Source organism: Daucus carota, chromosome 7, assembly GCF_001625215.2.
Source record: "Daucus carota subsp. sativus chromosome 7, DH1 v3.0, whole genome shotgun sequence".
NCBI classification, from domain to species: domain Eukaryota; kingdom Viridiplantae; phylum Streptophyta; class Magnoliopsida; order Apiales; family Apiaceae; genus Daucus; species Daucus carota.
The window spans coordinates 14,406,034-14,539,402 of NC_030387.2; the positions used below are offsets into that span (position 1 = coordinate 14,406,034).

At 34.8% G+C, this 133,369-nt stretch overlaps 12 protein-coding genes, 1 long non-coding RNA gene and 1 other non-coding gene across 16 annotated transcripts; 6 read left to right on the top strand and 8 right to left on the bottom strand.

The window, feature by feature from the left end:
• Positions 1-24,160: 24,160 nt before the first annotated feature.
• On the top strand, positions 24,161-36,254 carry LOC108196846 (pre-mRNA-processing factor 19). The gene is made up of 18 exons (XM_017364307.2): positions 24,161-24,375; positions 24,584-24,669; positions 25,824-25,895; positions 26,015-26,077; positions 27,781-27,867; positions 27,958-28,105; positions 28,265-28,386; positions 28,562-28,678; positions 29,564-29,659; positions 29,744-29,803; positions 29,894-29,968; positions 34,138-34,242; positions 34,378-34,494; positions 34,579-34,656; positions 34,746-34,842; positions 35,428-35,479; positions 35,700-35,770; positions 35,883-36,254. Exons 1-18 carry the CDS (start codon positions 24,363-24,365, stop codon positions 35,996-35,998), a joined length of 1,575 nt encoding a protein of 524 aa, XP_017219796.1. The 5' UTR covers positions 24,161-24,362; the 3' UTR covers positions 35,999-36,254.
• Positions 36,255-37,205: 951 nt separating this feature from the next.
• LOC108192298 (uncharacterized) lies at positions 37,206-42,040 on the bottom strand. Its single transcript, XM_064081886.1, has 8 exons — positions 41,764-42,040; positions 39,933-40,429; positions 39,744-39,816; positions 39,560-39,640; positions 39,366-39,429; positions 38,481-38,568; positions 38,309-38,393; positions 37,206-37,581 (listed from the first exon to the last, which is right to left on the bottom strand). Exons 1-8 carry the CDS (start codon positions 41,848-41,850, stop codon positions 37,543-37,545), a joined length of 1,014 nt encoding a protein of 337 aa, XP_063937956.1. The 5' UTR covers positions 41,851-42,040; the 3' UTR covers positions 37,206-37,542.
• Positions 42,041-45,276: 3,236 nt separating this feature from the next.
• Positions 45,277-46,836, top strand: LOC108196784 (plasmodesmata-located protein 2). The gene is made up of 3 exons (XM_017364220.2): positions 45,277-46,332; positions 46,428-46,541; positions 46,626-46,836. Exons 1-3 carry the CDS (start codon positions 45,537-45,539, stop codon positions 46,631-46,633), a joined length of 918 nt encoding a protein of 305 aa, XP_017219709.1. The 5' UTR covers positions 45,277-45,536; the 3' UTR covers positions 46,634-46,836.
• Positions 46,837-48,561: 1,725 nt separating this feature from the next.
• On the bottom strand, positions 48,562-50,685 carry LOC108196783 (pentatricopeptide repeat-containing protein At4g02750). Its single transcript, XM_017364219.2, has one exon. The coding sequence runs from the start codon at positions 50,613-50,615 to the stop codon at positions 48,624-48,626; it is 1,992 nt and encodes a 663-aa protein (XP_017219708.1). The 5' UTR covers positions 50,616-50,685; the 3' UTR covers positions 48,562-48,623.
• Positions 50,686-56,405: 5,720 nt separating this feature from the next.
• LOC108194641 (protein FAR1-RELATED SEQUENCE 5-like) lies at positions 56,406-57,989 on the bottom strand. The gene is made up of 2 exons (XM_017361594.1): positions 56,957-57,989; positions 56,406-56,641 (listed from the first exon to the last, which is right to left on the bottom strand). Exons 1-2 carry the CDS (start codon positions 57,987-57,989, stop codon positions 56,406-56,408), a joined length of 1,269 nt encoding a protein of 422 aa, XP_017217083.1.
• A 10-nt stretch (positions 57,990-57,999) lies between these two features.
• LOC108194642 (protein FAR1-RELATED SEQUENCE 5-like) lies at positions 58,000-58,998 on the bottom strand. The gene has a single exon (XM_017361595.2). The coding sequence runs from the start codon at positions 58,996-58,998 to the stop codon at positions 58,000-58,002; it is 999 nt and encodes a 332-aa protein (XP_017217084.2).
• A 7,761-nt stretch (positions 58,999-66,759) lies between these two features.
• On the top strand, positions 66,760-66,840 carry TRNAS-AGA (transfer RNA serine (anticodon AGA)). The gene has a single exon. It is a non-coding gene; the product is annotated as a tRNA-Ser (tRNA).
• A 4,643-nt stretch (positions 66,841-71,483) lies between these two features.
• LOC108195656 (uncharacterized) lies at positions 71,484-73,652 on the top strand. The gene is made up of 2 exons (XM_017362636.2): positions 71,484-72,038; positions 72,414-73,652. Exons 1-2 carry the CDS (start codon positions 71,661-71,663, stop codon positions 73,413-73,415), a joined length of 1,380 nt encoding a protein of 459 aa, XP_017218125.1. The 5' UTR covers positions 71,484-71,660; the 3' UTR covers positions 73,416-73,652.
• A 113-nt stretch (positions 73,653-73,765) lies between these two features.
• On the bottom strand, positions 73,766-80,578 carry LOC108196771 (3-isopropylmalate dehydratase large subunit, chloroplastic). Its single transcript, XM_017364205.2, has 15 exons — positions 80,370-80,578; positions 80,158-80,271; positions 79,874-80,044; positions 78,948-79,100; positions 78,756-78,824; positions 78,545-78,661; positions 78,061-78,135; positions 77,830-77,907; positions 77,321-77,416; positions 77,103-77,152; positions 75,949-76,003; positions 75,549-75,680; positions 74,867-74,914; positions 74,618-74,776; positions 73,766-74,130 (listed from the first exon to the last, which is right to left on the bottom strand). The coding sequence occupies exons 1-15, from the start codon at positions 80,406-80,408 to the stop codon at positions 73,990-73,992; spliced, it is 1,497 nt and encodes a 498-aa protein (XP_017219694.1). The 5' UTR covers positions 80,409-80,578; the 3' UTR covers positions 73,766-73,989.
• A 936-nt stretch (positions 80,579-81,514) lies between these two features.
• LOC108193755 (probable folate-biopterin transporter 9, chloroplastic) lies at positions 81,515-84,655 on the bottom strand. 2 transcript variants are annotated; one of them, XM_017360567.2, is made up of 2 exons: positions 83,794-84,655; positions 81,515-82,897 (listed from the first exon to the last, which is right to left on the bottom strand). In XM_017360567.2, the coding sequence occupies exons 1-2, from the start codon at positions 84,278-84,280 to the stop codon at positions 81,735-81,737; spliced, it is 1,650 nt and encodes a 549-aa protein (XP_017216056.1). In that variant the 5' UTR covers positions 84,281-84,655; the 3' UTR covers positions 81,515-81,734. The 2 variants fall into 2 exon arrangements, with proteins under 2 accessions (XP_017216056.1, XP_063937891.1); XM_064081821.1 differs by having other exon boundaries at positions 81,515-82,886; positions 83,794-84,010.
• Positions 84,656-88,793: 4,138 nt separating this feature from the next.
• LOC135147784 (uncharacterized) lies at positions 88,794-89,199 on the top strand. The gene is made up of 2 exons (XR_010285607.1): positions 88,794-88,876; positions 88,962-89,199. It is a non-coding gene; the product is annotated as an uncharacterized LOC135147784 (long non-coding RNA).
• A 1,694-nt stretch (positions 89,200-90,893) lies between these two features.
• On the top strand, positions 90,894-102,276 carry LOC108196608 (DEAD-box ATP-dependent RNA helicase 13). The gene is made up of 15 exons (XM_017363961.2): positions 90,894-91,155; positions 91,261-91,557; positions 91,814-91,980; positions 92,067-92,261; positions 92,375-92,551; positions 94,027-94,409; positions 95,028-95,208; positions 96,937-97,059; positions 97,149-97,265; positions 98,181-98,285; positions 98,602-98,742; positions 98,836-98,901; positions 99,724-99,879; positions 101,857-101,938; positions 102,030-102,276. The coding sequence occupies exons 1-15, from the start codon at positions 90,978-90,980 to the stop codon at positions 102,080-102,082; spliced, it is 2,421 nt and encodes an 806-aa protein (XP_017219450.1). The 5' UTR covers positions 90,894-90,977; the 3' UTR covers positions 102,083-102,276.
• A 1,017-nt stretch (positions 102,277-103,293) lies between these two features.
• LOC108194643 (F-box/kelch-repeat protein At3g06240) lies at positions 103,294-107,563 on the bottom strand. 2 transcript variants are annotated; one of them, XM_064080837.1, is made up of 3 exons: positions 105,938-107,563; positions 105,327-105,809; positions 103,294-104,526 (listed from the first exon to the last, which is right to left on the bottom strand). In XM_064080837.1, the coding sequence occupies exon 3, from the start codon at positions 104,513-104,515 to the stop codon at positions 103,607-103,609; it is 909 nt and encodes a 302-aa protein (XP_063936907.1). In that variant the 5' UTR covers positions 104,516-104,526; positions 105,327-105,809; positions 105,938-107,563; the 3' UTR covers positions 103,294-103,606. The 2 variants fall into 2 exon arrangements, with proteins under 2 accessions (XP_063936907.1, XP_017217086.2); XM_017361597.2 differs by lacking the exon at positions 105,327-105,809.
• Positions 107,564-113,977: 6,414 nt separating this feature from the next.
• LOC108196235 (uncharacterized) lies at positions 113,978-121,617 on the bottom strand. The gene is made up of 14 exons (XM_017363428.2): positions 121,232-121,617; positions 119,962-120,114; positions 119,699-119,815; positions 119,531-119,615; positions 118,484-118,592; positions 118,268-118,335; positions 118,064-118,189; positions 117,062-117,984; positions 116,630-116,836; positions 116,479-116,539; positions 115,862-115,975; positions 115,379-115,492; positions 115,189-115,275; positions 113,978-114,572 (listed from the first exon to the last, which is right to left on the bottom strand). The coding sequence occupies exons 1-14, from the start codon at positions 121,309-121,311 to the stop codon at positions 114,552-114,554; spliced, it is 2,265 nt and encodes a 754-aa protein (XP_017218917.1). The 5' UTR covers positions 121,312-121,617; the 3' UTR covers positions 113,978-114,551.
• Positions 121,618-133,369: the final 11,752 nt, after the last annotated feature.

Here is a 133,369-nt window from a genome sequence, read left to right on the forward strand (position 1 = left end):
TTGTGCCTCAATTAAGAGCTTAATTGTCTCAATTATGAGTTATCATGATTGTGAGAATATTTTGATATAATTAGTTATATAAATCGACTTATATTTTTCTTGTTTCCTTTGTTTTATTTTCAGGATTATCGGAAGAAGACTGGTTTTCTTTTCGGACATTAAAGTTTTATTGTCTAAATTTCCCCGGTCATCTTGCATGTCCGACGGTTAGATAATAAGTTTTCTTGAATGAAAGAATTATCACGGTGAATTGCCGATTCTTATTCGTTGAGATTTTATTCTCATTATCAAAAAAAAATAAAATAAAGAACACTTTGACAACTATTAAGTAAAATAAGGTTCATATATGACTGGGACCGCAATGAGTTTTTGAGCAATGGTTTTTTTAATATTTTTTGAAAAATGCATATACATTACAGTATACATATTTTACATTGTCACAAAATTTTATTTATCTAAAAATAATTAGATTTTTCACAAATTTAATCTAATATTAAAAAAAATTAATATCCTAGAAAATAAGATCTAAAATAAAACATTAAACTAATAGAAAACATCCACACCAATGTGGTTAATATTGTCATGAATGCAAACAATGTATTATCAGAGAGCGATAAATAACAATTAAAATCAAATGTCTCATGTAAGAACGTAGACAATATACGTTACAGTATACATATTTTACATTGTCACAAAATTTTATTTATCTAAAAATAATTATATATTTCACAAATTTAATTTAATATTAAAAAAATAATATCCTAGAAAATAAGATCTAAAATAAAACATTAAACTAATAGAAAACATCCACACCAATGTGGTTGATATTGTCATGAATTGCAAACAATATATTATCAGAGAGCGATAAATAACAATGAAAATCAAATGTCTCATGCAAGGACATAGATAATATTGATTATCTGTAGTTTTTTATATATAAAAGAAATTATATATATATAATAAATGATATACATATATACTTTTATATTAAATAAAAAATTCGGTAGGAAAAAATGTTTATATTATATTCAAATTTCAATTAATTTTATTATTTTAAGTTGAAATTAAAATCTCATAAATATTTTTATTTTAAGTTGAAATTAAAATCTCAATGATTGGCAATGTTAAATATTTAATTTGTTTGTACTTTAATGATTATTAATAAAAGTATTTATAATTACTTGAAAAGTGACATTGTCATCTACGTACTTTACGTGATCTCGATAATTAATTAATTATAGAATAAGTTGCGTGAATCAGACAAGATTTTTAGTTCTTACAAATTAAAATAGATATTCCCCTAGCCTCATAAAATACCTTGTCTGGTTTGATTTATATTTTTAAAATACACCAATGTTTCATAAACATGACATTTATAATTTTCACAAATATTAACATATTCAATAATAATACAAATTGTTTATGAAATAATATTAAATATTAAGTAAAATAAGGTTCATATATGACTGGGAACGCAATGAGTTTTTGAGCAATGGTTTTTTTAATATTTATTGAAAAATGCATATACGTTACAGTATACATATTTTACATTGTCACAAAATTTTATTTATCTAAGAATAATTAGATTGTTCACAAATTTAATTTAATATTAAAAAAAATTAATATCCTAGAAAATAAGATCTAAAATAAAACATTAAACTAATAGAAAACATCCACACCAATGTGGTTGATATTGTCATGAATTGCAAACAATGTATTATCGGAAAGCGATAAATAACAATCAAAATCAAATGTCTCATGCAAGGACATATATAATAGGTCTTATTAGAATAAAAAGCAGTACAATTGATTAAAAATCTTGTTCTTAACAGCGAGGCAAGGCGTGCAAATGACCAGCAAGGGAACGTCAATCAATCATGTTCTGCCACATAAAAAATTAGAGTCAATGTACTGGTTTGAAGTAGGAATTTGTGAGACTACAATAAAATGAAAAACATTTTATTTTTCTCTTACCTCGCTAGATGGACTGCTATAAGAAGAGGATCCAGTATTTGTGGTAAAACTTGATGATGAAGACTCGAAATAATCATAAGCATCTGTTGCGGTGAAAATTTTGCTCTTGATCAATATGTTGCCATCATTTATCTCTATTTTGAGAGTAACCTCTTTATCGATAATTTGTCTCAAGCACTCTGGATAGAGAATAGAATACTGACACTGCACGTAGTAAATGATACATTCCAAAATTAAGAACCGAGAAATTTAGAATTTAGAATACTAATGTTGCAGTATTTAATTATATGAAGTTAAGTTCAACGGAGACCACATTTTTTTCGGAGACCTGGAGACCACATATGTTCTGCAAGTAAAATATTTCATAAAAATATTGCAAAACGTATAGTTTTGCAAATCATGTTCTACGAAATCATTATTTCATTTAAAATCTTGAATATCATATAAGTTTTACATGTGGAACATTACAAAATGTTTTGTTCTATGAAATATATTCAGTTTGCAGAACATTTGTTAAACTTGCAGAACATACATTATCTATTTATTAAACATAGATGATTTTCAACAATTTTAATGAATACATGATATTCGTAGAACATATTTTACAAAATAAGTTATTTTATAGTGTTTTGATTGCAAAACATGCGTGGTCTCCGAGGTCTCCGATGAATTAGCGGTCTCCATAGAACTTTCCTCTTAATTATATATATATATATATAAGAAAGTTATTTGGAGTACCATAATTATTGGAGTCCTTGGAGTCCTAATCCTAGCCCTTGATTTAGAATTAGATCCAATGGCTGATAATTTTTTGGATTAATATATAAACAGTTTTTTTCATTTGTTTCAGACAGGCGCGTGTTTTGCTTGCCGTTACAACTGATCGAGAGTTGTGTACTCGTGTGTTCAATTTTTTTTTTATCCTTTTCACTTTTTATACTTTTTACTTAGTATACTGGTCTTCGTATACTAATGTTACTGGCAATTGGTTTCGCCCGAAGCATCATACTCATGATTTAGATTAAAAATTATTACTCTTATTTAACCTACGTTCATCCCTCACTGTTTATAATGATCATTATTATTATCTTTTTGCCAGAATTGATAATTATTTAACACCCTTAAATTTTAAATAATAACAAATATCGACTATTTCTAATTATTTCAAATTTATTATGTCAATTATATTTATATTTTATGTACAATAAACTACACTGTGTACTTATAATGCAGTATCAATATTCAACGAAATATGCTACCAAAAAAAGATAAAATCCCCTAGTCAACATATGCAGGACAAATGCAGGCCATATGTTAATCAGAGTGCAAGTCTCGAATTCTACTTCCTTAAAATTGTAAAAATATTAGGAACATCAGATGATTAATTGCATCTTTCTTCTAGTATCTACCGCATCTATGTTTTGCAAATCTTGTGTTGGTAATAGAGCATATCATACAAATGAAGATGAACTATTGTGGTTCGCAAGTCATTCTTATATATTCTAGGTCTTATTATCATTTCTTAAGATTAATTTGTACGTTTGGTTCATGTTAGACAACTTGAAATAGTTCACACTTTAGTCGACAAAGAAAATCCATAGGCCTTGCATTCATATCCTTTCTCGTCCCAAATGCTCTTTTGTCCTTCAAAGCAATGTGAAATGTATATGCTCAAGTAAGGGAATGTACACATAGAAACCAAAAATTGGATGCTTTATTTACACTCACAGGAAATCCTTTGGCACTTACTAAAAATTTGCCTTCCAAACGTAGTATATTCCTTGTGATTTGAGAAACGACGGAAATAATATTATAGTTCATTTTATGTCAAATCTTCTGCAAGTCACAAACTTGCAAGTCACGGACTTGGAAGCAGAATCATTGTCAAGCCCGCACCATTTCACCTACCTGTTATTATACCTTCCTACCGGTGGAATACAACTGAACTAAATACCACATGATCACCAAAGACAAAGTTTTAAAAACAAATATCCTTCAAGCCAAGTACATCATTAATTCAAACAACTGTTTCATATTAGTCCACAAACTAATGTAGCAACTAAAGATAAAATCTTATTATAGTAGAACACATTACGAATATATTTCAAGGATCAAAAACATTTAACTCTTAACAACTTGCTTTTGCTGAAATTGATCATTCGATGCAACACCAGATGCCTCTTCTTGTTTTTGGACTATAACAGAAGTGGTGAGCATAGACCGCTCTTAGCTTTTGCACCACACTTTTCTGATTGTCATGCACAACATTATAATATAATCATCCATGTGGATAGCCTAAGCCATAAGGAAAAAAAAGAAATGTATGTTACTCCATAGCAGAGCGCAATCCACTACTCCACGCTGATGTGTTTCCCATATACGACTCTAAGTGTCTCATAACATATACTCCGCAATCTACTGCATTATCTAAGGTTTGCAAACTCATTGTAATAATATACAGCTTCAGGTTTACTATTTCTCTATACTTAGTTAATGAGTAGCATTGTAAAAAATGGCCAGAATAGAAATTTACCATTTTAAAATCAAGAATGTCGTATGCCCCGCTATATTTTAGTATAATAAACACGTGCATAATATATTTTAGTATCTATAAGCGCAGGATTATTTGTGTTCTGCATCAAAGATAAAGTAAGTAAGCTTTGCAGGACAAACATTAATATGTAAAAAATTCTAAGAATCTTTGGCTTGCACTTTGAAAAAACTACACATTCCAGACATAACAGGTGTCGTCTATAGATATTAATCTCACAAATAAGGAAACGCACATAATGTGACACAATATCTTACAAAAGTAAGGCCCCTCGTAGTACATGATAGTGCAAGATAACTACTTCAAAGCCGATTACAATTACTTCCATATGTCTAAGGTGCAGTACAATTAAGCTACTGATATACATTTAAAGCACTTAAGGAGCATAAAAACATGATATAAAATCCATCAACATTAATCTTCAATGCAATGTGGGAAACTTAAACTGGTAAATGATTTCAAGACGAAACCGCATTATACTTTAATCTCGGGAAAAAAATACGCACTTTTGAATGCAAAATTCATTCTGAACATCATGCTTCGTGTTAAAAATGCAGGACCTACTTCGTGTCCTGTTAAAAAAAACATCAAAGAAGTTCCACCCACGCATTCAACTTGGTAAGAAAGACAAGATTAGTTAACCCAGTGCCAGACAGAAATACACTACTATCTCGCACATCTTGATCTTTCATACATCAGGTTAACATTGATTAAAAACCCAAAATGGAAAATGTTTTGCTTAAGCCATGTACAGAACTCGTACAAAATTGAATTACATCTGAAGAGCGACATTAATTTTTTCATGTAACACCCAAACCACAACCCACATTACTAAATCTATATATTTACAAACTACTCGCGCATCTAATGCAGAACACAACCATTCAATGCAAACAGAACATGTATACTCAAAGAAAACACCAAATACTCAATTTACAACACCACGTCCTGCATAACACCCAAACCAAAACCCACATTACTAAATCTACATGTTTACAAACTACCCGCGAATCAAATGCAGAACACAACCACTCAATGAAAATAGAACATTTATACTCACAAAAAAAAACCAAATACCCAATTTACAACACCACGTCCTCCATAACACCCAAACCAAAACCCATATTAGTAAATCTACATATTTACAAACTACCCGCGAATCACATGCAGTACACAGCCACTCAATGCAAACAGAACATGTTTACTCAAAGAAAACACTACCCAATTTACAACACCATGTCCTGCATATTCTCCCCAATACCACTGCTCATTCTTAAATGCTTGTGATGTCCCATAACTTAATATCAAGTGCACAACAATTATAGAGATGAGTGATTTTAAAAGACTAGATTCGGCGAGATGATGACCTATAACACGAAAAAACAATTGCAGGACAACCCATCAAACACAACAATTGAGGGACAAAAATTCCGGTCACCGATGACTCACTTATGCGATATGCAATTCAAAAGCAGAACCTAATCGAAAAAGTGTGGCCATACCTGAACTCATCTTGAAATATACTTCCATCATCTTGCACAGCCCCTTATCCCTTATGGTCAATTGATGTTGCGTACCTGAACTCATAATGTTGTCACCTAGAATCGTCCTGCAGCAAAGAACTGAGTTGTTGAATTAAGTCCGTCGAGTCCCGCACCTTGGTTTGATCTCAGCGAATTCAAGCCCTCATGATAATGGGAGCAGTTTTGAGCAGATCATGTGGGATACGGTTTTAAATTAGCATTTAAAATTAATTAAAACTGATGATGCAGCATTTTAAATCATTAAATCTCAGCCACAGGATCTTTTAAAATCTAATGGTAGATCTTAGGGACTCCAATTTCTCACTAAATCTAGTACCCCATAGATCTCCACTATATATATATATATATATATATATATATATATATATATATATATATATATATATATATATATATATATATATATATATATATATATATATATATATATATATATATATATATATATATATCGATCGAGTATGCATACCACTTTGTTTTCAGACAGTAATTCTGAAGCTGTCTTCCGAACCAAACATTGGACCGCACTGTCCATGAGAATAAAATTATATTCAGCTATTGCATCCTCTGCTACTACAATAATCCTGTACCTACACAGATATGAGCATTCACAATTAGTTATGTCATTCATTATTCATTATTATTGTAACAACCAAACTTTTGACAACTAAAATACAGTTATTAAAGAGTATAGGATACTCCCAAGCAACAACTTTAATTAAGCTAGGATATGTAACATACTTTATCTTGCCATCAAGCTGCAAAGATTCATTATCGTAGTCAGAATAAGTCCACCAATTGGCAATCTCTTCAACATCTGTGATCTTGACAACACACAGGAATTTTTTTGCATAATTGGAAATTCTGATTAAGATTAATATTTTTATACATTTCATATATTTTACAGTTAGATAATGTTTGTTAGAGTTTAGACAAACATATAGTCTAACCTCAAGCATGTCAGTGCTAGTCTTTTCACCAAGCTCTTTCAGCGATATAGTTTCAACAACCAGAGCAGCTGGACTTAGACACTCAGATTGTGACGACAAAACTTTTTCAGCAACTATATAGCCATCAGCATGGAGCCTAATCATTTGCAAACTATTAGATTATTTAAGAAGCATGGATGATATAAGATTGGCAGTACAAAGATAATATGCAAACCTCTCTCGCATAGAAGTGAGGATATCAGTATCCAAGTTGAAGTAAACCTTTGAAGATGGTATAGTAATTATCTGGACAGACTCTAGTGTGAAAAACACACACAAAAAAAATGTTATAAATCATTTCAGATTCACGAAACATAAGCAGGCCCATATAAAAATCTATCTAATTTAGACCTACTCTTAAATATCTTCAACTTTGTACTGGCCAATATAGCAATAAGAGGCTTTTCAGATCTCTCACTGAACATTGCATCAGTCGAGATGGCAAGCTTTCCCCACACAGTTACCTTGTGAGAGTGCCTGTACAATGAAAGAAACATGATATTAAAAATTAATAAATTTGATTACACAGGACACATCACATAATTGACCAAATAAGTTATGTTACACTGCTTATACCTTTCCTCGGTTATTCGGAACCTTACTATATTCCTGTCGCCGTACATGGTTTTAATAACAATCACACGCTCAAAATCTTCAACAGCTCCAATAACATCTAAATGTAAGACAAATTAATTTAGATAAAAAAACCATGTATAATGTCATTTGAAATCATATACTCCCTCCTTCCCATTTTAATTGTCCACTTTGCTCAAATCACACATATTAAGAAAAATTAAATATGATATGTTGTTATCATTGTTATGCATTAATTATACAAAAACACTACTAAATTTTCATTCATTTTGTTAAAAGTCAACATAGTTTGCATTGTAAATCATGAAAATTGTACATGCTAATAAATGTTAACATTGAAACTTGTATAAAATTGTATTGGACAAAGAAGTAGGACAAATAATATGGGAAATTTTTTCTTTGCAAAGTGGACTATTAAAATGGGAAGGAGGGAGTACAAAACTTGTTTGGTGAAAAATATATTAAAGACTAATTACCTGCTGAATATTCAGGATTCTCAGAGTCTGCATAAGAGTTTGCGATAGTGAAAGCTCGCTCAAGTCAACAAACTCAAATTTGTGAAAGGGAATCATGAAGTCATCTTCTTTGATTTTCTCTGTTAGGTCCTATAAACTCACTATATAATATGATATAGTGATCACAATCTGTAACACAGTAAGACAATATGAGTAATTGGAATCAATAAACTCTTATATTCACAAAGCTTTTATGGTTACAAAAACTCTCTCAGTGATTTATATTGTATCACTAAGAGCTGCTAGGGTTCTTAACAATATACTCGATAACTCAACTCATATAGAGTAACCCTAATCTGTGTTTATATAGACACAGTTACAAAATCAATCTCTGATTTGATATCCTATAAATCAGCTAATAAATCTATCAATCAAAGATTGCTCCAGTTTTCTGTTTAGTTTCCATAGTCAGCAAATCACTCCTCAGCTTCTATCCTTCCTTGAAGTATATCCGCTTCTGAGCTCTTTCCACGTGTAAACTCTGTCAAGTCTTGACTATGTAAACTCTGATCAGACTTTATTAAACTCTGTCAGACTTTGCTAAACTCTGTCAGACTTTGCTAAACTCTGATCAGCTTCCAGTTTAAACTCTGATGATTCCTGTTCTAAAACAAACCTTAAGAACATCAGTAATCATCAATTATATCTAACAATCTCCCCCAACTTGTGCATGAATAAATTATGTGCAAGTTAACAGATAATTGATGATGTCAAAACATTTAAGTCAAATGCAACAGAGTTTAACTATATAACAGAAAACTTTTAAAACTTACAGATACTTTATTCCTTAGCTGCATAGATACCATTTGCTGTCTTTAGATACTCTCTGAGGAGTTCTTTTTCAGCATCTTCAAGTACTGTAATCATTTGTCTTTTGATCTCTCTCAACTCTGGATCTGAAACTCCAGTTTGATAAATTGCAGCTCTGAGATCATAGATCTTGTTCTTCTTCAAGTCTCTGTCCAGCCTTATATTGTAAGCTTTATCAGACTCTTCATTGAATGCAAGAGTTCTGATTCCACCTATTGTTTCAATCTTTGCTGAATTTTTCTTCATCTCCACCAGCTGTCCTTTATGATTGAGATATTTGGGAATGAAAGGTCCAGCATTTTTATTTCCTGTAATCCCCATCTTTCTTCTGATTTGATCTTTCAGCAGGTTGGAGATGTGTTGTCCTGACTTGTTCTTTACTTGAAATATGTATGATACATATCTCAATTCTTCCCAGTGTTTAGCATATAGATCTGCTTCAAGCACTCTAAACACTGTTCCATCAGACATGAAGTAGATAAGGATATTATCTCCTCTGTCATTCTTTACCAACTGGACTGAATCAAGTTTGTCCATTTTGTCTTGCAATACCCCAGTCTTGGGAGCACAGAGAGATGAGGGGTCATCTGGTCTTGATCCTATACTCTGATCAAATTTTTCATATTTGGATCCCAGCCCTCCTTTATCTCTTCCTGCCTTTTGATGAGAAAATGGTTTAATTGAGCCTTTTTCAAAACTTATTTCAGTCATCAAAGTAGGTTTTGCAAATCCAGCCAGTGGTGTAGTTGTTGGTTTGAACACAGCTTGAGCTTTGTCAGAGACTGTGTCTTTCTTTGCTTCTTTATTGACTTGAGCTGTGTCAGAGGTCAATCTTTCTTTTTGAGGTTCTGCAACATGAGCTCTGTCAGAGATTGCAGCTTCTGTTTTCTTTTCCTTCACAACTTGATCCTTGTCAGAGGTTGTAGATTTCTTCTTTTCCCAGCCTTTCTCCAGACGTTCATCTACTTTGCTTTTACCCTTGGAGGTGTATTCATCTTCAGAGTATACCTTCTTGATTGGTAAACTCTGATCAGCAACAGTAGTTTCTTTGATCAGTATCCCTTTTTCCTTTGGTCTGGCAGTTGATTTTGCAGGCTGTTGGATTTTTCCTGACTTTATTGCTTCAGCATGTTCTTTCTTTAGTTCTTCTTCTTCTGCAGCAATCAGCTCCAAATCCAAATTTGCTTCTGGATTTTCTTGTTCAAAAATCAATCTAGCAAGCTCTTCATCAGTCATGGGTTTGTCTGATCCAGTCACTGGTCTTTGATTAGATCCAGATGTGATGTTGTGAGTTGGACCAGACTTTGTGCTTTGCTTAGATTGTTTCTGACTGTCAGAGTTTGAAACTCTTCCACCAGTCCCTGCTTGAAATCTTTTGTGCTTTGTAAAATCATCAGCATCATCATCATCATCCTTTTTCTTCCTTTTCAGAGATTGAGTAGTAGACTTGCATTTGACTTGAGCTACTCTCTCCCCCTTTTTGACATCATCCTCATCAGGAATCAAAATGGATGTGATCAGAGAAAGTGAAGTTTGGATAGCTTCAAGCTGTTTGGACATCTTTTCTTGATTGGATTCAATCAAGGTCATCCTTTGGTTAAGAGATTCATTTGTAGTGACCAGCTTCTGTACACTTTCTTTCATAGGATTGATGGTCCTTTTCTTTTCTAGGTCATTTGTCTCCTTGACCTTTGCCACCTCTGTTCTTAGACTATCAATGGATTTAGATGTCTGGGCATGAGCAGGATGAAATGTCTTCAGATATAGAATTGTGCCCTTGAGGCTTGACATAACATCAGAGTTTGTAATTTTCTTCTCTGCCATAGCTAAGAACTCTTCAGCTTTAGGTGTTTCCAAGGAGTGCTGGTGACTCAACCAGAGTTTATCCCAGACTTCATTTGGTGGATCAACCTGAAGATCCCTTGGGAGTGGCTCAGAGGCTGTATTCAGAGTTTGTAGCCTTGCATTGAACTGGCTAGTAGACTCCCATTTCTGTTGTGTCAAAGGGATTTCAGCATTGTCATCCTTGTCAGTATCTGAACTGGTATCATCCTCAGTATCAGAGTTTGCTTTTTCATCTGCAGGAACAGGATCTGCAACTTTCTCCACATTATCCTGAGCAGATTTTCCTTTATCTTCAGACTGTGACTTGATGAGCTCTTCACCAGTCTGAGCAAGAGTTTGTAAAGCTTCCACAGCTACTTTGTCAGTTTCATCAACTACATCAGACCTGTAGTTCTCTGGAGCTGTATCATGAACAATGGCATCCTCAGGAATTTTCATTGGAGATTGAGGAATTGGACCATGATCAGATAATGGAGTTTGAGAATCAGACAAATTTGCTCCAGCTTCAGTTGTAGCTTGTGCATCACACTCTATTTCTTCATCTACTGCAGATGCTGTAGGAGTTGCTTTAGGAGATGTTGTAGGAGATAATGGTGTGGCATCAGTGATAGGAACAGCTTGAAGAGGTTCCACCATCAGAGCTTGAGAAGGATCAACAGGAATTGGGCTTGATGGTGTTTGCTCTTCTTGGATAGTGAAATCAGTAATTTCAGATTCTGGAATCTTGGCTTTCTTTGGCTTGTGTGCCCTTCTTTTGAATCTAGCTGGTTTTTGTTGAGGACTAGACTCAGCAGGTTTATTAGTTGTTGTAGGTGTAGGTTCAGAGTTTACATCTTGTGCAGGTTCAAGATCATCAAAGTCATATGCTGCAACAAGCCTTCTTCTTTTCTTCTGCTTTGGAGGAGAAGCAGCTTCAGAGATTACGGGAACATCAGAGTTTGGAGCTTCAGAGTTTGTTGGTTTATCAGACTTTGTCTGTAGAACTTGTGTATCAACAGAGGTTCTGGTTTTTGTTGTAGAGGGTTGGTCATCAGACTTTGTTGATTTGGATGGTTTTGTAGTTGATGATCTGGGTTTTCTGGTGACTGTGGGAGAGGTAGGATGTTGTGGTTGAGGTTGTTGAGGCTGTGGTTGTGGTTCCTGAGGAAGATTCAGCCTTGCCCTGAATGGAGCTGGGATTTGCAGAGGCCTGAGAACTGGTCTCTTCTCATCTTTAGATATGAGATCCTTAAAAGCCCTTTTATGAAGTTTAAAAGGCTTGATCTCATCTGCAGCATCAAAATCCACTTCTCCAACAGTGGCATTAAACAACAATTGACAAAATCTTGAGAAATAAATGACTTTTCTGTTCTCAAGCATTCTTTCACCAATATTTCTAAGAACTAATCTACCAAAATCAAAAGCAGTAGAATAGATCAGAGAATACCCGATTTGGAGCATGTCCATTGGAATAGCATCCCAGTTGGTAGATTTCTTCTGGAAAGCTCTAGTAATGCAATCAAAGAAAAAGCTCCACTCCTTATTGAGCCATGGACGCTTCAACTGACCCAGTTTATCCAGAGATTCGTAGTACCCCAAATCAAGCATCATTGTTCTGAGATTTGCATCTCCATTTGTAATGTATGCAGGATGTTCTGGCAAGTTGAGTGCCTGACGAACTGTTGCTGGAGTAACTGCATACTCCTCCCCGTCATAGGAAAACACAATTGATGGTGATCCATCTGCACCACCATTGTCATATACACCCGTACTCCAAAAACTGATGATTTGGCTCCCTGAAAGTCTGGCAGGAGCGGTGAGAGCGGTACCGATGGCACTCTGTGCCAAGAATCGCTGAAAGGGATGATAATCCCTTGGGGCTTCAGCAGTATCAAGGATGGCTGCATAGTTGTTAGGAACGAATTCAACACCTGCCAAGATAAAAGCTGTAGTGGCCATTATATCAGAGATTGTGTTTGAGAAAATGTGCGTGAGAAGATTTGAATATTAGAGAGAAGAGAGCAAGAGTGTGTTGAGAGAGTATGTGTAAGTGAAGAAGTGAATAAGTGTATAAGTGAATGATAAGAAATAAAATCTGAAGTGAAAGACTCTTCAGATTTTGTTTTACTGAACACGCATGAGCTGTTTGTTCACTTGGACACCTGTCACAATACAACTGGTTGATGAAAGTTAGTGGATTGGAGAAAAGAGAGTAATCATTATTAGCGCAGTAAAACGTTGCAGTTACAAATGCTGATTACACGTTCTCCTATTAAAATGTTTTTCATGTAAAACCCACTAAGAATACATCCGTTTGAAACACTCTCTTCACATTCTCTGAATATTTGAATTCCTGAGCAAATACAAGATTTTTGTAAAAAATCAAGATCAAATCTCTCGAATTTTAAACTCTGAGATTTAAGTTAAAAAAAATAAATTTCTAATAACCTCAGAATAAAAACATAATTGTCAGAATATTCATCAATAAATCAGAGTTTGTTCTAAAATCCATAGCTCAATAGTGTGCTTGTGAAATCAGTGTGTGGACATGTGAAATCAGAGAATATAAAATTTCACAATTTCTTAATTATAAGGTAGACAAAAAAATTTATGCAAACTCTCAAAATGTAGACTGGGACATACTCTGATGAAAACAATAAAAGAATGTAACCCCCTTTTTTTTTTTTTTTTTTTTTTTTTTTTTTTTCAGGACGCTTCTCAGTGTAAGTGAGGCACGACCTTTAAATATAATATGGCATTGGTATTTCTCCAGTAATCAGAGAATGTGACTGGTCACCATAGATTATAAAATCTTAGCAATTACTTAATACCAGCAAATGTTTGGTTCTTCCCAGTCACTGTCATCTAAGATCTCAAAGGAGTACCATGCTTATTCTTCAGGGGGTTTTGTCTCAGGGTAACAAAACATCAGAGTTTATAATCACTGTCTAATATATGAGAGAAAATTCAAATTAATCAGTCTCACTTATAATTAAGATATGTGAAGTAGTAGAGTCTCAATGATATCAGCATGCATAGTGTGAACTAATGCAGCACAAAATTGAGATCAGGATTAAGGAACTTAGCTGAGAGTCATGATTACTCATTCTGAACATGCTTCATGGTATCTTCATAGGTGTTTTGTCTCAGAGAAGATAAAAATGAGATCATTTATCAAGATTCAGAGTTTGATAAGCATCAGAGAATATTATCAGAGAATGTTATCAGAGTAAAGCAAACAGAGTATATCATCAGAGAATGTCATCAGATTTTATCAATCAGAGTATATCATGGCAGATGTGTGAGTAATACATATGGTAAATTTGACAATTTAAATTTTTAAAGATCTAACCAATATGTTTACTCAGTTCCTGATATCATTCCTAGCTCATTCACCAGCCTAGTAAAAGTTGCTTCACTTAATGGCTTGGTGAATATGTCTGCTAGCTGCTGTTCAGTAGGAACAAAGTGAAGTTCAATGGTTCCTTCCTCCACATGCTCCCTTATAAAATGATATCTTATACTGATGTGCTTTGTCAGAGAATGTTGAACTGGATTTCCTGTCATAGCAATAGCACTTTGGTTATCACAATAAATAGGAATTTTAGAGAAGGATAACCCATAGTCCAACAGCTGATTCTTCATCCAAAGAATTTGAGCACAACAGCTGCCTGCAGCAATATACTCTGATTCTGCTGTTGATGTTGAGATGGACTTCTGCTTCTTACTGTACCAAGAAACTAGTCTTCCACCCAGAAATTGACAACTCCCACTTGTGCTTTTCCTGTCAATTTTGCAACCTGCAAAATCTGCATCAGAGTATCCAATTAGACTAAAATCTGATTCTCTAGGATACCATAATCCCAATGATGTTGTTCCCTTGAGATATCTGAATATCCTTTTTACTGCAGTCAGATGAGGCTCCCTTGGATCTGCCTGAAATCTTGCACATAGACATGTGGCATACATAATGTCTGGTCTACTTGCAGTCAAATAAAGCAATGATCCAATCATTCCTCTATAGTTTGTGATATCTACTGATGCACCAGTATCTTTGTCTAGTTTTGTTGCTGTTGCCATAGGAGTAGTTGCAGCAGAACTGTCTTGCATACCAAATTTCTTTAAAAGATTTCTGGTATACTTGGCTTGATTTATAAAAATCCCATCTTCAGTCTGTTCAACTTGTAAGCCCAGAAAATAACTGAGTTCCCCCATCATGCTCATTTGGTACCTAGACTGCATGAGCTTGGCAAATCTTTGACAGAGTTTAGCATTAGTGGAGCCAAAGATAATATCATCAACATAGATTTGAACTAAAAGCAGATCATTACCATGATTCAAATAAAACAGAGTTTTATCTATGGTACCTCTAGTAAATCCACTTTCAAGAAGAAATTGAGCTAGAGTTTCATACCATGCCCTTGGAGCCTGCTTTAGTCCATAAAGTGCTTTGTCCAACCTGTAGACATAGTCTGGATGTTTTGGATCCACAAATCCTGGAGGTTGTTCAACATATACCTCTTCATCCAGTTTCCCATTTAGAAAAGCACTTTTGACATCCATCTGAAATACTTTGAATTTCTTGTGTGCAGCATAGGCCAGAAAGATTCTAATTGCCTCCAATCTTGCAACTGGAGCAAATGTCTCATCATAATCAATACCTTCCTGTTGTGAATACCCTTTTGCCACAAGCCTTGCTTTATTCCTTGTAATGACACCCTCACTGTCAGTTTTGTTTCTGAACACCCATTTTGCACCAACTATTGATCTGTCTTTAGGTCTTGGTACTAGGGTCCAGACTTTATTTCTCTCAAATTCATTTAACTCTTCTTGCATTGCTTGTATCCAATCAGGATCTTGAAGAGCTTCCTCCACCTTTTTGGGTTCTGTTTGTGACAGAAAGCAATGATGTAAACACTCATTGGCTGTAGCTGTCCTTGTTTGTACACCTGCTTCTGGATTTCCAATAATCAAATCAGGTGTATGAGATTTTGTCCACTTCCTTGCATGTGGAAGTTGACCATTTTCATCATTGGATCCTCCCCCTTGATCCATGCTCTCCTGATTCTGCTGATTATTCTCTGTAGCTCCCCCTACAATTGTGCTATCAGAGTTTGAATCAGTATTCTCTGATGAGGTTGAGTTGGCATTCTCTGATGAGTCTTGAGTAGAGTCTGAAGCATTCTGATGCTCCCCCTCAGCAAGGGCTTCATCATCATGAACTTGTGAATTTTCACCAGAGTTTGCTGTGTTTTGTTCACAGTCAGAGTTTGACTGTTCATCAGAGTTTGTTGAATCAGAGAATATTTCTTCATTTTCAAAATGCAGTTCTTCATGATCATCCATATCTGTTAGACCCATTATTCTTTTGTCATCAAATGACACATGTATGGATTCCATGATCACCTTGGTTCTCAGATTATAGACTCTGAAGGCCTTTGTTATGATAGGATAACCTACAAAAATGCCTTCATCAGCTTTTAAATCAAACTTGGTAAGCTGTTCTGGATGAGTCTTCAATACAAAGCATTTGCACCCAAATATGTGAAAGTACTTCAGATTTGGCTTCTTTTTCTTCACCATCTCATATGGGGTTTTGCCATGCTTATTAATCAAGGTTGCATTTTGAGTGAAACAAGCTGTTTGAACAGCTTCTGCCCAGAAATAAGTAGGCAATTTAGCCTCATCAAGCATAGTTCTGGCAGCTTCTATAAGAGTCCTGTTCTTTCTCTCAACTACACCATTTTGCTGTGGTGTACCAGGTGCAGAGAATTGTTGAACTACACCTCTTTCTTTGCAGAACTCTTCCATTGTTGAATTTCTAAACTCAGTTCCATTATCACTTCTAATGATCTTCACTTTGTCTTCAGATCCATGATCCAGTTGTGTCACATGATCCATCAGATGCAAGGCTGTTTCATCTTTAGAGTGAAGAAAATATACCCATGTGTATCTAGTATACTCATCAACAATGACAAGAGCATATTTCTTCCTTGCAATGGATGGTACATTGACTGGTCCAAATAGATCAACATGTAGAAGATGATATGGTTTATTTATTGAGAATTCAGTCTTACTCTTGAAAGATGTCTTTCTCTGCTTGGCTTTTTGACATGAATCACACAATCCATCAGATGTCAGTAGTGATTCAGGGAGTCCTCTCACAAGCTTTTTCTTTATAAGCTCATTTATGGAATTGAAATTTAGATGTGAAAGCTTCTTGTGCCACTTCCAACTTTCTTCTGCAGATATTCTTGTAGATAAGCAAATTGCTTTTCCTTCAGAGTTTGTAGGCAGGTGAATTTCATAAATGTTTCCATGTCTGTGTGCAATCACTGCCACCTTGCCTGTAGACTTACTTACTATCTCACTGTGTTCTTCATAGAAATCAACATGATACCCTTTGTCACAGATCTGACTGACAGAGAGTAAATTGTGCTTTAGCCCTTGAACAAGAGCTACATTTGATATGATGACATTTCCAAGATTGATATTGCCATATCCCAGAGTCCTTCCTATGTTGCCATCTCCATAAGAAACACTTGGGCCAGCTTTCTCCACAAACTCTGATAGCAGGGCTTTATTTCCAGTCATGTGTCCTGAACATCCACTATCCAAGACTAGGATATTCTTCCTGTTGCCCTGCAATCACAAAGACCACTAATTGTTAGTTTTAAGGACCCAGACTTGCTTGGATCCCTTGGCCTTATTAAGTTTGTTAGCTTTTGCAGCGGTATGATTATCAGAGTTTGAGCTAACAGACTTTGCAACAGAGTTTGTACTGGAAACAGAGTTTGTACTTGCAGAGTTTTTATTAACCTTTAAAGAAGGTTTCAGTTGATAATAATCATAATACAAACTATGATATTCTTTGCAAGTATAAATAGAATGCCATAAACTACCACAATGAAAACATGGATCTTGTGGTTTATATCTAATACTACTTTTTCTAACTCCAGACTTTGTAGATAAAGAGTTAATGTCCTTGTTCTTCCTGCAAAAATTAGCAAGATGATTAGTATTACCACAGTTATGGCATGTCTTCCTAGGTGCATTTGGAACAGGCATGTAGTTATTACTCTTGTCTATACCAATCTTACCATTTCTGTTTTTCCTAGGCTCCTTGTTTTTGTCATCAGACTTTACCTCTTTGAGCTTATGTTTAAGCTGTTTCTGAGTCATCAGTCCTATGTTAACCTGTTTGGACTTTTCAGATTTTAAATTGTTGTTAATCTCTGATTTTGGTCTACTCTGTTTAGAGGATTCAGCAACAAATTTAACAGGTTTAACTTTGGGCTTTTGAGTTTTAACAAACTCTGTTTTTGATGACTCAGCTTCTGTGTTATCAGTGTAACCTAGTCCCTTCTTCCAATTTCCACTACCTAAGATATCCTGAGTAGTTTTTCCTGAACTAGTCCATGTCTTAATAACCTCCCTTTCCTTAGCAAGTTCTGATTGAAGAGATGCATACCTCTTTAATAATTCATCTTTGACAATGACAGCATCATCTCTTTCTTTCTGAACTTCTAGCATTTGAACTAATTCTTTTTCTAGAAAATCATTCCTTTTCTTTACACTCAGAGTTTCAGATTTTAATCTTTCATTCTCTAAAGTCTGATCTCTAAAGCTAGTATGTAAAGTTTTAAGAAACAATCTTAACTCAGTAATATCTTCAGTATCAAAGGCAAGAGTAGAGTGAGGTACCTTTGTAGTAGATTCAGAGTTGTTGTCAGTGTTTGCCATTAGAGCATAATTGACTTCTTCTTCTGAATCAGATGTATCTGTCCAGTTTCCTTTCTTGGTGATAAAGGCTTTTTCTTTTTCCTTTTTGGCCTTCTTGCATTCAGATGCAAAGTGACCCTTTTCACCACAGTTGAAACAGGTATACTTGTCAGCTTTTCCAGCTTTCCCTTCCTTGCCCTCATTCTTCCTGAAGTTCTTCTTGTCATAAACTTTGTCAGAGTTTCTGTCTTTTCTTGAAAAACTTTTGCCTTTGTTGAACTTTTTGTAGGCCAACTTCTTGAAGCTTTTCACCATCAATGCTGCTAACTGCATCATCTCACCATCACTGTCATCAGAGTCTGAGACATCAGAGTTTGAGTCATCAGAGTTTGATGACTCATTGTCAGACTTTGTGACATGAGCTTTTCCTTTGCTCTTAGCAGTTTCCTCTTGAACTTTCAGAGCAACAGACTTTGATTTGCCTCCATGGCGTTTGCTTCTCTGCTCCATTTCAAGTTCATGAGTCTTCAGTCTCCCAAAAACATCATCAAGAGACATCTCTCCAAGATCAAGATTGTCTCTTATTGTGGTGACTTTCAAATCCCACTTTTCAGGAAGAGCTAAAAGGAATTTGAGATTTGAGTCTTCAAGATCATATTCCTTGTCCACCAGAGATAAGTCATTCAGCAGTTTGACAAATCTGTCATACAGATCTGTCAAGGACTCACCAGATTTTGAGTCAAAGTGCTCATACTCCTGTGTAAGGATGGTTTTCCTGTTCTTCTTGATGGCCTTGGTTCCTTGACATCTGGTTTCCAGAGCATCCCAGATTTGTTTTGCAGTTTTGCACCCAATCACCCTATTAGACATTGCATTATCAAGGGCACTGTGTAGAAGGTGTTTCACCTTAGAATCTTTACCAATTGACAAGATGTCCTCAGGGGTATAATCTTTCTTTTCTTTTGGGACCATTTTCTGGGGTTCATCTGCAAGCCCAACAGAGAGCTTGGTAGGCATATGTGGTCCATCATAGATCCTGTCAAGGTATTCTGGATCAACAGAGTCTAAGAATATGATCATTCTCTCTTTCCAGACTGGATATTCAGATGCCTTAAGGATTGGAACTCTAAAGGACGAAGCTTGTGATTTTTCAGACATGATTGTGTTTAAGATCTCACTGTAGTAATCTTAACAGAGCTGGCTCTGATACCACTTGTTAGGTCCTATAAACTCACTATATAATATGATATAGTGATCACAATCTGTAACACAGTAAGACAATATGAGTAATTGGAATCAATAAACTCTTATATTCACAAAGCTTTTATGGTTACAAAAACTCTCTCAGTGATTTATATTGTATCACTAAGAGCTGCTAGGGTTCTTAACAATATACTCGATAACTCAACTCATATAGAGTAACCCTAATCTGTGTTTATATAGACACAGTTACAAAATCAATCTCTGATTTGATATCCTATAAATCAGCTAATAAATCTATCAATCAAAGATTGCTCCAGTTTTCTGTTTAGTTTCCATAGTCAGCAAATCACTCCTCAGCTTCTATCCTTCCTTGAAGTATATCCGCTTCTGAGCTCTTTCCACGTGTAAACTCTGTCAAGTCTTGACTATGTAAACTCTGATCAGACTTTATTAAACTCTGTCAGACTTTGCTAAACTCTGTCAGACTTTGCTAAACTCTGATCAGCTTCCAGTTTAAACTCTGATGATTCCTGTTCTAAAACAAACCTTAAGAACATCAGTAATCATCAATTATATCTAACATTCTCCACCAAAGTTGAAGGAGAAAAGTTGATAATGATTTTGGAGGATACCGGCCTCAACGTTCCCAACGCCTCTTTGGTAAAAAAGTTTGAAATAATGTACAGGCCTCCTTCCTCAATAGTGGTGGTCATATTCTTCCAGTTATCAGCGTATACATAAGCGTGGACGTGGCAGTTCTGATTTAAACATGAAATTTTTTTGTAAGTACAAAGGATTTAAATGCACTACATCCTGCCAACAACTAATGGTGAACAACATGTTTATAACATTCTTAAAAGAAGACAATACACTTGTGTTGGTCAGAAAACAAACTTACGTCATCATCCAGTAGAATTAGATTATATCCACTGACAACTTCATTCCCGTTTGATCCAGAAGGCCACATCCTTGTTACTCGGACCTTCACTCTCCAAGAGCTTCTTGAAGTATTCAGCGATGACAACTGATCAAACATTTTTTTTTCGGTAACTGTATAAAAAGATGGTACACGATTAGTTTCCGAAAGCTAAAAGTACAACTTTAGTTATAATAGCTATAATGTTTTCACAGGAAGAAGAGCAAAGCTGGTTATCTTGCCTCTGTATTTGGAGATGAATAGCAAATGGATAGCTGTTATTCTATCATACTCTGAGTTCCTATATATATATATATATATATACACACACGCGTGGTGTAACAGTGGAACGCGATCAGATACCACAAATAAAGGGGATGATTACTACACAAACAAACTATGTTAATCATCCGTATGATAAGTTTAAGGTGATTAATATGAATATGACATACAACAAATCTGTTATACTGCTTGATCCTCAGAGAAAATACGTATATTAATATGATAATGCTGTGATATATGACAATGACTTGGTTACCTTTCAAAAATATTTATGATTAAGTTTAAAATAATAAATGTAAAATTTTATATATTTTATCTGTAGTTTTTTATATGTTAAATATAGTATATCTCAAATATGTCATTGTCACAATTAGTATGATAAATATGCTTTTTTTTATAATATGGATTCTTTTTTAATGAAATTTGAATATACATAATTAAAATTATTTAAATTTTAAATTGATGATTTATGAAACAAAATAAGAATTGAAAATTGGTATTCATTAAATAAATATATAATAAATTAAGTGAACCGAATCATATAAAATTTAGTTCGTATTTTACATTGATATAACTTTAGCCTCACGAAATGACATGTCGGGCTTGATATATAATTTTTTTTAATGTTAATTAAAAATTTGATAAATATGACATTTAAAAAGTTCCTTATTAGTATGAAATTAGAATGAGAAGTACGGTATTTCTTTGAAATAAGATATTCGATATTCATTATAAAATAATGTCATTTATATTATAAAATATATAATTTATGAAATAAAATAACTATTGAAAAGAGGTATTCCAAATAACAGTATTTTTAAAAATATAATCCAATGAAAGTTAAGGAAATATGAAAATAACAAACATTAACTTAGATGTGCAAAAAGTTCTCACATAAGTTGAGTTGGTGAGGCAATGTTAGACAATATAAAAATACAAACTACTTGTAATCAAAAAACTTTTAAACTTTTTAAGGATAATCCACATGAATGTTGATATAATGAATAGTCTAATACCAGTAACTACAGCATACTTGAGGCCAAGGTTCACCAGCAAGTTCACCAAAAAGCCAGAGGACAAAGCCAATAAAGATTGTCGAGACAACAGACTGGAATGACATGTTGAGAACTAAAGCAATTATGGCTATTGTCAAGCGCCTGTACCAGGGAGATTGCCATACTATTTATTTTGCTCTGATATAGATTTGTAATCTATATATCATCAGTGTCCGGAAGATTGTAAAATACTTCCTTGTACACCACATTAGTAGTTACATTTGTTGATCCTCCCCTTTCATCGTCAATTAATATGTGAAGACCAGAAGGATGTGTGACTCTAGACACAACAACGTACAGTTGGCCATGAGAAAAAACAGTCCGAGGAAGGTACAAACCAACTTTGTCTAAAGATTGTCCTTGGCTTTTATTGACCGTCATAGCATAGCACAACTGGATTGGAAATTGGGTCCTTCTAAACTCAACAGGGAACTTGCTATCGGATGGTTCCATCTCGATTCGAGGAATGATGTGAGTGGTACCAGCTTGGGACCACTCTGAATCTAGTTAATTTATCTTGATTTGTTCTTATTTTCTCAATAATACTCCCCAACGGATCTGTACTTTAATATTATATCTACTCGATTTTCAAGATTTTGATTTGGAGATGAATCAATTGGGACGGGTCAATGACGAGTTAGCGACTGCGATTCAGTTTTAGCCATTTCCGGAATCTACATATAGTTATATTCGGTACGGTAAGGATCGTGTAAATTGACCCCACGACAATGGCGTGAGTTCAAAATCTTCGTTCTTATTGTTTTTAAATGTATTTGTCTTATGTCCTTTGTTAATGGTTATATTTTCATAATTGAATTTTGTGTCTCGTTTATTACTAGATTTATAATGCTTTATATCGTAAATTGTGTTTTGGACATGTTCTTTAGTTTGAATTTTTATGTTCTTTTTGAGGGAGTGCCATGGTTGATGGCTTCTTGATCGTATATTGCGATTTTAGTTGTCGTTATTTTAACGATTGTGTCATTTTAGATGACTTTGTTTTGGTGCCAAGCATAATCTTTCATGCTTGTTTCTTTCTTTCTTCCTCCTTCTTTCCTCTCCACCTTATTTTCTTCCTTTCCGCGGATTTTGTCCTTTATCTGGGTTTTCTTCTCAGTCATTAAAGTTTTATTGGCTAAATTTCCGGGGCCATCTTTGCATGACCTTCGGTTAGTCGATAGACTTTTTTGAATGAAAGTTCTCATTTCTTCTTAGTTCCGCGGATTTTTTTTCTTTCGAGTGTTTTTTTCACGCATCATAATTTTTTATCTAATTTCTTGTGGGGCTTTTTGACATGCCCTTTGGTTAGATGAAAGTTTTTATGTATGAAAAAAACTCTTCCGATTCGGTATTGTATTTCGGTACAATTCACTGACGTGAAAGGCTTATGACAAAAAAAATTGGGAATTTTAACATCTTGAGATATTCAATTACGAATTTAAATTATACTACAAAATCTGGTGGTATTCAATTAGGATTTCAAATTATAATTAAAAATTTGATGATATGTGAAATTATTTAAAATCTTTTAAAATATGATGGTATTCAAATTGTGATTATTTTTTTGGATTTCATGAAATGATGAATTTTGTGGGTTTGTCCAATATATATTACGTTTTTTAAAATCTAAGCATAATCTATGCGATTTTAAAACATTATGGCTAAATCTTTAAATCACTGTGTGCATCAAATTTTATGATATTTTATCTAAAATTTGCATAAAATCAAAATCACATATTATCTATTAAAATTTATAAATTATATAACTTTTTTTTGAAACAAAGATTATATATAAAATATTAAAATTTCAGTTAAGTATGCCCTTAAATATTACTCCCTCCGTCCCAAAAAGAGTGGGCTAGTTTGACTTTCACGGAGATTAAGAAAAATGTAGTAAGTTTAGTTGAAAAGTAGGTAAAGTGGTGGGACCTACCAATATTTAATAATAGATTTGAGATAGTGGAGGAAGATAGTGGGTGTAATAGTGTTTATATTATTATAGAATGGAGATAGTGAAAGAAAGTAGTGGGTGTAATAGGGAAAAGTAGTGTTCAAAAATAGTAAGTATGGTAGGTTCATTCTTTTTGGGACGTCCCAAAAAGGAATAAGGGTCACATAAAATGGGACGGAGGGAGTAGTAATTAGTAATATAAAACTAAGGGTGACCCGAACAATGAAATCGGGTGATCCGACCCCTGTCGAACATGAACCGGTTAGTTAACATTTAACGAATTAAAAAGTCTCCCAAGTCTCTCTGTTTGGGTTTTGGCTCCCCCTTCACTCTCAAAGCTGTGTATCTATACATCTATCTATCTCTGCTCCGCTGCTGCTACATCCAAATTCCTTCTTTTAAGCCCTAGCTAGAGCCTCTCTCCCAATCGCCATGAATTGCTCTAGTAAGTCTCTCTCTCTCTCTGTCTCTCTCTCTCTCGCTCTCCCTCTCCCTCTCTCTCTGTCTCTCTCTCCCTCTCCCTCTCCCTCTCCCTCTCTCTCTGTCTCTCTCTCTCTCACACACACACAAACACACGCTCACTTACAAATGGTCGCATCTCTGTATGTAAGTTTAGCTGATCTCTGTTTCTATTGCTCTTTACAATCTCTCAGTCTCCGGTGAAGTCCCGGTTGAACCAGTAGTTTCAAAGAAGTCCGGACTTCTCTATGAGAGGAAATTAATCGAGCGCCACGTTTTAGTGAGTTCTCTTCCCATTTTTATTTGATTTTAGGGTTTATATATGACCTACATTTTCTTTATCATGTATTATAATCTTATCTATACTAAGGGGGCATTTGCTTCATGGTTAATGAGCCCGAGATGGGAACCTCAAACCCATGTATTGATGACTGGATTAGCAATTTTGTTGTATCGAACAGGAACCTCAGTTCCACTTCATGGGTATATCATTCATCCACACCTCTTATGATATCCGTTCTCATACCGCTTGTTCTCAAGTTTCATTCCTTCTTACCATCCAAACGCCCCATAAATTATAATAAGCGAATGTATGTATAATTTGTAGTTTGGTATATTACCCTCATTTTTGGCTACCCCTTCTAATCATATTCGTTAAAATTTTTAACTCAGATTGACGTGAATCGTAGATATAATATTAAAAGAAATTTATGCAAATGTCTTTGTTTCCATCATCAACATATGAAATTTTAACTTTTTACAATATCAATTCTAAATATATAAATATATGTAAAATCATGACAATTACATTATATTTTATTAAAAAATAATTTAAGTTTACCGGAAATATAAGCCATTTAAAAATAACCGGGGCTTTCCACAGGCTGTAAGCTAGTATATTTTAATTGTGTTAACTTGTTTATTGTTAACTTCTCTGTTTCCTTGATTGTTGTAATATCGTGACGCTTATTACTCTAATTGTTTATAATTTAATTTATATTCCTCAAAATAAATTCCTCAAAATAAGTTAGAAACTGATTTATATTAGCAATGAGGTTACTGTAATTGATTCTTTATAATAAACTGTGTACAACGTTATGAATTGTTTACGGATTACGGTTAAACACACACACACACACACAGGGGTACGTGGCCCCTGTGTGTGTGTAACTTGCATTTGAGTGGGATTTCAGAGAATAGTTAACAATTTGAAGGGAATTCCGGACAGTTGAAGGGATCACGGAGATTGTCCCTTTTTGTGTGAAATGTAACTGTTTATCCTAGCTTGTATGTTTGCTTATACGGAAAATTGAATTTGTTATTCTGTTTACTTGTAGCCTTTTTATCTACTAAAGAGGGAGTTCAATGATAGTGTTACAAATTGAATGTCTGTTTAATAGGATTGTGAACTCTTACATTTTCTGATATTGATAGGATTATGGAAAATGTCCTGTTACCGGGGAGCCTCTAGTAATGGAAGACCTTGTACCCATCAAAGTTTCCAAGGTTTGTATATATTTATATGCACGTGCGCGCGCGCTCCTGTGGATGCTTTCAAGTCATTGATCGTATGCATCTATGATGTTTGCCTTCAGTTTTGAGTTTAATTACATGCAATAACGCAGATTGTAAAGCCAAGACCAGTACAGGCTGCAAGCATTCCTGGGATGCTGGGGATGTTCCAGATTGTAAGTGCCTCTGATTCTTGCTTCTCAGTGTGCAACTTCTTTTTTGTTAAAGATAGTTTCATAAACGGTAGAATACCTTTGCTGCGCAAATCAAGTGTTTAATTTCTTTATTATGGAAAACAGTTGAGAACCTAATACAATAGAAACATTAATCATGAGTAATGTTTGTGTGTTTCTTCAGTGTGATAAGGTGCAGCCAGGTTTAATTTGTATAAAACTTTTAGTTAAATTGGCTTGAAATCAACTTTTAGCTAAACTTGCTTGAAATTCATATGGCAAGTTGACTGTATTTCCCAACATGCATATTTTTTCTGGTCTTGAATCTGTTTTTCAAGTCGATATTACTTCACTTTTAACTTCTATTTTCATGTGTAGGTTATTAGGCTATTGATTTCATCCAGAATGCTTTTGTTATCACTGTGTTCCACCTAAATGTTTACTTAGCTAAATTTGTTCTTCCCATATATTGCTGTAATAGTAATCATTCAAGATCTTCTTGATAAAAATGTTTATTTGTAAAGACAGATAATTAGGTAGGTTTTTATTAAAGTGCAATGTTGAATGTTTACTTTATTCCAATATCAGGGAGAGGTAGTTTTCTCATGTTTTGTTCAATTAAATTGTCAACTGATCAGTTTTGCGTAGCTAATTCATCCTTGTTAAGTTCAATGTGTTACAGTATCATACTTTGGCTGACATATTTAGTTCCATTTGTTGCCATATTACACATTTATATTCATGTAATATCATGCGTTCTTATTTTGATGAGGACTGTGTTGCAAGAAGCACTAAATTTAGTTATTTGGTTGATACTAAGGTGTTGTAAGAAAAAAGAAAAAAAAGCATCCTAAAGGAAACATAATAGCAATCCACGAGTCCGATGGCTCTGAACAACTAGTCAGTATCCACGAAAACATGAATAATACAATACTTTATGTAGTAAAATATCAGTGATGACCAACTTTAAGTACTAGTATATAGAAGTGGACCTATTAAAAACCTGAGAATAACATATTTTTATATGCAACTCTATATTAATAATTATCATCTATAATTTTTTGGTAATTTCGACAAATTATATATATAACAATTGCAATTCGGCTAACCCTTAATAACATTCTGGGTGAACTGGCAATCCTGTTATGTCTGTTATTCCTCTATGAGCCAATGTTGTTGACAGTTGAAACTATATATTACTTTTGTCTTCTTTGTAATGTTCTAAGAGCAAGTCCAATGCAATTTAATATGAGGTGCTATTTCTATAATAAAGCATCACTTATAGAATTTAGCACTCCAATGCAATGTTATGTGAGATGCTAAAATAGAAAAATGCTATACTTGGTTCTAAATATAGAACCAAGTATAGATGTAGCTATAATTGCCACATGAGCAATGCAAGTGGGAATTTGGAGGGAAATGAATATAAAAACAATTTTGATTTAACTTTTTGTACTTGTGTTCATATTTTACATCTCTTTGGTTCTATTTTAAAATCATGCATTGGAGCATGAAAGTTATATTAGCATCAAAATTTACTTTTTGATTTCATATTATAGCAATAGCTACAGCTATAATAGCATTGGACTTGCTCTAATGGACTCTTATGTTATCAAATTTACTTAAAAATTCTGTGCCTTTAGGAACATATATTTATATATTTGTGTTTTTGAAGTTTTTTTTTTTTTTTTTAAATTCAATCCTAGGAATGGGATGGCCTGATGTTATCAAACTTCGCATTGGAGAAGCAACTGCATACAGCAAGGGAGGAGCTTAGCCATGCTCTTTACCAGGTATTTTAATATGTTTACTTGCTGATTGTTTTAATAAATTTCCATAAGTTATTGACAATAAAATTGAATGGGGTTTCTCGATGTTGGCAGCATGATGCCGCCTGTCGTGTAATTGCTAGACTGAAGAAAGAAAGAGATGAAGCAAGGTCATTATTAGCACAGGCAGAAAGACAGATACCCATGTCCATGTCTACTGCAATCCCTGAAAATGGTTCTGCTTTAAGCAATGGAAAAAGAGGTTATTCACACACACACGCACATGTGCTTGTGTTTTTGTATATATATATATATAATATAAAGTTATCCACCTTTTTTCTTGTTTTCTTTCAGGGTTTGTGTTTTGTCTTGTTTATTTAAATGTACAACATTTGATTTTTGAACTGCTATTTCTATATAGCTGCTGAGGATGATGAATTGGGCCCTGATGGGAAGAAATTAAGACCAGGAATCTCTTCCAAAATTATTGAAGAGTTAACTGATTGCAATGCAGCACTTTCACAGCAACGGAAAAGGCGGCAGGTATTATATCCGCCCATGAGAATATTGAATTTGAGTCCTCAAGATATATTATCGAAAGGGGGCATTTGTATTGTTGCGGAATTGTTATTGTTTACTAGTTTCATTTTTGCTAGTTATTCTCATTCACTGAAGAAACTTGTTTGTTTGATTTTCATCAATGGCTGCTATTCTGTAGATATCTTCATCATTGGCTCTGGTTGATGCTGTGGAGCGATACACCCAACTTCATAGTTATCCTCTTCACAGAACTAACAAACCTGGGATATTATCTGTGGACATTCATAATTCCAAGGTGAGGGGTACAATGCAATTCTCTATCACAAACTACATGCGCTGATTTTTTCAAAGTTTAGGTTTCCATCAATCTGTGTATCTAGACACTTGAGCAGTCAATCAAGAAATATGAGTATTTGACTGCTACACCACAGTATATGCTAGTTTGTTCTTTTTTTTTTTTTTTCTATATTATTTTTTGTAACATTAGTAAAGGAATTTTATTTTCTTCTAATTGTTCTTGCATTTTTGACGGAAAGCTGTTCTGTTCATGGACATTGCTTGATGCAAGTTCTGTACATACAGTTTTAATTACTATGTAATTGCATCAAAAAGCAACTGAAGTTGGACACCGGCACATTGCACACTGTTGACCATCATTATGTTACAGTGTGTACGTCAATTTAATAGGAAATATATTATGCCGTATATATTAGATCTATTTGCCATAGCGATTTTACTGGCTAATGAATCAGCCATGAGATAAAATTAAGTTATAGTATGAAATTTGTAATGATGAAAAATTAAAAATCCTTTGGATTGAATCATAGTATCATACCTGTTTGTTGTATATAAAAGTAATATTGATCTGTCAAGCATTGGGCCAAAAAAAATTGACCAATTATATGTTCATACTTCATAAAGAATAGGAATCAAGTTCATAGATCTGTTTTTCACAAAACCTTCTGTACTATTTTGTTATTAAACAAGCAGTAATTAGTTAAGTTTGTCCTGTTTTCTCTTTTTGTGTTTCAACTGGAGTAAACAAGCAGTAATTACACTAAGGCATTTATATAGTATCACAAACATTGCTGGAACTTATAGTTTATTGTGATATTGCTTTTACATAAACAAACTATAAATTATAATTTACATTAAAGCATTTACGTAATTTTTTTATTAGGATATTATTGCTACTGGTGGGGTTGATACAAATGCCGTAGTGTTTAATAGAACTTCAGGGGAGATTCTATCTACACTCAGTGGTCACTCGAAAAAGGTAATATTTTTGTATAAACTAAATTATTCCTACAGTATAAGATTTTCAGCTGGCGTTATTCTTCCCCTTTCTTTATTGTACTAGGTGACAAGTGTAAGGTTTGTAGCTGATGGTGAACTTGTAGTTACTGGCTCAGCTGATAAGGTTGGCATACTTAATTATCTTTTTGACTGCACATAGCACTGCGATCATTTTCTCCTGGGTACTTGCATTACTTGGTTTTGGCATTTGCAGACGGTACGTGTATGGCAAGGGTCAGAGAGTGGAAATTACGATTGTCGACACATCTTAAAGGATCACACTGCCGAGGTGAGGACAAATATATTCTCATAAATGGTCGTCTTGTTATAGAATTACTTCAAGTTATGTAATTAGCTGAAATTAGTTGCATACCTTATAAACTAGTTATGGGAAGTAGTCTTCATCAAAAACTTCTTAAATTTTTTAAAGATGAATGTGGCATTTAGTATAGGAATGTTCTCTTAGTTTTTTTAATATGAAATGAACACCAGATTTGTTGCATCTGATTTGTTGTGACCCTAAGATGCGTACCCTTCTGAAATCATTTATGGTTGTTTGAATGTTTGTGCCAAGAGTTTTCTCAAATTTATATCTCATCATATCGAGTACCAAGTATTAATAGTATATACTGAGGGATTCAAGATCAAGGTTGTCATGGCGGTAATTCAAGTAGAGTCGACAGAGCTCCGCCTGGGTGACTAATCGACTAGTCATGGAGTAGCTTTTAAATAGCCGAGAAATCAATAATTGTAAGTTAACAATCAGCAAGTCCAGCTCTTCAGTCGAACTTTTTCCCTTGACTGGGTGGTTAGTCGAGTGCCGTTACAACTCCGTTCAAGATGTATAGTTATAGTGGAGGATTATAAGGAGCATAAGTCTGTTGAGGCGCCTTAGCTTAGATAATCACATTTTACATGTCTATGGGCGAAAACTCTTCAGAATAAAACCTTAGTGTCAGGATTTGTAATTTTATGTTCATCTTTTTATATGTTTTTGTGGTTCTGTGATTATACTGGCAGAAATGTAAAGATAACAGTGAATTACAAGAGTTAAGATGAGAAGCAGAGTAGAGAGAGGGAGGGACAAGTTCCATTTTCTGATATTTGACATAATGAAAACAGTAATGTTATGAGCTATTTATAGACACTATTCCTTACTCTTATGGACAATACTTCAGTTGTGTGTAAATGGACTAAACTGCCGTTATTATATTTGCTAGTCAGTTCCTGACACCTAGAGGCACCGTCTTGTACTACCAATGTCCTATACACAGTTAAATTTTTTAGTGATAGGCTGATAGTCCTCATAAACCAACTATATATTATGCAAATGCATGAATATAATATATATGTATATATATGTGTGTGTGTGTATAGGGTAGTGATTAAATACAAACCAACCTTGAATAATAACTAAAAACCAGTATAATTTAGTGATATTCATTTTAGAAAATAGTGATTTGTGTTGCAAAAATTGGTGAAAACCTCCAGAATTTGGTGAAAATTGTTGTTTTGCTTGCTTATGTGTGTTTGTTGGGGGTTTTGATTGGTTTTACGATGGTGGCAGCGGAAATCAATTAACAACAAAGGTGTGAATTGAGAGGTGGGTAGGGATGGGCATGGGGGCACTTCGGAATTGGGGAGTGCTATCTCCGCCCCTGATTCCTGAATTCAATATTGATCCCCTCCCTCGCCCCCAAACAGGGAACGAAGATCCCCACAAGGATTCGGGGTTTTTTTTTTTTAATAAAAAATTATAACTTTATAATAACTCGTAATATATTAATAAAATGATATTATCTCATATTTTTAACATCAAATCTTATTAAAATTGATTTATAATATAAATAAACAACAATTTTAAAATTATAAAAATATGTTATATTACAATATAATAATAATCGTTCAATAAAAATAAGATTATTTCTTAATTATAATAATATTTTAAAAGGTACCTATTTTTAATAATTTATTTAGTATAAAAATAATAAATAAATAAATACACACACACACAATTGGGGTCGGGGATCGGAGAAAGTTTTATAAATAATTCGGGGATCGGGGCGGGGAGACACGAATCCCCAACCCCGCCCCGATCCCCGAATTCTTTATAAAACTCCCCTTTCCCCGAAAAATTCCCCAAATCTCTGAACGGAGCGGGATCAGATCAGGGTCGAGCGGGGCGGGATGAATGCCAATCCCTGGAGGTGGGTGTGTATAATGAACGGAATTGTCAAAGGAGTCTGGCAAGGTGGTTGTGTTTATGGTGACTGTAGGAGATGAAGGTTGCTGGAGATGGAAGGAAGGAGGTAGAGGGGGGATTGATTGTAGCGGAGTGCCCGAGTCTCGGTTGGTGGTAGTGAGCACAGGCGGCGGGAATCTGGAAGATTAAAATTGGGCTGCAATCGGTGTTTGGTGGGGGTGTGATTAGTGTATAAATGACGGTGGCAAAGGTTTTGAGTGTTGATGGCGGGTTGAAAGAGGTGGGGTTGCGGAGGACAGTGGTGGGGGTCACCGAACTGAGGTTGTAAAATGTAAGGCGGCGGTGGCAGAGGTGGAGAAATTAGTGATATTCGCTTTTGAAATTAGTGATATTTCATCTGGGTTTTTAGTTTGTAGAATAAGGGAGTTTGTAGTAGAATAAGACTCTTCCCCCTATATATATAAGAGAGATAGAGTCTTATTCTATTACAAACCCCTCTTAATCTACAAATTAAAAACCAAGCTGAAATTTCACTAAATCGCAAAGCAAATACCACTAATTCATATAACCACCTCCATCTTTACCAACCCCACGTCCCCACCTCCACCGCCATCATCAACTCCACCTCCATAACCACCACCTCCATATCCACCTTCATTACTTTTATTAACACCAAATCCGCCCCACTTCCACTGCAACCTCCACCGCCATCACCACCTCCGGCCTCACCTTCGTTGTCCTCACCTCCACCACTCTTACTGCTGCGAGGGCATTGCACGAAACCAAACTTCGAGTTGCTCTGTCCTGTATCCCTCTGGAAAGAAGACACTACTTGATTATGTTTCTATGCAAAAACTGATACATATACATATACATATACATATACATATACATATACATATACATATACATATACATATACATATACATATATATATATATATATATATATATATATATATATATACACATACATATACATATATAGGGCATTGCTCAAAACAGAACATCCTTAAAAGAAGAACAAAGAAGAACACTGTGGAATCGAACATAGAATCTCATCTAAAACTTGAATTAAATTCTAACTTTAAGCTAATTAACCATTTAATATGAATAATAATAGTATGTAGCATGTTTAACAACAATTATGGATTAAAAATAACATGATTCTATGTGATATTAATCATGTAAGGATTCTGTTTTGGATTATGTTCTGGATTCTATAATAGTTCATATTAATAATTTGGATAGATATGGATGTTAAATTTCATATATTAAGTTTAGTTAGTGCTTAACTATGTAATTATAATCATAACAAATCATTTTTTGTGAAAGAAAAAGTGTTATGATAGTGTTCTGTGTTGTTCTTTTTTTAAATTGTTCTGTGTAGAGTGCAACCCTATATATATATATATATATATATATATATATGTATGTATGTATGTATGTATATGAGTAAAGTTCTATGGAGACCACTTTTATTGGAGACCGTGGAGACCACTTATGTTCTGCAATCAAAACACTATAAAATACATAATTTTGTGAAGTATGTTCAACAAATATCATGTATTCATTAAAATTGTTGAAGATCATCTATGTTTCATATGTATATAATGTATGTTCTGCAAGTTGAACAATGTCCTGCAAACTAAATATATTTCGTAGAATATAACATTTTGTAATGTTCTACATGCGAAACTTATATGATATTCAAGATTTTAAAGTGAAATAATGATTTTGTACAACATGATGTGCAAAACTATACGTTTTGCAATGTTTTTATGCAATATTTCACTTGCAGAACATAAGTGGTCTCCACGGTCTCCAATAAAAGTGGTCTCCATAGAACTTTACTCTCTCTCTCTCTCTCTCTCTCTCTCTCTCTATATATATATATATATATATATATATATATATATATATATATATATTCCCCACCCCTCCCACCTTCTCTATTGAAGCTGACGATATTGGTTTCAACATGATTATACTCTTTATGTGTATTTATTAGTGGTAATACTGATCATACCTTGCCTTGTTATTCTGAAAGACTGCGTGTTGGTCGCATACAATTTAACCCCTGTAAATTTAGTATCTGCTTATGTATGGTCATGTAAAATTCAGGTGGTAGTCATATTTATTTGTATACTCTTTCTGTTCTTATCTGGAAGCTCTTTGAGTATCTAACATTCTAATTAATGTCATCCCTACCATATAATTATGGGTCTAAGAAAAATGATCAACTTGTGTGACAGGTGCAAGCTGTCACCGTCCATGCCACTAACAACTACTTTGTGACAGCCTCTCTTGACAGCACATGGTGCTTTTATGATATCACTTCCGGTTCTTGTCTAGCCCAGGTCTCTTTCGCTCCCTGTCACACCATATTGAGATAGACAAACTCCAATACATCAGTTCTTGCATCCATATGTTCAGGCTTCGCTAGGAGTGACCAATGCTAATTATATTTCATAACTTCTGATCTGATTATGTAGGTATCTGATACTACAAGCTCCGATGGTTATACATCTGCCGCCTTCCATCCTGATGGTCTCATCCTTGGAACAGGCACCTCTGGGGCTGTTGTTAAGATTTGGGATGTAAAAAGCCAAGTATGATGCGGAACCAAGTTATAAACTCATTTGTGTTGTAGATTTATTGTCTTGTGTAAATCTTGTATACATGTTTGTTTGCAGGCTAATGTTGCGAGATTTGATGGTCACATTGGGGCTGTAAATGCCATATCTTTTTCGGAAAATGGTTACTTCTTAGCTGTATGTTTTTCTTTCTAACAGAGATATGTGCAAATATGTAGCTGAAGAAACATGCCATAGCCTCTCAAAGTTTTTCCCTGAATTTGTAGACTGCGGCTCAAGATGGTGTGAAGCTGTGGGATCTGCGTAAACTGAAGAATTTTAGAACATTTTCACCATATGATGAAGATACACCGACACAATCAGGTATGTATTGGCGATTTGGCTACGTTACATACCATCTCAAGCAATTAAATTGACTGGAATTGTATGATTATTGGAGTTTCATATTTTGATATGGTGGAAGTTTTTCCATTTGACTTTAATATAAATTCTGGATAATTTTTAACTTGTTAAACACCTCAACTAAAGAGCATTCTAAATCTGGGGTGTGAGATCCAAGTGGCACTATGTTTAGAATTGCAATTAACTCTATGGTTATTAAGTCTCTTAATTTCATCTTATATTGTAATTATTTTCTCTTTGAGCTGCCCGGAGAGAGTCTACCATTGGACCTCTATTTGATTTTTTGACCCACAGAACATAATGTGTCCATCATCTGACATAATAAGCCATACGTGGTTGTCGAAGTTTTACAATACTCCAGCCTTAATTTTTTTTGCTTTCTCTCATCTTGCATAAAGGGAATTGTAGTACTGTTCTCGTTCTGTCAAGGGAGTGTCTGATTTCGTACTATTACTATAGTAAATAGAAGAGGGAGAAGAAGCACTCTCTTCTCTCAGTGTCTGTGTAGACTGTAGTCCCTAATGCTTCATTTGTTACTGTTCTTAGTGGACTTTGACCACAGTGGAAGCTACCTTGCAATTGGAGGCTCGGATATCAGGTTAGTCCATATTCAATACATCTTCTTGGTTTGGTTATTATTAAGGCATCTTTTTAGACGCTTCAAAAAGCTAGACTTCGAAATTTAATGGTTCTAACAGAGTCTAAACTACAAGGTCAATGTTACTTGCAGAAATCACATGCATAATTATATTGATTCTCATTACCTTTTGAGTTGTCTTCATTGTTGTATTGATTATATTATCGTCACATTGCTGCAGAGTTTACCAAGTTGCCAATGTGAAGTCTGAATGGAATTGTATTAAAACATTACCTGATATGTCTGGCACAGGTACTACCTCTCTCAGTTTGCGTGGTGTATGAATTACATTATGGATTTGTAAATCATCTGAGAAATTTTTGTCTGAAAGTCGAGAAAAATCACACTGACATTGCATTTTCAGGCAAAGTTTCTTCTGTGAAATTCGGTCCAGATGCAAAATATATAGCAGTTGGGTCAATGGATAGAAACCTCAGGATTTTTGGATTGCCAGGGGAAGAGGGTGAGACAGAATCATAAAAGAATGCATTAACTTTCACGCCTATGATCAGTCTTTTGTAGCAAGTCCTGCATTAGTTCTGACTTTTGTAGCAAATCCTGCATTATCTAATGCTGCTCCATCCATATCCATTATACTTAGCAAGTTGGAGAGTTGATATGCAGAACATCTGCTTCCAAACAATTAAGCTTTAAATCTCTAGATATTTATTGAAGTTGATTTTTAGATATTGTAAAATGTGATATTTACCATATATAGACTATCTTCTGCTGGACATTCCAAAATTTTATTATATTGCATTTATTTATTCGAGGAAAAACAAAACTATATTTAGAATATTTCTCATAAGTTTACCATCAGATTACCAAGTCACCTCTTTGGTAGTGATTAAGATGACAGAAAAGATTAAATACCCAATGGGCATGGAACTATGAATGAAAAGTTGTACGGTTGTATCGCGAAATTTTATTAGGTTCTTGACGATGTAATGAGACTGTATTACGTGAAATTACAGTATACTAGAATCACGTTCTTATTAATCAAGTAAAATATCAAGATACTAGAATCTCATTCTAATTGATTGCATGAAATCTATTAATCGGGTGAAATCTTATTGTACTCAATATTAATATCCTGATATTTAACTACAGGGCATGATCCCTGTATGTCAAAATACTTTGAATTCCATGCATTTAATCATTGAAGTATTGAACCAGGTCAAGTTGCATGGAGTACACAAAATATAGAATATTGGAGTTCGAGTCATAATTTTTTAATCTAAAAATCATAAATAATATCTTTGATTATTCAAATTTATATATAATTTATCATTTATAAGTAGTTTTAGACATAATCATCAGTTAATCATTAATATCTTTTTACTGTAATACGCATTAAGATTATTGTTCTGCTTGTGAGTTATATTTAACTTTGCAAGGAAACAAGAACTGAAAATATGAAAACTTTAGCTCCAACGAGACCTGCAATTTCTTCCTCATCGAGGCCAAATCTCCTGTAATGTAGTCTTTAACATTTTAGTGGAGGAGCCGGACAGGTACTCATTTCAATTCTTTTATCATCAATATTATAATATTCTTAACTATTTTTTGGCATTTTAAGTTGCAATTGTCAATCTAAAATTATACTTATGGTTTGAAGTTTGCCGTGTAACATGGCTTTGTTCTACTAGTTTGTAAATGAAAATAGTACTAATTTGGGACCTTCGAGTACAACTGTCTCAAATATTGTATCAGGTCACAAACGATAGCCGCATATTTTGTCTTCACGACAAATAATATGAATAGCAGTAGTAGTTCCCAGGCATATTCTTTCAAAACAATTAATTGAAAAGCTTCATGAATTTTCTACTTTTTAGTGTAAAGCTAAATATTTATCAACACAAATGAAAAGCTATGTTGATATAAGTTGCAACTATGCTAATCGATTCATCCTAGGGACGGTAACAGAGTCCCCATACCAGAAGATAGCACAAAAGAATCTATAATTGCGATGCTGCAACTTGCAAGTTGCCACATCCTTTACTTCCAATTTGCATCCTTTCATTCTAGTTTGTGTACTGAGAAGTATGTGTAAAACCCCATAGCTGCAAACGGAGGAAAAGGAGTAACAGGATATGATATCAGATACAAGTTGTGTAACCTTTCAAACAATTAAAAACTAAAATAAAGTTACAAGTTATGTAGCACAAATTATCAACGTGCCTAAAATTCTACTCGGTACTTGAGCTAGTTGACATAGCTTATTTACCTCTTCTAATAAGCCAACATATCCACCGATTTAGATTTATTCTTTTTCTCAAGGTCAGGTCACTACAGTCTGGGGGATGCAATGTGACTAAAGGAAGATAATTGTGCAGAGAAGCTTGAGCTCAAATATAGTTATCACTAACATAAATCATTAACATCTTTCAACTGTAAGAAGCATTAAGATTATTGCCCCCCCCCCCCCCCCCCCCCCCCAAAAAAAAAAAAAAAAAATAAAAATAAAATAAAATCATGTCATAAACATGAGCTTCACCCCATTCATCTTGGACATTTGCAATTCTTGATCACCTGAACCATAATTAAATAAAAAAAAAAATTCTATTGACAAAATCCCTTCTATATGTAGGCTCTATATATGTACACAATATTTTCATCTAGCAAAAAAAAATCAGTTTGGTAATATATGTAAAAGCCTAACCCATCATTTTAGAGAAATTTTGTTCCTTTATAGCTTTTCCTTGCTTATATCTTTGCTTTATCTATCTTCATTCTTCATCAAGTAATATCAAAACCAAAACTAGCTATAATATTTGCTTGAAGGCCCACCTCAACATTCTTTAGTTCAAATTCTTGATTATGAGCCAAGCATTGGTTTCCAAACGTGTCACAAGGTCCACTAGTTCCAGACAACCTATTCAAAAGAACAAATTTAAAACTACCAAGACCATAAGAGTGAATGAAATAGATACACTAATTGCTGCTGGGGAGAGAAACTTACAGATCACCATCAAGCCGTAAAGCAAATTCTCCGCCCCCTCCAAGTGCCAACAAGTCATTCAAACACAAGTAGAAATATCGGTTGGCACCTACATACATAGGTTAGCACACTATTAGCATAGTAAAACTACCAACTCTGTCTATGATTATTATAAATAGATGTAAATGTATGTCAGTACGAGTGTACACACACACACACATGATACATGTATGTCTGTATATGTAAGCACACACAATTGTAGAGATACATAAACAAAAAGGGGCATTGGCATCTTCGAAAGCAAGATCTCAGGCATCATGCTTAGATTGACACGAGTAGGGACATAAATTCAAGCAATATATTCAAGAATATTATCACATACTTCATCTTAATTTTTAATTCGATAAGATCTTAGATAACTGTCCCTATTCTACCCCGCTGTACAATATTACCACAGCAAATATATTTCACTTAAAGAAAACCTGTCTTAGTATATATTATTATGACAGGGAGTACACCTAGAAACCTTACAAGACTTTCTGAATGGAAGTTAGCTTATGCAGCCCCTATGTGACCTGAAGGTACAAACTCTAAAATATCTTGTTTGCCTCTACATTTTTTATTATTTATGTTTTCACTTATTTTCCCTCACCCTCACATCAAGCGAAGTGGCAGCCATCTTGCTTTTCACCATAACTATCCAAAACTAACCATCAAAATTCCACTGCCATTTTATCTTCAGCAAAATCAGAGAAGTATACGAACATTCAATGAAGGGCAATAGAAGTTTCTACGAAATTGCAACGGGGTTTTCACTATTTATTACAGCTTAATGCTTTACGTATAATAGTATCAACACAAACAAAAATTACATAGGAACAGGAAGTGAATTTGCTAGGAACTTACCAGTAGGCCTGAATAATCTTGGCTCCCCATATATAGTCGTGAATACAAAGGTCTGATTTGTCCCCTGTCAATCATTTAATGAGGAGTTAGTTTAACATTGTTTTGAATTGCAGTACTAATATAAGAGGAAAATACAAATGATACTGATAATACTTATGTCCAATAGTCACTTTACTTTTTCAAAACCAGCTTACTTGATACTTTCTTTTGGCAGTAGGTCTTAGGGGGCCCTCGAGCAGCCCACCAAATACAGCTCCTTGCCTATCTCCAGTGATCTATTTGTAAAACACAGTATACTCATACAATTAACAGGACAGACAGAAAATTTAATGAAACAGGGAAGTAATCATCCAGTGAATGGAGTAGAAGTGAGCATACTAGCAAACATGGACCAGGAATATCAGCACTCTTGCGTATCAGTGTGCGAAGTGATATACCATCTTTTGCCGTGCTGCCCTTCATGTAAAGTAATAAAACTAAATCAAGTTCATATGTAAAACAATTTTTTTTTTTAAAGAAGCAACTCCAATAACTTTATAATATCAAACAACTTCAAACCAATTTTACCTGTACAATAAGACCCATTCACAACCTTTGACTATATTTGGAAGGGCTGACTGGAAAAAATCATATAAATTAACAGAGAGGAAAAGGGACTCCTGAGTGAGTTTGGGCATGGACTTCTCAGAAAAGCGTTGATCAGTAGCATCCTCAAAAGTATCAGAATCACTAGTGCTCCTTCTGGAGCTTTGATCCTCATTACCTGCTGGAGTAACAAAGTATTCTTCGTTGAGTGCTTGGCCCATCACAGATCCCTTCCCCTTTTCGTTGTACTGTCCAGTTAGAGTTCGCTCATTCTCAAACTTATATTCACATTCCTCATATTTTTCAGATGGTATTTTTTCTGGTGAAAATTTTTTACTTTTCCATCGAACAGGTTGCGATTGAATTGGCTTAATGTCATGGTGCTGCTTGTTCGATCGGAAACCATTTAAACTTGTTGAAGGAAGAATAGAAGAAAATATAGAAGACAAGGACTTTCCCTCCTTTTTATTATGTGTAGCCTACACAAGTGAAAAGTTGCAGTACAAAATTTATCATGCCATGCCATAGAAATATATATATCAATATCAACATCTAATTATCTAATTTACTAAATATCAAGAAAAATGAAATAAAAGGATATCTTGTTAACTAGTTTGGATAAAACCATTGCGACAAACCACACATAAACCTAGAGGTAAAATTAATATTTCACTGGCTCTAGAACGGTCAAATCTAAACTCAACCTAGAATCCTAAGAGGATCAGGTGTAATGGACTACAAAATTTGTCAATATATTAGTTTAAGAACGCGCGAGGTGATTAGGGGACCTAGAAAAAGCAGAGCTAAGTCATGAAGTGGTCTGAGGCGCCGAAAGAGTGCGCCTTTGGGTTCCGAGCCCTGAGTTCCAAATCTACCATTATTATCTCTCTTCATGAAGTACAATGTCTAGGCTGGCACCGGATTCTGTGCTGGCATCGGCGATGGTGATGGTTCACTAAGACCTCAACAAATAAATACAAATCCCAACTCACTTCCCACAAACCAATTTGCTAAACTTCCGCATAACGGTATAATGCCAATTTATGGCATGTATATACTTATAAAGCGTTGCTTGCCTTGATACAAATTTCAGGCTTTGATATAAAAAATGAAATGGATCAGTTTTCAGTTAAAACAGACCTGGAACTGCCTCTACAACACTGATTACAAGTTGCTATGTCCAGGTGGAGTGTTAAGGTTAGGACTATATATAGGTGGCACAACAGAGACTTAGCTGCACAAGCATAGCAAAACAATGTTGCTTTGGTACCTTGTAAACTCCTGCACAGCTCGTAACAAGGCTGTGGAATTGAGAACTCCACTAATGTTTTGCATTATTTTCATCTTTAATTTGTTCTATCGAACTTATGTTTAAATGTGTTATATTACCTAAGTACTTTATCTAAACCATTTCATGTGAACTCAATTTAAACATTTTTTACAAGATAACAAAAGAATTTTGTTGCACTTTCACACTATATAAACTAAGGTTTATACCAGAGCAAAACTTCATATAATTTAAAATATCCAACTCGAATTCAGCAATGCATAATCAACCCACACGCCAACATTCTATGCATAAGTATTGCCCCAAGCCTAGCTGAAATTATGAAATCTACAAGCAGGAATCAAACACCAACCAAAGCACAGATAATAATACCCAAAATTGCCAGATCTCATATCAACTCCAAGCATTAGGTAAATAAATTCACACCTCACAAATGATCAAGACAAAAAGCAAGCTAAAAGAACATGAAAATGAGGCAACATTGAATCAAAGTACATCAAGTATAAGACATGAATATAGAAGTACCTGGGGCTCAAGGGGTGTTGAAGAAGAAGAGGAGGATGAGAGGAGATGAGAGAGCTTGTCAGATACTTTGTCTTTAAACGAGTACATGGGTAACCCTCCACCAACAAAGATCACGGCTTTAAGATCAGATTCAATCGAAATCGCAAACCCAGATAGATATATAAACAAGATTCAAATTTCCAAAACAAATAAAATTGATTCAAGAACAAAGAGGTCAAGCCACCGGATTCTACTTTCTTCCACCTTTTTTTTTTCTTTTGTCGCTAAATTTCACCCTGATTTTCTATGTAATTTGTAAGCTAAAAATGTGTATGGCGAGTAAAACAGTGTAACCGGATCCGAAAATAGAAATTTTGAATTATTTTTAAATAAAATAAAATATTTGAACAATAATACTGTTATATTCTATTTTTAAATTATTAATACAATATTTTTATAAGAATTGAAGTTGATTACAGTGTGTGGTAATTACAATTCTTTATATGAATTAAAGTTGATTACAGTGTGTGGTAATTACAATTTTTTGTCGGATCCTGTTTCTTGACAACCGCGTGTCAGTAAGGGTTATTTAACACACTGTATGGGGTCCTATTTCTTGACAACCGTGTGTCAGTAAAGATTATTTAACACATTGTACGGATTCAGATTCAATTTTTTTAAAAGTATCCGTTATAAATATCCGTGAAATAGAAGTTTTGCTTTCCGTGGAATGAGAGTTTTCTTTTCCGCGGATATGGATATTTTGAAACAAAAATTGGATCCGAAAATATCAGGATAATGCTTTTGCTAACATCACCCTTCTTTATTCAGGATAATGCTTCCTTGCATTCTAGTACTCCTAACTCGAAGATGACCACCTCCATCTCGGACAGCACTGAGCACACCATCCCCACCGGGCTAACCGCAAAGTATAGACCTACACAATGTAAAGCCTCAGTCGACTTAACAATGTAAATCGCAACTTGCGTATACGGCACATGTCCAGTAATAGAATCTCTTACATTTTTATTTTTTTTTTGGATTTTTTCCTTTCTTTTTTCGTTACGAATCATAGCTGTAAGATCTCTCGTTTCTCGAAAAATTTTCATTTAATTTTCTAAAGAGAAAAATTTTCATTTAATTTTCATTTATTGTGTTTTTAAAAACTTACCACCCAACTAATTTTTTTTTCTTTTTACTCACTAATGTTAGGTTTGGATTTTTTTTAGCCACCAACTTAGATTCGAATTTGATTACTAGACTTATGATAATTTTTTGTAGCATTATTTATAAATAGTGAAAGTATGTAATATTTTGATGATGTGTCGTATATTTATATCCTTATATTTAGCAATAATAATATAAAATGAGCCGATGAAAAATTAAAATCAGGAAAAATCGTAATTATAATTCTAAAAATTCAATAAATTATGAATATGAAATCAATGACTTCAAACAATTCACTTTCCTTATAGGATAAGGTGTAATTAAGTGATATGATACATCATCTTTCGCTATTAAAGTTTCAATCGACTAGCTCATTCTAAGATTCTCTTAAATTAATCTTCATAAATTTTAATAACTTTATCTTATTACAATTTTCAAGATAAATAAATAGGGAGAAGAAAACTTAATTTTCGATGATTGTACTATATAATACATCATTTTATGTTATTATCACTCCCTTCCTCCCTCTCATTAGTTTATAGTTTTTTCTATAGCTTAGCACATATTTTAAGACTCCTATAAAACATAATTTCATAACTTATTTTCGTGATTTTTTTTTTGTGTGTAAAAATTCAAACGCTGAATTTTTGTTAGGAAGAAAAAAAAATCAAATTATTTATGAAACTACATCTTTTAAAAGGTATAAAATGCGTGTAAAATTCTTTTATCCAAAGTAAACGAACTTGGAGAGATAAAAAGTACTGTGTGTGTGTCTATATATATATATATATATATATTGAGTCTTACTCCACTACAAACCATCTTATTCTACAAACTAAAAACTCAGCTGCAATATCACTAAATTCTGAATACAATATCACTAAAATTTTAAACAACCCCACCTCCACCTCCATCTTCTCTAACTCCACCTCCATCTTCCCCAGCTCCACCTCCACTTCCGGCAACTCCATGTCCGCCGCTCTCTCCACGATTGTCGCCGCCTGCGGCCCCATTCACGTCATCCAAACCTCAGTCCGCCTCCACCACCAACTTCCACCCAACTTTCACCTCTTCCACCACCTTCATCTCGACCTCTGCCGCCACCACCACCACCACCTTCACCTCCGCGCGCTATCTCATTCCTTACTTCTGCCATACCTCCACCTCGACCTCCACTTCCACCTCCGGCATCTCAACCCCACTCCCGCATCCTCCATGCCCCCGCCCACTCCATGTTCACCGCTTCCATCTCCACCACCGCCATCATCACTAGAATCAACAAACAAGAACAGATCTAGAGGTTTGCATCAAGTTCTGGAGATTTTAACGAATATCACTAATTTCTATAGCGAATATCACTAATTTCTAAAGCGAATATCACTAAAATATACAGCTAATATCACTAACTCGTACACCAGAATAGCTACGATTTCTGTAAGTATATCAATAGCAGGTGGCAGGCGTGACAGTCTGGCAGAAGTGGTGATGATGATGGTGAATTGGAAACAGTGACATGGGTGGAAGTGTCGGCAGAGATGTGGTAGCAGGGGTGGAGGAAGAGGAGAGAGACGAAGTGGGTTTGATGGAAGAGATAAGGTGGAGTTGTTGGGTTGTATAAAAGGAAAGGTTTTTAGTTTTTATTTTAAGATTGGTTTGTATTTGATCATGAGCCTATATATATATATATATATATATAAAGATACGGACATATTACAAATCATCAAAATACTAGAGACTACCACCATATTTTAATAATGCTACACATAAAAATGTAATGCTAATAATCAAATCCGAACCTAACTTCAGTGACAAATAAAAATTGAGTTTAACAATAGTGAGTAAAATAAAAAAATTATAGTTGAATGGTTAGTTTCTAAAAATGCAATAATTTTAGTGACAAAAAAATTATCATAATGTTAGTAATCAAATCCGAACCTAAGTTGGTGGCCAAAAAAAAATTCAAACATAATATTAGTGAGTAAAAGAAAAAAAAAATTGTTAGGTGATAAATTTCTAAAAACACAATAAGTTGAATGGCAAAAAAATCTATTTTCCTTTTTCTAAAATAAAATATCTTAACAATTTATTATTTATACTACGATTTGACTGAAAATCACCGATTTATTTAAAAAGTCTCAGGCAATTTTCTGATAAATTTGTATCAATAGATTAACTGATTTCAATTTCATATTTTTTTCAACCACCAACATTGAATTAAATATTGAACAATTTACTAAAACCAGGTCAAACTAGCAGCAGTGTTTACCTCAAGTCCTCAACCAACATTTTGTTCTCATTCTCTTCAATGAAGCAGTATAAATTTTTTAATACAATCAATAGTTCATCATTCCCCAAAAGCATGTAGTATTATTTTAACACTGCACATCTATTAGTACAGCAGTATTTTTATTTAGAAGCCTACCCTCCCAGCACATCCAAATGCAAAGTAAATCCCAAACACAAGAGAGGGCCAAAACCAAGGAACCTTTTTGAGTAAAGAGAATCAAGAAAAGCAACACAGCCCTCCATTCTTTACAAATATTTTAGTCCAAATACTCCTCAACACCCATCATAATCAAACCATGATTTGAAAATCTTGAAACAAAAAATAATCTAAGTTGCACAAAATGGGCTTACCCACAACACCCTTCCACATCTTCTCTCTTTTCTTGGTAATCTTTGCAAATCTTGAACTTTTAGCAGAAGCCAAATCTGCACCAGATTACAACACATTGGTATACAAAGGCTGTGCAAAACAATCTCTATCAGATCCAACTGGGATTTACTCCCAAGCCATTTCAACACTGTTTGGAACCCTTGTTTCACAATCTTCAAAAACAAGATTCTTTAAAACCACAACAGGAAGCTCTCAAACAACCATCACTGGTCTCTTCCAGTGCAGAGGAGATTTATCAAATGTGGACTGTTATAACTGTGTCAGTAGGCTCCCTATCCTCACTGACAAGCTTTGTGGCAAGCCTGTTGCTGCAAGAATCCAGCTTTTAGGGTGTTACATGATGTACCAAGTTGCTGGATTTGCTCAGATATCTGGGCTTGAACTCTTGTACAAGACTTGTGGAAGAACCAATGTGGGTGGGAGTGGATTTGAAGAGAGGAGGGATACAGCTTTTTCGACATTGGAAAGTGGAGTCACTAGTGGGAATGGATTTTATACAACTAGTTATGAGTCCATGTTTGTTTTAGGCCAATGTCAAGGAGATTTAGGGAGCTCAGATTGTGCTAGTTGTGTGAAAACTGCAGTTCAGAGAGCTCAAGTTGAATGCGGCAGCTCTAGTTCTGGACAAATCTATCTTCATATGTGCTTTATTACTTATGCTTATTATCCAAATGGGGTACCTAAAATGTCATCACCTTCTTCATCCTCATCTTCATCTCTATACAATCCTTCTTCCTCTTCATCAGGTAATCTTACTTATTTGTTATATACTAAGTTGGTTTTCGAGATTTCAGAACTAGTTAAAAAATCAATGGGGGTGTTTTTCTTATGATTAATGTAGATAGACAGCAAGATACAGGGAAGACAGTGGCAATTATATTAGGAGGGGCAGCAGGAGTGGGATTTCTAATTATATGTATGCTATTTGCTAGGAGTTTATTGAAGAAACATGATGGTAAGTGTATAAGAAATAATATTTACCTATGTATAATTTATTTCTTGGTGGCGGTGTTTATTTTTTTTTATTTTTTGTGTGCAGATTATTGATAAATGAGGGATGATTTTGGCAGAACATGATGTTCAATTTTGAGGTGGATTCTTTCCTTCATTTTCTTATTTATCCATAGAGGGGGGAAAGAATGAGATTGAAATGGGGATATGTATTGATGGTGGAGATTTGATTTGTGGGGATATGAAATGAGCAGAGATTGATATTGAAACAGAAATGGCAGAATGTATTTTTTTTGTTATTACAGAGTTAAACAAAGAGGAAGAAGTATAAGAATGAATAGTTGTGAAAAGGTAAAAAAAGAAATTGAAAAAGACCAACTAGTACTAATAAATGAAATTTGGCCTTCTATTTGTTCATTGCATGTGAGTGTTTTGTCTTGTTCTTTTTCAGATTTTCCCATCTTGAATTATTGCTCTTTCATACCACTCAAATTCCATTCTTTCTAGAAAACTAGGCACTGTTCTTGCATGTGTTAGACCTTTATTATATATTGGTTCCCATGTTAAATAATAATCACTCAATTAGTCAATTGTTACTTTTATGGAGCGCTGCAAAAAAGCATAAATCGTAATTAATCGGTGAAGTCATTAGTGATTAATCTGAATGATTAAGCAGAGTACCTTGTAACAATTAATTGGGTGATTAATCAGTTAAATCACCGATTCCTAGATTTTATGTATATATTACAGGAACTGATGAACATGATACTGGTACAACCAATATTAATCTGCATTATAAGGCAACAGTTAAAATCAAGGATTACAGTAGTGAAATACTGAAATATGCCAAAATGGAGAGTGGTAGTCTGGTAGATACATACATAAAAAGAAGACTGGAGGAACCTCTCCCTTTTTCTGATGTCTGCTAAATCAGTGGCTGCCAGTTGTCTTGCTTGTCTACTACATCCAAAATTTCACAGCTTGTTTCTGGTCCTACTTTACTGTTTTTTACACATACACATATTACAATCCATTTTAACATATGTATTGGTAAAAGAAAGAGATGTGTTAATTAGCACCAAAAAAATGAGATCCAAACAGATGTGTTCAAGCAGCTACTAAACTTAGAGAATGCAATGAATTTTTCATTTCCAAGTTGGTTAAAATAGTTCCTTGTGCTCAGGCATGTGATGGCTAACATAATTTTTATAAATTACTACTTTCATTGATGTAGACAATAGGTTTTAGATGTACAAGTACTTACACAGTACATGCCCTTGCTTATAAATTCTCATTTGATGCCTGTACTAGTACTGCGTTTTAAACAGTACCAGCTGCAAACCTGTTTGGCGGGGCTTATAACCCTGGCTTTAAGTCATTTTTTATTTTAAACTAAAAAATGTTTGTTTGTGTAATAAGTAAGAAGTGGGCTTAAAATTAAAAATGAGTCAGAAACTCAGTATTTTAAACCAAAACCAGAAAACAAATGAAAGTTATTGAAGTGCCAAGGAACGTGGTGATAACTACTGAACTCAGTAAAGCGGGAATGGATTCTGAAATACAAACTATAAATATATATAACCTCACCAGAAGTTGCAATGTGTATAATATCAGTACCTGTTTTGTGATTGCAATTTCCTTGGGATTTACATGGCCTTTGGTCCTCTGTCCTGCAAGTTAGCCACCAAATAAAGAATGTGAATCACAAACGAAGTAATTTTTGGGTACCTTATCCCCCAGTATCTACAGGTGAGCTTCTCGCAGTTTGCAAAACATACACACTTCAGATTCCTCAACTCATGAACACAATTTCTCAGCTCAAGAACCATCAAAACTCATAACATAATGATGTCTGGCAGTGTTATATAGACATTTATATTCAATAATGTTTGCAAACCCTATATTCAGAGATGACGTGAAGAAAAAACATTCTCAACCGAGCCTTTTCTTTTTTGCGCATCTGACCAACAATCTCCATGCCTCACATTAGCATATATTTCTCCCTTCCAATGTATCTCATCAGATTTAATGGTTAAAAAATTAGTAAAATTAATATAGCAACTCCAAATCCTGATACATATCAGTACTACATTTCAACCCCCATTTCTGCGTGCATCAAGTCTAAAACATAACATATGCCAGAAAAGCGAGGGTGCGAATTATCTCCTGCAATAAAAACACTGCCATTGTTGTTGATCTCTATCCAACTACATCCAGGTTGCTTCTTCACACCCTTTTCTCTCATCCGATACCATATCTTTTCAGCTTCGAATCTCTTTCCACTATCCATGTACATCTCTGCCAGGATCATATACACACCTGAGTTTAAAGGTTCTAACTTGAGAACATTTTCCCCTGCAATTTTACCCACCTCTAGATTCTTGTGTATTCTACATGCTCCAAGTAAAGCTCCCCAAACACTTGACGGAACTTCAACCCCATCAGCTCTCATTTGATCCAAAATAGTTAGTGCCTCTTTTATAAGTCCAGATTTACCTAACAGATCGACAATACAGGTATAATGCTCATTTGTTGGCTTTACATGACACTCATTTTTCATGAAATTGAAGAAATATTTGCCTTGTTTTACAAGTCCTGCATGGCTGCAAGCGGATAATACCCCAATAAAGGTTATCTGATTAGGCTTTTCTTCTGTCATTCTCATCTGTTTAAACATCTCTAGAGCTTCCTCACCATGTCCATGACAAGCTAATCCACATATTATAGAATTCCAGGAAATAATGTCACGTTTGCTGCGCATAAAAGAGAACTCTCGTAAGGCAGAGCCCACGTTTCCGGATCTAGCATACATGGTAATCAATGCATTAGAAGTTGGAACAAAACATTCCAGTCCTATCTTAATTACTTGGGGATGAGTTTGCGTCCCTAGCTCTAAGGATGGCAAATTTGAGCATATTGTAAGGACACTTGTAAACGTAGCCTCGTCCACTGAAACATTTCCTTCTCGCATTTTAATGAACAGTTTGATGCCTTCCTCCCCGTGATCATTTTCCCCCAGTCCAAAGATTGTAGCATTCCAAGCTGTTGTATCACGAATTCCCATCAATTCGAATACTTTCACAGCATTCTCAACCTCGCCTATGTCGAAGTAACCTAAAATCAGATTCGTTTCTGATACAACATCTTGGAATGGAGTCTTCTCAAGAAGTGCATGAGCTTCTTTCACAAGTCCATTCCTTACTAATCCAAAAAAGACCGAGTTCCAGGATCTATTACACTTTTCAGGCATCTCACTAAATAGCCTCAGAGCATCATGCACTCTACTACTGCTGACCAAACCACTTATCATATCATTCCAAGACTTCAAATCCTTCCCAGGCATCTTATGAAACAAAACTTCAGCAATCCCAGTATACCCAACTTTTATATACCCCTCTATCATTGTATTCCAAGCTTGAACATCTCTAACAGGCATATCATCAAAACACCTCCGAGCTTCAGCAATCCGTCCTGCATTTACAAGTCCAGACATAATAACAGTCCACGACACAACATCCCTCGTACCCATTTCACCAAACAACTTTTCCGCCAAATCCAGTTCTTGATTACCAACTAAACCAGCAATCACTAAATTCCAAGAAATCACATTCTTCATAACCATCTTATCAAATACATTCAAAGCATCACTCATTAACCTATTTCGAACAAACCCAGAAATCATTGAATTCCATGACACAACATCTTTACAAGGCATGTAATTAAACACCTCCTTTGCCCCACTTACATCCCCGCATTGCATCAAGCCCGCGATCATCGTATTATACGAGAAGATATCACGATGAGGCATTTGATTATACAACCACACAGCCTCATCAAAATGCCCATTTTGAAAATACCCACGAATCATTGCGTTCCAGGTTACTGTATTTCGTTGAGGCATTTCATCGAACAGCTTCCGCGCTTCATAAATGTAGCCATTTTTCATGTAACTTGATATCTGAGAGTTGAGAGGCTTTAAATTGGGGAGTGTGGCTGGAGCTGAGCTTCTGAAGCATTGTGTTGAATAGTAAAAATGACTGAGTTTGAGTGTGTTTCCGTGTCCAAATCTGAACAACATTCCATACCGCTTTTTTACCAACTCATTCTTAAAGTTAATAGTACTACTTTTATAATTACTCCCTCCGTCCCTATTTATCTGTCCACTTTAAACTTGTCCCTATTTATCTGTCCATTTATATAACCAAAGCAAAATTTTTCATTTAATAACCTGAAGAGTCTTTGACTTTGTTCTTCAAGCTATAAATATCATGACTATTATTCACTGATGGGTCATGTTCCCTGACAACTGTGTGTCAGGGAACAGTTATCCAACACATCACTCCCGTCTCCCCAGCCGTTGGACCAACGGCTGGGGTAAAAGAAAAAAATTTTAGCGTTCCGCGGTTTTTTTCCGCGGAAGGGCTGTTTCCTGAAGACGTTCCGCGTATATTTTCCGCGGAACAACGGGACTTTTACACGCGTTCCGCGGTAAATATCCGCGGAACTATCAGACGAGTTTAAAAAAAAACAAATCGCTCAAACACACATATCAGTTACAACTCTTAGCAATTACAGACTATATCAAACACAAACACCCCTCCTGCGATCATCTGACGATTCTCCGTTACAAAACACAAACATCTGTCTCTGCGTTTGTGGCTGCGATCGTAATCATCAACTAGGTGCGTGAGTGTTTTGATATCGAATAGTAGTTGTTTGTGCTTAAGTGCGTGTGTTTGGTGCTTGAATCTTTAGTTTTAACCATACATGATTAGCAAATCGGATGTGTAATTGATTGTTACTTGATTTGGGGTTGATACATGTAGTGTAATTTTTGTATTCTAAGTCAGTTTATTTTGTTGAGTGCTAAGTGTTTGGTAAAATGTCTCAATGAAAATTTTGGTTTTTTTTGTTAGTTTTTGGTATATATGTCATGTATGTACATGGTTGTGTGGATAAAGTGTATATATGTCATGTAAGTTTTGGTTTTTTTGTTAGTTTTTGGTATATATGTCATGTAAATTTTGGTTTTTATTTGAATTAGTGGTAATTCTTCTAAATTCTATGATATAAATTTATCATATAAATTCTTCTGAATTAGTGGTAATTCTATGATCATATAAATTGTATGATATAAATTTGAATGAATATGATCACTGCAGGTTTGTTTGTTATGGCATATTGTGAGTTGTATCGTAACTTATGTTCATATAAATTTGATTTAAATGAATATGATCATATAAATCTGATTGAATATGTTCATGTAAATGGTTGTGTGGATATAGTGTATGTAGGTAGTCAGTCTAATGTTCACGTAAATGTTCATGTAAATGGTTGTCTGATGTTGATTTCATGTTCAATTTTCAGGATGGAAGATATTCTACCAGGGCCAGTTAGTCAGGAAGTTATCTTAGACAACTCGTATCATGTGAGTGCTGATGTTTGGGATGGTGTTGATCGGGGTCCATTGGAGTGTATATGTGGCAACTGGTCTATGAGGAGCTGGTTTCTTTCTGATGCTCAGAAGGAAATTCTACATGCTATAGGGGGTTTGGCGTGTTTGCCAATCCCAAACTTATACTTCAGACTGACGCCAGGCTAGTGACTGCTCTTGTGGAGAGGTGGCGTCCGGAGACCAACACATTCTTCATGAGGCAGGAGGAGATGACTGTGACCTTGGAGGATGTTGGTTACATATTGGGGTTGCCCATTCATGGTCGGCCTTTAGTGGGAGATGCTATTGACAACCAGAAGGACTTTTTTCGGAGGAACTGGTTTGAGGAGTTGTCGGCAGCTGACGTGGAGTCCGCTCATACTAGGGGCAGGGTGAGGTACACATGGTTGTTTGAGACGTACGGGAGAGATGATCCCGGTCCTGATCCAGAGCGGATTGTCATCCACACGCAGGCCTATTTGTTCGTTGTTGTAGGTGCTGTTCTTTTTCCTACTACTAGTAGGAATGTGGTGCATCCCCGATATCTCCGCCATCTTCGCAGACTGAGGGAGGTTCTTATATGGTCTTGGGGTTCGGCAGTGCTGTCTTACTTGTACAGGGGGTTGTATCACGCCACACAGAAGGAGGCCAAGAAGATATCATGTTGTGTGTGGTTGCTGATGCTATGGTCTTATGAGAGGTTCCAGATTGGTAGACCTACTCCCGATGAGAGCAGGGACAGCTATCCGGTAGCTGAGTTCTGGGCTATGCCTGACGAGGATGAGGAGGAGGACGAGGGTAAGGGGAAGAAGGGGAAGGTGGAGGGGAAGGGGAAGGGAAAGGAAGAGGTGAAGGGCAAGGGGAAGGAAGAGGTGAAGGGCAAGGGGAAGGGGAAGGGAAAGGAAGAGGTGAAGGGCAGGGGGAAGGGGGGTAAGGGGAAGGGGAAGGAGCCTGATATTCCCGAGGAGATTGAGGAGGAGGAGAAGATTGAGGAGCAGGGTTGGATTGTGGGTGGGAAGAGGAAACATGTTAGGCGTGACAGTAGAGCGGCGCCTCATCATAGCTTGCCACATTACAGGGGTGAGTTTGATGGAGTAGCATCAGACTTACTGAGTTGGACACCCTATTCCCATTTTCATGAGATGGAAGGGGATTCGGATGGGGATCATGACATATCTGCAGAGGATTGGGAGGCTCGTTTTGCTGGCCTTGCTCGGGTACCATTACTTCATTATGACATAGTGGAGTATCAGCATTCACATAGGGTGTTGAGACAGTTTGGCCTGAGGCAGCCTATTCCCCCCCCTCCGGTATCCATGACTCGGTACAGGCAGGAGAAAGAAGCCTTTCTGATACGTGATTGGCGTGCTGTATGGTTTGCTGAGATCGGAGAGTGGGAGCGTTTTGTGGACCACCCCGAGGTTGTGGTGGCACACCATTCACTGGACGCCGATGACACAGGTTACTTGGAGTGGTACGAGCACATTTCCAGGCGCCGCGTTGGGAAGCCATAGCCTGTGCCACAGCCGCAGTATTCCACCAGGGAGTTGTTTGACAACCTTCAGGCATTTTAACTTGTAAGTTTGTTTACCCTTTCATTGTACTAAAGTTAAGCTTCCTTTATTTATACTTTGTATGTATCTAATTTCATGACATCAAACTATCTGCAGATTCAGAAGGGTTTGGAATGCCTTAAGAAGCTTGATTCAACCATCCCTGAAGACTATCGCGAGGAATTTAGAGAGATTGCCCTGATATTTGTTGAGCCGTACTACCGTTTCATGCAACAGGTTAAGGGCCCGGCATACACCCCTCCGGTTTTCGAGCATGTCCATCTATCGGCTGTGGCAAAGTGGCCAACTGTTGCAGACGTCTCCCCCCATGATATCATTGATATGACACAACCGTCTCAGCAGACTTCACAGGCACCTACTCAGTCTACTGTTCCCGCATCATAGGCCACTTCCTCGAGGCCCGAGAAGATGGATGTTCGTAGGCCTGTTGCACAGAAGTGGCTGATAAGTAAGAAGCTTTCAGAGGAGAAGATGACCACCATTAGGAGAGACTGGGGATGGGTACGAGGTCAGCCTGTGGGGATTCGGGGTGGAATTAAACATGATCTCATGTTCAATTTGGTGGAGAATTCAATGCAGAGCTTGGCACCCGGTGCTTGGATAGATGACCGCATCATATACGGATACATGGTACTATTACATTTGTGGTGCCGGTCTACTTTTTAATTGTGTTGCCGTTATTTATTTTGTAAATAACCTATGTTAATTCCTTGCAGTGGTTGTTACGTGAGCGGGAGGAAGCTATTGCCGCTGCGGGGGTGTATCCGAGAAAGCCGTCTTACTACTTCATGGATCCATTTTTCATTACATTGGCTAAGGAGCTGGATTACAAGGTTCTCACGGAGCGGGTTAAGCGTTTCTTCGTTACGTGGGGTAGTTGTGGGATTGGTCCACCAATCAACGAAGTCGACTACATATTTGTCCCGGCCAATGTTGATGGGAATCACTGGATTTTGATGGTATTGTCTGTGAAGGAATGGGGCGTCATGGTGCTTGATCCTATGACCAACAAAGCTGAACATGCGGAGGAAGAAGAATGCGTGGTACGTATTCCCTTTCTTCTTTTTTCTTATATCAATTTGAAGTCTCATTCGTTTGATCTATATTTTGTTGATTGTGTTTTTAGGTTGGACTGTTGGCGAGGATGCTTCGTTATCTTGGCTCCCGATTGACTGTGCCGGAGGATGACCCTCTAGTCCAGGTCTGGGATACAATGCCGAAGCAGAATAACTACACTGATTGCGGGGTCTATATTTGCAAGTATATGGATTATCTCTTGCAAGGATATGACCTCTCTACCTTGGTGTGGGACGCTTCAGATCTCGAGGTCTTCCGTTACAGGATTGCCAAGGAGCTTCAAAAGGGGAAAGCAAGATCCATCCCAAACCACTGGATGAGCCAGAGGCTCGCGCAGCGAGATTAGGACTTTTATTTATTTCCTTATTCACCGAGGATTTGTAGGGAATTATTTGAACAATGATATCATGTAGTTAAGATTGGTTTAATATTTATGAATGAAACATTTGTTTGCGTTTATATCGGTCGTTCATCGACCGTGTCACTTCCCCGATTCCCTTTTATTTATTTTAGATTTTGTGGTTGTTATGTGCTTTTCCCTATCCCCTTTAGTGAGTTGCCTTTGGAATTTCATTATATATGTTGTCATTTAATTCGGTAAATTTTGGAGATACTTCATTTTTTTGGAGTTTGGAAAATTTTGGCGATTTGGGTCATATTTGGCCTCCTTTCAAATTTTAGAGAATTATTTTTTTGGATTTTATAAACTGGAATGTTGTTGAAACTGTTGGGATTGTTATACAGGGCTTCAAAACAGGTGGGAATGTGCAGAAACAGACTGCACATTTCAGAAAATCTTTCTGATGGTTCCGCGGAAAATAACCGCGGAACGTGTGTTTTCTTCTGGACGTTCCGCGGTTATTTTCCGCGGAACTATCAGAAAGAATTTTTTTTTTTTTTGCATCCTTTTAACTGCCAAGACTGTTTTACCAGAGCATACGGGGTCCTTAACTGTGTTATGACTTATAAACTATGATACAACTATATTCTAATACTCGAAACCATTCTATTTGAAAATGACCATTACCGCCATTTTTTCGAACTTTGCATTCAAGTTGCCGCTACTAGGCACATTCAACTATTTTAAAAAAATTAGAGTAGACTAGAAACATCATAATTGAGGTAGTCCTAAGACCCACTGTAATTTTAACATAACTACCAATGAGAAAATAATTAGTGCACAATATTGTCATTTTAATGTCAATAATACATCGAATGGTGTGTAGTAAAGTACGCTTACACCAAAATACATATAAAACCTAAAATCAACATGATTCAGGTACGTCGGAAGCTAACTAACTAAAATGTTGGAAAAGCCACCCGATAATCGGTGCGTGGAAGTTCCGGGCGGTGCATCAGCTCTAACGAAGCATGCCACCCAATACAGCACGACAACACAACCTTCACGGAGCACACCATCAGTCACATTGGCATGAGTATTGTGGTCATTCCATATTATGACACGAATGCTACTAGACCCATCATAGAGACGAAATGTTGCAAATGGTGCTTTGCCGGTAATCCATTTCCCCGTATCATCACCATCTAGATGGGACACCCAACCCTTCACATATTCAATACGCATTTGGTCACGCGTGCAACCCGCGCGAGGCCTCAATTTGTGAATGTCGGCTATCCTATCACACTCAACAATCCAACCACCATCCCACAGGGAGACTTTGTTTGGGCCACCGGGGTACTCCTGACCCAAGTTCAAAATTGGGAGAAAATATAGGGTCAAGTTGTACGCCACCCTTTCGAACATGTTATCGCTTGCACACCACTAACATGCTTCACTCCAACATCTTGAGCGGTAGGCCTCTTCGTCATCTGGGTACAACGCATTGTCTTCTTCTTCCGCTTGGGGAGGTGGTTCGTACATTTCTGCTAATTCTTCAAGATGACGCCATGCTTCCTCCAACTCACTGAAGGTAGGTGAATCTACCATTTCATCCGAGTACGAGAATGAATTGCTTACGTGTGACACTGAGTCATTACCCGAAGCGTCGGTCATTTTACCTACAAATTCAACAATGAACAAGTTAGTTACTACGAAGAACATATAAACCACAAATAAAACATAAGGGATTTGTAATTACAATTGGGCAGTTGAAGCTTTTGTTAAATGATCTTGCTTTTTTTTCGAACACGTTCTAACATCATGTCTTAACATAGTGCAATAGTGGCATTTTCTTTTTGCTTTTGTAAGTTCCTCAAGTTGACTTTTATGACGGTGCTCTTTTTTCCGCCCCTTCGTTTTCGACACCAAGGGGTCAAGGATACTCTCATGCAACTTTTCACCGCTTCCTTGTGTTGTTTGTGTATTGAATTCACCTCCTTCACGTTCTACCCCGTCAACGGGCATTTTCTCAATAATCTCCGTTTCTCGATTAATAACCCCAACGGCATATTCATACCGCTCTTTCGACGCGGAGCAACTATGACTAAAAGCCATGGTAAGTAAGGTCATGTGGTTAAATCTTTCCGTGGGAGTCAACTCATGAGACGGTGATTCAACTTCGGATGTTTGATATGGCAACACGCCATCAACTCTATTGGCATCCCTTGTCCAACGCCGTTTCACAAAATTTTCCGGTAGTTCCGCCACACACCTCTTCGTCAACACGGCAATAATGTGACGGCATGGCATGCCAACATGGTCATTCATTTTACAAATGCATGAACCCCATAATGACGCCTTGTTGAATGATACAAGATACATGGTTCTCTGAGATGCACCCGTCAACGGTCTATAACATTTGTAGAATGTGTCTTCAACATCTTCCAAAGACCGATCTCTATCTTTCTCCATGAAGTACTTATTTGCTTCAACTAATTGTTCTTGAAATCTTCGAAACATTTCTTTCGTATAAATGGAAGCCGCGTCGTGCTCCAAGGCGGTTTTCATTTGCATGCAACGACTTCTATGATACGTATTGTAATCCTCATCTTTCTCACGCATAAATTGCCTCTCCAAAGCTTTTTGTGCACCCTCAACAAAATCCTTCAAACCGGTGCAAGAACCAACATAGGCATCAAAATAGGCATTCATTCCTTCACTTCTTGATGTGGTTTTCTGACCCGCAGAAAAAGTGTTTCTTGTGTAAGCCTCCACCCACTTATGCTTCAAAGCATATAACCCTTGAAGCCATGTATTGCCTTCCAAATTGTATTTCAAAATCAAAGCCTTCCACCGATCCTCAAACACAACTTCAGTCAAAGAGTGATAGATGCAATTGTTGAAATCAAATTTAAACCCTTCCTTTGAGTAATATGTTGCAAGTTTCTCGGGGAACTTGTTGCTAATGTGCCATGAGCATAACAAATGTGAGGTATTCGGTAGTTGTGATTCAATAGCCGCGGCCATGGCTTGATCTTTATCGGTTATGATAGCTAGGGGTTCTTTGCCTTCCATCGCCTCTAGCCAAGTACTCAAAAGTTGTCTTCAATTCATCCCGCACGAGTGCAAAACAAAAAACTATTGATTGATACTGATGGTTGACTCCGGTGAAAGGCACAAACGGCATAGCATATCTATTAGTTCGATATGTTGTGTCAAACGCAACCACATCACCAAAATTTCGATAGGCCATCATAGAGCGGGGATCGACCCATACAAGACACTTCAATCTTTGTTCGTCATCAAGGAGAGTCTTGATAAAAAACTTACCGCCACTCTCTTCTTTCAAACGATACAACAAATCCAAACCGGCTTGAGCATCGTTTACTCCCATGTTGTCCTTTCTAAAATCGTGCACGACATTTCTTAAATGTTGGCTATTAAAACCTACTTGTTCCGCTCCCCCGTGCATTTGACCAAAAATATTCATTTGTTGTCTTGGTGGGACACCCGAAGCATGTAAGGTCTTGATTAAATTTCTTTGAGCCGCGGTCACATGTCTCTCCCGTCTTATCAAACTCATCTTGGAAGGAGTAACGACTTCGTGATTGTGTTCTAATTCCAAAGAGGTTATCTCCCAATGAATTGATTTTTTCTTATTAACCACGTACATTCTAACTTTGCAATCACTTCTAGGCAGCACATCTCTACGCCGTTTGCCCTTAACACTCCCAACACTACCAATCAATATTTCTTCTTCCTCAACGGGGTTTTTCCCACGATTTTCGCCCGCTAAATTACAGACGTACATTCGACCATATATGGATTTATCATTGACTCGCCTCTGCGTGTTTTGTATCTTAATTGCAAAACCATGGTTTAAAGCATACGCCCTAAATAAATTTTCCGCCCTTTGTAAATTAGCAAATTTTTGATTCAAGCAAGGGATACTAATAGGCTCATCTTCGTCTACAATATTATCACTACTATCATGCAAACTTTTTCTACCTTCAAATCTTGCAAACATCTTATCCATTACAACACAACAAAATAAGAACAACACACCACTACAAATGGAGCTTACCCAAGGGAAGGATGGATCTTGGAAGAGAGAAATGAAGAAATTCTGCTGCTCAAAATGCTGAAATGAAGATATTTTTGGAATTGAAGTGTTGAATGATCACATCTAGGTTATAAATCATCAACTGCACCCGTCTGATAGTTCCGCGGATATTTACCGCGGAACGCGTGTAAAAGTCCCGTTGTTCCGCGGAAAATATACGCGGAACATCTTCAGGAAACAGCCCTTCCGCGGAAAAAAACCGCGGAACGCTAAAAATTTTTTCTTTTACCCCAGCCGTTGGATCGTTGATCCAACGGCTGGGGAATGATGTGTTGGATAACTGTTCCCTGACACACAGTTGTCAGGGAACAGGACCCTTCACTGATTCATCAAATTTGTATTGGGTAATGGAGTAATCCCACTAGTATTTTTCTACAATTAAGGCATTAAATAAATGTATTGATAGAAGTTTCTTATCAAACTTAAATTTTCTTAATATGCGTGAAAATGTTAAAAGTGGACAGATAAATAGGGACGGATAGAGTATTATTGTTATTTCTTTGACGATTTATTTTTAAGAATTTCATGATGAATATAAATTTGATTCTTAAGAAATTTTATATTATATTATTAAAACCAAAATTTGGTCTATGGTTTGTAATAATATAACTGTTATATTAGTTAATCAAATTGATTATTTATTTATATATTATATTTTGAAATTACGTTTGAACACACAGCGATAGAAAAAAATATGAATTTAGATTTAGATCCTGAAAATCTAGGAAAGATGTAGGGTTCTGCAGAAGCTTAATGACTCTGTAATTCTATTTTAAGCATTGATTTTCTGTTGAGCGCAACGCTCACTTATTTATTTTATCAAAAGTCAAAATCAAATACTATCAACACTACTGAAAATATTTATTAAAAAATACTACTCCCTCCGTCGCCCTGAGTAGTATACATTGGGGGACGGGGACGCAGCACGGACTTTAATGCTCCTGCAAAGTGTAGTTGTGCAATCTTTTTTTAAAATTTTTCTTTTCTGAATTAAAGTTTGGATGTTATATTTTTATACAAAAAAAAGAAAATCTCAAAAATAAGTTACGGAACTCTATTTTATAAGAGTATTGAAATGCATGTCGAGCAGTTAAAAAGAAACGTATAGAATTAAATGGGACAGAGGGAGTAATAGATTATATGCAAAAACTAAAGCTACTCAAGACCCTTTGAAGGACTTAAAAGCCATACACCGGAAATGCAAGATAATAGAGTCCAAGACCAGTGAATGTGACAAGGAACAGCTGAAAGAGGGCATTTACAAATTGTATGTTGTGTAATGAAAAATTGCTAACAGTGGTCAATTAAAGGGTGTGATCAGTTATCAGTATACAAGCAAGAGTACCTTGCAACATTTCTCCAAAAGCCAGAAAAACCCATTATCATTCGGAAAGCCGAGGTAACATTAAGTGCCCCCTGTATCCCTGACATTGTCTATGTAAACCGCTGAAAATTCATCCAAATTCCAAACACAAAAATCAGAAGACTTAGCGATGTTTGTATTACCTTAGCTTTGTGAAAAACAAATCATACAAAATTAATCATATATCAGTAGTAATCTTTTCAAAAAGAGATTAATTCTTACTTTGCCACCCCCCATCTGTGGAACTATAATACTTGGAATAAAAAAATGTCATACCAAGAACCAAAAGGTAATGCTGGAACCCTAGTAACACCGATTCAACTGCTACATATAGATTTTTAACAAATATGGTAAATCTGTAAAATCAAAATTCAATATCGTGAAAATTAAACTTGAGTGGTTTGAGAAATGGATTATTTGCATAGACAGTTGATCCAAAATTTGAAATATAGGAATGCCAGCAAAATTTATGCATGCTTCTTCTGATATGAAAACAAAATATCCGCCAAATTTGCAGACTAATGTATACGTAAAATGCAGAACATGTGCAAGAACACGATAGGAAATATACAAATGAAAATAGGATTGAAGCATTAAGACAAACACCCTGTGATTCAGCTTTCTTTGCTCTAATGTTGCAGGTCACACTTGGACAATAAATATGACGTTGGACCTAGAAATTAATAAATTAGATACTGCAAAGTAATATGATACATTTTAGATCAGCAATTCTATTGATTAATTCTAGTTTAAAATTTGATTTATGAAAGATTATATTACAAAATTTGTAACTCATCAGGATAGTTCGGATCAGTAGATTGATCCAGTCTTCGGAAGCAAAAGAGTGAATATAACACTTCTTGGTTTCATTCGTTGTATGTAAACTGCAGAACAAGAGCAGTGAAGAGATGGACTACCTTAGATGGCTGAATACATTGGATGGACTGTAGTGCAGCTGTTTTAGGAAAATATAGCGAAAATGAGTATACATACCTGTCCACCGAACCAAAACAAATCCAGTTTATTAATTATAAAATAAGATAAAGAAGCTTATGAGCACCCCTTGAAAAAATTCATGATAAAAGTTAAATACTCAAGAAAGGTATGCTCATAGCTAAAGATAGGAATGCATACCGCACTGTACTCTAGGCATGCCACTTGCGCGTGTGGAGCATGCTAATTCCAACTGCAGAGCCTCCACAGTAACTGAAGAAACATGACACCAGATGGATTTACCATGTCTAAACAATTTCAGACAGAAGTCATGAATATCAATCATAGTGATCAATATTCAGTTCACCTAAAAAAAAATTATCAAACACATAGCTGGATTTCACTTCATATTTGATCCAATGTTTTTATGGGGGAAGATGAAGTGTAGAAGTCGTATTTTGATCCGATGTAACAGAGAAGGGTTCAATTTAATGTTGATTGGCCAACGGACGTGGAGTAGACGTGGAATAAAAATGTTTCCCCTCAAACATCAAGTTGCAGTATTATATGTAGAATAGATTGGTATTGGGACATCTATAAAAGGCCTAACAGCCATGAAGTATCGACCTGACATTTGGTGTGGTCTGACCAGGTGCAATTAGTATAGCAGAAGTTGTGAAACGTTTAGTGTAAACTGCATCAATCTCAACTACTGTCAAATTGTGACCAACAATTGCAGAAAAAAGCTCATCATTGAGGGCTGTATTTAATATTTATGATTCTTAAAAGATATGTCTTCCCTTTGTCAACCTCCATGGCAAGGGTATCTGCAAACATGAAACTGTTTCAGTCCATGCCTTACGGAAAACAAACATTATAATATGCAAAGTAACATGCTCTGAAACTAAGTTAACAAGTGCTTTTCAAGAAAAAGGAAAATGAAATAAAAAAATAAGGTCGGTTCCAATGAATGGACATGTTATACTAAGCATGATTTCTAACATTAATTTGGCCATAAACAGTAGGCCCTGGGCACCTGCAACTGCAAGTCGCCGTTATAATTTTTGCATGACACAGCTTGCTAACATTATTTACCTGTATCTGAAATAATAGAAACATTATCAAAATTATAAACGATTTTAGGTACGTAATGTTTTAATAAACAATCAAGATGATTTCTGATTCAGAAATCATATCAAATTGGTAAAATTTTGTGGCTGCCTCGACTAATCAATACGAAGGAAAGAAGAATTCGCAAGTTTATATATATAATCATGGAGTTAGAGCAACTCCAACCCCATTCTCTATATTGGTTATATATATAATCATGGAGTTAGAGCAACTCCAACCCCATTCTCTATATTGGTTATTTAAAATAATGTATAATAATGATTCTTTAAATTAAATTATAGATAACCAAAAAGGGGTGTCTCCAATGGTATTCTTTATATTAGTTATCTATAATTCAAAATCAATATTCTATCAATTTTATTTCACATTCAAATTTCAACAGCTATAATTCTAACGGCTATAATTCCAACAGTTATAATTCCAACGGCTATATTTTTAACGGCTATAATTCCAACGGTTATATTTTCAACAGCCATATTTTCATGTTATATATATATATATATATATCACTACTTGTACTTTTTTAGATAGAATTTCATTCAAATTTATTATACTTGCAAACACAATGTCAAATATTATTCGATTAATGCGTGAAATGATGAGAGCCGAAGAAGAAGAAGCTGAACAAATGCTAACAATGACTACTGCTGTTCAACAATATCGACAACTTCACAATGAAAGTTCAGCTTCACAACATGGTGGTTCGACACTAAATCACTGTGTCATCAATCGAAATAGAGAAGAAGGTCATGCTCGACTTATCGTGACTATTTTTCCGATAATCCAACATATCCAGAAACAATGTTTCGCAGAAGATTTCGGATGCGTCGGCTACTATTCTTGAGGATTGAAGGAGCAGTTACAACTCACGATAGTTATTTCATTCAAAAAATTAATGCTGTTGGAGTTCGTGGATTATCCTCCCTACAGAAAATTACAGCTGCACTTAGAATGCTTGCTTATGGTACGGCTGCAGATTCTGTTGATGAGTACATTAGGATTGGTGAGTTTTAACAATATCATATGCAACAAACAAGAAAACACCACACAAACATTCAAAATCTAATATGTTTGAGAGAAAATTAAACCCATCTCAATATATTTTCATCATATCTAAATTAAAATCAACATTTATAAATGATAGTTGAGTTTTAACATACCTTTAATTTTGATTTCTGAAGCTAAAGAAAATGTGGAGGAGGTGTGTAGAACACTGAAATCATATTGTAGAATAAAAGGGGCGGGAGAGAGATTGAGCAAGAGGCGGGAGAGGCGGGAGTCTTGCTGGACTCTCTTTACAGAATGGGCTTTTTCTAATGAATATACAAAACCCATATACAGAACTCCAAAAATATAGATAACGAGAGGGCTGCATTGGAGCTGGTGGATGGGCTTTCATTCTCCAAAAACACACTGCCACGTCAATTATACATAACGAGAGTGAAGGGTTGGAGTTGCTCTTAGTAGGTGCAGGGGCCGCCGCATTTTGTATATACCAAAGCATTGAAGCAAAAACCATATGTAATCTTTGTTGGGGTTTCGGGGCAATAAAACGCAGCGAAAAGTAACGTAAAATCAAAATTTTCCGAAACCCTAACCGCATGATCCATCTATAATGCATGGCTGATTATGGAGATACGAAATAATACCTTATTAAAGCTTTACGTTAGCGAAAGATGGAGGTCCGGAATAAGCAATCACCACGCAGCCCTCGGTCTAAGGATCGCGTCTCTAAACAGTCCACACGAACGCCTGATCGCCTAATGATCACCGGAGCTGGTACTAGCCGAAGTCAGCCACTCTCTCTCTCTCTAGCCTCTCCTGATGTAGAGCTGCTAGGGTTTATAAAACGAATTTATAACTCATAACCCTAAAACAATACATCATTATGTATTTATAGGGAAAGGAGAGAGATGGGCCTAACCCTAATCGGTTTTGGGCGTCTCCAAATCCAATCCGATTTAGGTTTATATATTAAATTCGAAATCCTGATTATTTAATTAAGACCGGCTCAACTAAACAATTTATTTCGAATTTAATCATTTACGGGGGTGTATTCGATTGGGATTTTAATGGATTGTTTTTAGTCTATGGATTTTAATGGATTGTATGGGATTTTAATTTTGTGCGGATTCTTGATAAAATGTCGTAGAGTTGATAGGATTTAGGTACAATGCTTCAAAATCCCATTGATTTTGGTGGGATTTCAAAAAACTTAAAATACACTGAAGAATGCCACAAAATCCATCATTTTATGAAATGAAAAGAAATCCATCAGCATTTGAATACCATCAGATTTTAATGGATTTTAAACAATCCCAATTGAATACCATCGGATTTTAAAACATAATTTAAAATCCCAATTGAATACCACCAGATTTTGTTGCATAATTTGAAATCCCAATTGAATACCTCAAGATTTTAATGAATTTCAAACAATCCCAATCGAATACTCTCGGATTTCATGAATGCAAAAAAATGCTTTAAAATCCCAATCCAATACACCCCTCTTAATTTAAATTCGGAATTTAAATTAAAACTCCTTTAAACGTTCTAAGTGTGTGACCCTTTAGGTTATTATTACATTGGCAATAATTTTAATATCCCATAATAAAATTATAAACAATGAGCGGCATCTAGTAATACATCATTGCTACCCAAGTAATAATAATAATTGGTGATTCAATTAAACCTTTTGTGAATAATGTACAATGTAATATAATCCTTTTAACCTTATATAATAGATCAAACTCGAGGCATGCATTGTGTCATCCTCTTCAACGTTTAATCCGAATTTCCTTGATCAATGAGTAGACTATTAAACAAATCAATATTTGAGCACGGCCATGCATTTCATAGTCTCACTCAATCAAAGGGCCAATAATATCACTCCTAAAATAGGAGGGTTAAATCCTTTCTAGATCATTCATATTTCTCATATGATTCATAATATACCCAATATACATTTTATCATCACCTGATCAAGGGTAACTTTTAATGCAACCAAAGTATATTAATTCTCATATAGAAACATAATGATATCAAGTCAGAGGATCATTACATCATTATCACAGTGAGAATTTCTAATGACACTTATTAACATGTAAAATCTCACGGTGGGTCATTCCAGTGCCATGTGTTAATACATGCACTTGTGTTCTTGATTTTAGTATCACTATACTTATAATCAATGAGATGTGATCATCAGTCAACAAACACACTAGTCTCAATGCATTACTATTGTCCCTTAATAATAATGCTCGACTAGAGACCTTTATGAATATCGATACTATTCTCATAATCTCATTTCTAAGTCACGCATTTAGAGATATAGAATTACATATCATATTCCAAGAACATTTATTATGCTATAAATTTATCACGCAGTAAATAAAGAACATAATAAATATCTATTCAATAATCAATAAAACATAATCCATAATAGGTTACATTCAAATATAATAGCATTGTCTCTAGGACACCAATACTAACAATCTTTACACTATAATAAGCCTAGCATGGTTATAATTTGTAATCCAAATTTTTAGTTATAATATTTGATTTGGTACTCTCCCTCTAAAACTACAATCCTACCACATGTAAAGTTCTATTACTCTTACATTACATTGTTAAGTAGTTTTAAATACTAAAAATACTCATAACAATACATTATCATATAATATATTATAAAAAATTATAATGATATTACGTGTTCTATTTCAATACAAACACGAACTATTACGTAACCCTTTCTAATTTTCTTTTCCATACAAATGAAGATATAAGAAATATTAAAAATATGATTTAAAGTTAATTAAATAATAAATTATCACATATTAATAACAGAAAAATATTTATAAATAGATAATAAATTGTAAAATTTAAATTTTCATGAGAATATATAAACAGTTGGTTAATATAATTTAATTAAAATTCAATTCATAAATATAAAAATACTAATAAAATGATGTTAAAATTTAAATAATAAATTATGAGATATATTCTCGCCCTTGCTTCGAGTATGTATAATATAGTATAGTATAGATATACAGTATAGATATAGTATAGTATAGATATATAATATAAAATTACGAAATATTATGAAATTATGAGATATTATGTTGGTTTATGTATAATATAGTATAGTATATAGATCACAGTATAGATGTTACAAGGATTCGAGTAGTTAGAAATGAAAATATTAACATTATCGTTCAATTCCATGACAAACAAAATATTAACAGAATGTGGTCGTGCCGGAGTGGTTATCGGGCATGACTAGAAATCATGTGGGTTCGCCCGCGCAGGTTCGAATCCTGCCGACCACGATTTTTTCCCTTATTTTATTTTATATTTAATCTATAATTTTCATATGTTCTCATCCCTTATTTTATTTTATATTTAATTTATAATTTTCATGTGTTCTCAGAATTTCCTAAATGACTTCAAGTTATGGTTTTTAAATTTTAATATATTCCTAAGATTTCCTGAAAAGTATTTCAAGATTTTTTCCCTTCTATTATTTTATATTTAATTTGTGGTTTTGAAATTTTTATATGTTCTCAGAGTTTTGTAAATCACATCAATTTATGGTCGTAAATTTAATACATTCTTAAAATTTCATAAAAAAAATATTTGTATCAGTTTGAGGGATGATATGATGAAAATAGTATCACCCAAACATATCTATTTGTCAAAAATATAATAAAATCACGAGCTTAAATTATTTTTTATCACCCGTCTGGCGATGCAAGCTGTCATGACTCATGACCATATTCTTCCTTTCACTTCAAACTGAAGACAGTGATGAATACACACACGAGAGAGGAAGAAAATCTTCGATCAATATTATAAGATATAGTCCATTCATAATTGAAATTATTATTTTATAGAATCACTACAACAAAATTCTTGTCCACAAATTCTATTAAATATTAGAAATGTTTAAGAAATTGCTAACTTCTTACAAATTATTTACAAAAATAACAGCAATTTAAATCTTTTTAAAAAATACCATCTTTTTTGCAAATTATTAAAAAAAAAAACATGACTTGTAAGTTCTGCAACGTCATTTGCAACATCAGCATGCAACTTGCAAATGAGATTGCATAATTTGTAAATTAAATTTCTCATTTGCAACTGTTACAAAATGATGTTGCAAACGAGATTGCAGAAATCGCAAGTTGTATTTGTTGCATAAGTTGCAAATAAAATTTCTGATTGCAATTGTTGCAAATGGCGTTTCAAATGAGGTTACAGAAGTTGCAAGTCGTATTTTTGTAAATAATTTATAAAAAACGTTATCTCTAAAAATATTGAAAGTTGGCAACAATGTTTTTGTAAATATTTTCAAAAAATTAGGCAATAACGAAAAAATCCCTAAATATTAATATATCTGACTTAAAAATGTGAAAAGAAGTGTGGAATATGTGTGCAATAAAATTTTATTATTAGAAATTTATAAAGAAGTGTAGTAGGATTGTATTAAAAATATGTCAAATTAAAGATGTTCTATCAATTTAAGATATTTCAATGACAGTGTTGAAATTTTTATTTTTGTCAAATGCCCTAAAATTTGATTTAAAATACAGAAACACTCATTGAACTTACTCTTATATGATAATTATAACAATATCTATATTTTGTTTCATATTTAATACCAAATATAAAATTTTGCTATTTTGTATCCATGAAGCACCCATTGAATTGAGATTTTTGCTTGATTGATATATTATAAATTAAATATAGCACCACTTTTAACACCTTGTTCTTAATAACCACTGTTAACTGGTATTACACTTGTTTTCATAACAGAAATAAAAACTTAATTAAAAGAAAATTCACATTTACATGATTATGATTAGAATAACATATATATTATATAATTTTACATGGACGTAGTTTCACATGAAAAGTAAAAAAACATGCATGGAAGTGGTCATCACGACTCTTTTCCTTTTATAACCACCCTGAACTTTTTATTGACATATATGAATATTTTGAAATTTTTTGACATTTTAATGTACCCTAATGTGGTTAGAAGGTTGGAGCAAAATGGTATGCTAATTGACTCAACTATGGACGATCACACCTAGTAGAAAATAATCGCCCTGTAAGGGGCAAAGAGCACTGACAGGTGCTGGGCTATGAAGAAGAAAGGTGATGGACGAAAAACCAAAAAATCGCCCGTGTGTGGGGCGATGACATTAACAAATAGATCAGTAGGAGGTGCACTTGCACTTGGAGAAAAATAGCGTTGCCATTGTCTGTCTTATTCTCATGTTATGGCTGGCTGCAATTGGGATCGGGTTTAATCTCAATTTGGTCACTAAAGTAAAAGTCATATCTCACTTTAGTGACTCGACCCACCGGGGACTCACATGCACCACTATGATAATGGATTATTACATTTTTAACTGCCCAAACGGAAACCAAAATGTGGCCTACATGGCTTGTACAGGTAGGATTAGATTATTTGATTGTCCTACGTGGCAACAAACAACGGTAACTTGTTTGTGTGTATATATATCGAATAGATTTTTAACTTTGAACCAATTATACTACTCGCTAAAATCATTTTAATTATTCTTTCCAACTGACCATTTTTCCAAAAACACAAATTAAAATAATATAATTTTGTCTTATCCGTATTTTTGTGCCTATTTTCTTGGATCTGAAAATTGAGCAGACATGGTCTAAAGTTGGACACACTTCACTAAGGGCAAACTTAGCATGATCCAAAAATTCAAATTTGGGACGCTTAATTTATTATAAAATAATGATTCTATATCTTTCATTTATCGGACTTGAAATTAATCTATGATTAATATTTAATTAAAAATTGTTTATAATAAATAATTAATAAAATTAATATTTTAGTAAAAACTTACAATAGTAGGAAAGCAAATTTCATTGAATTTTTTTTTAAAAAAAAATACATTACATGCATAAAATAAAAAGTACATAAAATGCATAAAATAAAATTACAATATTGAAAAATGACTAGAAAACAGTACGATAAATATAAATTTTGATTTAAATGAACATATTATTTTTGTTTCCTTCGAGATAATCAAAATATATTCCGTAACTATTCGGAAAATTAGTATGCATCAATATATTTTGTTTATTATTCGAAATATTAGTTCTTTATCTTTTTTAAGAAATCGACAAGCATGTTATTTTGTTTGATAATATTAATAATTAAGTATATAATTTAATTACTTTTACATATGTTAAAAAATAATTTAATTAATCAACAATGATTTAATTAATTTGATTAATTAACAATAATTTAATTAATTAACAATGATTTAATTCATTAACAATGTTAAAAAAATAATTTAATTAATTTAATTAACTAACAATGATTTAATTAACAATGACCGCACCTCTACGTATACGAACTTATGTTTCTATTACTATTATTACAGTATTTCTATTACTTGTATTACACTTAGTAAACTGGGGAACGACTGAGTTAGACTGCACGGAAATGCCAAATTTCAAAAGTAGAAATAAACGTTAGAATAAAGACAGTCCCCGTCAAGTCATTGGTCAAACTAACGTTTCTGTGATAATCCGTTACTATAATGGTGCATGTAAGTTTCCGATAAATCGAATCACTAAAATGATATATGAGCTTCACTTTAGTGACCAATTTGAGATTTAATCCTATTGGGATCAACCTTAAAGTAGGAGGTGCACTTTGGACTTGAAACCTGAATGGGAATTATCCATTTACGTTGTATCCATTGGCCTTTCTGAGCCTGTTTTCGCCTTTTCTTTCCCAAGACCTCATTTGGCACCATAGTATCCTCTCCGTCTTAAAATACATGTCGTTTTGACTTTTTGCACGTAATTTGATGTGCAAATAAAACATATTTTTATACATTATTTTTTAAATTTTTTTTCTGAATAAAAGTATAACATCCATATTTTTATTCAGAAAAAGAAAATTTGAAAAAAAATATATAGATATACGTTTTATTTGCACCTCAAATTACGTGAAAAAAGTCAAAGTGACATGTATTGTGGGACAGAGGGAGTACCATACATCTGTCAAGTTTTGGGATTTCGATATTACCTGTTATCAGTAAAGGATATATCATTGACCGTCATCGTATTTGTAAAGTTGACGTGAAGTGGTGCAGGCCTAGAGGGAGGGCATCCAGGTTGACCGTCTAAGCCCAAAATAATTAGGAGCCAAAAAATCGTGTCATTCATGTATTTTTACTAGTATACATCAGTAGTAGGAAAAATAACTTAAATTTTTTATTAAATTTTTTATTATTTTAAACTCGTGTGCATTGTGCCTATCATACCCTACCCTATGTGACTACCTCTCTAACTAAATTAATAATACTATTAATTGATCTCTTTAGTGCTTGACATGCAATCACAGGTAAATATAATCAAGCAATTGTTAAATCATTTGTTCAATCATTTGTTCTCGTACATCCAACAACACATTAACATGAGGAAGTTGCTTTTCGTAATTTTTGTTATTTGAATTATTATTAAAATTTGGGTGTTTTTCAAATTATTATCTTATTGAAGTAGACAAAATTTGAGTTTGCATTGTTACAAGTTATATATTTTCAAATCTAGCGAAGTAAAAAAAATTAAGGTTCATTTTCTCTTTTCGCCTTTGACCCTCAAAAAGTTTGGAAGGGCCCTGGATGTGGTCCACTAATATTGGTGATAGTCATACTTATGATGATTTTAATTTAAAATTTAATCACAGTGAAATCATTTTGTCCGGATCATAGGATAGTCCTCTTTCATAATTTGCTGGATGTCGAGAGTTTGAATTTTATTGCGCGAGCGTAGGTAACTTTTCCCTTGTATAGAGAGCGGAAACTCTTGTCTCCTTAATTTAAGCGCAACGTAGACTCCCCCATGCATGCACCCTGATTTATTTTTAGAAAACAGAAATTTACATAAAAAATTCATGTCCAACTATTTGCCCGGTATCATCAAAGTTGGTTGACGCCGGATTTTCTCTCGTCGTCTTCCCCCCGGACGGCGAGCCAAAAGCCTAGGTTAATCTCAACCTCGATGATTAATTAACGCCACCAAGGATTTACATTGTCTTTAATCCTTCTCATTATTCTTCTGTGGACATTTTTTCTGTTAAATTTTCAAAATGCCTCTCTTAAAATCACTCCAGCTGTTGGAGATAAATATTATATCTGCCCAAGATTTGGAGCCAATGTCGAGGAAGATGAAGACCCGTGCTACTGCATGGGTGCACCCGACTCGAAAATTGTCGACCAGGGTCGATACAGAGGGGCATGTTAATCCGAATTGGAACGACAAATTTGTGTTTCGGGTGGATGAGGAATTCCTCCAGAGGGATACGTCTGCAGTGATGATTGAGATTTATGCTACCCAGCGTGGGCGTTGGAAGAGAGATGCTCTTGTGGGTACTGTTCGTCTTCTTGTTGGAAATTTTATTTCTCCACCGACCAGACCAAATCACCCTAGCAGCCATCACATTGGCATGCGATTTGTTGCACTTCAGGTACATTTAAATCAGATAGCTGTTTGGTAATTACTGCTTCCAGCAAAAGCTGAAACGCAACATCTTTTGGTCTAAAAGTTGCTGTTCGGAAAAGCTGTTTTTAGATTTACCAAATAGTTTTTAACAAAAAAATTGATGTTGTTGTCTATAACAACAATGCCAAACAGTACTTAAGTCATTGTTCGCAATGCAATTTGTCAATAAGCATGTATGCAGATGGCATTTCTTTGCTTGCGCTAACATCTTCTTTCGAATCTTTTTGCTTAGATGGATGAATTATATATGTAGCAACATTGTCTCTTGAGTTGCACGAAAATAATCAATGTACTAAGTTGGATCATGGACGTTGATCAGTTTGCCGTGATAAATATGTAGGTACGTAGGCCATCGGGGCGTCCTCAAGGGATTTTGAACTTGGGTGTTTCGCTTCTTGACAGCACGATGAGGAGCATGCCATTGTACTCTCAACTCAGTGCATCAGCAGTCGGATTCCACAGTTTGTTAGAGGCAGTTGAACCACACGATAAAAGGCCAGGCCAGGACGGAAAGCAAACACGACAGGCTGCAAAACCTGTTCTGCAACGCTCAAGGAGCGAACGCAGTGTGACATTTGACAAAATGTCATCAGTAGCTGGCGGTTCAATTTGTGCATTCCCAGGTGATACAGAGGGTCCGAAACGTGCAGCTTCGTTGCTGAATTCGGAATTCAGTGAGCCTTTGCCTCTGGAAAAAGGTAAGATAGGTAAAGCAAGCTCCGTTATTAGTGGAGCTGAACTAAAAGAAAAGCCCAAGGAGAAACGGGGGAGGAAAAAAGGAAGTTCAGTGGTGAGTGATTCTGTTATCAGCAAAGAATCGCAAAAAAATGATATAATTGCTGAAATGCCTGTCCCATTCAAAATTGGACTTCTGATCGAAAAACTTGGCATGGAACCGGAAAAAGAACAGAAGCCAGGTACCAAGAAAAATGGCAACACTCTGAATGGCCCGAAAAACAACATCAAATCCTCATTTGCTCCGCCGCCAAAACCTGGATCAGTTCTGGACTCAGAGATCGGACCATCGCCTTCTGAAGTTGCAGCTGCAATAGACGATGAAAGGAGCTCAATGCTGGATGGTTGGAGTGCAAACGAGAGTGTTGAGGGACTTCGTACAAAGCTTGAGAGATGGCGATCAGAGTTACCGCCTTTGTATGATCACGGTGCACTTTCTTCCAGCAGCTTTCAGTCCAGAAGCCAACACTCACGTAGGAAAAGTGAGGGTCGTGAATCAGGTTTGTTTTCGTGCTTTGGCAACATAGCTGGCATCGAATGCCAGTGTGTTTGTGGCAGACCTCCAGCAGGAGACCATAGTCCAGACTATGGTTACCTAAGCCCATAAGCAGTTGCCAGTTTAGGGCAGATCTTTTTTGGACAATCATTGTATAGGGCTACATTAATCGGCCTTTGAAGGTGTTGCAGAGACTCATAACTTACTGTTACTTGGCCAAAAAAAAAAAGTACAGAAGAAGAAGAAGATTAAAGACAATCTCCGCGGTGTAATTATATGTCCAGTATTATCTTTTGCAGATAAGAAAGTTACCCTTTTCTCATTTCAATGTTTTTCATCCTTTCCTATTCATACTTGCACCGTTACAGTATTATGCTTGCAGAAACAAAAATAAAAAATAATGCAGATTTTTCAGGAGTTTTTAAGAAAGCCGTAAACCTGATCATTCGAATTATTTCTAATAACACCAACACCAGCTCCTTGTTCATCTTATTGAGAAATACAAAAGGTTAACAGAAATATCTTTTATCCAAGCTTTTAGCTTGAATATTTCAGAGTTCAGATATTACAATGGCCAGTGTTCTTATCACCTTATCACAAACAGAAATGACAGTTATAATCTACAATACTCTAAACTAATAAAACAAAAGTTCCTGACTAACCATTGTAGATGCACATCAGCAACCTACTGCAGAAACTCTCTCGGATCAGCTACATAGCCTGTCAATGCTGATGCTGCAGCAGTATAAGGAGAAGCTAGATAGATCTGACCGTCCTTGTGACCCATGCGACCATGGAAATTCCTGTTTGTTGTAGAGACACAGACCTACAATAACACAAAATTTATATATGTATTTCACTATTGTAAGTGTAAATTTTCAATTAAGACAACAAGTGTCTTGCAATCCAGTATCACGTAAAAAAAAAAAAGGAGTTGCACACTAGTAAGTAGTAACTTAGTGAAGATGGTTATCCCATTAGATGATAAAACTCTAGCATCAAAAATCCCTTGAAACTGATAAATCTGAAAACAATCACAGTATAGAGGATAACCAGAAGATGGAGCTTAATCAATGAAAAATACTGAATATAAAAAGAATCCCTTGTATGACAGTGTTGAGAATCAATGCAAATGCAACAGCATACTATTTTGCAAAAGAATAATATCAGATTATTAGTTATGGGTGCAGGATCTTTACAAGAACTTCTAAGAAAAAGTAGCCATGCTTTAGTTAGCACAAGTCGTCAATAGCTCCATAACATAAAAACATGATTTTATGGAGTTCAAAGATAAAGATAAATATGGAACTTGCCTGCGCTTCATTCATGCGTGCATAAGTGTCTTTTGGACCACCCAAACAAGCACCACAATTAGGACTTGCAGGCGTATCGCAACCTGCTTCTTCAAAAATCTGAGAACAAGTCTTCCCACCAGACCCTGGCACTGGAAGGCTATACACGTCTATCCAGACCTAAATATGATTTCCGTAACCAATTTCAATCCAGATACAATTGACTTGCACGATATAAAAGGAAACAAAACGTCAAAAGCATGAACATACCTTCTGGGTAGCAGGGACCAAAAATGTGGGAACTTTCACCTTTTTACCCTGCATGTGATATTAATTATAGAATATTAGAGTTCAATAAACTCAGAATTAGTGTATTTATGAAGAAATACATCAAACAAGCCAATGCTGACTCAATCGTCAAAAAGTTAGAACCCAGACAGTAAGCTACCGAATCATAAGGAGTAAAGATAGATTGCACACGCATATTTGAGGCCAGTTATTACAAAAAAAAAAAAAAAAATTAGCTTCCCAGGAGATTCTAAAACCAAATACTGGGAAAGAAGCTCTGTTAAATTTAAGGTCTTATAGAAGAACATGTAAATATTTATACTTGGACAAACACTAATAGTTCGAGTTACACGTACGTAAGATGCAATATGTTACAAAATATTCCACCCACCAACAAAAAAATAAAATATAACAAATTTAGTCAAGAAAACTAGTAGTCATCTGAACTTTATTCTAACATAAATCATCTGAAACAACATGAGTAACGATGCTCGGACATATATGCTGAAACATGCTACTTTATCACTCTCTCTATGAGAACTCAATATGTACTCATCCCACTTATAAGACAGAAGATATTATAACAGATTTAGTAATATAGCTTAAAACATTCATGAGTATAGACTATTAAATAAACTTAGCAGAAAGTTAACTCATGTCTTACTGAAGCTAGAAAAACTTTGGCTGCAGCTATGAAATCCTCAGTTTTTCCACCAGTACAAGATCCAATGTAAACTCTGTCGATTTTGACATCTTTGCATTCTCTTGCTAATGCCCGATTATCAGGTGAATGAGGCTGGAAAAATTACCAACAATATTAATCTGCCAACTGCTGAAGCATTCTAAATGTAATATTATTTTAAATCAATATGAAAAATCTTTTTCTGACAGAGGATCGCTCTCAAAATTTCACATAGCAATATATGTATGCATTAATGCTGACGTTTCTTCTTCTTTTTCGGGGCGGGGGCTCCAAAATGCCTAGAGTCAACAAACATAAATTGTTGTTTTTTTTTTATAATTTACAACCACCAAAGGAACATCTGGCCAACAATCACACTCACCTTTGCTACCAGCGGCTCCAGCTTCGAGATATCAAATCTGTACTCGGAAAGAAATCTAAGAAAAAATGAATTTCACAAGTCATGATATCCCCATGAAGCAAGAGAAGAAAAGAAACTAATCACGAATAAGATAATAATTCATAAAGTAGAAAACAGCATCAGCTTAAATCACAGTATCACAGAAATCAGAATACCCCACGATTACACGGTCACAAACATCCAATAGAACATATTCACATGTCACAATATATACTAGCAGGGAAATATGTAATCATTAAAAACGGGTGCCTCTTGTACTCCCACAGAAGAAAGATAGTTCCATTTATTTAGAAAATGTCCTCAACCATATTAGGTGAGGTTAAACAAGCTTTGATTAAACAAGAATAGTACAATATTCTGCTTAGTTTCCCTCTTTGTGAAATATAAGAACTGCCATATAAGGTATATATCATAAAATTTTACAGGAGAGAAATATGGTAAAGTGTTCACTGAATTAACCATTTAAAATAGTTAAAAGAAATTGTGTGTGTGTGTGTGTGTGTGTGTGAGAGAGAGAGAGAGAGGAGATAAATCTTTTGATAACTAAACATTTGGAATACCGCAATTCCTTCATCATCATCCAGTTAAGATTATTATTATCAAACAATTGAATGCATCATATATGAAGAAACCCAATGAACCGACCCTAATAACCTGAATAAGAGTGATAATTACCCACACTAATCATAACAATAAGAAGAAATTGATACATAAGCTGTACATTTAACTTATCAAACTCCGATGTAGTATGTACATTACATGTGGGATGTATTATACTGACTATGATGAATTAATAGAGGTTAACTGAAAATTTTAGAGACATATTTCAATTTCTAAAGTAAAAATAGAATAATGTTAATGTAAAAGCTTAAGAACAACAAGAGGAAAAAACACTAGAGTAATCTAACTCCAAAGAGAAGTACACTCATTCTCATTATTCATATATCAGCATACATGAGACCAACTTTTTATCACACTCATATCTGAGATATTAATTCATTACTTTGTGCAGGAAACAGTAATCAGTTCTGGTGCTCCTATTGGGAGAACATTACTGGGGAGAAAATCTAACAGAGGACAAAAAGGGTCTCTAACTGAAAGGACTGACTCAGTACCTTGCTTGCTCGTCACTGTAAAGTGGTTCGTAGGGCAAAGATGTTTTGTCCTGTACCATTCAATAGAAAAAATGGAAAAAATTTAAGTCATACATAGTAGTACAGATACTCAACAAAAACAGTACACTTCACTAATCGCTGCTGCAAATTTCATAGATGCCAAAGAATTATAGTGTGCAAAGGGAGGCAAATCAAACAGACAAGATCACCACAATAACCTCAAGGTATTTGTAAGTAGTAGCATCAGCTGGTATAACGCCATTCTTCCCACCAGCTTCAATAACCATGTTGCATAAAGTCATCCTCTCCTCCATCTTAAAGTATACAAAAAATAACAAGCCTGATAAAGATACAGATATTATCTCTAAAAAATTATAACAGTAATATAAATACTAAGCTTGGAAATACGAATTACCATAAAATTTATAAAATGGATAAAAACGCTATTTTATCTCTGACGATTCATCAAGATTTAGAAAGAAATCCAATCAATGACAAGAAATTTTTTTTTGATTGGATGGAAATGAATGAAGAAATCCTAAACCCAATATCGACAAATCTGAAACTTACGTTCTTCCCAGAATTTGTGCCACTTTACAATGTATACAAAACAAAACCATGGATTATACCAAGCAAATTACTTCTTTTAAATTTAAATAAAAAGAAAAACATCAATGAGAATAAATAATTCCACTTTTAGCAATGAAATGGTACATGCAAGACTTACACTTAAGCTTTCTACAGTAGATCCAACAAACTCCATTGACTTATAAGTTGCACCAGAGACGGAAATTTCACCAATAATCTAATATTTAAGACGACAAGTGCTTCAGCTATCAATCAGAAACGATAAATCCGAAGGAACTTTGGAATGCATAGATAGAATAAACAACATAAAAGTTCTTTCAAATTAATGTGAGACAACAAACTATATGCCAAAGCAACTAGTTCAACATACTTGCAAAATCAAATCTTTGGCAAGCAAGTAGTCTGGCATTTCACCATCCATAACAAATCTCAAAGTTGGCGGTACCTGCCAGTTCAGTACACATGAAAATCATGAGTAAATTACATAGAAATGAAAACAAGTGTGTACCTAACAATTAAACCTGGGATAGTCCGAGGGATTACACTCGGAACCTAAATAATATGGCATAAGCACGATGTCCATCTTCAGGCTTGAGTTGTTCAGACAAGTCTGTAAAAATTCAAATCAGACAACCCCCCCCCCCCCAAACCTAAAATTAACATAATTTATAAATACTTTGTGTGGTGAGAATTCTCATTTATTATTATTGAGCTGGAAAGTGATGGTGCAAACTCATAGATTACAGGCACAAGAATGCTAGCCAGTTACAATGTACAATAATTAGAAAATTGATTGAGCAGAAAATAGAAAGAAAGGCATGAATCTCTAATCCAAGAGTTTTAAATTCAGAAACCTTAAGCAAAAGCTTTCCTGTGCCCAGTACAAAACCAGCATCAGTAATACCAATACCGGTTGCAAACTGGCCAAATGCGCCTGCAGTACATGTGTGAGAATCTGTTCCTAGCAGGACCTGCATGTATAAAAACAAAACCAACCATTCCCACTTTACATGTAAATGGATTCCGTAAGTTTTCTAAATGAAAATATAACAGTCGAAAGCACACCTCCCCAGGCCTGCAGTGACCTTCTTGAGCAAGAGCAACATGGCATACACCCTTATAATCTGGGTTAGCCTGTAAAAAACATAAAGGGAATATAACAACAAAATCCAAATTGCAGATCATTAGATGCTATGGTAAAGATTTAGCAAAATACAGTAGGTGTTAGGAGTTGAGATCATGATAGAAAAACCCTACCTTGAAATTGCCTAGATCTTTAATATCATAGAAATACTTGATATCTTGCTCAGTGCAATAATCTCTCAAGATATCAACATTTCGATTAGCTCGCTCATCTTTGGTAAATATGTAGTGATCAGGTATAATAACAATCTTCTCACGGTCCCAGACCTACAGTGTTGAAAGACAAAAACCACATTCATTAGTACGGAATGGGGCACTTTCATGATACATATAATGAAGAGTGGAAGACTTGGTCTCATTCAATGAAAAAATACATTATGACTTGGTTCGAAAATTCCCTTTGCATATCCAAAGCACTCAATTTGTAAATTCATATGAACTGAAGGCAAATATATTGATGTGTTATAGATCTGTCATCAACAGAAATATTACATCTTTTCATGACAATGAAAACAGTTTATTAGTATCTCTTATGTGATGAGCTACAGAAATCACCTCAACATAAATAACATATTACTCTCTTATAGTCTTGTGACAACTAAAATTGTTTAAGAACATCTTTAACTGTAATAACATTTAATGTTCTTATATTTTGAGAAGATGATATTTTCATATGAAATTGCACAAAAGCACCATATCTCAAATGCAAATGATAAAAGCTTTCATCATCTCGCTCAGCATTAACTTCAATCTGAAAGATCATTACAACATGCTACCTATGAAAATAACTCAACTTGAAGGTTAAAACGACCAAGTGTTATTAATTTCACCGGTTTGTAAGTTTATCAAGTTTCTGGTACAATATTACCAAATATTTGGTCTAAAAGTGAATAAAAGAAAGATGACATATACCTTTTCTGTATTAAAAACATGAAATTTCATCAGAAGTTCGTAATTATGAGCAAAGAGTGAAAAATAATTATAATCAACCAATCAAAACAGTGCCTAATACATCTTACAATTCCTAAAAGTGACATTACCTTAGCGTTCTGTCCAAACTCCTTCTTGAAAACATCGAAAGAACTAGGGCCACAAACATCATGAGTCATCAAAATATCAACATCAACCCACACATTTTCACCAGGCCTCAATTGGGATTTCTCAGAAGCTCTGGCCAATATCTTCTCTGTCATAGTCATTCCAGTCTTAACCTAAAAAAAACCACAACAAATTCAACCCATTTCACAACATCACAAAATAAAACAAATGCTGCACACACAAAATCAACACACACAAAAATTAAAAAATCAAGAAAATACCCAACTGAGCCAGTGGTAGATGGGGTTCTTTGAGACTGTTGAGGGGCCATAACAGACACAATCCTCTTTGAAATTCTTTTGCAACACTTTGGTGTAAAACAACGAAAGCCCACATCTTCCTGTACACAAAATGATAATCAAGCACATAATTAGCAAACAAAGTTGACAGAAAAAAAAAGTGAAATAAAATAAAAGATGATGAATTAGTAGCATGAACCTGATTGATAAAAGATGAAGAAATAGCAAAGGAAGCCATTGATTAGTACTTGCAGACGTGCAGTTGTAGTATACTTAGATACAGAACAGGAACTGGCGGCAGCTAAGCTTGTGTTTTTACTCTAGTTTTTAACTGACTCCATGCTCTGTCGTGTAAAATTCAAAGGTTTTTCTTTCAAGGATAGAATTAGAATCCTATGCTATTATTATAAAGAAAGTTTCACAAAATAATTTTGAAAATATATAGAAAAATTAATAGTTTCATGATCGACAAATTTATTATTTATTGAGAATGACATTTCCGGCATCGTTACAATACTTTGCCTTTGTTCTAAACATTCTGAGAATTATCGAAAAAATCTCGAAAAAATTATAAATTGGTAGATTAATTAATTAGTTTTATTCCCATTTCTACTGTCATGACTCAGTCAATAAATTTTTTTGTAAATATAACATTGCATATATAATAAAATAATATAATAATAAATAAAAACATATAAAAAGAGAAGTATAAAATCGTTTGTGTTTCATACTTTCACTGTTTTGCATCTCTGTCTTTCCTCTCCTGTTAGCTTGTGTTGTTAAATATGGCAGGACTAGGGTTTGATTTGTTCACATATATATATTACAAACACCTCTTTTGTGTTGAACAAAAGTATGAGTGGGACTGTGGGAGCTTAGAAACACCTTACTAGTTATTAGTACTATTCTTCTATTTCTTAGTAAGTGTTGTAAAAAACGTGAATCGGACTTAATCGGTGGAGAATACTTTTAGGACAGAACTTGTTACAAAAGATTCATAGACTTGTTTTTATCAACCACTACACTCAATTGTTATAGCATCAAAACAAGTTTGTTTAGTTCACTATTTCACTTGTGTACATTCACTAATCCATGCATAAACTTCATATCTTTATATTCATGCGTCAGCAATTTGTGTAAAGCTGTAATTAGACCTGTGGTTATTATTTGCAATTTGCCCCTGAAATTTCAGAAAGTGGAGAATAGCGAGGCAAATACCAGCAACAAAAACTTGCTGCCACTTAATGTTGCACCATTTTCAGCTTTAGCTCTAACTGTTACAGTGACTTCTAATTATTAGTAATATACTAAAGAACTCTTAAAAATTTGAATGTGATCTACAGCTACAATCAGAAAAGTCTCATCCTTTCGTGTATTTACACAAACTGTTGAAAATATGAGTGTGATCTACAACTACAATCAGAATAGTCTTATCCTTTCGTGTGAAATTTACACAAACTGCACCGTGCCTGATTACAAAATACACATTCACCTAAACAAACACAGAGTAACCACCGCCTAAGCTCTTATGTACAATTGTTTTATACATTTTCCCGGAGATGATTTATTCCTGAAGCAGCCTCTTATTCCGGTATCCAGACCTTCGTTCTCTTCTGTACTCGTCAACTGAATTAAACACCATCCTCCCACTCTTTCGTGTACGCTGAATTCTGCCTTTCTTCCATCCCTGTTCACCACTAGGTTGTGAAACAGGAACATAATATAGCCATTGTAATGACACTAATGCTGCAATGAACTGTATAATGATTCCTGAAGACAAGTTAGAGTAATTGTCTAATGTTATCCCCAGAATCGAAGCCAGACCAACACCAAGGAACCCACCAACTATTGAAGATAAACAGACTGCTGAGGCCATGAATGACATTAGCGACCCTTCGCAACCAGGGGGAGCTAGACTTGCAATAAGCATTTGAAATGGCAAGAGCTTAAACTGTGCAATAGCTTCTGTGATGCCAGAAAAACAAAGAGTGAAGATTTCGTTCGAAATTCCAAACTTAAGATTGAACTGGTTTACTAATGCGAGGTCCAGAAAGAGAGAGGTCGCATACAAACTCTGCACCATTCCAATCAGTTTTCTCAAAGGAACATTTCTCCAGAAGCGACCATATAGAACGGTCGCAGATAGAAGTATAATTTGACTAGTCACACGCGACATTCCAATAATCGAAGGGTTAAGGTTTAGGCACTGTGTTTGATAGCAAAAGACGGAGCCTGACAAGATAGGAACTAGACAGATTGAAGCTACAATCCATATAAGAGGGCGAGAAATATTCTTCTCGCTAATTGCAACAACTAGATCAGAATACTGTTCCTTAAAAGTCCGCAAAACTGGCTTACTCATCAAAGATTGATTTATTGGTTTTTCGAGACCAAGAGACTCTTCTCTAGTGGCTATAGAAATTGTCAGTTGCAAGGAGAGAAAACCTGCAAAGACTAGACACATGGATCTTGGTGGTAGTCTTAACAACGAATATCCACCTAGTAAGTTTCCTAGGATACCACCGCAGGCTAAGGCCATAAATGCGTAAGATTGAAGACCGGCCATTTTGTTCTTCACGCCATATTCTGCAACAAGAGCATCCTTCGCAACCTCCGTAATTGATGCTCCGAGGTTACTAAATAGAACACATGCCATGAGTATCGGAAGGGCTTTACCAGCAACCGGGATCAATGCCAATGAACCCCAGGACAAGACCTGCAGAAGAACTAAATAGCATTGTATTCATCTTAAATTACAGTAATTGTGCACTTGCTAATCATGAACTTTATTTGAAAGTGAATAAAATAATATTCAAGCATATAACTGTGCAAATCATAAATTTATAGTAGTATTTTAATTGTCTGGACATCCAGTCCTAGAGCATAATTTTCTGAACTCCACGTTTATCATGTTTGCATTAATATAAATATATTATTGCTTCCAAGTTGTTTGACTAGATTTACAATAAACCAGATCAGAAGCATGAGACAAGATTTCCTACTTCCAAGACATTAAAGAAAAGAGGTAGGGAATAGTATCACTCAAAGGTTGTTGCTTGCTCTAAACCCCAATAATACTTTTATTGATACAAGTAAAGTTTCACAATTAGCTTAGATACATGAAACCCAAATTTTCAGTTACCTTTTATACTCTACATCTATAGCCTACTTCTGGCGGAAGTTAAACTTAATCACCTTATGATCCCATGAAACTATTCCCAGTCTATTACAAAGGCAATTGATTTAATGTTAATTAATGAAACAGTTTATACGGTAACTTACTTAAATAATTTTCTGAAAATTTATCCAGCATTTACAATTTGACGAATTGAACAACGAAAGAAAACTTACAACCATTTCCAAAAATTAGAGACTATGAATCCGTAAAAGGCTAAACCATTTCTAACAAAATACTCAATTAGTCAGCTTGCAGATATTTCTGAAATAAACTTATTATTAAGTCTGGTAATCACATATTCACAGCCTCACAGGAAATTAGTAAAATAAACATAAATCTATATATAACATGTGTGACCTTAATCCTTGTAGACTGAAAATGATCAAGTGTTCCAAAAATACACAAATATAATAAAACAGATATTTCAAAGGAAAAAACTAGTTACCTCCAATAGAAATATAAGGTATTCGATGTGCCCCTCCAATGTACAAAGCATCAGACAAGATCCCATACAGAGGCTTTGCCACCATTGGAAGATTACTAGTGTTCTGCACAAGCTGCAATGTGGATGGATGAAGATTAAGATAATGAGCCATATGAAAGTTAAGAGCCAGCCAAGGAAAACACCTAAAACCCTGAACCCAATACCCAAATGCACACAATATCATCATTTGTTGACTCCTCATATCACAACACTCTTCCTTTGCCACAACCACCACTTTCTTGTTCCCCTTGCTTGAAAGGGTGTGGCTATTACTAATCACTTTTGGACTTGTGAGCTGGGAAATCTTGGGTTTTGTGTTCATGGGGTTTTCTTGATTAAAACAATGAATAGGCCTGTAGTTTGAAAAAGATGGCCTTGGTGAGTGAGATTGGGTTCTTGAAATCATTGGACTCGTGGGGATTTTTCCCTTATAAATCAAAGGGTTCATCTTTTATTTTTTGGTTTAAGTTTGTTTTGGTTGATCTGAGTTGACACTGTGAATGAAGACCAAAAACAAGCAGAGATTTGAAAGTTGAGGAGTGTTGACAATTTGGTGGATGAGTTATGGGCAGTTCACATGTAAGAATATGTGAGGGGAGAAGATACATATATATGGTAAGAAAATATGAAGAATAAGGAAAGATCCAGAAGAGGTATATACATAGGAAACACTGATAGATGTAAGGGAAGTTAGATAGTACAAGACATGGTTAATGAGTTGAGTGTGGACCAATTTTGTGTAATGAAAGATACTCGCTTTTGTTTTGTCTTGGGAGATCCGGGGGACCTACCCCATGAAGAACGTAGGTGAAGGAGCTAGGCGCTGCCGTACACGTGTTATGTGCCAGAACATTTCAGAATGAAAGAAAAACTGAAAGGTTATTGGGAGTCCTAGGAGGGTCTTGGTTAGGTCGGCCGTTAGATACTGTGATTCAATTTAGATAGTCCGTCATATAGACTTCAATTTAGATACTCCGTAATATTAGACATTTGTGTGGGGGGAGGGGGGGTTGTCCGAAATAAGTCATCTCCCAGCAAAAAAATACGATGCAAAAAAAATTTCAAAAAATATGAATTAGGGATGTGATTTTAGACTTTCGGATCGGGTGAAATTTTATCTGAAAAAATCAGATTATTTTCGGATTGATCGGAAATACCCGAACCCGACTTGCTTATTTTAATATTATATGTATATATAGTGGAGTTCTATGGGAGATAAAAAAATGTGGAGTATTGAAGTCCCCTCTTGGAGCCACCGGATGGAAACAAATCCAGCGGTCCATATTATCCCCGTGTTTACATTTTATTTAACAGTTTTTAAAACAAAAAAGGAAAATATATAGTGGGTGTATACAGTTCCGTAGTTCCCGATCGAATTGAGAGGTATAGCAAATCTCGCAATCAACTCTCCTGCTAATCCGCCGTTACGAATCAAGCGCAGAATCGGGCATTTTCTTTGATCTTCGGAGCACTTTAAATTGTTGTTGACTTGTCTTGTAGAAACCAGTGCAGAACAAATGACGACCAAGTCGAGATTCAGTCCAGGTACTGCACATTTGCCTTATCTTAGTTAATGTTTTGCTTGTGTTCTGCATGTCGGTTTTTTAGTTTGATCGGAGTAGGATATGTGTTGCTCTATGTTTAACTGTGATACCCATTTCAATAAAGCGGTTTGATTAGGGCCAATTGATTTTTTTTGAGTTTGGACAGACAAGAGATTGAATGACATTCTCGGGTGTTAATTCGTGTGATGTAAGGCCTTCCTGATTAATGGTTAATTGTGAAAATGTGAGGGACAAATGTATGTGCTACATGATAATGTGATTTAGTGTCTGTTATGCATTGTGAATGGTCTGAAACTTTTGCCAGACTGGACTTTTAAGAAAAAGTAGTAGTATGTATGCCTGATCAATTTGTGAGGGACGATAGTTTTTTAAGATTTTCAAGACCGCTTATTTCAACAGACTGAAAATTATTAAGGTAGTTTTTTATGGTAGGCTTTTTAAGCAACAATTCACAAGTGAAATCGCATATACTGAGTTTATTCCTTGCTTTAGGTCGAGGACTGCAATCTGAGCAGAACAATGTGCAGGAGGTTAGATGTAGTATCGCTTTCAAATTTTGAAATAGAAATTTCAATGCTTATATTTTTCATCTTTTAATAGACAAAGGGTGCTAGTGACGGAGGACTTGACTTGACCATGAGCGATATGGTGGTGCCTGACAGCTTGTCGGGGGGAGGGGGGACGATGTTTATGTCGAGGATGGGTGTGGTAATGAAATGTCTGGCATTGTAAATGAGGAAGAGGGATCAGAGATGGAGATGCTATGCTCCACAAAATAAATATAATGCCAATCTTTTAGAAATTGGATACTTTGGTTTATAGTCTCCTTTTTTTTGTTCATGAATTAACATTTTTGTATTTTTTTCCAGGTTAATATAGGGGATTTACTCGAAGAAGTACAAATGTTGAGGAATGTAGTGGCAAATAAAGAGTATTTGGGTACTAGCAGAGATGTGATGTCAAGGACAGCGGCAGAGACGTGGTAAGCGTCTTCTATTATAGCAGCAGCAGCTGAAAGACATACATTTCAACTAAGCATCTGCCTTTTCTTCATAACTGGTGGTGTTGTACCAAAAAAACAAGTTTCAAATATTCTTACTTTTCACAACTTTCAGGATGGGGGCAACAGGACAGCAGATGTGACTTGCGGCAATAGCCAGATATCTCGTGAGGCGGCAAAGGTATGCATGAAAATAGAGCTACACTACTAATGTTGTGTATAGTAGATTATTGCAGTATTTTAATTCCTTGACTAATAAAGTTCTGCTAGTAGGAAAAATACTTGCAGGACAATTGATATAATTTATTCTGTGAGCAAAATACATATAAGCGTACGGATTTTTTTTTGGCAGGATGACAAATGTCCCATTAGCGAATCTTGACAATATGAATTCTTGCTTTTCAGGATAAGAGCGTTGGGATGCAGGGGTAGGAGCAAGGAACGGTACATATAGCTAATAAACACAAGGTACCTCACAAGAGTTGTGTACTTATACTGAATTTGGTATGTGTACAATAGCAATTACAAATGTGCAAGACATATGATATTTGTGAAATATATGAAAAATGCGGTCTTGTCTCCTATTCAACCTAGGTACTTGGATTAAATAACTCATTAAAATATACCAAAGTCAAAGAAGCACGGAGAGTGTCTTGTTTATGGGACTTGGGAATATATGACCATGTCCAATTAAGTACTATCTACAGAGTTAAAGAATGTACAATGTTGTCCCTTTTCACAAATTTCAGGGTGGGGGCAAACGGACGGCAGAGGTGAATTGCGGCGACAACGAGATATCTCGGGAGGCAGACCGCAGCTGAAAGGTATGCATGACAATAGGGATGCGCTGCCGATGTTATGAATTTTAGATTATTGCATTAATTTGATCGCTTGACTATTAAAGCTTTGCTAGTAGGACAAATATTTGTAAGACAAATGATATATTTTGTTCAGTGAGCGACATACGTACAAGTATAGGATTTTTTTTGTAGGATGACAAATGTCCCGTTAGTGAATCTTGATAATATGAATTCTCGATGTACAGGATAAGAGCGCTGGGATGCATGGCCAAGAGCAAGGAACGGTAGATATAGCTAATAAAGCTAAGGTGCCTCACAAGAATTATGTACTTGTACTATATTTGGTATGTGTGCAGTAGCAATGGCTTTTCAATGGCTTTCGTAAGCTTTATGTAGCGTAATTACTAGTGCAGAACAAAAAATAAACTGAATACTGCAGTATACTTGAAACTCTTTTAGTACTTTTGTTGAAATGAATCGGAGATGTTCAGGACTGATTACACTATACAGTAGATATAATTTTATCGTCTAGTGAAAATTACTATATAAACTTTGCTATGTACCCCTGTTTTGTTGCGAACATCTGTGATAACTATTGTCAAGTTTATATTTTGCGTAACAAGTAAATTCCTTTTCAAATGTTAATGCAGGTAGGAGGCGAAGTAGCGGTTTAATTGAAAACCCCTGGGTTTTAATTTGCCGAGGAAGAGTCCAGTGTTTGTGAATTTGGAGGACGACTTTGTGACAGAAAAGACAGACTTAGTTGTGGGTTATAATATGTCCTCGAAGAGAGCAAGACAAAGTAAACAGACATTAAATCTTCTTAAGAAGAGCTGATGAAGTCCTACAGTTTAGATGTTCGCAGTGAAAGGGTGCACGACTCTAAATTTGGATAATCTGAATTGTTTTGGATTATTGTTATATTTGTTTGTGCATGAATTTGCACAATTTCTGTAATTATCACACAACATGTATTCCTTTTTTTAACGATTATTAAGTTCATTGTCGAAGGACGACGTTTATTAAACTAACCAAAACCCTGTTACCTATTAAAAAATATGCAGAACTGTTTCTTATTCATCACTATGCCGAACATGTCATGCACACAATCGTCTTCCTTATTAGACATTAGACACTGGTTATGTAGAACAAAAGAAAGTGCTCCAATAGTTATATATATTGCCTGCTAAGGATCAAAGTTGGACATTTTTTTTCCCATAGTCCAGTAAATGCTCGAGCAGTTGTAACTGCCGCGTGATTCAAGCAACAAGCAGAGAATTATGTGTGCCTATCTGTGTAAAAAATAAAACAAAATATACTTTTTAAAAATTAAATAAAAAAACCTATCAGCCATTGGATCTAAATCAAAATGGGCGGTCTGGATTGAGACTCCAACAAATTATAGGACTCCAAATAATTTTCTTCTATATATATAGTTGCATATATATTAGACTTACTGTATAAGTATATTTTGATACAGCATCCTGCGTCCCCGCTCACAAGGCCCAATCCACAGTCAAAAGACAAGTTAAGGCCCAATCCACAATCAAAAGAATTAAACCCTAGTTTTCACGCCATTCCGCCTATTTATTTAGACCATCATTCGTCTCCGTCTCTCGACAAAATCACATCTAAGAAGCATTTCAAAGATAAGATCAAATCAAATCAAATCTTCAAAGGTATAATTTTGATAATTATCTCTCTTCAAAGTTTACATCTCAATTAGAAATATCTTTGATCAACTATGTTTATGTGCATGTGCAGATTAATGAAAGGTGAAAGCGAAAATCAGAATGCGAAATTTGCTGATCAGTTCGAGACTGACCTTCCTGTTGAAGGTGATCCAAACACTAATGATGATGTTGTAGACGTCTATTTCTTTATGAACTAAAGAAGTTTGATCAAGAAACATTCAGGGGCTACTGCTACTTTGCTGCGATAATTATGTATTGTCAACCATATCAGTTTGTTAAATATGAGGGCGTTGAACTCTATTTCGTTATTTAAATGAGAATGTTCAGACAATCTCAATAAATCAATAAATATTTGCAAATCTGATATGAATAAGTTGTATGTTAGAGAGAAAGAAAGACTAAAATCTTTGTTGCAATCATCTTCGGGTTGAATATCTTCGACATCATATTTACGATATTCTATTCTTTGACTGCACATTTCCCTCACAAAGATTGAAATTTACAAAAAAGAATACTACGGTTTCGAGTTTTATATTTTTGTATCAAGAAATTAATTTGGGAAAAATTGAAATATTTTTTTTGAAAGAAAATAATTAATTGGTTGGATATATTATATTGAAAAATTGAAACTACGCTTTCGAGTTTTATATTTTTGTGAGAAAATGTTGGAATTTATGAATTTAAAATATAAAAAAAAAACACATTTTTGTTAATATATTCTAAGGAGTGCGGAATAATAGGGTTAATTTATTAATAAAGATCAACAAGAAATAATAACTCAAATTATATTGTTTTTTGATGATTAAATTATAATAGAAATTTTATAATATTTTAAAATGAGTTAAATAAACAATAAAATTTGCTTATTGAGTTATTATTATGAACGAGACATGAACAATTATGAAAGCGTAGTTTATTTGAAAAAATATATTTAATGAGATAATTACTTATATATGTCAATTTCACAATAAATCAAGAATAAAATCTATCAAATAACAATTTTTGAAGTTAAATTATAAATAATTGTTATTATTTTAAATATATGTTGTACATAATTTATACAAGTAATAAAAATTATCAAACAACACTTTTTAAGTTAAATTATAATAATGTTTATTATTTTAAATATACGTAGTACGTAATTTATTACGAGTTTGACTTATCAGATTTAACTTTTATGTTATTTTACATAAGAATAATTTATACAAATATACACTAAGAATATATAAAGACTTTAATTTATATGAAATAAAATAAATAAATTATTTATATAATGATCTAATATGTTATTTTGACATATAATATGCTATTATATTTAAGCTTTTTTCTCATAATTTCTTAACTTTTTAAAAAAAATTAAAAATATTATTGCAACTGTCAATAATTATAAAAATTCTATATTCTTTAATTTACGAGAATAAAACTTGCAACTTCTCCAACCTTATTTGCAACATACCGCAACCGTTGCAATAATTGCAAATGAGAAATTTCATCTATACTTTATGCAATAAATACGACTTACAACTTGTGTAACTTTATTTGCAAATGAGATGTGACTTCATTTGCAGCGAGATTGCAGAAGTTGCAACTAGTATTTTTATAAATAACTTGTATAAGAATGATATTTTAAAAAAAATTCAACTTGACGGTAATATTTATAAATAATTCGTTTTTATAAATATTTCTTATATTTATATGTTTAAAAAATAATATATTATAATACTCCCTCAATTCCAAAATAATAGTCGTTTTGACTTTATGCACGTATTTTGATGTTTGAAAAAGTCATACTTCTACACATTTTTTTTTGAAATTTTTTTTTTGAGTAAAAGTTTAACATCTCTATTTTTATTCAGAAAAAGAAAATTTCAAATATAATATGTAGAATTATGTTTTTTTTTACCCCTCAAAATACATGTAAAAAATCAAATCGACTATTATTTTGAAATGGAGGGAGTAAAAGATAAACGGAACCGAGGGAGCAGGACAAAATTTGTTGCGCGTTTATTTTACAGCTCCAAGCTCCTGCAGCCCTAGTACAAATCTCAATTAGACCAAGCCGTTGAACTCAAACTCGCTTGCACCAATGTCTTCTCTTCAATCTAAAACCCTAACCAAGAGGAAGAAACCTAGACGAGTTTCCCGAGTCGACTCGGAACAACTCGACCGTATCGACTCGCTCCCTTGGCACTCTTCTCTTCCCGAGTTCACTTCCAACGACGACACCTTCTCTATCGTCGCCGGCACTAACGAACTCGACGGAGGTATCTAATTTCATTATTATATATTTATGACATAATTTATTGAATATTTTAAATTTGTTGTGTTTTCGGAACGGTTAAAGTTTTGTGAATTTGTGTATTGTGTAGGCTTTTTGTCGCTCGAAGAGATTGATGAGTCGGCTTATGCGTCGGAGATTGCTAAATTTGAAGGAGGTGGAGGATTTAAAAATGAGGTGAAGCCGAAGAAGCGGAAAGCGAGTGAGGGTGATAATGTAGGTGGTGATGTTAATGAAGGCTTTGCTGATGTTTCGAATGAAGATGAAAGTGGCGGTGAGGATGAAATTGAGGATAAAGAAGTGAAGATTACGAATAAGAAAACGAAGAAGAGGAATAGGAAGAAGAAGAAGGTCGAGGAGAAAAAGGAGATTGAGGACGTTGTGGCAGGTTAGTATCTTCGTTAATTGTACATTTGCTTGAAAATGAATGGTTCAAAGAATTGTGCTAGCTTCTATTTCCGTAGTTTAATGTACATTTGTTTTACAATGCTGAGATAATTATGTTAGCGTATATCAGTTTAGTGATTGTGAAGTTACATATAATTTTGATGCATCACTGCAGATTGTCTTAACATTCTAAAATTGTAAATTGTTGTTGTTAAACATGTAGTGGTTTTTGTGACACTTTGTCTATGCAATTATAGTTACCGATGTTCCAGAAGAGAAGGATACGTTTGATGATGGTGAATTTTATGCATGGAATGAACTGAGACTTCATCCCTTGATCATGAAATCTATATACAGGCTTAAGTTCAAGGAACCTACACCGATACAGAAAGCTTGCATTCCGGCAGCTGCACATCAAGGAAAGGTTGGTACTGAATTTTATATCGCATCAGGCTGCTGAATGAATGGCTAGGAATTGGACAATATTCATTATTTTAATCCTCCTTACAGGATGTTATAGGTGCCGCAGAGACAGGATCTGGAAAGACACTAGCATTTGGTCTGCCTATTCTGCAACGTCTTCTGGAAGAAAGAGAAAAGGCTGATAATATTTCTGAAGAAAATGGAGATGCGGGTTCAAAGATTGCTGCAAGAGGTTTTATGCGGGCTCTCATTATTACTCCCACTAGAGAGCTTGCGCTTCAGGTATACCTGTGGGCAACTTTACATGAAATCCATGATTTAGTTACCTCTTTCTTTTATTTCCAGAATCTGGGATTCTTGGCTTCTTGCAGTGTTATTAATTTATATATGCGTAGGTCCATGATCATCTGAAAGAAGTAGCCAAAGATACCAATATCAGGGTCGTTCCTATTGTTGGTGGGATGTCAACACAAAAACAGGAAAGACTTCTGAAAGCAAGGCCTGAGATTGTTGTTGGGACTCCGGGAAGGCTTTGGGAGCTTATGTCTGGTGGACAGATTCATCTTGTTGAGGTTGGAATATATTATTGCCTGAATTTATTTCTGGAATTTATTTTCACTCTGCCACTCTGTTTTTGCTATTACACAGTTATTTTTTCTAGATATGGATCCATAGATATATATTTTACTGAGTCTGCATTCAGCAGAATCAAAGATTAAATATACAACACATACAGCATAGGAGCTTTTCATTTTTGATTTGTCACTGTGAATAAACGAATTTCTGTGAGGTAAATTTATATTTAGTCAGGAAGGAATAATTAAATGTAGACTATTTTGTGTTCTTAAATTTTGGCAGTATTGCATTTTTATAAAGCTCTATGCTATTAGGACTTTGGCAGTAAGGGATGATTATGTTTTGATCATTTTATCCTTATGTGTTCTAGGATACTTGATTACTATTAATATATCATTATAAGTTTAAAAAGAAGATCGAATAATGATACTTGTTACCAAAGTGGTTATTGTGATCCCACATTTTTATTGGCAACAGTAGAAAACTATATAAAACTTTTCTTCATATTGAGAATTGTTGATGCTTATGGTGCTTTAAAAATATAACCATACACTCAAATTTTGGGTTATTCTTGGGATGGTACCATCATCAACCATTTGCTTAAAACACGCACAAAAATTGATAGAAGGAAAGTAATAGCTGTCAGCACCCAGACACTTCAGCATAGTTTTTTTTTCCTAATGTGGCCTTGATTGATTATTTTAATGCCCAATCTTTTTGACGGCCTCCTACACTTTACAGATCAAAGACCTTTAAGAAGCTGCAAGTTCATGTTAATTTTTAATTGTTACAGCTCATCTGGTTTCTCTTTCTGCCAGTGTTTACACCACCATATAGGTCTTGTTCACATCAATGAAATATCCAGCTTCACTTAATATGTTAAATTAAAGGTGCAGTCAAGGATGTTAATCAGACTATCGGATGCATTTGTCTTATTTACTTAAAGTCTATGAGTTATGTTTATTTTAATCAGAATATCAGATGCATTTGGTATCTTTTGCTTATGAATGCATGTTCTTTGAAGCCTTCTATGTTCTCGATGCAGGAACATAGTTTAGGATAAAACTAACTCATAGACTATAAGCAAATACTCAAATTGAATCATAATACAGTCTATTAAATATTGAAAATTACAATAAGAGCACCCTCAGGTAACACCCTGAGGTTAAAAGAATTATCATAGTATATTAGGAGTATTTTTGTTAATACAGGGGGTGGATCTTAAATTACAAATCTTCCACTTTTATTTTATATTGTGAATTGTTTTAACTCTAGGAAAACTCCCTGAGGACACCTTCAGGCCCATTTTTCTCTGCAATAATTTATATAGAGGTGTTGTTATTTAATCCCTTATCGAGCATAATATATTGGTAAATTAGGTTCTTGATTCCTTGCTTGACGTGGCCTGTACACTTTAGTTGCTTTATCCTTTTAGTTTGACCACTATGATATATCAGTCGCATTTGCGCAGATGCATTCTTTGTCTTTCTTCGTGCTGGATGAGGCTGATCGGATGATTGAAAATGGCCACTTTCATGAGTTGCAGTCCATAATAGACATGTTGCCAGGGGTAATGGAATCTGCTGAAGGGCGCTCTTCTCATACACAAAGTTGTGTTACTGTGTCAAGCTTTCAAAGGAAAAAAAGGCAGACGCTTGTATTTTCTGCAACTATTGCCCTTTCTGCTGATTTCCGCAAGAAGCTAAAGCGTGGGTCAGTAAAATCAAAGCTCAACGATGATCTGAATTCAATAGAAAATTTGTCTCAACGAGCAGGAATGAGACCTACTGCTGCCATTTTTGATCTGACTAATGCCTCAATTATGGCGGGTAGACTCGAGGAGTCATTTATTGAGTACGGTCTTTTGCCTACTTCTGGTATCTTAGTGCCAACAATTATATTACTTCTTTGTAGGTCATTCAATATATATGCCTATTTTTGTCTTTCATTTTGTGATCAATACCTTTAATTGTTAGATTTTTTTGTGATAATACATTCACGTCATATTTTATGTTTATACATAGACCTTTAGATACTAGCCTTCCAAAACTGTTCGTAAAATAAATGAAATATCTAGTGATACCATTATTTTTCCAATTTGCTAAAATGTGTAGGGATTGAGTTGATTTTCCGTTCATCATTATTCCTCGTCATACTTTCATTGTGATACCATCCTTGAACCATAAAATTTGATTATCCTATTCTGGAATATATATACATGACTGCTTATTTGTGCCTTGGGATGACAGATATGGTAGTTGAGGAATGAGTTCAAATTCAAATCACAAATGACCTCAATGCCATTGATTCCCATAAACTATTAAAATGGAATAGTTCTGCTATGTTTTCTACATTTTGTTGTTGTTTAGGTTCTGTGTAATTATTTTTGAGCTTCCACCTACTTTTGAAGGTGAAAATATTTGATATATGTGAGTATTACATAGTTGAGGCAATATTAATATTTTCTTGCAGATGCCGTGAGGAAGATAAAGATGCCTATCTATATTACATTTTGGCTGTTCATGGACATGGACAAACAATTGTTTTCTGCACATCAATTTCAGCCCTACGTCATATTTCTTCCATACTGCTTATTCTTGGTGTCAATGTTTATACTCTTCATGGTGATATGCAGCAGCGAGCTCGTTTGAAGGTCTGTACTACTCTTTATGTTTCAATTTATTATCATGTATGCTGCACGGAGAATGTTTATATGGCGTCCTTTAGTTGTTATTTTTTAAGCCCTTTTGGATTCTAATGAAAGTTAAGGAAAAGGGAAAGTAAGGTTAATGATTAAGAAAGAGAAATGAAATGGAGGAAGCAATTTAGTATTCATCTGTGTGTTTTTATGTCAGGTGGGAAGTCATAGTTGCCTTTGTTTATAAAGTAAGATTTACTTATTCATAATGTATGAAATTATGTTATGGCCATAATCATGTCGAGTGACATTCATTGCCATATTATCTACTTGTCTTTTTTTTTTTTTTGCTGCAAAATAAAGCCTAATGTAATAAACTAAAGCTATGATCTTAATTGTATAGTTAGAACATATCATGTTACTTTTTTTTAAAAGAAATTAAATGTTCATCTGAGGAGGGTACACTATTGAAAGCATAGTATAATTCAATGATGCTAGCAGATAAAGTCTATATATATTGATTCCATATTAAATAATTGTACTATGAATATGCTAGAGTGAAGGGCATTATGCCTCCATTACACGTCAGTTGCAATTGTCCTCCAACAATACTGCATTTCCAGAACTACTACTTGAAATACTGCACTCCGCTACCACTTGAAATACTGCACATCATATTGCGTACATTCAGTGTCATATGAGCTATATGTTAAGCCCGCCAGAATGTGAAGTATACCCGATTTCTGCTTTTTGCTGTAAACATCTAATCCCAGGTATAATTAATTGTGTTCGGTCTTTATGCTACATCAATAAGGGTGTCTAGCAGCCTTTTTAGTGGTATGTGATTCCCTTCATGAGTGTTTAGGAAGCTAAATATGGAATTATATGCTTTGATAATCTGAAGCATGATCAGGACAGTTTCAGTGATACTAACTCTGTTCCAAAGTAAGATATCTGTAATAGTCTGCGAACTACAATAGATTAGTTGTAGTAATGGGATATGGTTGATTCTATAACATGGACTTTAATGTTCATGGTTGACGCGCATTTAGCTTTTGTGTTTTACACTTAAAAAAGTTTATAGCCTAAACTTATCAGGACATATAGATTTGGATTCTATCCTACAAACATATCAAGATAAAATATTTGATCGTCAGTATTAGCAAATTAAGTTCAAAACCAGAGTAGAGATCAAAGAAAGTGGTTGAAAAATAAGGGTGTTGAGACTAAAAAGTAATTAAGAGATGGAAAGTGTGGTAAGATGAATATATGAACTAGATCGTAACCAGATTTTTGAAGCGTGTAACATACACAGTTAATTGTTTGATTCCAATCACTGGCAAACTGCACAAGGATACTTCATCTAAGTGTGGGAAATTAGGACTCGTAGCAGCATAGGTGTTGATATATACACTTTAACTACCTACATGTACTTGACTTGATCTTGGTTTTGCCAGTTTTTGTGGTTCAGTTTGTCCTCATTTGTTGCTGCCTTTTCTTGTATTTCAGCATACTAAAGATAATGGTAATTTAAGTTCAATGTTAATATTGAGTGTTGGTCATAATAGGGTATGGTTTAGGACAAACGTGTTATTTGTATGGACATAAGCTCTTAGAAAAAATATAATTATGATAATAATAACAACAATAATAATAATAATAATAATTATTATTATTATATTATTATTATTATTATTATTACTCTTGTTGTTGTTTTGCTCTAAGACAAATTTTTTAGTGCAGGCTATAGACCGTTTTCGAGAAAATAAGGATGGTATACTTGTTGCTACTGATATCGCAGCAAGAGGCATTGATATACCTGGTGTCCGGACCGTGGTTCACTATCAACTTCCCCATTCAGCAGAAGTATGCTTGTATCTGTAATATCTAAATATTTATTGTAAAATCATTTCAGTTTTTGATTGTAGGAGGACTAACAATGTTTTTATCGGTAGGTCTATGTCCATAGAAGTGGAAGAACCGCCAGAGCCTCTGCAGATGGGTGCAGCATTGGGCTGATATCCCCAAATGATACTACAAAATTTGCTGCTATGTGCAAATCATTTTCAAAGGTATTGTTGATTAAATCAAGTTTCTGTCCTATCTCTTCACAAGTAAAACTTCTTTATGATATATATATGCATCTCATATTTTGTTAAACTCCAATGTCCGTACATTTGTCTGATGCACAAGTCAACTTATATAGTCATTTTTCCCTTTCTTGCTGTAAACTCATTTCATGAAGCCATAACATGCCAACATTTTTTTCCATATAAGCATCAATACCGGTAAGCAGATGAGTTTTTTTATTTAGTATGGCTTGTTTATGTGTTGCCAGCCAATGCCGCATAGTCTGCTTAAATTTTGGTGTTAGCAGTGACATGCTGCAAGTGTGGCACTGTAACCACCAGTGTTATGTTATGTGTTCCAGCCTTTAAAGTATGTCTTGTATGTTTAGTTGAGAGGAAAGAAGTTACAAGAAATCAAATGCTGTAATTGTTTTTAAATATTGAAGTATCAGTTAATTGATGTATATGGTCTCATAACTTGGATTAGAGTTTGTTCACTGTAACCACTAACCACCAGTGTTATGTTATGTGTGCCTTTAAAGTATGTCTTGTATGTTTAGTTGAGAGGAAAAGGAGTTGCAAGAAATCAAATACTGTAATTTTTTTTTGGTTACCGAAATATCAGTTTAATTGACATATTTTGTCTCATAACTTGGATTAGATTTTGTTCGATTATGGCACTCAAATCTCTGTCCATGCTTAAGAATTCAATTTGATAACACAGTTCCTGTCATTTGAAACCCATTACTTGAAATGAATCGTATCTCCTAACACAACATATCTTTATTGCCTTTATAAAAAATTTAATAAAATAGAATTGAAAGTAAGAAGCATGATCTGTATATGTAGGCATAAATAATGTTTGTTATGGCTAATTTTAGCCTTTAGTGTGCCTTACATAAAATTGCTTATTTTCAGGAAAGCTTCAAGCGATTTCCTGTAGAACTCTCATACATGCCAGAGGTTCTAAAGCGCATGTCCATTGCACGTCAAATTGACAAGGTTATGCGAAAGGAATCCCAGGTATTTGTAGCTTCATCAACTTATTTAGAAACACAGAGTTCACTAGAATAAGGAGAATAGTTTCTTGGCACTTAACATATACAACTACCAGCTAGCAAATAATTAAATATAATTTAATCGTCCATGCTTGTTTTGTTCTAATATTATAAGAATAAAAATCCACAATATGGGATGTTAAGCTAAGTTATGACTTTCTGCTTTCCCTAGTTCCAAGCTTTGATGTCAATCTGTTGCATTATTTGTTTTCTTGTACCTGTAATTTTTTTCCCCTGCACTTACTTGTTGCTGCTTTTAAACAATTAATTCTACATCTCAGGAAAAGGCGAGCAAAGGCTGGTTGCAACGGAATGCTGAATCAGTTGAAATGGTTGTGGAAGAGGATGACAGCGAGGAAGAAAGAGTGAATATTTGCAGGCAAAAGAAAGCAACTTCAGTGCATCTAAAGAAACTTCAACAGGTATGTTTAAATGTGGGATATTTGTAAATTATCTTAAAACTGAAACTGCATGTCTCCTAAGTTTAACAAACTTGTTGTATGTCTAAACTATAGGAGCTCAAAGTGCTACTTTCGCGGCCGCTGCAACCCAAAACATTCTCACATCGCTATTTAGCTGGGGTAATCATATGCACTCGACCTCTTTTATTGTAAATTACTAGCTTTCAGGTGTTGATGGATCTGCATGCATATGCTGCATATTTAATTTCAGCACATTTATTTTACACATAGATATCAGGTTCGGCGATGATTAATTTGCTCCATACTGCATTATATCACAATCATAACACCTCTCCCTGTTATTTTAGTTAAAACGTTATAACTTATGGCAGAAAATGCATTTTCCAATCGAATTTTTGTAAGCATACTGTTGCATAGCATAATTACACTTTTGAAGTGCGATTCACTAGTACCAAATTTTTATATGGAGAGAAGTCTCCCTATAGGAATCTTCTTCTTAAATACAAGCGGCAAATAGATTGTTACAGATGTAAGGACTTCTTGAAATTTTGTAACATTGATTATGACTGTAAATAACTGAATTTGGTCATGCCAGGAAGTGGCAGATGTAGGTTGGACTGCAATCTTGGAAAGATTTGGTAGAGATTAGATCACTAGGCCTCCAGATTTCGTAGTTCACAAAAGTTTAAAGAATGACAGTAAATAGTAATGATTTTACCAAGCAATCTATTTTCATTATGTGCTAAGGGTCTCTGCTCTTAGTCATTGTTGGCTACTGCGTAACTCTGTTATACCTACAAGTGTGTGGCTAGCCATTATGTATTTACAGCAAATTCTTCATGGTCAAATAAAGATCGTTCTGAATTACCAATACTTTATGTAACTGCTGCTTGTCAATGGATATCTGAATTACGTATAACTATCAGGAAAACATTTTCTTAAGGTCTTGTTAAAAATCTGTTTCCCACATTATCTGAACAGGCTGGTATATCCTCCCTTCTTCAAGATCAATTTGAGGAATTAGCTAGACACAAACAGGATGACACCAAGAACTCTGGACATGGCAACTCCAAGATGGTTGTCATAGGTCAGAGTTGCGTGGAACCGCTTGAAGCACTTAGAAGTTCGGGTCATGAGGTAATAGAAGGCGTTGCTATCTTAATGCTTTGTTATCTATTGTGGTACTTCCCAATATTGCTCTGTTTCTACTTCTAATCTTCTTTCTTTTTGTTGGTACACATCAGCCACTTTTTGTGATATGCTCTATTGCTTCATTTTTATTATTGTCATTACTTATTTAAAAACCTACAGTTGGAATTTCCAATCCAAACATAAGAAACAGTACAATATAGGGAATGTATATCTATACTATACTGTTAAAACCGAAGCATAGATTTTTTTCAGCTGTTGGCCATGGTTGGTTTTTGGTCAGTTGAGCCAGATATAAAAACGAACATTCTAGACATTATGTATTTTACATCCTAATTTATGTTAGATCGAACTTGCCCAGTTGAAGTAATTGGATTAAAATAGGTAACAGGATTAAGAAAATAATTCCAAATATGATCCTACCTATAATATAAAAACCGCATCTGGGTTAAAATGTTTATATTGTTCTCAAAACTAAGCAGCGCAGGTTAATGTACCTTATTTAACATATATATAGGTGGGTTGAAAAAGGAAGTGTTTTTTTCTATAAGAAATCCTAGATAGCAAATAAATACAAGTGGTTAAAATATATCACTGGATTAAAATAAGTGGGTATATAGTATGAAAAATATGTATAATATTTACTTCAGTTAAAAGTAAAAAACGATGGACTGTAAGAATATAAACTTGTACTTAAACCTACTCCAGAATATGTAGAAATATGGAATGTATTATTGCATGATTTATTTCCTAAATACATTAACCACATTAATAGTTTAATACCAAGCTTGCTAGTATGACTTGATATTGTTATTTGAGCCCTGTTTTCAATTTCCACTATTGGTCTTGCAAATTTTATAGTACATTGAAATGGCTCCATAACCTAAATATTTTGTATAATCTGTACTATATTATTAAAGCAGAAAGTAAATAAGGTCAATTGAAAACTATAGGCCTTATAATATAAAAAAAATATAACAATACAAGTAAATATGAATAAAAAATAAAATATTAATAAATTAATAATAATATAACAAATATTAAAAGTAACATGTGTTGGAAGGAAGACTCAAAATATCTCAAAATGTCTCAAAATATCTGCGTGTTACAAAATAGTAAATAGTGGTAGAGAAGGTAGATCGGTGCCTCAAACCATAAATGCCCCAGTGTCCTAGTTCAAGCCCTAAATATTATATAAAAAATTATGTCCTAGTAACTTGGGACATGTTTCACTAACTTCAACTTAATAGTGTGACTTATCCTCACTATATGTTTAATATTTTAATATTAAAGATTCTCTTTCATCATTTTCTTTTGCCAATATAAATTTGAAAAAGAAAGAGAGTATATATAAGAATTTATTATAAAATAGGGGAGAGGTGCCCAAAAATAAGGCTCGAAAAGGTTGTCCTAGTGATATAAGGCATCACTAGGACATTGTTGGATCAACTTTTTACATCAAATGCCCTAAATTATAACTTAAGGCATGATATAAGGCATATCTTGGACTTGCTCTAATTCCCAAATGTCTTAACATATCTGCATGTTACAAAATAGTAGTAGAGAAGGTAGATCGGTGCCTTAAACCATAAATGCCCCAGTTATATCACCATACAAGAGGAAACTAATAAATGCAAAGATATCTGTTAATACATAGATAGAAAGTACCATATATGGGATCAACTTGTATTATTGCTGTAGTGAACTTCTGTCAGTCAGTACATGGAGGCTTAAATGCCTGTGAAGATCATTTTGGACGAGTCTTACTTGAGCAGAGCTGTAGAGAATGAATTGAAACACAAAGATAAAATGAGCAATGCTAAGAAAACCAAGCTTTATAACAAATTAATGCAGGCAAAACAAATCTGTTATCAGAAATTCGAAAAACATGTAATGCCATAATCGAGAGAATGATGCTATGGATAAATTAATGTTTGTACTTCACTTTTTTAAATATGTTCTCAGGTGCACATGGATTTCAAAGGGGGCGCAGAAAGACGGAAAAGATTAGAAAACCTAAGAAAGAAGAGAAAAGATGAGAAAAGACGTAACATTTCTTTTTCATTTTTCTCTATAATGCACTTACTTTTTAATGCTCGTTTTTAGATCCTTGACTTTTGGGGTTTTCACTTGTTCAGGTAAACATGATCAGAAGAGAAAAGAGAAGAAAAGGCTAAAAGGGTTGGAGTAAAATATAGCAACTTAGAAGCTTACCGGCTGAAATTTTGTTAATGCACAGCTCTTAGTTTTGAATTTTTGTTAATGCACAACTCTTAATTTATGTGTGTAATGTCAAAGCATATTCTTGGCATCAGATTATTATTAAACAAGGTTATTTATCAAGTGAAAGTGCATGTTTCTGATAACATGGCCTCCTTTTGATGATGTTCTATCCAGAACAATTGTGTGCTTTGCATTATAATAGTTGGAAGTTTTGGCTACCACCTTTTAAGGGGACATTGATATATTCCTTGTTTTTACAGTGCTTTAGACTGTACTGTGTACAGTAATATCGCAATATGCATCCCTCTGATGTAGCATCAATGACATTTAAGCATGCATCTTTTCCAAATTGGCAAATTGCCACCTGGAAGCTGTCTGTTTGTAGTTTGAAAAACAAATTGGCAGTTTTGTTCCATAAGTTTCAAACTACAAACAGACAGCTTCCAGGTGGCAATTTGCCAATTTTACCAATGCAATTAAGATGGGTGGAGTGAACGGAGAACAATACTGGGGAGTATTAATGATTTTAGGTGACAGTTGGTTCGAGGAGTGGTATGAGATTAGATAATACTTGTTGTTTGAATAATGAAAATAGATGGTTAGTGCCCAATTCGAATTGATCGATCACGAGGAACAAGATTCAAGTATGTTTGATATGGATTGATCGGGTCATGGAGGAAAAAGGCCCAAGTTTGCTGGTCTGCTTTGATATGTCCTATATTCGTCATTTCATTTTCTATTTTAGTTAGAGATTAAGGTATAAATTCTGATATTTTATATTGTTCCTATCAAATATCACGTAGGTTTGAAATGAAAAATATTTCACGAACCTAACAAACTGGAAATTTACTCGAAAACATAATAAAAATTCATTAATCATCATCATTTATTAAAGTTTAAACTAAACACACCCAGGTAGAAGTGCAATTTGTCAATTTGGAAACTCCAATTTCTGCAATCTTGTACAGTAACATATACGATGTCAAATTCAGTGAATTATGTAGAGACTATACATAAGTGAAAACGCGCATCTTATAATTATGACGTAAATTTCTTGCTGAGAGAGAGAGAGAGAGCATGTAGCGGACTAGTACGCTCAAAACACAGCGCACATGTACTAGCAAGTTGGAGTCGCAAGTATTCAATTTTGCAACCCAGTGGACGTTTTTGGCCTCCTAGATTTCTATCAGCAGAAAAGCGTATTGTGAGTCAATTTTTTGTTTGAAATACTTTCACATTTTGTATGCGTGCTTAGACTGGGACTGCTCAAAATAAGTCTCATGAAAATCTTATATTCTTCAACAAGGTTCTATCTGTTGGAGGCGCTCTTTAATAAAACTTTAACTTTATCATTCGTGATAAAGAAATCACCGCTTTCACCTGATGGCCCGGAAATGTCTGGCTTATCAATTTATCCGACAAGATTATAAAAAAAACGGAAAACTAAACTATTTTTTCCGGAACAAGTCGGCCTTGAGAAACTTGGGTCGTATTAGATGGAAACCAAACTTCCAGTGTGACTCAAAATTTGTGCATCACCCTTGCCCAAACCAGAAATTCTTTTAAATCTCAAGCCACCTGTGTGAGTACTAAATATCCAGTATCCTTTATAAGATTTCACAAATATTTCTCCCTCCTTCCATACGCCTATATCATTATCATTATAAACACAAGCAATTGCATAAACGCAAATTTCATTGTAAGCACTCGCAAGCGTCTCAGCCAGTCTGATATTATACACTCTGCTCCATTCCTTTTTCGCATAATCCATCACCCAAATATCGATATCTTTATCCCTCATTGAGATATCCGCTACGGCCAAGTCGTTACTCATATCAAATAATTTAAAATGACCGTAGCAATCGATTAGTTCAAATTCCTCGATGTTCTCTGACAGAATCCCAGGATGCGGAATCACCTGGAATTCCTCTGTACAGACATCGAACGAGATTATGTTTTGGTCCACAGGCAAGTCCCCGTAGAATTGTCGGAGAGGGCTTAACATCCAATGCAAGAAGCCGTGAACAAATACAGGCTTTCCGTGGATAGGATATCGAGGAACACTTGAAATTTTTCTCCACGAGTTTGAGCCCAGATTGTGCACTACAGTGCCCATGCATTCCCCTGTATTCTGCAGAATACAGACCATTTTGAAGTTATTAGTTGAACTATCAAAGCCTAATCCATAGGCATTTACTGGGGATTCCTCTGGATCTCCGTAGTGTTTCATAAGAGCAAGAAAATCATCATTTGGCGGGAAGGAGATGGGTGGCAGAAGCCTCAGCTGATTTCTAAGAGGATTTAGCACTAGGATTTTTTCGTCGTAGCAGTATTCTGCAAAGTAAAGCAATCCATTGCAAGAACCGAAGGAACAACAACCATTTACATTTATCTCCGCCATAGGAATTTTTCCTGCATGGATCATCCTATCATCGGCTTCATTGTCATATGCTGCACATATTCTTACGTTATTTATGAATTTGGTGAATTTTGGGAGAATCAAAGGTGTTTGTGGGTCAGCACTTGCAGAATGAATATTGAGATGGCAAAGAAAAGGATCATCTATGATTTTTAGCCATGATTTGGAAACACATCTCAGTTTCAAGAGAGATTTAGTAGGAATTTTAGATAAGATATTGAACATTATGCACACAGGAATTTCATCCATAGCTGATTCATATGAAGAAACAGTGTTCCAAATTGCCAAATTCATAAAAGAAATTATTCACACAGGTAATGCAACATCAATAAATGAAAGAGCTTCAAGAATAATCATGTACCTTTAATTATTTATGGATTTGTTGCCAGGTCCTCCTTGGTTCAGATATGTCCGTAGAATGCAATTAATCTATTTTTAGGTTTGATGTTCACTTGAACTTAGCTAGGCCAGCCATACTATAGTTCTTATTCCAGACTTCTAAATAGCAATTCTAATTTCTTTTGGCTAGTTAACATGATCACAGTATCAAGCTTAAGCATGGAGTTATCATTCTTGAGGCTATTAATTCATTTTCTCCATTTCTACTTTGATTCATTACCATATGTATTTCGTCATTTATATTTCTTTTATTATCTGCAGGAAACAGTGAATCACACAACTAATTTGCAAGAAACCTATTTATTCTTTAATTTTGTCGGGGGTACTCCTCTGCACTAAATTAGCATAACCTGGATTAGTAGGACTTAATCGTACCTTGTAATATATGTTTTACCTATTAATTAATTTCTTCCAGGTAGCAGAAATTATGCCAGAAACCATTTTAAGAGCATCTCCAACCATCTAAAACCCTTGGCTAAAAAATGAGTTGGCATACTTAAAATAAAAAAATTTAGCCAACAGCTCCAAAAACTCAACTCCAACCATGCTCACCTGTTGTCTATAAATTTAGCCAACCTCCTATGGATGGCTAAATTTGTCGAACCTCTACAGGTCTGTAAGAAAATCTGTAAGAAGATTATACATCATTTATTACCATATTGAACTGATATATTATATTTTAACAATTTAAAATATTAATAACATACTATTTTTAAATTATAGCCAATCAATATAGCCATTACCATTGAAGCAAAATGTCTTACAGGTTCAGCAAATTTTACATAATGTCTTATTGGTCCAATTTAGCCAACCATTATAGCCAACGCCGTTGGAGATGCTCTAACAAGGGATAACCTCAATTCAGGGGCTTCACAGCCTGAAACATATAGTATCAGAAACTTGTAAAATACCCAACCAAAAATGTAGCAGTAGTTACGTATATCAGGATCATGACCATATAAGAAGGAGAAAAAAAATCGGAAATACGAATGATAAATGAGTTACCATAGACATCAGAGATTAGAAGAAGCACAGAACTAGAACAAGATGATCCAGACACACTTTATTTTGCCAGAGAGTTGTACAACAGAGCCTTCACCACAATCATTGAGCTCAGAGATTAGGGGGTTCATACCTACACTCGGCTGTACTCCCAATACCATCCCCGTCGTCAACAACTTACGGCGACTCTCCGCCACCACCAATCCCATAGCTATCACTGCCACTGTTTTCTCCAGCCAAACCCAACACATATATGTACTTATACACACACTCAAGCATACACAAACACTGGTGTTGCCCTCATTAACACAACTCCAGGAATTAATACCCAGAATATCACGATCCCGGAAAATGGCCCCCAATATCATTTATTCATGCTGGATTTTCGATTAATTACTAATCAAATCGCTACATCAGGTAAAACGCTATTGGTGGGGGTTAACAGAACAAAACTTCATATAACGTTTACGCTACTAAAAACACCAGATTATCCGGCGTTAATAACTGGTATATGGGGACAGGGGCGGATCTAGAGACGGAATTTAGGGGGGGCACCAAGCAAATTTTCGAAAAACACCTACTCCCTCTGTCCCTCTCATTTGTTTACCCTTACCATTTTGGGATGTCCCTCTCATTTCTTTACATTACCATAAATAGTAAGTTTTTCTCATCATTACACCCACTATCTTCCCCACTATCTCATATTTAACAATAAAAACTACTATTACACCCACTACTTTTCTCCACTATCTCAAATCTATTATTAAATATTGATAGGTCCCACCACTTTACTCACTTTTCATCTAACTTTATTCATTTTTCATAAATTGTCTTGGTCTCCGTGTCCCCCTCAATTGTAAACAATTGAGGGGGACGGAGGGAGTATATATTTTCAAATTTTGGGGGGGCACTTATGTATTTTTGTAAAATTTAGAATGGTGAAAAATGTAAAAAAAAAAATTTAGGGGGGGCACGTGTCCCCCGTGCCTCTTACTAGATCCGCCCCTGTCTGGGGAGCCGCTTACTACACAGTGCATATACATACAAAATTGAAAGTGTAGTGCAATTAACAAAAGTATATATACAAAAGTGATTTAGACCCCAGATATAGGATGCGACTGCAAATTAATCATTTCACGTTAGACCTCGATAAATTAATAAAATCATCCGGCCTCTATATTATTAATAAAGGTTTAACAGTACATAAGAGAAAGAAAAAGGTAGGGGATGATAATGATGATCAATTGATGTCATGATCATCAAAATCATCGTCGAAGGAGTTGTAGAAGTCGGTGTCGCGGACCCGGCGGTGGTCGGAGATTGCCCCATCGGCGAACATGTCATCATCGTCCAATTCCATGGGCATGCGGCCCCTTCGTGAACCCCAAGCTCCCCACCCACCAACGCGCTCACGCTCTGCCTGATGCGCTTGCTGCTCCTCCTCCTCTAAATCAAACTCATCCACTGCTATCGCCTTCTTCATTCTTTCACGCTCTTAAAACCCTAGCTTCGATGTATATAACCTTCGCAGGGTTCTCCGCTTTTGCTGATGGCCTTTTATTAACCCTTTATACTGTAGTCCATATATATTGTACACTAGTCACAATATATACAAATTGAATAATCCGCAATATATACAAATTGATTCATGATCCAATTGATTAATCGATTATATATGAAAATATCTTCTTTACTATTTCTTTTATTTTCAAAATTAGTTATTACAACTTTTATATATATATATATATATATATATATATATTTAATAATAGTTCTATTATTTAAAATATTAGAAGATGTATATGAACTTATACGCTATTCGCATCTTTAAAAAGAACATGAGTTTCTTCTGAAAAAATGGATTAAAATATAGGGATCTTTTTAAAAATACCCATCTGTAAAATTATTTTTTTAAAAATACTACCATCTTTTTCATTGTTTTTAAAAATACCTTTTCATAAAATTTTTTTTTCAAAAATACGATTTGCAACTTTTGCAACCTCATTTGCAACCTTGGGCGGCGCAGCCGTAAAAGTTGCAAATGAGGTTGCAAAAGTTGCAAATGAGGTTGCAAAAGTTGCAAATGAAGTTGCAAAAGTTGCAAATAAAAATGGAAAGTTGCAACTGTTGCAACTGCAATTGCAACTAGTTCAACTGAAAACTGTAAGTTGCAAAAGTTGCAAATGAGGTTACAAAAGTTGCAAATGAGGTTGCAAATGAAGTTGCAACTGCAGTTGCAACTTTTGCAACTGCAGTTGCAACTTCATTTGCAACCTCAGTTGCAACTAAATGCAACTGAAAACTATATATAGTTGTAAATGAGGTTGCAAAAGTTGCAAATGAGGTTGCAACTGCAGTTGCAACTTTTGCAACCTCAGTTGCAACTAAATGCAATTGAAAACTGTAAGTAACAACAGATGTATGGTGTGCCTCTGGCGGGGCCATTAGATTACAATAGAATCAACTGAATGCAACCATATGCAACTGAATACAACCATATGCAACCATATATGCAATTACAAATCCTGATTTCAAGTTCCAGTTTTCAAATGCCATTTTCCACCTCATTTTCGGAATCGATATGGAAAATGGCATTTGAAAACTGGAACTTGAAATCAGGATGCAACACGGCTGGCGCCGCCTGTAGTTGCAAATGAGGTTGCAAAAGTTGCAAACAGTATTTTTGAATTTTTTTTTTTTATGAAAAGGTATTTTTAAAAATAATTCTGGAAGGTAGTATTTTTGAAAACAATAAAAGAAAAGGTAGGTAGTTTTGTAGATTTCCCTAAAATATATGAAACATAATTATAAATTTTATAACTCAAATAATATTATCCAGAAAAACTATGATAAAAGTACTAATAAAAAGTTCACGACCTTAAACATTCTGCTCATCAAAGATTTGGTTGACTTAAAAATTGTCACACTACTAGGAGTGTCATATTAAATTTGGGAAGCGATGAAGAACTCATAACACCATTATCTATTATATATATAATAGAAGAACCTTGAGTAATTTAATTCAGAATGACAATTCTACCCTTCGCTCATTATACAATACTTATACATATAAAGGTTATTACTGACTTTTAATATCAACGTATTTATTAGACATTAATGTCTAATCATTAATATAACTTAATGACTTTATAATTAAAACTTCAATACATATATGTATATTATATTTATACTTATGATTTAATAATAAATAAATAAATATCCAATATTGAAAAAAGTGGGAATCAGAAAATCGGCGATTAATCAGAATGATTTAATATTATATATGTAAAAATAATATATATAATCTTTTTAAAATTTTAAATTTTCCCACCAATTTTGTAAATTTTAATATTCTGCCTACTTTTCGACCCATTAATCCAATTTTCGACCAATTAGCCATCAATTTAACTGAATTTTGCCAAATTCTGTCATATATCGAATACAACAATGATGCGTAATTTAATTTGAAGAGGCTAATCTACCCTTACTCACTATCAGTATATACTAACCTATTTATTAGACATTAATATCTATTCATTAATATACATTAATTATTTTATAATTAAAACTCCAATACATATATGTATGATATTTGTAATTATGATTTAATAAATATCCAGTATTATAAAAATTTTATAATTAAAACTCCAATACATATATGTATCATATTTGTAATTATGATTTAATAAATATCCAGTATTATAAAAAGCGGGAATCAAAAAATCGGTGATTAATCGAAATGATTAACATGATCATTATTTGGAATTAATTTAATATTATATATACATATATATTTATATATTATATGATCATTTTTAAAATTTTAATTTTCCCCCACAAATTATATAAATTTTGATATTCTACCTGATTTTCGACTGATTAATCCAGTTTTGGCCAATTAATCATCGATTTAACCGAATTTTACCAAATCAGAATAAAATGCGTTTCATTATCGATTAATCGGACGATTTTTAGAATATTTAATTATTATAAAATATATATAATTTTCTGCCTAATTTTCGACCCATTAATCCAATTTTCGACCAATCAGTCATCAATTTAACTGAATTTTGCCAAATTCTATTATATATTGAATACAACAATGATGCGTAATTTAATTTGAAGAGGCTAATCTACCCTTACTCACTATCAGTATATACTAACCTATTTATTAGACATTAATATCTATTCATTAATATACATTAGTTATTTTATAATTAAAACTCCAATACATATATGTATGATATTTGTAATTATGATTTAATAAATATTCAGTATTATAAAAATTTTATAATTAAAACTCCAATACATATATGTATCATATTTGTAATTATGATTTAATAAATATCCAGTATTATAAAAAGCGGGAATCAAAAAATCGGTGATTAATCGAAATGATTAACATGATCATTATTTGGAATTAATTTAATATTATATATATATATATATATATATATTTATATATTATATGATCATTTTTAAAATTTTAATTTTTCCCCACAAATTATATAAATTTTGATATTCTACCTGATTTTCGACTGATTAATCCAGTTTTGGCCAATTAATCAATGATTTAACCGAATTTTACCAAATCAGAATAAAATGCGTTTGATTATCGATTAATCGGACGATTTTTAGAATATTTAATTATTATAAAATATATATAATTATATGATAAAGACTTTGATTCGATAAGAATCTCGTTTTTTATATTAAATTTTCAATAATTTTAGATGAGTGGTAATTTAATTATATAATAAAATTTCAAATAGTTTATATTTTTTGTATTTATATTTAATAAATATCATTATAGTGAGGATATGTGAACATATGGACATCAATATAATATGACTTTAATATAAAAAATATAAAATTATAATTTAAAAAAGATGAGTAAAAAGATATAACAAATATTTAAAAAATAATTTAAAGCAACTCGTACTTTGCACGGGTTAAGAAGCTAGTTGTTTATAAAATGCTAAAGTCATTCCTGCCACACTATTTTACCACGAGTGTCAATGTGTCATATTAAATTCTGTAAAAAATGAATAACTCATGCCACCTTTATTGTTATAGAATGCTAGTAACTTATTGCAAGTCATTCTTTATATACTCCTTTCATTTGCTAAGCCAGACGCCTACCAAAACTTCAATATCTATTCACTGTTTACATTACAGGATTCACTGCTTCGTTTAGTAGAAATAACTAAAAGGAAAATGCTTGGTGCACATAATTGTGTACAAAAATAATGATATGTGGTGGATTTTAATTGGATGCCCCCTTGCATTTACACCAACTACCCCAATTAAAACCCACCACATCACTTGCCACATCATTATGTACAAATTTTCTATACACAATTATGTGCACCTGGCACTACTCTAACTAAAAACTTATACATATTTATATTCACCCTTATACCAGCACCTTCTATCAAGCCATCTACTTTCGATCTACGATCTATTCCAATCTTCACCGTCATCATCATATTCAACCACCATCAATTTTTAGCATAAAACTACTACTCCCTCCGTCCCACCAGGATGTTTACGTTCACTGTTTGAACGCATTTTGAGGCTCTTATAAAGTATAGTTCAAAAATAATTTTTTTAATTTTTCTTTTTTTGAATAAAAGTTTAAACGTCAAACTTTTTTTCAGGATTTTTTTAAAAAATAAATATATAATGTAAGTATACTTTATCGGAGCCTTAAAATGCGTGTCAAAAAGTAACGTAAAGAACCTGGTGGGACGGAGGGAGTAACTAAATCGTCGTGGGAAAATGACTAATAACCGGATGCTCGATACAAGAAGATAAAAGATTAGAAAGCAGTTGTGAGATCTGGATTGAAACTTAAAACTGAAAGAAATAAAGATAAATATTGCAGAGAGATGATGATGACATAACATACATGTGTTTATGAATATGCAGCGAACGGGGATGATAATTAGTGGGTGTAAAAGTTAAGTAGTGGATAAGAAACACGTGCCAGATATTTGGTTTGTAGTTTGGCGCTTCTTTCTTTTTTTATAAGATTTTAACGTCAGTGAATTGTACCCAAAATACAATATCGAAAAGATCGGAGAGCTTCTTTCATAGATGAAAAACTTTCATCTAATTATCAAAGGACATGTTGAAAAGCCCCACAAAAATTTGATAAAAATTTTGATGTTTGAAAAAAAACACCTGAAAGAAAAGCAAAATCCACGGAACTAAGAGGAAAGGAAAACTTTAATTCAAAAAATCTACCGACTAAGCAAAGATCATGCCGAGATGGCCCCGGAAATTTAGCCAATAAAACTTCAATGATTGAATAGAAAACCCCGATGAAAAACAAAATTCCGCGGAAAGGAAAAAAGTAAAGAGGGAGAAAAAAAGGAGGAAATAAAAGAATAATCAAGCATGAAAGATTATGCCAGGCACCGAAACAAAGTCATCTAAAATGACACAATAGTTCATAAACGACAAACATAATTGCAATATACGATCAAAAAGCCATCAATTGTGGCACTCCCTCGATAGGGGCACAATAATTAAAACTAAATATGCAACAAGCCTTATAAATCTAGTTATAAACGAATCATATACAAGACAAATATATTAAAAATCACTAAAACAAAAGATTTTGAACTCATACAATTATCGTGGGGTCAATCCACACGAACCTTACTTTATCGAATATAAATATATGTAATCATCGGCTGTATATGATTCACTTAACTCATCATTCACTCATCCCAATTGAATCAAAGTCACTTAACTCGCCATTGACTCATCCCAATTGATTTATCACCAAATCAAAATCTTGAAAAGCGAGTAGATCTAAAATCTTGGAACGGATTCGGTGGGAAGTATTATTGAGAAAACGAAAACAAATCAAGAGAAATACAATGATTCGGAGCTTTTCATCGGTGAAAATCGATGAAATCTCCAACGACAGTTTGAAAAAAGAAGAGAGAGAGGAGGCTAGGGTTTGTAGTTTGGCTCTAGTTTAATTTGTATTTGAGTAGTTGGTCCCCGTATATGTGTAAATTACTATTTTAGTACAACCAAATTAAAATACAAACAATAAACCCTACTCACACACTCATATACACTTAAATATATTTACGCACATATACAAGTACTATTATCCACTACATCATCACCTTCAGTTCGACTAACACTACAACCAAATCATCAACATTAAAAGCTATCTCCAATCATCAACAATACTGCATACAAATCACCACCTTTTAAACATAAATTCTTGTAATACAAATCACTATTTTCTAAAGCAAATATCACTAAATTATACAACAGGAATCATCGATTTTTGTAAATATGAAAGTTCAAACAATATTACAACCCATGACAGAGCTCTAGTCATCGAAGCGATTGGAAAAAAGTCGGGAGAAAGATGGTGATGACGGGTGGAGGGGACAAGGATCATGACGATGATGGTAAAATCAAGGGGAGTGGGATGAGTCAACAGGGGGAGTGGGATGAGTCGATAGTTATGAAGGGGGTGGTAGAAGACTAGAAGTGGTCAGCTTGAGAAAGGGAGATATAAAAGTTGAATTGGCAAATGGCAAGAGAGATGAAGGTGGAGCAGGCATAGTGACTTTGCGGGATGGTGGGTGTGATATGGCAGTGGTCAGTTTGGAGGAAGACTGGAATGGTGTGACAGCAGTGGTCAATTTGGAGGAGGGAGAGACAAAAGTGAGATTGACAAGAAAAATGAAGATAGAGCTCATAGGAGAGGGGATAAATAAAAGTGGGGTTGACAAGGAAAAAAGAAGGATGAATTTGTGGATAGTGTAAAACAAGATATTTTTAGTTTGTGCTCAGATCTGTTTTGTATTTGATCACCACCTTATATGCATGTGTGTATCTGAACAATTTTTATTTATTTTGTAATTTTATTAGTAACATTGCAGTTACTTATATTATATAATAAATTATATATTAATAACTAATATGCATGTTTGTACGGTGTCCTATGTCTGTGAACTGTTGACACTCCATATAACAGGTTTCAAGCAAAATCTATATCAAGCTAACTGACCAAAACCCAACAACTTTCTCCATATAACCAGCCAAAGGCGTGCCAAAATAGCACATTTCTAAATTACAACAACATTCTATTCCTTTTTTTTTTTTTCTTGTTAAAAAGACAAATCAAATATTTGAATCTAACATCTAATGTACAGAAACACAAATGTCATACAATGAACCCTACTCAGCTTCCAGAAATATGTCTGCATATCTGAAGCTAAGGTATACTGAGTACAAGTATTTCTCTCATGAACTCGACAATTTGCTTTGGCAGTGAGGGGGATCACTTATTAAGCTTGAACTGTTGTAGTTCATTGAACAAGAGAGAGAGACCAGACAACCAACTTCTCTGCATCACATGCACTCATCTTCTGTGCAGGTAGTTTCCATTTGTTTGCCATATATCTAAATGTCTATACCAGAAACTAAACAGTCATAGCTCCGAAATTACAAATTTGTATCTTACCCACTGAAGGAGCGTGCATACAGGTACTAGGCAAGAGCACTGTATGCATGGGTTCACTATTTGTATGGACAACTTATCAAGTAATAAAGTAGTTAGCCAAGATACATCCACTCCTTAATGATCTGCAATCAAACCCTAGAACAAAAAACAAATGATTAACAAGACTTAATTGATGTGATAATGTTTCAGCTAGATCAACGTAACTACAGAAAATCATACATCCTCTAGGACATGTAATACATACAAATAGTAAGTGTTTATCAAGAGCTGCTTTCCAATGACTGGGATAAATTTTTTCAAGGACAATTAATCTGTATTACTTGGTTGATTTCCAAGTAATCCTATAATGGTGCTACAGAAGAAAATTCTAGTGTACAGAGTACAGACAAGTCCACACTCCTAGTCTCGCCACTGGTAGCAGGTTCCAATATTAATGTAGAATGTAGATTAAATCCATAACTGGAGATGTTTTTACTTGTATTATTTATTCAAAATTCAGTTAGAAATGTACAAAAGTTTTAGAATTTTGATCACCATCAAAGGAGAACTTAAGTTTTACCAACTACAAACCACAGACAGCATCACAGCAGGGAGAAGGGACGTTTGTTGTGTTCCATAATACATGCAAAGCAAATTCTACTGTTACTCTTTGTTGGCATTTTAGTAAGATTTAAAAGAAGTGTAATCCTTGGTTAATACTAGTCTAGCGATGTGTGGAATTTACAATTATGAATGATCTCTGTCGTATTACCTCAATCATGTCTTCATCTGAAGAACAGATTCCTGAATAGTTCAAGCCACTAGAAACATTATACTGAAAAATCCTTAGCTTTCCTTCCTGCAATTTAGAGAAATACAACATGAATCCCTTACAAAAATATAATAAATTTTAAACAGCAACAGGTCCCGCGATTAGTTGTGAATATATACGAGTTTATCACCTTTGTTCCATAGACAAGACCGCCACCGACCGATGGATGGAAGCAGGCTACATTGACTTCATCCTCTGCACTAGGAAGCACTCTCACAAGTTCCATATCAGAAACTCTATAAACCTGATTAAGAAAAGCCAAATTTTAAATGGTTCATTAGTACGGTTTCAACTAGACTCATATATATTATACCATCACTATAGTTCTTCAGATGACCTACATTTAAATCGATAAAAGATTCATGTTTTCTATATTGCTTGTTAGCTGTGAAATCTGTCTTGTAGTAGTCGCTGATTATTGATTACCACAATCCAACCAATGACTATAACTAAGGCAGAGCTTATTAATGCCAAACGAAACACGTCATTCAAGAAATTTTATGAATACAAAAAAGTAAAAAAAAAAAAAAAAAAAAAAGTTTTCAACAACCAGCAGGTCAAAAGCATTATACATATGTCTGTAATATGGTAATCGAAAAAAATTAAGCGGTACCTCCAGAATGGTGTAAACAGGTACAGTTGTCTCTCCATCAATGACAACACTCTTTAGCAGTGAACTATGGCGACGGCCATAGGCAAGTAATAAGTGCTCAGAGGTAGGTGAGAACTGCATGCATAGACAGCATAAAACCGAAATTATTTTTCTGAAATCCTATGTGCTTTCTTCCTTGGTAATAAGTAGATAGTAATCCATAGTAATTAATCACAACAAAAATGAATATTAATTGGAATAATACACATTAGCACAGGGACATGCAGAATTAACATGCATCCAAACAGAACAAATCTGAGCATAAATACTTTCGTACATATTGTCATTTTACTACTGAAGAGTAGAAAAAAATTGAAACTGAATAAAAGAACACAAGGTTAAAGAGCATATGATGTTCAGATGCCTTTAACATGAAACCTCAAGTGACAAAAAAGTACCACCAAAAAGAAGAAGCATAAGCCTGTGTACGGTACTTAAGAGGTTCCCGGCCTATTCAATTGACCGCTAAGAATAAACATAAACCACAAAATGCAAGAATGTACAATTTGAATTCGAATACTCAATGAGAAATGGAAGTTGGTACATGATACTATTAGGTAGTCCATAGGGACAGTTACCTGAATTGAAGTCAAGCAATGAGCAGCTCTGATCGCCCGTGAAGCAAGCACCAAACCAAATCTACATAAAAAAACAGAACAGAAAATCCAGGTCATAAAGCAGATATAATTATGAAATCACACCCATATATGGAGAAGATCTGAAACATACGTCGCCTCCTCTAGGGAATATATCCGAAGCTCATACATGACTTCTTGGGCTGATATAGGGTGTCTCGTTGGAGATGTTGAAACCCCCATGACATCAGGGTGTACCTGCTGCCCGGGAAAACCAGCATCAGCTTCCACGTTTGGCAAGACACATGCAACACAGGCAGCTAAAAATCTGCCACAAGGTGAAAAATGGGCACCCATTTCACTGGAGAAACAAATGTTCGTATATCAGCATTTTAGTTAATTATTCGATAAAAGAATTGCTAGCTATAATACCCTAAATGTTCTGATTGGGAACTTGCCACAATACTAGACACAAACTATAAGAATCAAGTGGTTTCTTTATATGAACAAAAGAAAACTTACGGATGGCGTGGGGCAGGGGGGGGTTTAACACAAGGCTAAAATCTTATAATGGGCTACAACATACCTACAGAGGACAGCATGTGGTATTATTAAGCGACATCGTTCTGCGTCAAGAAGTCGACAAGGTTCTTTTACATTGTGAGGCCATATTCTAAGCTTCACAGTGCAAGGTAACTCTGCTGCAGCTGCTGCAGCAAGTGATGTGGCAATCTCAGACTGAATTCGCTCAACAAAGTGCTGCGATTCACTCTCATCACGTGTTAAAGTACCACTACCAGATGCCGTAGATGACATATAAGGTTGTGAATACTGGTGGTGAGAACCTGATCTCAAATTCAGCCGAGATTCAGCAGAACCAGATGGCAATGCTGTAGGAGTTGTAGAACCATGATTCTCCATTCTAGTAGAGTTAGATACATTTTCAGCAGCCACAACATTAAACGGATGCATTGTTTGTTGGCCAGCTTGGCTTTGTCCAATAAACCACCCTTGCAAAAATGGTACTTCCCAACTGGTGGGATCACCCAATGGGAATATTTGGTTAACTCTTTCAGGCTGCACGTCAGTTTCCATTGCATCTACTGTCGGATTGGTTGAACCATTTTCCATTTCCACAATTAAAGCATTAGCCTCAGGTTCTTGTGGTACAGGGGAGCTTCCAGGTTCTATAGGAGACAACAAAAGCTCATACTGCCCTGATGGAGTAGAATAAGTAAGAAGTCGGACAGAGCCAGAAGATTCTGCTCTCTGTGTAGTACTAGTTGAACTGACATCTGCATCAGTTTGTTGCAACGGGATTCTCCCATCACCTCGACCAATTGAAGGCCATAACAAGAATGGAAGAGACATTAATGGTAACTCGCTGACCTGTCTAGACTGATTATCAGGATGAGCATCGGCCAGATATACAGTAGGAGGGGGGTACCGTAAATAATTCGGACAAGTTGCAAGTGTCACTGTGGAATCTGACGATTCAAGTTCATTTACCTGAAACCAGTATGTAGCTGATCAGAACCAGTAAAATGAGAAGATCTAATTTTCAACAAATTAACACCAAGAAAATTACCTCAGCAGTCAGAAGAAATGGAGCAGCATGAGGATGAAAATGCACAGCACGAAGAGAACGGCGGGTTTTAAGTATGATTGATGGTGATACTGTTTCCACTCTTCCACTATAGTGCCATATATAAAGCTACGGAGTTTTTTTAATTAGAATTCAAAAAACATCCAATGAAGATATTAACACGGTGATAATTTCCTAAACCCTTACCTTATGGCCTGAAGCTACAGCTAGAAACTCCCCTTGCGCATGGAAAGCAATCGAAGCTATAGGACGATCTGCAAAGAGGAAAAACATGGTAACCTATCACACACTACGATCCAAGATAAATTTACATTATTTGACATGTATCGATGTATGCATCAGAATATTTTGTTAACTTAAAAATATAAAAAGATGAGAAAAAAAAAAGATAAGAAAAATTACAAAAATCGCGTGACCCTATACACTCTGCAGTTTTTGCATTCCATAACCGAACTTCATGATCCAAGCTTCCGCTGGCAAGTATATCAGGACACAGAGGATGAAATCGAACCTGTAAGAGTTTCATTACATTACAAGATAAAGTATTGTTTAAACTAAAAGTGCTATATATATAAATACAAAAGCTTCATTGCTCGAAAGATTAATCATCAACACACACAGGGATGCGATATGCTGTAAACAATAAAGGGATGTGATATGCTGTAAACAAGAATAATTTAAACAACAGGTTGATTATAAAGTAATAAATTGAGATTGATCCAGGAAGAGCAAGATGATCATGCTCAATGGGCAGATAACAAGTCTTCCTGAATACTTTTCTCAATGCTCTAATCCTTTTTTCTGTGGCCATATTAAAAACTATGAGAATGGAGTCTTGAAGATAACTTTAATGTTTCTCCGTGATAGTATATGAATTCACTTTGTATCAAGATAGATGACAAAAGCATTATCTTACGGTAATATTATAATTTGATATGTAGTTGCGAGGAGCATTGTAGATATCATAGATCAAAAATGAATTTTTGAGCTCTGAAATAACTTTCAGACAAATACAATTCTGTGATTTGAAAGACATCAAAGATGCTATATATTTTCCCCCAAGATCCAGTGCAATAGGAAGTAGTGGCAACAATAAAAAGAACAGATCATTATTAAAAAGAACAGATCATTATTGGGCAGAAAGACACTTTGCAGCAACCAGCATTGTGGATTCTTGGACCAAGCCCCGTACCACTTGGCCCACCTTGTCGGATTTTGCCTACTGCTTTCTAGGTTACTGGTAGTTCAAATAAGACTAATAGACAGAAGCAAAAAGTTCTAAAAGAAAAAAAAAATGCAACCTTTGCTAATGCAAATTGTCAGAGATAAAGGTTTAAAAGAAGAAATAAATTACACCGGCTCTGATTGTTCATAGTTTACAGATTATCAGCCGCATGTGGACTGTGGGGGCTAAAACGTTAAAGCAAGGAGTATAGAAAGCAGGCCTACCACCCAGGGTGTCCTGCGGTGACCACTTAACACCTTTAAGCATCGTCCAGTTTGACAGTCAATTATCTTCACTGTATGGTCTCCACTGCAAGCATATAAATATATAGAGGTCATGATATCTTCAGTACCACGCAAAGATAGTACAATTTGTCCAAACTAGAAACTTACTGAGTGGAAGCAAGTGTCTTTCCATCAGGGCTGAAGGCTGCGGCGATTGTTGACCTAGGAGGCGGCAGTAGCGGACAATATTTGGCTGTAAAATGTCGCAGCGACTCTGCCTCTACCCTGGGATAAACAATACATTTATGATACCGTAAGCGAGAGAAAACCAAGTCTTACATGTGAAGCACCACTTAAATGCTAATTGCTGAATGAGTAAAAAACAAAATTGGTGGCAACAACAAAATCCATTGGGCACTAAAAGAAATTACCATGATATAAGACTGCGCCTAACATCCCTTGCAGCTTCGCCTCTTAAAACAGCTGAATTAACATTACTCTTTGAATCCTCCCTCCACAAGTTTCTAGAAGAATCTTTAGTCCGAGGTGAAATTTCTCTCCGTGCTAACAGTCGGAAGACATTACTACATCCGCCACAACAGTAAATTAAGATCATATCAGTAAAATTTAAATCAAATACCTCATTAAAACACTAAACCTGCATCTTTCTCAAAATACAAACTAGATACTCAGTCACATGGCAGTTAACAATTAAAATAGGAAGCATTGAATTATACATATACAAATGATATATATCACTACATACTTAAGAAGCATGAGTGAGTGCGGGTGGGGGTGTGCAGTGGGGATTCGGGAATTCGGCAAACCCAATAATATGGGGATTTGCGTTGGGGAGGGGGATTATGGCATATATAATAAATAATTACACACACACACATATATATGGCTTATATATGGAATAAATATTAATATTATGAATATTTAGTTGATATTACGAATGATAAAATCCAATTACAAACCTAATAACTATTTAAGGATTCAGCCAAATACATATAATATAAGCATCTAGAACACGAATTTCTGCCAGATCATTTATATTTGTTGTACAAAGTGTGAAAAAGAAAAACTATACTAGCTAAGATGTATCAACAAGAATCAGAGTATCTGAAAATACAGGGTGCATGACGATATCGGAATCCCTGCTTCCTAGCTACGTACAGTAACATTTTTTATAACATAAATAGTTTTTCGTCACATTGAGTTCTATACGACACCGGATCCACCATACACATTAAGTTACTAAAGAAAATTGAGTCATTTAATTTAACCAATTCGGCTGAGCACCTAATACCTAAAATGTTGTCAAAATGACGCAAATAAGTTCTTCTCCCAGAAATTCTCAATCGAAAGATAACAACATCTTCACATAACATCTCCTAACCAATCGAATCACGAAGACACAATACCCTAGCTCCCATTCAACTATCCAACCTATCAATCCTACTACGTAACATCTCAACTATATAGCAAAACAAGTCCCAATGCAAGCAACTACAACACAAGCTGATCACACAACACTACATAATTCTCACACATCAGATCAAACAGTGAAATGAACAAACTACAAAAACTTCAGATCTTCATCGAAAAATGTAAACTAACTTAGCGAAAAGCATAATTCAGGTCGAAACCAGACAATTCAATATCGAAAACAAGATAATTGCGAGTATATCGATCAACCTTTTCTTCTTGAGATTGGAGTGTCTGGGAGGAAGTAGATTTGAAGTGGACGGAGAATTCGAATCTTCCGATGACCTCATAATTTAGCCGGCGAAATCTCTCCGGCGAGATTTAAAAAAGAACGGCGCTCATAATTCACAGGTGCTGTAAATAATTAAATTAAATAAACAAATATGTAATAGGGTTATTATACAAGAGGATGTGTTTGAAGATCTGGAGAGGGGCAAAATGGGAATAGGATGACCTAATAATTGTGTGTAAATATGATGAAAAAATAGACACAGGAAGAAGAAGATAGAGATGATAGCAGTGGGGTGGGGTTGGTTGTGCTCGGGTCGGATCTATTTTCGGGTTTGTTGGACGTCATGCACACACTACTGTTACTTCTATTCACTCCATCAACGCAAAGATGGGCTCTATACTTTGTGTTTTTACACGAGTACACAGATTTTTGTGGCAATTTTATTCGATTTAAATTATTTAAAGACTCGAATCTTGAGTTTATTTATGATTACCAGTTATTATTACGATATTGACGGTATTTAAATGTTTGTTTTGATGTATAATCAACTGTAACTTGAACTTGGAGTTAGTTAGGGGGTTAGTTTGTTGTCACTATATCCGTCACGTTTTAAATATGATGATACGAAAAAATAGTCACAAATATTACTTATTAATCCTATATCGTACGACATTTTGGATATTTATAAAAAAGCTCTATATCATTTAGCATTATGTTAGGGTACTGTTTTGTTAGCTTAACCCTAACAGAACCCTAAATCGAGTAGCGTTTTGTTGGGGTTAAAACAACAAAACGTTACCCGATCTAGTGTTCTTCCCAAATTAAAAACGCTAAATCATTAGACGTTAATAACTGGTCTCTCAGGCCATTTTCTCCAACTATGTTATTCTAAACATTACTTCTAAATTTCATGAGATTTGAGACCATTTTTAAGTTAATTAGGTGTTATATAAGAGCAATTCCAACCCTTCAGGGGTCGTTTGGTTCGCAGAGTGGTATGGGTTTGGAATGAGGAATCGGGTTAAGGTGGTATGGGTTTAAAGTATCATATCTGATATCATGTGTTTGGTTGATTGCTGGAATCAATATATTTAACTTTTTAAAAAAGATTATATTAATTATTTATATTAATTAAAATATTAATAAAATTATTATTGTTATGTATTTTTGCATTGTTGATTATTTTTATATTAAATATTAATATTTAATTGTTTAAATAGAGACAAAAAAATAAAATATAAAACTGATACCCACACCCCCATTTCATACCCACCTCATCCCTTGGGTATCAAAAATCATACCTTGTGGGTTTGAGAAATGGGTTTGAAAATTTGTTTTCTTACAACCAAACATCAGGTATGGGTTTAGAATAATGGACGAAACCCATACCTGATTCCAGATACCCCTCGACCAAACGACCCCTTAAAGTCACCAGCTAAAAATAAGTTTCAACATCAAAAATAAGAAATTAATTCCAAAATCAAACTCCAACCACATACTCTCTTTATATATATTTTTAGCCAAGTCTTGACGATGACTATATTTGTCGAAGGACTAAAAATTTGTAACAAATGACACGTCATGAGTTATCATATTAAAATTAAAATAATATATTATATTTTTAATAATTTGAAATAATAACAATTAATACCATATATTTTAAAAATGGTATGTTATTATTATGATCTCAAGACATATATTCTAAAACATGATCGCAAGACATGTATTTAGTAAAACTGATTATATTGATTTGCTATATAACAATTACACTCTAATAATATAACCAATTAAAACTGATTAAAAATAATTACAGGGGAAGCCCGTTCCATGATCTCTGAAACATGATCTCAATACGTGTATTCTAAGATCACTCATAATGGGAGCCAGTTTCATAATTTAAGACTCGTAAAATGAAACTGGGCAGCTGATTTTCTTTGTTTTTGCATTGGATGGACTTCTAGAATTGGGCAGTCTCATTATGGCGCCCTAAGCCCATTTGCTTGCTATTTGATTTTTTTATTATTATTTTTATGTAATTATAGAAACAATAGAGGAGTGTGTATTCAAATTCAAACATAACACAAATGATAAGTGCATATTTTTGTATATTTTAAATGCCTAATTATTGCTTGTTCTCACTTATTTATTTGTTTATTTGTCTTTTTTTTAGGAAAATTGCAAGAGCTTGAAGAAATAAAAGAATAAAGCAAAAAAGAGAAAAAGATGGAAGAAAAGGATCATAGGGGAATATTCTCAAGGAAGCATCTAGATGCATGGGACACCTACAACCCCCCTCTACCCTAATTTCCCCCTATAAATACTCGTCTCCCCATCATGTTTTAACCTACCTAGGATTTCTTATATTTAGTAGCCTCTCTTTTATGTAGTAGATCTAGTAGTAGCACTCTAAATTTGTAAACACTTTTATTATATCAATACAAGTATTCATTTTTGTTCTTAAATCTTGCTCTTTACTTTTACTTCTAGGCTATGAAATCTTTCTCTAACCACACGAGACTCAAAATTACTTGTGGATTGAAAGGAGCCTAATTATATGTTTTAAGCTTGCATTTTTTTAGTATTTAGATTGAGCCCCTTTCAATTCTCAATATTATTAGTGGGTTCAATGATTTCGTATTCTAGATTTTGATTTTAGCTTGTAGTTTGATGGGGTTTTGTTAGATACATGGTAGATAAGCTAGTTTTGAAATTTTGTTTGATTTGGAGTTAGTTTGGTAGGATTTGGTATTGTTCTTGTTCTTAGTTTTGGTAATTTTGGGATCTTTTTAGTGTAAATTTTATTTTATGATTTTGAATTGAGGATAGTGGGTTTATGTTAGAAATATTATGTTTAGGCTAGATTTAAAGTTTGGTATAATTTGGAGTTGTTTTGGCTTGATTTGGATCTTGTTTTGATAAAAAATGGGTATATTTTCGGTTGTAATCAAAACATATAATTTTCATGAAAATTTTCAGTTGTAATCATATTTTTGTATTGACCAAATATAATATGTGGAGTATATTTGATGGGAAATATAAATTAAAAATAAAATTAATATCAGAAAAATAATCAATTACTTGACATTAAAAACTGAAATGGATAGTTAATTTAGAATATTTATTCTTTTTCAAATTAGATACGTAGATTGAAACAAATTTAACATTTTTTGGACGACAGTTTGATTGCAGATTAGTTTTAAATTAGTTTGATGTCGCATGACACTGATCATTTCAAATTTTTTTTTGTCAGGGTGATGATTTCAATTTTTATTTATCAATAAATTCTTATTTTTATAAAAAGTTAGGTTAAATATAGTTATTATGGAAATAGTATCTCGATAAACACATTTGTAAATATTATTTTTCAGAAATATATTTCTTTTTCTAAAAATAAGTCTTCACTTTTATAAAAAAAAAAAAAAAAACTCACACACAAGATTATCCCAGTCTATTTGGCGAATATTCTAGCAGTCTTCTAATTTTGTAATAAAATTATAAATATTTAAATTCTAAATATCTTTTTCCTTATAAATTAACTTACTCACAGTTGTTTCAAAAAAAAAAAAAAAAACTTACTCGTAGTTTGAAACAATTTAAGAAAAGTCGACAGATATATGTATTTTTAAATTTTAAATTAGATTATTAGAGCATGCAAAAGCAAAATGGGTGTGCAACAGTTTGTTGTCTTCGCGCCAGAAAAGTAGGCCACGACACGTTACCCTAGTCTCGCCACCTCCATTCCATTATTTATCTCCCGCCCTCACCTCGTATGTTTATTTAATTTGTTAGAGCAACCCCAACCAGCTCTCTATTCAAGCTCCTAAGTTAAAATTTGAGGAAATTTTTTCAAAACCAAGCTCCAAGAGCCTCCTAAGTCATCTTCAAATCCTTAAGAGTTCTTTCATTCTCCTCATTTTTAAGAGTCTCTCTCCTCTCCCTATCTCCAACATACATGCATGATTTTGTTCATATGTATCTAATTAAGTAATAAAAAATAGATAAAGTGTGAATTTGAGGAAGATTGTTGGAGTGTATATGAAATTTTAACTCCTAAATAGTTAAGAGTTGATTTTTTATATTATTTTTAGAGAAAAATTTAGGTGATTGTTGGAGTTGCTCTTACTCAACCGTCCATTCACGGCCATTTTGATTTCTTACACGTAATTTAAAATAATTAGAAAATAAACTTCGACTTATTAGTTTAACTTTTTTCTGAATTAAAATTTATAGTCTATATTTTAATTTATAAAAAAATTGAAAATAGTAAGCGGAAGTATGTATATTAATCATCTTAAATTACGTTTAAAAAATCAAAATGACAAATAAAAAAGAACAGAAGAAGTAATAACGTTAATTACCCTAAAATTTGTTTTCAAACTTTGTCCCCAAAGTTATGTGGCAATGTGTGATTGACTACACTCATACTAATAAATAACGGAACCCCCTATATGCCCATAAACCACCCAACTAACACTAGCCACATGTCTGTCAGGTCATTTAAGCAAAAAATTTAGAACAAATTTTGGGTCCTTAACATTACCCATTAACTAATAATTACAGTAGATACGAGAGTCAGCCGCCTCATCTTCCCCAAACCCTAAGTGTAGTTCGCCTCTTCTACCCATCTCCATCTCCATCTCAATTCTCTCTCTTATGCCAATCAATTTCTAACCACCCCTTCTCCATTCACAAAAACCTTTTTTTTTTTTTTTAATTTTCTATCAATAAACATCCTCTTTTATTTGTTTCTTCTTCAATAAAATCGAGTTTTGTTCCACAAAACTCGAAAAACTCATTTTGGTTTTTTTGTTTCTTTATTTTTAATTTTTGTTGGTGTGTTTTATTGTCTCGCATTGTGCGATGTGTCTTATTTTATGCGATGTGTTGGTTGTGTTGTGTAAAGCATAATGTGACATAAATGTAATTACGATAACTCAACACATCAAAAGACAGGAAACAATACGTAAGTATAATACAGGAATCTACAGGTTGGAGATTCGATACGAACAGACAAAGACAATCAAGATATCTGAGACGAGCATCCGTCCACTGGAAGAAGTTCATTTACATGTTCAAGCCTCAGTGAAGAATAAAGTTCAAATTGTTTCTGCTATCAAGATTGCCTGAAGATCAAGTATCAAAGACCAGAAGATTCCAGTATATGTAATTTGATTATTTATAATCAAATTTATCGAAGCAACATCTAACCCGGAATGACTGATCAAGTATATTATCAAGCAAAGGATTCAAAGAATTATTTCAGTTCGAGTCGTTCGTGAACCAGACCAGTGCACAGGACGTCAGGACGTCAGGACGTACGAAAATATTCAGTGGATTCGATCAACGGATTAATTGATCAAGTCAATTAATTTGATTTTAAAAAATCATCAGTGGAGAATTCAATTAATACTAATATATATGTATATCATTAATTGTGATTTACTTGAATATAAATTAATTCAAGTAATTATTTACACAATTAATTATATGAATATATATTTATATTAATGGAGAATTAGCACTTAGATTTCTTTCTAAGTACCAACTCATACACTGAGAACAGTGGAGGTCAAAGCGCAATCTTTGACTAAGTCAAAGTTGGCGCCTTTGACCCCCCTCAAAGAGAAAAGCTCATGGAATTTTGTCTAACTCAAATCTACAGCCTACAGTGAAGACAGTTGAAGAATGGAGCGCAACCTTTGACTTGGTCAAAGGTTGCGACTCCAAATTGAGTCAAGAGGCGCATCCATTTCCCTTGGTTTATTTCTTTCAGTTTCTTCACAGTGAAGACAGTGGATGGCATGTGTGGAGCGCAACCTTTGACTAAGTCAAAGGTTGCGACCCCAACTGTGATCAAGGAACAATTTCTGAATTTGTTCTAAGGCAAAAGAAAGGAGTGTAAAGGAGGCGCAACTTTCAAATATATATGTGTATATGTATATCAAGCGCAACTTTGATATATATATATACACTATATACTCCAGGCGCAACTTTCATTTCTTTGGAGTTAGTTTTATTTTTATAAAACGAATCCGTCCAGGACGAACTCAAGTCGTCCAGGACGAACTCGTTAACCATGGTTAGTTGTTGGAAAGTCTATAAATAGGGCTTTGTGTTTTCATTTGAAAACAACTACACACTTTGTAAGTGCACACACTATACACATTCTCGAGAGTTAAATTAGAAGATCGTATTTATCGAGAGTTTGTAATAGAGTGTTTGTAGTCTCTGCAGCCGACACTTGTGTTGGAATTTGTAGCACCCGAGGATTATTTCTAATACAAAGAATATTCCCCGACTTGCTGGAGTTATTTATTTACGATTGATTTAACATGGACTGAAACAAAGATTATCCGCAATTAAATTAAATCAAAGAAAATTGGTACGACGTATTCAACCCCCCCTTCTACGTCTGATTGGACCTAACAATTGGTATCAGAGCTTAGCTGATCGATATACAGATCTGAGATCCGTAACCAATCTGAAAAGCTAGCTGTCCGTACAATCGTAATTTTATCTGATAACAATGTCGACACACAAGTTAGGAATCAAAGTACCTCCATTTGACAAGGATGACTACAACAACTGGAAGATGAAGATGTTGCTGTACATCAGAGTTGCTAATCCCATGTTCATTGGGATTCTGGAAAATGGTCCATTTGTGCCTATGAAGATTATTCCTGAATCTGTTGAAAATGGTGTTCGTATTCCACAGAAGTCTGTTCCCAAAGAGAAAAGTGAATACACTGACACTGATAAGGAATATGTTGCACAGGATCATAATCTGCAACTCATAATTGTTGAATCAATGACCAAGACAATGACACATCTGATACTAAGTCTGAAAACTTCAAAGCAGATGTGGGACACTATTGAGGCATTGATGGAGGGATCTGAAGAAGTCAGGGAAAACAGATACGATATGCTAATTGCCAGATATGAAGCATTTCAGGCAATACCTGGAGAGAACATTTCTCAAATCTACGAGAGGTTCATGTTGTTATTGAATGAACTCACCCTGCATGGAAAGACTTATCCACAGAAAGAGATAAACAGAAAGTTCTCATTTGTGATGCCACCCCATCTAGTTGTAAAGACAGAGACCATCCGGGAAAGAAGCGACTTCAGGACTATGACTTTGGAAAAGCTGTTTGGAAAACTGAAGACGTTTGAGATGGAACTTGAACAGAGAAAGATTATATATGGTGGTGGATCAACAGAATCCAAGAGTATGGCCTTACAGAAGACCACTGCACTGATTGCTGATCAACCATACTTTGGTTATCAACAATTAGTTGAATATGGTATCAATGATCACACTGTTGCTCAGAGTGATTTTTCATCCATCAAAGCTGACTATCCTTCTACCATTACTGAGATTGTTGAAGCTGAAGTTGATGAAGTTTCTGAAGAACCGGAGGATGAGTTCTACACTCAAGAAGAGCTGGAGCAGCTGGAAGATAAGTCAATGGCTTATATGGCTGCAAGGTTTAAGCATATCAAGTTCAGAAAGAACCCCCGGTACAAGAAAGCTTCAGGGAACAAGTTTCAAGGTAAAGGAGGATACTCAGGCTCAGGGTCAAAGAGTACTGGCAGTTTCAAACCAAACATGTATGACAAAAGCAAGGTCAGATGCTACAACTGCAATGACTTGGGGCACTTTGCTACAGAGTGCAGGAAACCCAAAGCAGCTCCTGTCAGAAGCAACTCATATGATAAGAAGAATTCTTATGAGGATCTGAAGAAAGAAAATGAGAAGCTAAAAGCTAAGTTGGAAGCAATGGTGGCCAAGCACAAAGGAAGGGGTTACATTGCTGAGGGAAAAAGCTGGGATGACACAGATTCTGATGATGAACCTGTCCAGAGCAATTATGCTTTTGCATTAATGGCTGACACTGTCGAGGAATCTCCATCTCAGGTATCTCCTGAAATTTCTGTTGATGACATGACTACTGCTGATTATAAAAAGACTATAAATGAACTAGGTCAAGAGATGTATAACTTGCACACTAGTTTATTAGCTTCAGAATCAGATAACAGTAGTCTTTCTCTAAAGATAGCTAAACTTGAAGAAAGAGTAGATGAATTAGCTTTAGAGAAACTCATCAACACTAACCTTAAAGATAGAATTGAATATCTAGAGAATAAGGAGAAGTGTAGTGCAGAAATTGAGGAGTCCCTTAGGTCTCAGATTGCTGACCTAGAAACTAAGCTTAGGGCCTATCAGAATTCTGCCTTTCTACAGAAAGAGATCTTGGATAGTCAAAGGGTTGATAAGAAGGTTGCTATTGGCCTTGACTATAGTTCTTTGGAAAGAGCCAAAAGAAAGAAAAGAAAAGAGAATGAAGGCATATTTGTTTCAGCAGGAACTGAGAATGCTCCTGAAGGAACAAATATACCTAAAATTCTGAAGAACACCAAGACCCCTATCTTTAGAATGGCACAAACAGAACCTCTGATAGAAGAAGACCTTGTCATCAAGGAAGAGTTGAAAAATGAGGAAGTTGTTAAGCCTCAAGTAAAACAGGAATCACAAGATGTACCTTCTAATTCCCATGTCAGAGATGACTCAGATAAAACTGGATTAGGAAGTACTAGTTCCAACAAAAAGAAGAACAACAGGAATGGCAAGTTAGATCCTAAGAACACCAATTCTAGGAATTCTAATGCTAGAAAGGTTTGTAATAACTGTAATTCTACTAATCATCTTACTCATGCATGTAAAGTGATTAAAGTAGATAATTCTGTCTCTAGCATGCCAAACTTTGTTAACATGAATGCTGTTCATTTGCCATGTGGTAGAGTAGGTTGCATGCAATGTGCTATGAATATGATGTCTGCATGCTTTACCATGTTGAATGCATCTTTTTCTGCACCATCTGCCATGAATATGAATATGCCTGCACCTTCTGTTGCCCCTGTGGCAAAGACTGCTAGTCCTTCTAAGAAGAAGGAAACTCCCAACTCCAAGTCTAAAAGCACTTCTGCTAAGACTAAAAAGGAGAAGAGTCCAGTCACCCCTGAACAAGCACATGTTAGACAAGTTCCTGTTGATAATCCTGTTTCTACTAAACCACCTGGACCCAAGAATGTCTGGGTACCAAAGAAAGTTTAATCCATTTGTGAATGCAGGGCACAGGAAAGAAGAGAAAAGTTGTGTGGGTTCTTGATAGTGGTTGTTCAAGACACATGACTGGAGAAAAGTCCCTGCTCACAGATGTGGTGATGAGAACCGGCCCAATTGTAATCTTTGGAGATGACAGCAAAGGTTTTACAACGGGATATGGTAAGCTGAAAGTTGGAAATGTCATAATTGAAGACATCTCTCTGGTGGAAGGACTCAAGCACAATTTACTGAGTATCAGTCAGTTCTGTGACAAAGGATACGACGTAATCTTTCAGAAGGAAGTTTGCTTAATCCAGAACCGGAAGAACAAGGATCTTACACTTCGTGGTGTAAGAAAATCAAGTTTGTTTATAGCCGACATAGACTCAGCAAGTAAGGGGGAGGTCAAGTGTTTCTACACCAAGGCCTCTGCTGATGATAGTTGGTTATGGCATCGGAAGCTCTCACATTTGAACTTTAAGACTATGAACTCTTTAGTCAAAAGAGAACTTGTGAGAGGATTGCCACAGAAAGAATTCTGTCAAGAAGGACTCTGTGATGCATGTGAAAAAGGGAAGTCAAAGAAAGCATCACACAGGAGCAAAGGCATGACTGACATTGGTTCACCCCTTCAACTGATTCATATGGATCTGTTTGGACCAGTCAACATTCCTTCTATATCAAGGAAAAGATATGCTCTTGTGATCGTCGATGACTACTCAAAATACACATGGGTATTATTCTTACATTCAAAGGATGAAGCAGCACTAGTCATCATTGATCATATTAAGAAGATTGAAAAGGAAGCAGATCTGCCAGTAAGGGCAATCAGATCAGATAATGGAACAGAATTTCGTAATGCTGTTCTTAATGACTTCTGTACTGATAAGGGCATCTCTCGTCAGTATTCAGCTCCAAGGACTCCACAACAAAATGGTGTCGTAGAAAGGAAGAACAGAACCTTGATTGAAGCAGCAAGGACTATGATTAGTCAATCAAGACTTCCAATCTATTTCTGGGCTGAAGCTGTAAGCACTGCTTGCTACACTCAAAATCGTACCCTGATTAACAAAGATTTGGATAAGACTCCTTATGAAGTAATGGCCAACAGAAAACCATCACTGAGTTACTTTCATGTGTTTGGTGCAAAATGCTTTGTGTTAAAAGAAGAACATTTGGGAAAGTTTGATGCCAAAGCTGAAAAAGGCATATTTCTGGGTTATTCTTTGGAGTCTAAGGCCTACAGGGTTTATCTGATCAATGACGACAAACTGATTGAAAGCATCAATGTAAGATTTGATGATACCAAACTCCCAAGTCTCCAAAAAGAAAATGAATCTGATTCTCTGGAGTTTGAGAATTTAGAAGACATTTATTTAGGAGAAGATCTACCTGAAGCTGATATAAGGGAACCTAATACAAATGAAGTAAATGCTGATCCTGAACCATCTGGAGGAAGTATTGGCAACAATACAAATGATCATCATGATCACAGTGGTCAAAGTGGAGGATCAACAAATAGAATCTACATCAGCTCAGGGGGAGTAAGTCAATGTGGATCCACTAGTCATCACACTCAACACAACTATGATTTTGGTGAATCATCAAGATTGAATCTGCCAAGACAAAGGGTATGGAGTAGAGACCATCCTGTTGAACAAATCATTGGTGATCCAGACACAGGAGTACAGACTAGAAGAGCAACTCAGAATGAATGCAACTTTGCTGGATTCTTGTCTCAGACAGAACCAAAGAAAGTTGAAGAGGCTCTAAGTGATCCAGATTGGGTATCTGCAATGCAGGAAGAACTCAATCAATTCGAAAGGCAGAAAGTTTGGAAGCTGGTGCCAAGACCTAAAGGAAAATCTATAGTTGGCACTAGATGGGTTTTTAGAAACAAACTGGATGAAGATGGTATTGTTACGAGGAATAAGGCAAGACTGGTTGCAAAGGGTTATTCACAAGAAGAAGGAATTGATTATGATGAAACCTACGCTCCAGTTGCTAGGCTTGAAGCAATCAGGATGTTCTTAGCATTTGCTGCACACTCCAACTTCAAAGTATATCAGATGGATGTGAAAAGTGCATTCCTGAATGGTGATCTGGAAGAGGAAGTCTATGTTGAACAACCCCCTGGGTTTGAAGACAAAGAATTTGAAGACTTCGTATACTTTCTCTTCAAAGCACTCTATGGCCTGAAGCAAGCCCCTCGAACCTGGTATGACACTCTTTCCAAGTTCTTACTTGAAAATGGTTTCACCAGAGGTATCATCGATAAAACTCTTTTCCATAAAAAGCATAAGGATGATATAATTCTTGTACAAGTATATGTCGATGACATTATATTTGGTTCTACTAATGATCTTTTGTGCGAAAGATTTGCTAAGTTAATGCAGAGCAAGTATGAGATGAGCATGATGGGAGAATTGTCCTTTTTCCTAGGACTTCAAGTCATTCAGAAGCCTGACGGTATTTTTATCTGCCAATCTAAATACATCAAGGATCTTCTGAAGAAATATGGAATGGAAGAAGCATCTCCTGCCAAAACCCCTATGCCAACTGCTGTCAAACTTGATCAGGACAAATCTGGTAAGTCAGTTGACATCACGAAGTATCGAGGTATGATTGGCTCTCTCTTATACTTAACTGCTAGTAGACCAGATATCATGTTCGCAACTTGTTTATGTGCTAGATTCCAGGCTGATCCTAAAGAGTCACATCTTATAGCTGTTAAGCGTATTTTTAGGTATCTTAAGGGAACCCCCAATCTAGGGATTTGGTACCCTAAAGATACAGGTTTTAATCTGGTTGGCTATACAGATTCTGACTTTGCAGGATGTAAGATTGATAGGAAAAGTACTTCAGGAAGCTGTCAGTTTCTTGGACGAAGGTTGGTGTCATGGTATAGCAAGAAGCAACACTCCGTGTCTACGTCTACAGCGGAAGCTGAATACATAGCTGCTGGAAGTTGCTGTGCTCAAATCTTGTGGATGAGGAATCAACTACAAGA

Excerpts from the sequence above, each read along its gene's own strand:
- LOC108196846 (XM_017364307.2), top strand. Across the intron at positions 29,660-29,743 it reads TCAGTGGTCACTCGAAAAAG|GTGACAAGTGTAAGGTTTGT; the intron begins GTAATATTTTTG and ends TTATTGTACTAG. Across the intron at positions 34,657-34,745 it reads AAAATGGTTACTTCTTAGCT|ACTGCGGCTCAAGATGGTGT; the intron begins GTATGTTTTTCT and ends CTGAATTTGTAG.
- LOC108192298 (XM_064081886.1), bottom strand. The coding sequence starts at position 41,850 with ATGTACTCGTTTAAAGACAAAGTATCTGACAAGCTCTCTCATCTCCTC. Across the intron at positions 39,641-39,743 it reads TTCCTGGTCCATGTTTGCTA|ATCACTGGAGATAGGCAAGG; the intron begins GTATGCTCACTT and ends TTTTACAAATAG. Across the intron at positions 39,430-39,559 it reads CTGCCAAAAGAAAGTATCAA|GGGACAAATCAGACCTTTGT; the intron begins GTAAGCTGGTTT and ends AATGATTGACAG.
- LOC108196784 (XM_017364220.2), top strand. The coding sequence starts at position 45,537 with ATGGGCTTACCCACAACACCCTTCCACATCTTCTCTCTTTTCTTGGTA. Across the intron at positions 46,333-46,427 it reads TCCTTCTTCCTCTTCATCAG|ATAGACAGCAAGATACAGGG; the intron begins GTAATCTTACTT and ends TGATTAATGTAG.
- LOC108196783 (XM_017364219.2), bottom strand. The coding sequence starts at position 50,615 with ATGTTGTTCAGATTTGGACACGGAAACACACTCAAACTCAGTCATTTT.
- LOC108194641 (XM_017361594.1), bottom strand. The coding sequence starts at position 57,989 with ATGGCCGCGGCTATTGAATCACAACTACCGAATACCTCACATTTGTTA. Across the intron at positions 56,642-56,956 it reads CGGGGTAGAACGTGAAGGAG|GTAAAATGACCGACGCTTCG; the intron begins GTGAATTCAATA and ends TTGAATTTGTAG.
- LOC108194642 (XM_017361595.2), bottom strand. The coding sequence starts at position 58,998 with ATGGATAAGATGTTTGCAAGATTTGAAGGTAGAAAAAGTTTGCATGAT.
- LOC108195656 (XM_017362636.2), top strand. The coding sequence starts at position 71,661 with ATGCCTCTCTTAAAATCACTCCAGCTGTTGGAGATAAATATTATATCT. Across the intron at positions 72,039-72,413 it reads TGCGATTTGTTGCACTTCAG|GTACGTAGGCCATCGGGGCG; the intron begins GTACATTTAAAT and ends ATAAATATGTAG.
- LOC108196771 (XM_017364205.2), bottom strand. The coding sequence starts at position 80,408 with ATGGCTTCCTTTGCTATTTCTTCATCTTTTATCAATCAG. Across the intron at positions 76,004-77,102 it reads TACAGTGACGAGCAAGCAAG|ATTTCTTTCCGAGTACAGAT; the intron begins GTACTGAGTCAG and ends ATTTTTTCTTAG. Across the intron at positions 74,131-74,617 it reads CACGCATGAATGAAGCGCAG|GTCTGTGTCTCTACAACAAA; the intron begins GCAAGTTCCATA and ends GTGTTATTGTAG.
- LOC108193755 (XM_017360567.2), bottom strand. The coding sequence starts at position 84,280 with ATGAACCCTTTGATTTATAAGGGAAAAATCCCCACGAGTCCAATGATT. Across the intron at positions 82,898-83,793 it reads ACCTTATATTTCTATTGGAG|TTCTTCTGCAGGTCTTGTCC; the intron begins GTAACTAGTTTT and ends AATGCTATTTAG.
- LOC108196608 (XM_017363961.2), top strand. The coding sequence starts at position 90,978 with ATGTCTTCTCTTCAATCTAAAACCCTAACCAAGAGGAAGAAACCTAGA. Across the intron at positions 92,552-94,026 it reads GACAGATTCATCTTGTTGAG|ATGCATTCTTTGTCTTTCTT; the intron begins GTTGGAATATAT and ends GCATTTGCGCAG. Across the intron at positions 98,286-98,601 it reads TTATGCGAAAGGAATCCCAG|GAAAAGGCGAGCAAAGGCTG; the intron begins GTATTTGTAGCT and ends TCTACATCTCAG.
- LOC108194643 (XM_017361597.2), bottom strand. The coding sequence starts at position 104,515 with ATGGCGGAGATAAATGTAAATGGTTGTTGTTCCTTCGGTTCTTGCAAT.
- LOC108196235 (XM_017363428.2), bottom strand. The coding sequence starts at position 121,311 with ATGAGGTCATCGGAAGATTCGAATTCTCCGTCCACTTCAAATCTACTT. Across the intron at positions 115,976-116,478 it reads ATTGCTTGACTTCAATTCAG|TTCTCACCTACCTCTGAGCA; the intron begins GTAACTGTCCCT and ends CTATGCATGCAG. Across the intron at positions 115,493-115,861 it reads CTGTTTACACCATTCTGGAG|GTTTATAGAGTTTCTGATAT; the intron begins GTACCGCTTAAT and ends TTTCTTAATCAG.